Raw genomic sequence first — 144,179 nt, forward strand, 5'->3', positions numbered from 1 at the left:
TTTGCTGCGGGATGCGAGATTGCGGGTGCGGGACACCAAAACAAAAATGGCGGCTAGCGGAGCGAGCCGAACGCGCCGAACGCGATTTTTTTTTTCTTCTCGTGAGTACATTACGTGCATTGAAACAGTTTCTTCCGTATTAGTGATGAATAATATCGTTAATATCGGCAAGTTTGCGGCAATAACGTAGCCATGTCCACTTTGAGGGGACAGTAATAGGTGGGCGCGCTTAGCTGCCAGTGACAGAAACACATGACGGGCATGCTGCGGAAACTGCGGCATCTGTCTTCACTACTTTCCGCTAAGGGTGGGCGAATATCTTAGCTGTGTTACAAGCGTCGGCGTATGAATAGGGCACACTTTTAACGTATCAGAGTAAACGTGGCTACTATCATTGCCGCGCGCGATTTGTTGCGTGCTCACGAGTGCAAAAGCAGATGAAAAGAATCGAAATGCGCCTTTATTGTTTTTGTTGACATCAGCCATTATAAAGCCAACCCATAATAAAGGCAAGTTTGGTTGTACCTCATTTTGTCATGGAAGTGCGGAAAGTGATGAAAGTAATGAAATGAGGCATCTACTTAAGAATGTTTAGTGCGTGCAGGCCGCTTGGCTTGTCTTGAAGAGTCGTTCGCGTAGCATTCGACAGGTGGTAAGCGCGATCATTATTCGCTAGACTTAGCATACGACATATCGCTGCGGCAAGTTCGGGGTGCGATCATTACGCGGGAAATAAAAAAAATCGAATTTTGACGACAAATTTTAGGGGTGCGATCATTATGCGAGTAAATTAATACGGTACTTGGTTTCTGTGGTGCATAGTTAAGTGGCTCTGGTTGTCAAAATTAATCTGGAGCCACCACTACAGTGCTTCATAGCCTTAAACGCCATAGATTTGACGTGCTGTGTCGTGCTGCAAGCTGGTCGCGAGTTATGGAATTGATGGAATTGGCTGAGTGGCACAAGTTGAAGTTCTCTGCACTGAGTTATGCTATCATAGGCTGTGCTACAGCCAGTCTTACTTACTTTGCTTGAGTGTTCACGTTTCATTTCTTACTTTATTTATGTGTTCAGCTACAGGAAAGGCACCTGTTTTTGTGTGTACCTCTGTTTGTCTGCACCTGTGCATGTTTGTGGCCAGCAGTCTAGTAACAGGCAGCATTAATACCTACCACAACCATTCATACCCGTCATGGCACTAATGCTAGCAGCTTATTTATTGTTTTATCACTTTGAATAATTGGTTACGTTAGTGTTCAGGAGCTGCAGGTGTGAGTTGATGTACATTCATTGAGTAGCGAAACATTGCAGCAGTCTGCTGTTGCAGTTTGATATCATGTGATCTGTTCGGTACATACTTGAAAGCAGCTGCACCATGAAGTCGTGTATGCAACATTTTGTGTTCTGTGTATGCATTCGGCACAGCACTGTACTTTCTTCATGATGGAAGGTATGGTACAAAGTTTCCAGTGCATGATATTCTCCAGGATTCCCACCACAATGTACCTTACATGAGCAGATACACCATAGCACTTTGCATTCACTAGCAGTGCCTTGCATTTTGTGCTAACCAAAACTGATAAACATGGCATGGAGGGTGCTGTTGACCAGTGTTTCCAGCTGGGCAGTGCATCACACTTATAAGCATGGACCACATAAAGTGAAGTTGTTAATTGTGGTACGTGTCATGCCTACATATTTTCTCAAGAAAAGATGTTTAACTGCTTCTAATGTGAAGCGCATTGTGTGCTTAGGGGGGGTCACACAGCACGATCAAATTGTTTTATGCATAACTGTTAGGCACTGTGGTGCGGAGGAATGTTTTTCTTTCTCTGCTGATGGAAGTGCGGAATTACGGGACTCATGGCGTGAGGCCCTCAGGTTTAAGGCCAAATATGAAAGAAGTAAGCTAAGGAAAGCCGATGAATCCGAGGGACTGCCAGAAAAAAGGCCGAGACAGGAGATGCGACCTGCACTGCCTCGTAGAATGACAAGGCCCACTGCAGTATGTACAGATATCTTGTTTATTACTTATCCTAAGATGTACAATTGTTTGGGAAAGGTTATTGGGAACCATAGCTGTCATGACTAACAATGGGTCCTACAATAGAGTGCCCTGAAACTGCATACAGCTGCATGTCACTTTACAATGCACATCGGCTTTGGAAGTCAGTACTGTTCTAAATGCCCAGTGGATGTTAAACGAATTGAGTCTCAAAGCAGGCTTCTCATTAACTAGCGTATCATTAATATATATATATATATATTGAAGACCCTAATTCACAACAAAATTCACTTAAGTAGTGCACACTGTGGTATAAAGATTATAAAAGGGTAAGGTGCCTAAGAAAGGCTGGCCAACATTTTGATAGGAGGACCTATCTTCGTCAAAGGTGGCCTCGTCATCCTCGGCACGTTAGTTTTAAAGGGTTAGTAGAGTGACGTCACTTGCAGTTGTTGTCGGAGGCGGCTGGTTGTGAAGGGAGAGACTGCAAGGAAAATAAGCGCTGTCGCCCGACGTCTGTAAGTGTGGTTCCTAAGGCGAGAAGACAAGAGGGGGAAGGTGGGGGAAAAAAAACAGAGACCACGAGGAAAAAAAAAGAACAAGAAAGGAAAATTAAGGTTATGGGAGAGTGCTGGGGGAGCGAGAGAGTAGGGAGCGTTCAGGGGTGTCGTTGTCAGCATGCTTTTGTGGCTTTAGAGGAGCCGGTCAGCTGGTCAGTGCGCAAGTAACAAAAAAGACCCAAAAAGACATGAGTTGAAAGAATAACTTGAGTAGCGTAACAGCAATGCGTCGGGTAATGTTGAAGTAGTTAAGATGGCGACAAGGCAACAAGGAGCCATCTTAACTCCTTCAAAATTACCCGACGCATTGCTGCTACGGTACTCAAGTTATTCTTTCAACTTATGTCTTTTTGGGTCTTTTTTGTTACTCGCGCATACACCGGCTCCTCAAAAGCCACAAAAGCATGCTGCCAACGACACCCCTGAATGCTCCCTACTCTCTCGCTCCCCCATCACTCTCCCATACCCTTAATTTTCTTTTCTTGTTCTGTTTTTTTTTTCCCTCAAGTCTCTCTTTGTTTTTCTCCCCACCTTCCCACTCTCCCCCTCTTGTCCGCTCGCCTTAGGAACCACACTTACAGACTACGGGCGACAGCACTTATTTTCTTCGCAGTCTCTCCCTTCACAACCAGCCGCCTCCGACAACAACTGCAAGTGACGTCACTTACTAACCCACGAAATCTAACATGCCGAGGATGACAAGGTGGCCTTTCAGAGGTACCTTACCCGTTTTATAACGTTTATACCACAGTGTGCTGCTGCATCTGTCAGCCCCATTCTTGATTCTGGACTTAAGTAGTGCATGTTGTTAGCTGTTATTTGCAACTGCTGCCACTTGCTGCACTTGGATCTTTCTCACATGCGGGAGATAAATCCAAATGTGTTTACTGTATGTACCCTAAAGCAGAACTGACAAAATTTGTCTGACTTTTTTTGCTCTTGATAGCCAACTCCGAAATCAGGGTATGACACCGCAATTCCTGAAATGTTCAACACATAATAAATAATAACATATCTTAATGGATGAATTCAAAAAGTGTGATAATATTTTTTTTTAACTGTTTGCAAGTGATCCCTGTATGTCGCAAAATTTGGGGGGTGGTAGGGTCACGTATCACTGATGTGTGGGTGAGTGCAGTAGTCAAAGCTGTATTATGATCGCCTTTTTGAGAGCCTTAGACAACGTGATAATAGGGGAAAGAAGATGAGAAGAATGAAGGCGACTGCATACACAAACAAAAGCAAGACCCAATACCGCCATAGGGAGTGTGAGCCACAATTTCTGTGGACAATAAAAGGAGAAGATGAAGCTTATTATCTCGTGGAATGTGGTGAAGTGCAGAGAGAAAAGGGGAAGAAGTGTGTATTCACCATGCATCTAGCTTTCAGCGGGACACTCATCGTATGGCTTATCAGCCACTAGATTGGGTTGAACAGTGTGGGTGTCAGCAGTTTGTGACCACTACCTCCAATTTTTGTGATGTACGTGAGATAACTTGTAGAGAAACCCTATTCCAAGAAGTTGTACTCTTATTGGTATGCATTTTGTAATTGTCACCGCAAAGAGGAAATAATATTGCAGTCAAGGAATTTGATGTGGCATGTAGTGAGGTGGTCAGAAGTTATCTGATAAAGGAAAATAAGGAAGGTAGTCTGAGTGTGCATTGATGACACCAAATTTCTGGCTGTATTTTGCTGAGACCTTTATGCTACTTGAATTTATAAGCCAAATTTGTTGCTGTAGACTTATGTGCTCAATGCAAGGAACGAAATTTTTGTAAGAATGATATGACACAAATGACATGAAAGTGTTCGCAAGTGATTATGTGCAATAAAAAAATGCCCACTACTCCTTTCAGGATATTTGTGACACATGGGTGTGACAATGGTCAAAATGGGGACCTGGGTAACAATATGGGCTACTGCTGCTGTACAAAGGATGATATTTTTGGCTGTAATCGCTATTCAAATACTCAGTGAATTAAGTAAACTTCATGAAGTCTAGTATTTTTCAATACTCTCAGCACTACCTTAATCTGAACCATTCTTAGTAAACAAATGACTTCTCAATAAAGCATCACATGTTCTCAGTACTTGCAAACATTGCTGTCTAGTTATGTCTCTCTGCACTACAGTACTGATTTTGCAAAGGTAATTAGTTAACTTGTTTTCTAGGTCGCAAATATGGCAGACGGGGAGGATGAGGAGTCCATTGCCGCCCATATAGCTGGGATGTGCAAAGAACGCCACAAAGCTAGCCCGAATCATGAATATTTGTCTGACTGCATGAAGCGGACATTTGCTGACAGGAGAGGATGGATTGCCTCTGAAATTCCAAGTGTGAAAGACATGCTGGAAAAATATCCTGCACTTTCCACAAACGCTATTGTAAGTATTCATGATGGTTTCTTGCCCAGAAAAACAGCTATTTGTTCTTGTATTGCATGGCTCACGCCTTTAAATGTAGCTGTACAAGAAATCAAGTATGGGGACAGTACTATCATAGTAAGCATCATAAAGAAATTGAAGGTTATTGCAAAGGAGCATGGTTGACACATGGTATTTTAGGTTTCTTGTATAGTCCTAAAGGTGTGCTGCTGAGAGGGCATTTCTTACTTTTAAAGAAATTATATATACAAAATGCATGAAATGCTTGGAACTCTAGAAAGAAATATACTAGCAAGCCCCCAAATACCTAAATAATTTATTCATTGCTGTTTCCACTAACCATTTTTAGTTTAATTTCCTAGAAGATGTGTCATGATGTCATAATGCAGAAGATGTTTATGATGTTTGTAATTTGATCCCTTTGGCTCATTTGGTCATTTGCTATGCTGCTACTCTGCGATCCATTGTGGCTGCAGAGCAGATGACTGAGCAAACTGGAGCAAGTGGCAAAACATCACATTGTTGTTACGTGACCACCTTCTGTGTTGTTGCATCATGACACATACATCTCTGGGAAAGTAAAATGGAAATTGGTTTATGTAAAGCACTATTAAAGTAAGAGAGAGAGACAAAAGGGAAAGAAGGACAGGGAGGTTAGCCAGTGTGAATACCGGCTGGCTACCCTGTGCTGGGGAAAGGGGTAAAGGGAATAAAAGGAGAAGGAAGAGAGAAGAAAAAAAAAGAAAAATGCACACAGTAACGCGATGTTACGCGCAACAATAGTCAAAGGCGTACAATTCGCACAATTCACATGTCCTTAAGAACTTGTGCAAAGCCCTTAAGGCCTTGAGTGCAGAAACCCGTCTGGACCAGTGTCCTAGAACTTTCTCTTCTGTGAAGGGGCGATTGTCTAGTTTTTGGAGCACGGTCACGAGCACTTTGCCTTTGCCTATTAGCACGAGCCTTTGCCTATAAAAGTAAAGTATACAGGGTGCCCATAGGCCTGTTAGTATTTCTTCTAATGTTTTCATGTCGACTTTTATGTGGCTAAAAAAAATATGAGGTTAGAAAATGCCCATGTTAGTACTCCTTTAAAGAGTTTCAAATAGCCACAGAAAATTTGTTATTATTCAGATGCAATTACATGCACTCAGTAGTGGAACAAAAAGCATGTTTTGATTTGTGAAATGATAATCTGTTACAGCTATTCTGTTAAATGTCTGTTCTTTCGGAAATTTGCTAGATCTTCCCATGGTTATTTGCATTCATTGAAATTCCTTGCAACATTAAGAAGGCATGCCTGTAGTATATTGGGAAGTGTTCTCTGTTCTCAATGGCTTGGCAAAGGCGCCTTCAAAATAAAAATTTGTCGATAAGCGACAAGTTATTACGACTTTTTTTGTTTTGCCGGGTAATTAGTGTGGACAGTGGAGTGAGCCCTACACCCCTTGTTCGACTGGCTGCAGCACTATTTCAATGAGGAGGCTGAAAATTTTATGCTATCAGCCTCCTCGCTGAAATAGTGCTGCAGTTAGCCTCAGGTCAGATGGGAAAATTCAGCGTAACTTAGAGTAAGTGCACTTTGCTGTTAGTGTCACATGCAGGCTGTCAGATGGAAAAGTTTAGTTACACATGCTGTGGAGTGCACTCGGTAGCAAGTGTGTTTGATGAAATCGCTGCTCTGCGGTGACGTGTGTAGCCTCAATACTAGCACTTAAGACTAAATAAGAAAATAATGAACGCAGAGTTAGCACTAATTCTAAGACAGTTTTTTTAAGTTTAAAATGTTATGATGGTCCTTGTGTCATCAGTAAAGTTAAAACAAGCTTGAAACGTTCATGTAAACAATGAAAGTAAATTTTTCAACGTTCAAAGTCCATCTTTTTGATGGTATGGATTCTGAACATGTTCCTTGCTTGTATTGGCTCAATATACATGCATGGTGTCTACCAACCGGGAAAACCGGGAATTCTCAGGGAATTTGAACAGTCTGGAAAAACTCAGGGAAAACTCAGGGAATTTGTGCTTCCATCAGGGAAAATTAGCTGTAACTTTATTGAAAAGGAACGAAAGTCGTGGTAATGCTGGCTCCAGTAACAGTGGAATCGCAACGAATCATTATTGACGCCGTGTCATCGGCACGATGTATTGCCAGAGTAGTTAACGACCGATTTTCTAGACGCCCGATTTTTCGGACATGCCCGATAATTTGCACGGTTTTGCGGCACCACCACGTACTCCATATAGTCAATGTATATTGCCCTGACTGCAGGTCTGAAATGGCATTAATCAAAGCCGCCACCGCCGCTTACACACGTATTATAAGAGGAAGCTTCAGCTCGGGAACTGCTAACTAAATAGATGGGAACAGGGGGAAATCGTTTTTCTCGGCAACCATTGCACCAAAATTGATGAGGTTTGTAGCTCAAAATAACAAAAAAAGAAGTGAGTATTTAATGACTGTGGCAAGCGGAATTTCGTTATATGCCTTGATTTAATAATTAAGAATGACTGGAAATTGCAGAACTCCAGAAAAATGGGCTATCACATTTACAACTCAATAATTCAGCATTAAAAAATTATACCACAATTTTGTAAACTGCCGCTAATAACGCATCCAAAGCGGTTAAAATTGGCGTATCATGCACCGCTCTGAAGTGTACGATTAATATGCAAGTAGAGTTTTTGTACAACCCCGTACACATTGTACGAAGGAGGCTGTTTTATTAACCATTTTCAGAATGGCATATGGTTTCTTCTTTTCATATGTTCACTTATTTCCGTATTGTCTGGTTTATTGAATAATTGTAAAACTGGCAGATACAAGGTAAAACTACTTTTCCACCAGGTTTATGATGACGACTTTGGGATGTATGTCGACATTGATGATGAATTTGTCACCCCAGACAAGGCGAAGTTCCTCATCAAGGAAACAGTGCAGTACCGGTGAGGCTTTTGTCACGAGTGCATGTTTTGCATAAAAATATTCACATTACTGAAATTATTTATATTTTGCTAGTTACCTGCAATCTTCCCTGGGCATAATTTGAGCAACCATTCTATGGCATTGTGTGGCTTGGGATTGTCACTCACTGGCAATTGAGTGCGCTCCACTGCAATTGAGTGTCACTAACCCCCGAATGCAGAGATCTAACTTGGATCGCGCTTGGACTTGAAGAAGTCGGCCCGAAGCAAGAAGCGGACATAGTCGATGCTCCCCGTTTACACGACAGTACATTTGAGTGCAAATTAAGAACTTTTAGAGTCACATTTATTTTGGTTTTAGCTTCTTTTTAACTCAAAGGACTTGTTGCGCGTTTGTAGAAATGGCCATAGAGAAGCGAGCAAAATGGTTCGTTCGTATGGTGATCTTTCAACGGCTTTTGTTCTCGATTGCCGCGAGGTGTTCATGCGCCGTCTGGGCCGGCAACCGGATGCAAGCGGCCGAGACGAGCCATATGGTCGGTTTCTGAGGGACCTCGCGCGTCCTTTTTCGCCTATAGGCATTCCAGCCGAAAGGCAGCGGCCCTTGTTCTGGTCGGGCTACGTGACGCTTTGAAGAAAAGACCAAACTATTCGAACGCGCTAGGCCGGAGCCATAAACAAGAAAAAAAAAAAACCCAGCAACATGTGCTGCGAACGAGGAGCGAGCGCCGTTGAGTCCCCTGTCCGGACCCATATGAGTGACAACACCCGATAAGAAACAAAATAGATAAAAAAATTGACACGTGCGAATGATTTGTCTACTTCGCATGGAGGCTTTGTCGAGAACAACGGAAGGGAGAGTGCGGCACAGTGATAGACATTGCAATTTGACAGCGCGTGTCGTCTGCTAGGAAAGTGACGTCTGTTAGAAAAACAAGTTGTGGGGCTCGTGCGACTGCCGCGCGCCGCATTTGGTACGAAATTGTTGTCCTGTCAACAGGCTTTCAAGCTGAAATGTCGCATTCACGTACGCTCTCCTCCAAAGAGACTGCACAGCTACCCAAGACGGCACCCATTTTACAGAAGACGAAAAGAGCCTGCTGATGGCACTAGTGAACGACTACAAGCATATTGTAGAATGCAAGAAAACTGATGTCGCGTCGTTGACCAAGAAGAATATGAGACATGGAAAGAAATAGCAAAACAATACAATGCCAACCACGGAATTATGCTGCGCGATCACCTCCAACTGAAGAAATGCTGGAGCAACCTGAAACAGAAGTGGAAAGAGGAAACTGCGAAAGAAAACCGAGCGTTAAGGGTCAACACGGTTCACCTTGGCCGCGCTCCGCTTTCGCTTTACGCACCTTGGCCGCGCCCCGCGGGGCGCGGCCAAGGTGCGTAGAGTAGAGGGGGTGCGTCGCGTCGTCTGCTACAGCGCTGGCTTGTTTTTTTTTTTTTTTTTTTTGCTGTACACTTCGCTAGACTCAGGTGACTGAGCGTCCGAGGCTGCGTTGCGGGAAAGCGCGCCTCACTCACTCGAGCATTTTCCAGCTGGTTCTGTCTACAGCTTGTGAACAGCCTGCTTAATCGATATACATAAACAAGCTTCTCACTACATAAATCACTTAGCATTTTTAAAAATAAGAGATGAGGGTAAAAATAATCATTTTTCGCGCTCTTTTTTATATAGCTGGGGCCACTGTATTTTACTTTTCTTAATAAGTGATGACTGTAAAATTAATGATTTTTCGCGCTCTTTATTAGGCTGGGGCCATATTATTTTACTTTGGCAGCACTGGGTACAGTGCATACCGAGAAACCTATTAGGCGCGCTCTTCTTGGTTGGAGTCATCACGTGATGAGCCTAGTGTGCCGTTTCGTGCATGTCTTGATGCTAGAACGAATTAGCCTAATTGACTTAAGAAAACGACAGAAACCCGCAATAAATTTCACAGAAAGTTAGAGAGCGATTGTTCAATCATGCATCATCATGTTCACCATCGATTTTACCATTAAGGAGGGCGATAATATTACTTCGACAGCAACAAGGAAGTGACATCCGCTGCTTCGATCGCTACTCTAATGTCACTGGTAGGGGTGCATGGAGCGCTTTACACGGTGTACGAAACCAGCAACCAAACAAAATGCAATTCATCATGCAAGTCGACAGAAATGCGTTTAACAACACTGCTGGTGTCTTTCGATTTGAAGAGTCATGCCCTAATCTTTAACTCGTGAGCGGCCAGTCACTCAGTTGAGCAGCCGTTGGCTGCACCGCATCAGCAAATTAAGCTAAGATGCGGTAGTATGACCTAAGCAAAAAAAGGGGGGCTCGGCGGTACATTGGGCTGACGCCCATGGTCAGTTAAAAAGTAGACCGGCCCAATCAGAGCAATCTGGCTTGGGCAGGGCTTGGCTTTTGCAAATGGCCAGCCCGTTTGCCGACCACCGGCATACTGTCGGCAGACGACACCGGGCCGGCCTCATGACCGCCGGTTTGATTATCGTGGCCGCGTTCGGCCAACACACGGAGCGGCGACTTCCCCACGATGGCAACAGCATCGCTTGTCCGCGGCAAGCATTCCTGTGTCGTATTTATATGTCGGTTTTACCCACTCAACCTAACTCCCCCCCCACCCCCTAACAAAAAAAAAAATCAATTACTTCTACTCTACAAATTTATCCGGTGCCCACCTCTATAGCGTAACGCAGAGGCCATGAACTGCACAATTGACAAATTATTCTATGCTAGTGAGAATATGCAGGTTGCCCATTCCGAGGAAGTACTGAAATGAAATAGAAGTGAAAAACGACCTAATTACCCGGCAAGATATAAATTAAACTAGTAAACAGAGATGTTGATTATAGATTTTCCACTCCAATTACATATTCAATATGGAGAGAAACAGCATTCGCATTCAGCGTGCATTGACTCCAAGCATTGACTCCAAGGAGAAAAAAAAAACAGCAAAAAATGTCGACGCCACATGTTTTACTCCACCTAATCAATGTGATACAATAATTGACCGACGATTCCTCTAAATGAGAATACGACGTTTTGCGTCAGGTAGCCGTCAAAGGACCGGCACCGCTTCGGTGATTTTACTCAAACTGTGACAACAAAAATGAATTTAATTTATTAATAGGATATAGAAAGATGAAAAGCGGGAGGTGGAATTGCCGGCCAAATCAGTTGCTATGCTTGGTAGACCATGCACTCCTACCAGCGCTTAATGGCAAAATCGATGGCAAACAAGATGGTGCATGATTAAACAATCGCTCTCTAACTTTCCTTGAAATTTATTGCGGGTTTCGGTTGTTTTCTTAAGTCAATTAAGCAAATTCGTTCTAGCATCAAGACATGCACGAAACGGCGCGCTAGGCTCATCACGTGATGATTCCAACCAAGAAAAGCGCGCCTAATAGGTTTCTCAGTATGCACTGCACCAAGTGCTGTGAGAGTAAAATAAAATGGCCCCAGCCTAATAAAGAGCGTGAAAAATGACTATTTTTACCCTCATCTCTTATTTTGAAATATGCTAAGTGATTTATGTAGTGAAAAGTTTGTTCATGTATATTGATTAAGCAGGCTGTTCACAAGCTGTAGACAGAACCAGCTGGAAAATGCTCGAGTGAGTGAGGCGCGCTTTCCCGCAACGCCGCCTCGGGTGCTCAGTCACCTGAGTCTAGCGAAGTGTACTTTACAGCAAAGCAAGAGCTCCGGCACTGTAGCACACAACGCGAAGCACCTACCCTATAGCCCGTGTGCACCTGTGCCGCTTCACTTCGATGCGCCGGATGCACTGGCGCCCCGCGGAGCGCGGCCTCAGTGAGCCGTGTTCACCCTAAGAATGGACGACCCTGTACATGGCACCTGTATCACACGTTAAAACAGTTCTCAAGCAGTCTCTTGCACCAAAGGGACTGCTAGGGATACCTGAGCAGCACTTTTACTAAAGCAGCACATAAGAAGGTGGGCTGGTGTGTTTTGCATGCTCTTTCGATGCTTCTAGATGAACAGAGTCATCTTTCCAACTGCGCGGCACACTGTCAATTGAGGAATGCGAACCATATGGCCGGTGACTGTTTGAAACGTGCCAGCGCCGTAAAACCTCAGAGCCATCAGCAACTGCAGCATGGGAGGCACACAGGCTGTCCTCTGTTGTCTTCGCTTTCCTGGTTAGACAACATAGAGAGAAGCTGTCGCACGGCGTTCTTCGTGAATATGTAGCGACCGAGGAATTGTTCGTCGTCATACAGCTCCATTAGATGTCTCGGTCACGTAGGACGGGTTGCGGAATTTTTGGCAAGGGATGCGCCTCTGAAAACGCTGTATCCATGGCGTGGCAAGCAAACTTGAAGTTAGCTAACCTCCACGCAACATTCATTTAGGAGGCTGCCATGTTGGAATAACGCACGAAGTCAGTTTCAAGCTAGCCCGGGAGTAGACTTGAAACTTGAGCTTACTTCGACCAAGCCAAGTCGTCCACAAGTCGTCCGCAAGGTCGAGCACGATTTAAGACGAGCAGCGAAGCTGTCTTGAGACTGCCAGAAGTCAAGTTCGAGCCAAGTTAGATCTCTGCATTCAGGGTTGTAAACATCTGACAGCCTGCAAATGACACTAATGATGTAGTGCACTCACTCGAAGTGCCGCTTACTTTGACCTGTTTAACTGGTATGTAATATACCAGTTAGGCCTATTAGTGTATTAATGTAATACCATCTATTAGGCATATGAGTGTACTAGTCTAATACAGGCCATTAGTGTATCGGTGTGAAATTCAGTGTCGCTGTTTGCGGCATTGATCCTCAGACTGATACACCAATAGGCCTACATATAAATGTGAAGGTCAGTAGCCTCTTAGGCTACATAAATATGAATTGGAGAGCAAAACCACCTGAAATACATTACAGTACTGTCTACTGAATGCCCCAAATACAGTAGAACAAGTAGAACTGCAGAAATTGCTAGAAAAATTTTTTTGCGCAATGTGAATTTTTACACATCGCCTTTCAATATCTTCTTCAGGTCAGCAATCTCGATTGTGAAAGCTTTTGGTCCACTTCAACCAGAGGACATCCCTTTAAGGAAGTGGTTAAACAACAACCTGAACACAAAAATATAAACATATAGAAACTATTAAAAGCTGGGATGCTATATCTGCCACTAAAATTGCACTCAGCAAATATTAAACTATTTATTTGCTTCCAAATTGGAACACGGTGGTACCAAAACTGCCAAACTAATGTTATGAAAAGGTGATGTACTAGTTCAAAATGCTTACCATAATAAAAATATCACAGCAACAACAGGCCAAATATAAAGTGCATAACACCAACATTAAATGTTCTTGCGTTACATCAAAACTGTGTGTAAATGAGGAACAGCTGTAGGTACAAATCTTGCGCGGCATTTGTCAAAAAGCTAGGCATGCCAAAGTAGCAAGCTCGCAAGGCTTAGCGCATTCATAGATTGCGCACAACAATCGGGCTAGTGACACTACTGAATTACGACTACTTTCGGCATTAAGGAAAAACAACATTATACTGCATTAAAAGCTTTAATAAGTCAAATAATTACCTCCAGATGGTAGAATCAGCACTGGGGAAGTCTCCGCAGATCGACTGATATATCCACAAAGCCGCGATGCACAGACATAAAAACAGTTGCCTTGCATTGTTTCGAAGTGGCAACAGTGTCCACTGATGAAACTATGGAAATATACTATGGCGCAAATCCGATTGCGCAGGAACTAACACCATGGCACATCGTTCATTCACTAACAATCTGGTGGCTGTGTTTGTGTTTTCAATTGTATGTACTTAAACTTTCTTTGTTAATTGCCATGGCACAAGCAAATTTAAGGTGGGGCTTCATGTGGCCTAAAGACGAATTTCTGCTCAGTACAGAGAAGTAATATCACAAATGTCACTTGAGTCAGTAGTTCTTGTGCTTTCTGTTCTGTCCATGATTTCACTTCTGCCACCCATTTGTTTTCCTTCTCATTTTGCCGCTGCTGCAAGAAAATTACTCAGCAGTGCTTCTGTTTAGCCCCTGCATGTTTATGGATTGTTTTTGTTCTGCATCTCACTGCCATAATATTGTAGCACTATTTCTGTTTTAATTCTGTACAACTTTGACATGGACTCACAATGCATACACACGTGCAATCTTTAATTTTATGCACCATTGTTGATGTCCTCAACATTGAGGAAGTTTCGCCAACTGCAGTGCTTCCAAGTGTACATACGGTGTATGTACTCCCAAATACGCCCCTCGACATAAAGCTGAGCATTGAGAGGCACAGCCAGGGACAGTATTTTGAAAACCGCCGCAGAGTTGTTCAGTGGCTGTACAACGACCTCTGCTCATACAAAATGTAAGTGTTGCTGTAGGGCAATCTTGAGGCACGTGTATCACAATGTCCACTGCATGAGTGCCCTTGCATCTAATACAATAACTTAAGGTCTGGTTTCACAGAAATAGAAGTATGCAGTGGTGAAATGAGCTTTGCCTCCTGTTCGTCACTCGAAGCACACTTTTAGAGCCCTTACTTGAGAATGTAATACAGTCCAGCCTATTTCATAGCCTCACAGTGCATGGTGTATGTCTTGCATTTGTAAATTACCAAACACACTCAGGAAGCATAGTGACTTCCACTGATGAGTACAGCTAGAATTGCAGTTCCAAGTAATCATAATTTGCATCACTTGTGCAGCTGTTCCCTGCTAAAATTTAGGGTCACTGTAGAATGTTACGTATTCTGTGACAACTGGGGTACAACTGGTGTAAACAGTCTGTACAAGTGTCATTTCTCTTTTCCCTGTCAGCATACGTGGCATAGTGTGCTGGGAAAAGTTGTTTTTCATCATTGTTGCACATCTTACTAGGTATCCTGGGAAGCTTTATGAGGAAGCTGCAAGGGCACTCATCTCCAAGTACCCCAATTTGTCGGACACGACAGGAACCGGATACATAAGCAAGCTCTCTTCTTGTTGCTCTGCATTTATGTTTAATGATAACATTCAGTTTAAGTTTGGTTCTGTACAATTTGCTAAACGATGTTATCTTTTGTAATCTTTATTTAGAAATGCTGTTGACTCTCTCTTGAGGGTCAGTGCAGGGAAAAACATCATCTTGCATCTAGAAGTTTACATACACGCTTATACACAGATATATAAAGCATGAAACACAGTTGACAGTGCTGCGATATGAATACACATGAGCGCAGTCACATTTTTTTTTTCATATTTCTCAGGTTTTCTTTAAATTTCAAAAAGAAGCACCATGTGGGAGGAACAAACCTCATATGTGTTAACAGGAATGCTTGAGCATGTGGCCGCAGATACATCCGCACCTTCTACCACGTACAGTGGCGCTATCAGACAGATTACACGCCACATGAATAATTGCTCAGGGTGCGAGCAATTATTTTTGCGGTGCATAATATCACTGATAGTGCCATTGTGCCTGTAGAAGGCACAGATGTACATGCGGCCATGCGCTCGAACATTGCTTTTAGCAAAATTGAAGTTTGCACTTTGTTACAAAGAACTTGGTTGCACAATTGTGCCTGCCCTGAGCCCCTCTGCAGTAGCAAAATGCATTTCGCCTTATAACAATTATAGATTTTTTAATATTTCATCTTGGTAAACTAATTTGGTGGAATATAATACAGATTCCGAGGAGCATCACATGATGGCAAACAATAAGGCTTTGGTTTCACCGAGTCATGGCTTAGTGTTTTTTTTTTCTTTCTACCTTCTTCGCTCTAGTCTCATGGAACTTCAAGGATGTGTGATGTGCATGCAATCAGGCACACAAGCTCAATGGCTCAATTCCTGGTTGCTACAGGTGCATTTTGATAATAGCAAAATTAAAAAAATACTTGGTTTCTGTGGTGCATAGTTAAGTGGCTCTGGTTGTCAAAATTAATCTGGAGCCACCACTACAGTGCTTCATAGCCTTAAACGCCATAGATTTGACGTGCTGTGTCGTGCTGCAAGCTGGTCGCGAGTTATGGAATTGGCTGAGTGGCACAAGTTGAAGTTCTCTACACTGAGTTATGCTATCATAGGCTGTGCTACAGCCAGTCTTACTCACTTTGCTTGAGTGTTCACGTTTCATTTCTTACTTTATTTATGTGTTCAGCTACAGGAAAGGCACCTGTTTTTGTGTGTACCTCTGTTTGTCTGCACCTGTGCATGTTTGTGGCCAGCAGTCTAGTAACAGGCAGCATTAATACCTACCACAACCATTCATACCCGTCATGGCACTAATGCTAGCAGCTTATTTATTGTTTTATCACTTTGAATAATTGGTTACGTTAGTGTTCAGGAGCTGCAGGTGTGAGTTGATGTACATTCATTGAGTAGCGAAACATTGCAGCAGTCTGCTGTTGCAGTTTGATATCATGTGATCTGTTCGGTACATACTTGAAAGCAGCTGCACCATGAAGTCGTGTATGCAACATTTTGTGTTCTGTGTATGCATTCGGCACAGCACTGTACTTTCTTCATGATGGAAGGTATGGTACAAAGTTTCCAGTGCATGATATTCTCCAGGATTCCCACCACAATGTACCTTACATGAGCAGATACACCATAGCACTTTGCATTCACTAGCAGTGCCTTGCATTTTGTGCTAACCAAAACTGATAAACATGGCATGGAGGGTGCTGTTGACCAGTGTTTCCAGCTGGGCAGTGCATCACACTTATAAGCATGGACCACATAAAGTGAAGTTGTTAATTGTGGTACGTGTCATGCCTACATATTTTCTCAAGAAAAGATGTTTAACTGCTTCTAATGTGAAGCGCATTGTGTGCTTAGGGGGGGTCAGACAGCACGATCAAATTTTTTTATGCATAACTGTTAGGCACTGTGGTGCGGAGGAATGTTTTTCTTTCTCTGCTGATGGAAGTGCGGAATTACAGGACTCATGGCATGAGGCCCTCAGGTTTAAGGCCAAATATGAAAGAAGTAAGCTAAGGAAAGCCGATGAATCCGAGGGACTGCCAGAAAAAAGGCCGAGACAGGAGATGCGACCTGCACTGCCTCGTAGAATGACAAGGCCCACTGCAGTATGTACAGATATCTTGTTTATTACTTATCCTAAGATGTACAATTGTTTGGGAAAGGTTATTGGGAACCATAGCTGTCATGACTAATAATGGGTCCTACAATAGAGTGCCCTGAAACTGCATACAGCTGCATGTCACTTTACAATGCACATCGGCTTTGGAAGTCAGTACTGTTCTAAATGCCCAGTGGATGTTAAACGAATTGAGTCTCAAAGCAGGCTTCTCATTAACTAGCCTATCATTAATATATATATATATATATATATATATATATATATATATATATATATTGAAGACCCTAATTCACAACAAAATTCACTTAAGTAGTGCATACTGTGGTATAAAGATTATAAAAGGGTAAGGTGCCTAAGAAAGGCTGGCCAACATTTTGATAGGAGGACCTATCTTCGTCAAAGGTGGCCTCGTCATCCTCGGCACGTTAGTTTTAAAGGGTTAGTAGAGTGACGTCACTTGCAGTTGTTGTCGGAGGCGGCTGGTTGTGAAGGGAGAGACTGCAAGGAAAATAAGCGCTGTCGCCCGACGTCTGTAAGTGTGGTTCCTAAGGCGAGAAGACAAGAGGGGGAAGGTGGGGGAAAAAAAACAGAGACCACGAGGAAAAAAAAAAGAACAAGAAAGGAAAATTAAGGTTATGGGAGAGTGCTGGGGGAGCGAGAGAGTAGGGAGCGTTCAGGGGTGTCGTTGTCAGCATGCTTTTGTGGCTTTAGAGGAGCCGGTCAGCTGGTCAGTGCGCAAGTAACAAAAAAGACCCAAAAAGACATGAGTTGAAAGAATAACTTGAGCAGCGTAACAGCAATGCATCGGGTAATGTTGAAGTAGTTAAGATGGCGACAAGGCAACAAGGAGCCATCTTAACTCCTTCAAAATTACCCGACGCATTGCTGCTACGGTACTCAAGTTATTCTTTCAACTTATGTCTTTTTGGGTATTTTTTGTTACTCGCGCATACACCGGCTCCTCAAAAGCCACAAAAGCATGCTGCCAACGACACCCCTGAATGCTCCCTACTCTCTCGCTCCCCCATCACTCTCCCATACCCTTAATTTTCTTTTCTTGTTCTGTTTTTTTCCCCTCAAGTCTCTCTTTGTTTTTCTCCCCACCTTCCCACTCTCCCCCTCTTGTCCGCTCGCCTTAGGAACCACACTTACAGACTACGGGCGACAGCACTTATTTTCTTCGCAGTCTCTCCCTTCACAACCAGCCGCCTCCGACAACAACTGCAAGTGACGTCACTTACTAACCCACGAAATCTAACATGCCGAGGATGACAAGGTGGCCTTTCAGAGGTACCTTACCCGTTTTATAACGTTTATACCACAGTGTGCTGCTGCATCTGTCAGCCCCATTCTTGATTCTGGACTTAAGTAGTGCATGTTGTTAGCTGTTATTTGCAACTGCTGCCACTTGCTGCACTTGGATCTTTCTCACATGCGGGAGATAAATCCAAATGTGTTTACTGTATGTACCCTAAAGCAGAACTGACAAAATTTGTCTGACTTTTTTTGCTCTTGATAGCCAACTCCGAAATCAGGGTATGACACCGCAATTCCTGAAATGTTCAACACATAATAAATAATAACATATCTTAATGGATGAATTCAAAAAGTGTGATAATATTTTTTTTTAACTGTTTGCAAGTGATCCCTGTATGTCGCAAAATTTGGGGGGTGGTAGGGTCACGTATCACTGATGTGTGGGTGAGTGCAGTAGTCAAAGCTGTATTATGATCGCCTTTTTGAGAGCCTTAGACAACGTGATAATGGGGGAAAGAAGATGAGAAGAATGAAGGCGACTGCATACACAAACAAAAGCAAGACCCAATACCGCCATAGGGAGTGTGAGCCACAATTTCTGTGGACAATAAAAGGAGAAGATGAAGCTTATTATCTCGTGGAATGTGGTGAAGTGCAGAGAGAAAAGGGGAAGAAGTGTGTATTCACCATGCATCTAGCTTTCAGCGGGACACTCATCGTATGGCTTATCAGCCACTAGATTGGGTTGAACAGTGTGGGTGTCAGCAGTGTGTGACCACTACCTCCAATTTTTGTGATGTACGTGAGATAACTTGTAGAGAAACCCTATTCCAAGAAGTTGTACTCTTATTGGTATGCATTTTGTAATTGTCACCGCAAAGAGGAAATAATATTGCAGTCAAGGAATTTGATGTGGCATGTAGTGAGGTGGTCAGAAGTTATCTGATAAAGGAAAATAAGGAAGGTAGTCTGAGTGTGCATTGATGACACCAAATTTCTGGCTGTATTTTGCTGAGACCTTTATGCTACTTGAATTTATAAGCCAAATTTGTTGCTGTAGACTTATGTGCTCAATGCAAGGAACGAAATTTTTGTAAGAATGATATGACACAAATGACATGAAAGTGTTCGCAAGTGATTATGTGCAATAAAAAAATGCCCACTACTTCTTTCAGGATATTTGTGACACATGGGTGTGACAATGGTCAAAATGGGGACCTGGGTAACAATATGGGCTACTGCTGCTGTACAAAGGATGATATTTTTGGCTGTAATCGCTATTCAAATACTCAGTGAAGTAAACTTCATGAAGTCTAGTATTTTTCAATACTCTCAGCACTACCTTAATCTGAACCATTCTTAGTAAACAAATGACTTCTCAATAAAGCATCACATGTTCTCAGTACTTGCAAACATTGCTGTCTAGTTATGTCTCTCTGCACTACAGTACTGATTTTGCAAAGGTAATTAGTTAACTTGTTTTCTAGGTCGCAAATATGGCAGACGGGGAGGATGAGGAGTCCATTGCCGCCCATATAGCTGGGATGTGCAAAGAACGCCACAAAGCTAGCCCGAATCATGAATATTTGTCTGACTGCATGAAGCGGACATTTGCTGACAGGAGAGGATGGATTGCCTCTGAAATTCCAAGTGTGAAAGACATGCTGGAAAAATATCCTGCACTTTCCACAAACGCTATTGTAAGTATTCATGATGGTTTCTTGCCCAGAAAAACAGCTATTTGTTCTTGTATTGCATGGCTCACGCCTTTAAATGTAGCTGTACAAGAAATCAAGTATGGGGACAGTACTATCATAGTAAGCATCATAAAGAAATTGAAGGTTATTGCAAAGGAGCATGGTTGACACATGGTATTTTAGGTTTCTTGTATAGTCCTAAAGGTGTGCTGCTGAGAGGGCATTTCTTACTTTTAAAGAAATTATATATACAAAATGCATGAAATGCTTGGAACTCTAGAAAGAAATATACTAGCAAGCCCCCAAATACCTAAATAATTTATTCATTGCTGTTTCCACTAACCATTTTTAGTTTAATTTCCTAGAAGATGTGTCATGATGTCATAATGCAGAAGATGTTTATGATGTTTGTAATTTGATCCCTTTGGCTCATTTGGTCATTTGCTATGCTGCTACTCTGCGATCCATTGTGGCTGCAGAGCAGATGACTGAGCAAACTGGAGCAAGTGGCAAAACATCACATTGTTGTTACGTGACCACCTTCTGTGTTGTTGCATCATGACACATACATCTCTGGGAAAGTAAAATGGAAATTGGTTTATGTAAAGCACTATTAAAGTAAGAGAGAGAGACAAAAGGGAAAGAAGGACAGGGAGGTTAGCCAGTGTGAATACCGGCTGGCTACCCTGTGCTGGGGAAAGGGGTAAAGGGAATAAAAGGAGAAGGAAGAGAGAAGAGAAAAAAAAGAAAAATGCACACAGTAACGCGATGTTACGCGCAACAATAGTCAAAGGCGTACAATTCGCACAATTCACATGTCCTTAAGAACTTGTGCAAAGCCCTTAAGGCCTTGAGTGCAGAAACCCGTCTGGACCAGTGTCCTAGAACTTTCTCTTCTGTGAAGGGGCGATTGTCTAGTTTTTGGAGCACGGTCACGAGCACTTTGCCTTTGCCTATTAGCACGAGCCTTTGCCTATAAAAGTAAAGTATACAGGGTGCCCATAGGCCTGTTAGTATTTCTTCTAATGTTTTCATGTCGACTTTTATGTGGCTAAAAAAAATATGAGGTTAGAAAATGCCCATGTTAGTACTCCTTTAAAGAGTTTCAAATAGCCACAGAAAATTTGTTATTATTCAGATGCAATTACATGCACTCAGTAGTGGAACAAAAAGCATGTTTTGATTTGTGAAATGATAATCTGTTACAGCTATTCTGTTAAATGTCTGTTCTTTCGGAAATTTGCTAGATCTTCCCATGGTTATTTGCATTCATTGAAATTCCTTGCAACATTAAGAAGGCATGCCTGTAGTATATTGGGAAGTGTTCTCCGTTCTCAATGGCTTGGCAAAGGCGCCTTCAAAATAAAAATTTGTCGATAAGCGACAAGTTATTACGACTTTTTTTTTTGCCGGGTAATTAGTGTGGACAGTGGAGTGAGCCCTACACCCCTTGTTCGACTGGCTGCAGCACTATTTCAATGAGGAGGCTGAAAATTTTATGCTATCAGCCTCCTCACTGAAATAGTGCTGCAGTTAGCCTCAGGTCAGATGGGAAAATTCAGCGTAACTTAGAGTAAGTGCACTTTGCTGTTAGTGTCACATGCAGGCTGTCAGATGGAAAAGTTTAGTTACACATGCTGTGGAGTGCACTCGGTAGCAAGTGTGTTTGATGAAATCGCTGCTCTGCGGTGACGTGTGTAGCCTCAATACTAGCACTTAAGACTAAATAAGAAAATAATGAACGCAGAGTTAGCACTAATTCTAAGACAGTTTTTTTAAGTTTAAAATGTTATGATGGTCCTTGTGTCATCAGTAAAGTTAAAACAAGCTTGAAACGTTCATGTAAACAATGAAAGTAAATTTTTCAACGTTCAAAGTCCATCTTTTTGATGGTATGGATTCTGAACATGTTCCTTGCTTGTATTGGCTCAATATACATGCAGGGTGTCTACCAACCGGGAAAACCGGGAATTCTCAGGGAATTTGAACAGTCTGGAAAAACTCGGGGAAAACTCAGGGAATTTGTGCTTCCATCAGGGAAAATTAGCTGTAACTTTATTGAAAAGGAACGAAAGTCGTGGTAATGCTGGCTCCAGTAACAGTGGAATCGCAACGAATCATTATTGACGCCGTGTCATCGGCACGATGTATTGCCAGAGTAGTTAACGACCGATTTTCTAGACGCCCGATTTTTCGGACATGCCCGATAATTTGCACGGTTTTGCGGCACCACCACGTACTCCATATAGTCAATGTATATTGCCCTGACTGCAGGTCTGAAATGGCATTAATCAAAGCCGCCACCGCCGCTATTTTGATTATCTCGCCGCCTCGAACCGGCACTCTCGCAGGCAAATCCGCAAATCCGTAACCACCACCGCGGCAACGTCAGGCCTAGCTGCTTCTATGTTCGCTATTAAGCTTCTTGCCGTGCGGTGCCGTGTTTTTCATTGAAAGAATTCGCCGCTATCACCACTGGCACCGACTCCGCCTTTGTAATCCTAGCGATTGGCTTTGAAGCTCGCAGAGCACAGCGCGTTGCGTAATGCCAGTCTGCGAAAGTTAGCTTCGCCTCGGTACGCTACTGTTAGGCGGTGAAGCATAACAAGCGTGGGAAGGGGGCAATTGTCGCGGGACACAGTATACATTACTTAATTACACATGCGTGCACGTCGTCTTCTGTCACAGTACAAGCCCTGATATGCCTAAAAAGCGTACTGGCAGGCCTTCAGAGCTTTTTGAGACGTGCCTGTGGTAATTGTAGCCCTTAAAGGCAGTTAAAGACATGCATTAATTTTTTTCAGACTGCCCGTTTTTTTTCAATTTTTTTTTGCGGCCCCTCGGAAGTCCAAGAAATCAAATGTTGACTGTACAACTGACCAAGAAGATGCTTCAGATGATCCATGTGGTGAAAGCGTGGTAGAGGGAGGATGAGAACAGAAAGGACCGACGCACTGAGGAATTAACGGGAAAGGAAGGGTGCCGCCACCTTTTTGAAGAAGCTTGAGCTAAAAAAAGTAAGTGATGGCTGATGCTGAGACACAGGGTCCCTCATCCAAACCAAAATAAATTGTTTACGCAGTGAAACCCAACACTGAGATGTTGTGTACGGGCTGAGAGTATGTCAGGACAGTTAAGGTTGACTTCCCAGCTGCTGAGAGAGAACCTTAGTTGTGACAAAGTTCAGGACCTCATACAGATGAGCTTGCTATCAGTTGATAGAAATAGCTGATATTAAAAAAATATTTACTTATGTATGCATCTCCCTTTTCATTCGTATTTGAAAATGTTCGACTCAATTTGGAATGGGCTTTACCATTTCTTTCGCTGTGCATTTTACTAACACCTTCCTTCTGTTTTCTTTTTAAATAAAATATATATTACTCCTTACTATTCAAACTGGATTAAGTCATTTTTTTGTTTCAGCATGCTTACTAGAGAGTGACAGCATCGGGCAACGTGGTGTCAGCCTGTCTTGACATAAAACAAAGATCTAACTCATTCTGGGAATTTCGCAAAGGTGCTCAGGGAAAACCTGGAAAACTCGGGGAATTTGGAAATGTGAACTTGGTAGACACCCTGATGACCCCTCCCGCCCTTTCCTATGTTTTGGTGCGAGCTCCTCCACCCTCCCCTGAGGGTACTCTGATGCAAAACATGAAGGAAGTGGGCAGTGCTAAGAACTTTGGCTGGAGACCTATCCAACGACTTGCCCTTTCCACTATAAGCCTGTTCAACATAGAAAGGAGTGACCTCCAAATGTTGGGTAATGTTGTCTTGTACCGGTGAATCTTGTCCTGTGACATAAACTAAGGGTGATTGTCCTTGCCGACATACCCGGCAATTTGCAGGGTGTTATGATCTGTAAGGAAGAGGATGACAGAAGGCAGATGAATTGGAGAGGACACGGAAGTGGAACCTTTAATAGGCCTGTGATGTTTGCTTCATGCTGATGGGCTCCTACAGGCAAATACAAAATGAAGACATGGGCTTATATGTGTGTTAGCATTTTTTTACATGCATGCAACCTGACTTGGCTCTCATCAGCAGCTAGGCACTATGCTGTTGATGGCATTTAGGACTCCCAAGTGCTGCTGGCTGTGACATGGTGACTAGCGCAAAGGTGCAAAGCCAGCGTTCTGCCTGTGTGACATTTTGCATAAATCCAGGGAAAACACGGGGTAGGCGGGAGATGGAAATTCAAGACGATGAGCAAAAGGAGAACAAGGTGGAAGCAGGGGCCAACGTTTCGACAAGTGGATTTGTCTTCTTCAAGGCTTCAAGAAGACAAGTCCACTTGTCGAAACGTTGGCTCCTGCTTTCACCTTGTTCTCGGTTTGCTCATCATTCTGCATAAATATATGTCTAGCTGTGGGTGGGACCAGTGACTTGCTCAGTTGCCATTTTCCTTTATCATTGAGTGCTCCACAATAGAAGTAAAAATATCATCCATGAAAGAAACAGGGTGAACAGGGGAAGTTGTTCGAATTGATTAGAATCAAGCTGTGTAGGCAAAGTAATCGCATATTGCTGATCACCTGTCACACCAATGGTACACTGCAAACACATCAGTGGGTGCAGCATTTGACTCCAATTTATCTTGCACCTACCGTATTGTTCATTTGTGGAGAGCAAAATGTGTCCTTTAGCACGTGGCAAAGGTTAAAGACATTAATTAGAAGTTTTTGCGATCTGGGAATGTGGTTGTTTGTTATGGAAAGAAGATACCTCTTTGTGTTGTTTATTGATATCTGTGACAACTGTCTGGGTAACATATGCACAGACTATTTGTGTTGCAAAATTTTACCTCGGGCTGGTCTTGTGCCGCGTTCCTTGTCTCGACTTCATCTGTCCTGGCGTACAGGGCCTGCCATGTGAAATACCTCTTATAGGTGGAGCTGTTTCATTGGAGTGAAATAATTTCTGAATACATTGAATTATGTACTGCACACTGCTGTACAATGTCTAGTTGAGGGTTTTACATTGTACTGCCTAGCCTTATCTAGATAAGACCCCTGCAACAATCGCAAATCTTTTCATTGAGCATAAAAGTAATGAAGTTGGGGTTTCAGTGTCCCAATGCCCTCTTTCTTTTCGCTCAATGTTGTGCTTGTATATTGTGTTCAACGGTGGCCATTGTAAATATCGTGTCACTGTTATCTTGCATCATGCTTAGCTGGAAGGGATGATATATGTACCAGATCTCAAGCATAAATCAAGAAAATAGAAAGGGAATGTGAGGTAACATCACCCTTTTTAAGGCTAAAGGATTTAACATACATTGTTGACTGAATCTTGCCAAATCCAGGACCTAGACTGACCTAGGCTTATTTGTTCGTTCTCGCATACTTCAAGATAGAAACGTTATCAAAGCACTATCTTGCAGCAAAATCTTAGGTCACGTTCAGTCGCATGCTTAACAGCAGTGCATAGATTACTTCTATTATCATTCCCCTAGCTATAAAAAGTCTTTCTGCCATAATACCGGGCAGAGAGAATTGGCGTTTAGACTTCGAAGACACACAAGGATTATTTGTTCTTTCTTTGTTCACAGTATTTAAACAGCTTGAGTTACTCTGCAGATGCAGCAAAAATAATTGGAATTAGTATGGTGGCATTTGCGCAACAGGGCAAGACAATTGTGATAATTTGCACTAGTTATGTATGCTGCCACTGACCTTGATAATGCACAATTTTGAGACCAATATGTGAATGAAACCGCCATCTGTCCTGCTTCATTTCCTGGGTTTGTTTGTTGGTAGTTCACAAGTGCCAACACTGTCTCCAATTCCAAGCAAAAATCTCGTGCCGGTGACGGGGGCCACTGCTTGTTGTTTACGGTCGCTACTGTTTGAGGATTTGTTTTATGCTTTTGCATCGACCAACGTTGTTATTCCAGCACCTTTAATAGAAAATTATGGGCTAACCTGTACTTTGTTGCTGCTCAATATTCGTAACAAGTTCTAAATATTTTGGTCCACATTGTAGAATGAAACACTTGCATTTATCTGGATTTCTGTTTTCAGACATCCAGGAAGCCAGTTCATGTCTCTCCAAGAGCTCAATTCTTGTATAGTGAGGTGTGCATACACTAGTGCCCGCTCTTTTCCTTTTTTTTTTCCTGGAGAAAACACGCAAGAAAATGTACAGTTCCATTCACGGATGTAGGCAGAAAAATGCAATGTAGCTGCAAAGTCTGAGCACAAACAAAGGAAGCGAGAAGTACATCTTCTTTCGAATTTGCTGTTGTAGAAATTCTGGTCACTGTATACACTGGTTTTGATGTATATTTCCACCGTTCCTTTTTGTATGCTGCTGTATATTCGCATTAACATTTAACATTTAACTTTTATCTTCTGTTTTTATGCATCGCTGTGTGCTATTTAGTGCTTGTTCATTAACATTGCACCATTGATTGGTTCACTGCACGCCCCTTTACCTAATGCACCCACCTGCATTTTACTGCTGTTGTACAAAAAATTAAAGAGGAACCTCCCTAAGCGGGAACTGTACAAAATATACATAGCATTTAATGCCAGTCAGCGTGGTGCGGAATTTGTTATGCATGATAATGAATTGCGGGCAGTTACGCTGATGTAGTATGCATTTTAAAATTTTGTATGCATAAGGAGTACGAGCAGAAAGATGCACATATTTACATTGCTGAGCATACAGATTCTGCAACACGCCGACTGCCCTACAATGCTACGCATACCTTTGACCGTTCCCGTTCAAGGAGGCTCTGCTTAATTTGTTTGCGGGATGCCCGGTGTGGCATAACCAATGTGTGCATGCGTAATTAATGCATGAGTGGTGCATCCTGTTGTTTTCGGTCCCCATTAGTTCACCTTCCATTCTCACTGGTCGGGTACTTACGAGGTCATACCATACTGCCTGCTATCCCCCTTTTTGTATAGACCTAGGCATTTCTTGCTTAGGTTTAGTGTCTCCTTTCTACGTATGGTGTACGGGGAACGGTGAAAGTAGACGGGCTTGTAGAATGTTTTGCGTTGGCATGCCTATTGTGATCGTGGACAGTGGGTCATTTGTCACCATACACTGGATGGCAGCTATCACCTGTGCACACAATGAGCTTAAAGTGCACATGCTCGCCCTGTATTGGGAAAGAGGGCTTGGCTTCACACGAATTTTTTGACCGGCAACCATATAATGCGATGCATCAAAAACTGGCAGCTCCCACTTCATGCGTTAATCAGGGATAAGTGAAGCTTTCTTTGATGTTTACAGAAAGGTTTTCACTTCTCTGTAGCTCAACGCTTCGTGCTCATTGCATGGTGTGGTCAGGGTCTCATCACTTCACGTCTTTGTCCGCACTCGGCTGCTTTTGTTGACCACGTCTTTGTAGCTGACTTCTTCAGTTTTCTCCTGCCCCAGTCTAGAGTAGCAGGCCAGAGCAAGCTATAGCTAAGGCCAACCTTTCTGCTCTTCTGTAAATAAATTTTTCTCTCTCATTTGGCAACTTCCCTACTTTTGTTCTGCTTGTCTATTCTGAACACGCCCATTCTTCATGATGAGCTAAGAATGCTCACAGGCCCATTTGCGAGGGTTGTGCGAGCATTCAAAACTTTCGAATAACGAAATCGGATAGTGTCCTATTCGATAGGGTCTTCAAATTGAATGGTCGCTATTTGTAAATGTGAATATTTTAGTAATATTTCAAGATATCAACTGTGCCAAAGTAAGCATTTAAAGGAAGCAAATGTACTGTCAATTTTCACCCCTGTGGGCATAGTATAGACATACTAAAACATGAGAAATTGCATAGGGAAGGAGGCTACATCACATGGGTAGCCATATTTACCAGTCTGTAGAGCGATCATTTGCAATGCCTGAATAGCCCTGTGTTTGTGAAGGAACTACTTGTTTGCTCCATTCGTGCTTTTAATAACGCTTCATAACGTATTGTGTGTAATGACAGAAACTCGACAACTGAGATGTGAGCATTGTTTTATGTTAGTTGTGATAACAACTATTCATTACTATAAAATTATCTGCTTGAAAAGTATTCAGTTCAATTCACTTCTGGCACTACTCAACTCGTGCTCAACTTGGTTTTGAAAATTGCTATTTGCACAGTGCTACAATTTTCACATATCCAGTGATCCAAGTTGTATAATTGGCAAAACAGCTGCAGCCAACAACCATAAAAGGGGGAGGGGGAAGAAGCAAAAAAAAAAAGCTTCGCTTTAATAAATATGAGTGTATTACTAGCTTCCATGCTTTTCTGGTGCTTGGATTTGAAAGAGGCGACAATGCTGTTATTTTTGTTCTAGCATCCGGAAAGAGAACACAGCCCACTGCCTGTTTGCAGCTTCACTGAGACATGTTGAAGCCAGTGGGAATAAAGGCAGAGCCCTCATCTCAAGGTTGGTGTTACCTTTTGTGCACTTTGGTGTTGCTTACAATGTGCCCTGTTGCACGGGTGCTTGGTGTGTCAGTACGAGAAGAGGCCTTGCAGTGCCTTTTGTGAAAGGTGTGGAACGTGTCTAATATCTGTGGGTCATCTATCTGACAAGTCTTTTCTAGCAAAAAGCTTTTGATTGTGCCTCGTATGGGTAGAGTGGTCGGCAACATTATGCTCCTGCTGTCATGGCCTTGCTGCCTTTCCACTCTTTTCGTATTGTACTAACTCCACTCAAATACATGCCACTGTGCCTAAGCAAGTGTCGCCCACAGTGCTCCGTCCGTCTTGGTGCCAAACTTTGCATCAGTGTGATGGTAAGGTAGTGTACCACGACTTTCAATTGTAACCGCTCGTCTCGGGGACCGTGTTATCAGCGGCGTCGCTCACCGTCAGATGGTGGCACTAGCACATCAGTAATGATATTTCTCCATCCTCTGCCCCTGCTTTTGTTAGAGCCATTGCTTCGTGCTGATGTCTAAAGTAATCCTTCCCATAGCCATGGTATTTACCCCGAATAAAGGAGGGATAAGTGTGAATTTTTAAAATCTCAGAAAAATCAGGCAGCCTTTTCAGTGAAATTGTAGGCTTGCAGGGGGCATTATCACGATTATCATCATCATCAGCCTTGTTATGTCTACTGCTGAATGAAGGCCTTTCCTAGTGCTCTCCGGTGACCTCTGTCTTGCTCCAGCTGACCACATCGTATCCCTTCAAATTTCCTAATTTCCTCACAGTTCCTTGCTGTTTTACACTTCCGTTCTCTTGGCATTCATTCTGCAAGTCTGGTAGACCACCAGTTGTACTCCCTATGCACTACATGGCCTTCCCAGTTACATTTCTCCCTCTTAATATCAACTAGAACATTGGCTACCCCCTTTTGCTCTCTGGTCCACACCGCTGTCTTTCCGTCTCCTAATGTTACACCTGTATTTTTTTAATTCCATCTCTCTGTGCACGGTCTTCAACTTCTTCTGCAGCTTCTCTCTTAAACTCTCCTTTCACTTAAAAGTTTTTGCTCCATACATGTTAGTACTAATGGTTAACTATAATGATCGTACATATAGTGTCATCAAGTGCAAATACGGGCGGGGAAAAAAACTGAGTGTACAGGACAAACACTCGTTTCTTCCTACCCGTATTTACTTAACAACACTACATTATGCACCAACTGGCCCAACAGTCTGCACTAATGATCGTACACTTTTCAGGGAGAACGGTAAGGCTGCTGGTCATTACTGGCATGTGCATGCGCAAAGATAAATAAGTGATATTGATGACAACAGCAAGATATTGATGACAGTATTAGCTAGTGACTAAGCAAGTTTATCTTCTGTGTTCAAACAGAAGTGTTGCTGGGCCTATTTAGGAGAGGTAAATTTTGTATCACCTTGCAGTTACTTTTTTTGAGGATGCACGATTGAAATTCATTTCGTTATTAGACTTTTCTATATTCTGCCCCTCTTTTTGTTGATGGGATCTGTGACGCTCTAATAACATGTGCCTTTAGTATTTTTTGTCTTCTGTATGCAGACCAGCTGCAGCAACATTGTGTAGCTTCTTTTAGTTGTCCATAGCGAATGTGCAAAGCTGCTAGGGAGAACTACTGCCACCTATTGAACTACCAAAGTTGTTTGCAAAGTGTCTAGGATGGAGAACAACTGTCACACCATCCCAGCACCCTAGCACGACCTATCAATAGTTTGGTTCCACCTAACCGTTCCTCAGTTCAGGTTCACACCCCCTTACTGGATCTCCTATTGTCGTGTAGTAATGCTTTTTTTTTCACTTTACATAGTTTCAGATGAACCTTTGTGCGAAGAGCCACCAGACATCCATGGTGTTGCCCAGAGACGGGAGCAAGATGCACACGAAGTGGTATGATACTTGCTGCGCTGTGATTGTAAAAATTGTGTTTTTAAAGAGAAAAATGGTTTGAGCTGTACTAGTTAACTACTCCAATACCAAACAAAGTAATTATTACTGTGAGAAGAGGTTTGGTAAGCAAAAAAGAAAAATGTGAGAACTAAATACTACAGGGGGCAGCACTGCCTTGAAATTCCTGCAGTATCTTGCCATGACGTCGTATATTTTGATGGTGCCTGTATTTCAATATTTTCTCGTTAAAGATGGGCTGCCATGTATTTTGTAAGAGTCAAAGACTGAACTGCAAAGCATCAGTATCTGGCAGAACCTTTGCAATTCAGCCAAAAGTTGTAATTCAGCCAAATTTGTAATTAAGCCAAAGTGGTAATTCAGTCAAATTTGTGATTCAGCCACGCTTTAATTCTCCCTGCCATCACAAATAGGTGTTGGCAGGCAGAATTACTTGTCTATGCAGAGTTCTGATTGCAATTGAACTGACGGAGTAATGCAATTTAAAGAAAGATATAATTACTTAGTGTTTCTCCTTTAAGTGCCTTTAACACTAAAAAAATTGTGCGAATGCTACGCACTGTAGGAATCTGTTACGCAAAACATTCTGCAAGTACTTGGCTATCCACTAACATTTGGGTTTCTGCAAGATGATACCAAGTGGACCAAGGAGTTCCTGCAAATTGAGTAGTTGTGCGTGTGGGCCGTGAGTGTATCTGTGCGACAAAAGCAGCGTGACAGCAGCCACATTGTAGGTGATTGTATGACGGCAATAGCATGATTTCCATGCGAGCCGTTCAAGGCAAGCCTACGACATGGCGATTGTCGGGTTCTACATAGGCAGTGGACGAGCGGAAGCGAGATGAATGCGGTATTGTGACGTCATCAGCAACTACGTATTATACTATCGTACGTACTTATGGCTATTTCATGCGGTGTATGTTAAAAAACGCGGTTAACTTGGGCTATCGTGAAGTCTTTACAACGTTGCACAGTTTCTAAGTAATGTAGGCTGCTACAAGAGAAGTAATGGGCAAAGTGGGCCAGTCCTAGAGATGGTGCTGTCTGACGGGGCGTGGCGCCTCAAGGCATGAGCTGTCACAAGGAAAGATGACGACAAAGTGACATGGGGTGTACGTGCCAAGTCTCTCGAACAGCTGGCTGGCATTAGAACAAGAGAAGCATGCGCGTGATCGTGGCCCGATGGTTAGAGTACCCAGCTGTGGCGCGCAATGGCAGAGGTTCGATTCCCGCATCAGTCGCACATTATTATTTTTTTTTATGAAAGCTAGACGAGACAGGAGCCTGCCTACATAGCTCAATCTACCAAGAATGAGGCAAAGAATGTTTCACATTAAAAAGATTGGCGAGGGGTGATTTGTCTAAATTCTTGCTAATAGTGTTTGAGATGGCCAAAGTACTATTACAGCTGAATCCCGCTGCAACAAAGTTTGGGTCTCATACCACTGAGCTTGCTATCAGTTAATAGAAATAGCTCTTATTCGAAAATACTTGCTTCTGTACGCATCTCCTTTTTATGCGTATTTGAGAATGTCCGACTGGTTTTGCAATTTTTTTCAAAGACATTTTATTTGCTGTGCATTTTACTAACCCCTTCCTTCTAATCTCTTCTGGAATAACATAAACACTACTCCTTAGTGTTCAAACTGGATTATGGCATTTTTAAAAAAAAAATTTCACACGCTTCCTAGAGAGTGACAGCATCGGGCGACGTGGTTTCCCGTCTTGACATAAAACATAGTTCTGCGTTGCTCAGGGAAATTTGCAAAGGTACTCGGGGAAAACCTGGAAAGCTCAGGGAATTTGTAAATGTCAACTTGGTAGACACCCTGACATGTTAACAAGATTGGAGCATTTCTATACTTCTTTGTAAAGGTTCTTGTAACACAGAATGTTTTGCATGAGAAGAGTAATTATTTGTAAAGCATTAAATGCTGAGAATCATATCAAGCCTCATGGCTTCATATACAGTGAAATCTCGTTACTATGAGCACCACATTAACAAGCTTTTCAGATATCCCCTGCTGACTGCCTATAGTTTCAATCTAAAAATATTTCAGTACTACAAACTTCAGAACACCGAAGTTTTCAGGACAACAATTATTATTAAATTTCCGTGTCAGGTTAACAATGCCTCAGTACAATGAAGTCATATGAAGAAATCCTGGGACTCCTAAATTTCAGTTTGTCCTTCACAGGAGCTGTAGTGTTAGGCTAACAAATGAAACTGTGCATAAAGTAGCACAGTGTGGGCTCCAAAATACCTGAGGACAGCATGGGAAGAAAAAAAACAAAACATGTAGAGGCAATTTTTCTTCCTTTTTTTCTTTTGTTCTTTCTGGAGGTGACGACATAATAGGTTTTGTGACCGCATGCGGCAATGAAAGTGACAAAAAAGAAAAGAAGAAGAAAAAAGAACATTGTGCTTTGGAGGCGACTGGGAGATTGTCTGTGGCTTTGTCGACGGCGTCTCTTTCATGTGCGCCGCGGTGCTTTGGTGGTACATAGTGGCCGAGTCAATGGAAAATAGCAACAGCAGAGGCAGAGGGCCAACTCAAGTTTTTGTGTATGGCCCACACATTCAAAACTTACACACTTATGGCTTGATGCACAGAATTGTTAATTCTGGGGCTTTTGCTATAATGACCTTTCATATTAACGAACAATTTATCGTAGTCCCACGAAGTTTATTATATTAAGATTTCACTGTAGCATCATTTTCACTATTCCTGAATGGCACTTTGGTTTGCCACGTAGGACCCTGCTGCTGAAGTGACACTGAACAAAGTAAATTAAATTTACTCAAGATGCCCTAAGTTTGCCCATCTGACCAGGATATTAAAGAGACACTAAACTGCCAGTAAGTGTGTTCGATTATTTTTAACTAATTTTTTTCCTCTTTCTCAGGAAGGTCATCATCTTCTTTTTTAAGACAGTTGGTTCTAGTGATTGACATTGCTTGCATTTATAGCCTTTTTTTCTTGCTTACATTTCTTTTTTTTCTTTGTGAAGTTTATTGAATTGTATAATTTCTGCTTTGAAGTATGCCTTATTGTTTGCATTCAAATTTTTTCTTGTGTATAATATTTGCTTGTGTTGATCAGTGTTTGCACCTGTTTCTATCACTGTCTAAAATTTTTTAAATCCACTTTTTGTATGTTTCGTGGTCACCGTTCCCACTTATTCTTTCAGCTTTCATTTAGTATTTTTCGTAACACACATTCAGTTGTACAGATATTGCAATCTCTTCTTCGAAGCCACATTAGTATTTTCATTATTGTCCCCCCTTGTGCAATACCCTTAGTTGAGAGCCTTATGGGTGCGATGAATAAAACAATGAACACAAACCAATTTACACTGACGAAGTGGTTCGATAACTATTTTCGTTATTCTTGCAATATTAGATTTATTGTTAGAAGAGAAAATGAAGGCCAAAGTTCCATTTCTTGGATACTGCACCGAAACCTCAGCGCCAGTGCAACTACACAAATTTCAAGCTATTTTTCATATGTGGCAATGTCAGCTCAGCAAAAGTTCTCAAAGCTTACCATGATCGATCAGTGGGTACTTAAAACACAATTTAGCTTACTTTCATTTATAAGCATTTGACTAGGCCCTAGCAGGTGCAGTAACCTCAAGGTGGCAGCCTCACTTGCCCTTCCCTCTTTGCATCTTTTCCGGTTTACCAGCCCTCTTCTCCCTATAAGAGTGACGTTTTGGTATTGTAGAATGATAATTTACTATATTGGCGAAATCATTTTTCTCTTTAGTGTTCGTTTAAATTCTGGGTTTGGTGCAGTGAAGAGCCACTAACGGCCTAAATAAGAGCTACTTAGTATTCAGATGGTGGTCTTGCTGTATTAGTCAATTTTAAGTACAACGTGAAGTTGCAGCTTTTCCGCTGGAGTCAAACTTCACTGGTGGAGGAGTTTTCTTCATGGTTGATGCACTAGAATAAGCACTGATAGCACTAGTTCACTTTTGACGCCATGTTTCTTTATTATTGTTATTTATTTATAGAAATACTGCAGGCCACAAGGCCCTAGCAGGAGGTGCAATACAAAGCATGATACAGTAACACATATAGTGATATCAATTGAGTAATAGCAAGTCAAAATAACATTGCTACAAGTGCCAAAGATCAATGCAACAGGAAAGTAGTCAGTCATTGAAACTACCCATAAGTGGGAATATATAATGTGTGCAATAGAAGTGTATGTACCATCATTTCTTTTTCTTTTTTTGAGGGGCGATATCTGAGACCCTCGCAATATTTGTACTGTGATTACCAGAAGCATTGTAATATATTTGAAACCATGTGTCGTAATTGTATTTGTGTACCAAACACTTTTTTTCTCCTACATTAAAAATGTTTGTTACATGCATTACATCAAAGCGTTCGCACCCTCACCGTCCTTTTTTTTTACTTTTGGGGAAACTAGCAATATCTTGTGCTGTGATTACCAGAATCTTGCCATCCATACTGTGTTTGCAATATTATGTTGTAGTTGTATTTGTGCACAAATATTTTATTTACGTGGACATTAATCATGTTCATTACATGCATTACATGTTCATTACATCCCGGCCACGGCGGCCGCATTTCGATGGGGGCGAATTGCGAAAACACCCGTGTGCTTAGATTTAGGTGCACGTTAAAGAACCCCAGCTGGTCAAAATTTCCGGAGTCCTCCACTACGGCGTGCCTCATAATCAGAAAGTGGTTTTGGCACGTAAAACCCCAAATATTATTATTATTATTTCATTACATGCATTATTTCAATGTGTTCACACCGTCACTCTCCTTTTTTTTTTTACTTTGGGGGAAACTAGCAATATGTTGTGCTGTGATTAACAGAATATTGCCACCCCTACTGTGTTCGCAACATTATGTTGTTGTATTTGTGCACCAATATTTTATTTACTTGTACATTAATTATGTTCATTACATGCATTATTTCAATGTGTTCGCACCGTCACTCCCCTTTTCTTTTTTTGACTTTGGAAGAAACGAGCAACATGTTGTGCTGTGATTACCAGAATCTTGCCATCCATACTGTGTTCGCAATACTATGTTGTAGTTGTATTTGTGCATCATTTTTTTTACTTGGACATTAATCATGTTCATTATATGCATTATTTCAATGCGTTCGCATAGTCACTCTCCTTTTTTATGGACTTTGGGGGAAACTAGCAATATTTAGTGCTGTGATTACAACCTTGCCATCCATACTGTGCTTGCAATATTATTTGTGCACCCAATTCTACACAAGAAAAGTAGGAAGGTACCTATAAAGAAAGGGGTCAGACAAGGAGACCCTCTAATTCTATTCACTGTGTGCTTGGAAGAAGTATTCAAGCTATTAAACTGGGAAGGTTTAGGAGTAAGGATTGATGGCAAATACCTCAGCAACCTTCAATTTGCCAATGACATTGTTCTATTCAGCAACACTGCAGACGAGTTGCAACAAATGGTTGAGGACCTTAACAGGGAGAGTGTAAGAGTGGGGCTGAAGATTAATATGCAGCAGACAAAGATAATGATAAATAACCAGGCAAGGGAACAAGAGTTCAAGATCACAAGCCAGCCTCTATAGTCTGCGAAGGAGTAGGTTTACCTAGGTGAACTAATCACAGAGAACCCTGACCATGAGAAGGAAATTCACAGAAGAATAAAAATGGGTTGGATCGCATACGGCAGACATCGTGAGCTCCTGAGTGGGAGCTTACTGTAATCAACGAAAAGGAAAGTATACAATCGGTGCATTTTACTGGTGCTGACATATAGGGTGGAGACTTGGAGACTGACAAAAAAGCTTGAGAACAAGTTAAGGACCGCGCAAAGAGCGATGGAACGAAGAATTCTAGGCATAACTGTAAGAGATACAAAGAGAGCGGTTTAGATCAGTGAGCAAACAGGTATAGACGATATTCTAATAGACATCAAGAGAAAAGAATGGTGCTGGGCAGGTCATGTAATGCGCAGATTAGATAACCGTTGAACCTTTAGGCTGACAGAATGGGTACCAAGAGGAGGGAAGCGCGGAAGAGGATGGCTGACAACTAGGTGGTGCGACGAAATTAAGAAATTTGCAGGTGCTAGTTGGAATCTGTTGGCGCAGGACAGGGGTAATTGGAGATCGCAGGAAGGAGCCTTCGTTCTGCAGAGGACATAAATAGGCTGCTGCTGATGATGATGCTTTTCTTACATTGACATTAATCATGTTCATTACATGCATTACTTCGAAGTCATTGTCCTTTTCTTTGGGGCTTGGGAAGAAGCCTGCAATATTTCGTGCTGTGATTAACAAAATTTTGCACATCATCCATGCTTTCTTCCATATGTCGTAGTTGGATTTGTGTACCAATCCTGCTACATCCTTATATACAAGGCTGAGGGTATGTAATGAACAAATAAATGCAACAAAGAGCCAAGTAGCAAATGAAATGGAAAAAGAAAAGAAACTGGGTAGAAAGTCATTCAAGCATTAGAATTAAAATGTTCAGTAGACAACAGGCAATCAAGTAAGAGATTATTCCAGTCACTTAGTGTTTGCGGAAAGTATAGAAAGAGATCCACTTGTTCGGGCAAAATAAGGAGTTAAGGAAAATAAGTCTGTGATAAGTGCAGTGGCATATAAGTAGAGAAGTGCAGCGTATGGTCGAGCCCTACCTTACAGATAAGCAACAAAAGCCTCTATGGCCTGCGCAAATAAGTGCTCAACTCCTGAGCAATTATTTGTGCACCTTGTAGTCTTGCTGATAGTGCCAGTGTGCGAGTAGAAGCCGTGGATGTATAGACGGCCACACAATCGACATTGTTGTTCACACAACTGAGGTCTTTACATACTTATTGTAGAGTGCTTCTAACTTATATTTGACTGTGACTGCTCCTGACTTAATTTTATTTTCATGATTTTACTCTGGCTATGACACGTTTCATCTGCTGTATACTTTGAAGTTGTTTTATTTTGTTTGAACTGCTGCATATTTTCAGTCAATTTTTTTTTATCTTCTGTATTTATATGTCATTACTGTATACCAAGGACTTGGCATTTGTATGCTAGTATTCCTTTTACTTGTTTTGTTAATTGTGGCTCGAGATGATGGTGGCAATATTTAATTAAAAATAAACATGGGTTACTTGAGTTCGATCATTGTTTTTGCATGAAAAGCTATGGCAACCTGGAATCATTGGAAAAGTGATTTCGGTGCATGACTGAAAAGTATGATTTATTCCAAACACTATATATGTGTTTCGGATTGAATGTTAATCATTCCTGTTTGAACGGTTAGCCTCTAGAAGAACATTAAGGTGGTATAACCATTACCTTTATGGTGGGCAACATTTAATCTTGGGGGAACAACTGTTTGGTTTAGTGGAAGTACTTGAAAGAAAAAGATTTCTCCAGAGATTGGCGAACAGATAGTCTCTGGGCTAACTTAACCAGCCCAACCATTGGTCCTCCCTGGCTTAAAAGTTGCTCGTAAAGTTAGTCCCTGCGGACTAACCTAAACAGACTAATCGTTGAACCTCTAGAAACTAATTGGGAGGGAATAAATGTTGCGCCTGCAGTTACTCTCTGTGGACTAACCTAAGGGGACTAACTGTTTATCCTCTAGGGACTAACTGGGATGGACTAAAAGTTGCTCCTGCAGTTACTCCCTGTAGACTAACCTGAACAGACTAACCGTTGGTAATCTAGGGACTAACTGGGAAGGACTAAAAGTTGCTCCTGCAGTTACTCCCTGTGGACTAACCTTAACAGACTAACTGTTGGTCCTCTAGGGACTAACTGGGAGGGACTAAAGGTTGCTTTTGCAGTTACTCCTGTAGACTAACTTTAACAGACTAACCGTTGATCCTCTAGGGATCAGCGGTTAACAGGCGAACGGAAACTGGGAGGGACTAAAAGTTGCCCTCACTTTTAGTCTGCAGTAGTTGCTCCCCCAGTTAGGCCGCCGCATTTGCTCCCGCAGTTAGTCCAAAATTGGTTCAAAATCTGTGGCAGCTCATTTAGTCCTCCAAGAGACTAACAGTCATACCCGTTTCAGTTCTTTTATGCGAAGCATATTACGAGAGCTCAACCCAGCTCCTCAGGCGCGGCGGTGTCGCCTTGAATACCACGTGACACCGTGACGTCACGACAGAGGAGAAGTGGCTTTGGCTCAACTCTTGCAAGATGGGCTGGGTGGGAATCGAACCAGGGTCTCCGGAGTGGGAGACGGAGACGCTACCACTGAGCCACGAGTACGATGCTTCAAAGCGGTACAAAAGCGCCTCTAGTGAATGCGGTGTTGCCTTAGAAACGAGCTGTTTCTAAGGCTCAGGCGTGCGTCGCTTGCTCAGGCGCACATTTCGTTGCCGCGCCGAACGCTGCGTTGCTCGACGCTCACCGCGTCCAATGCGGGGCGTCCAAGGCGAAGCAGAGTAACGCATGAGTTGTTTCTTCGTCTAGCCGAACCAAATATAGCCAAGCAACAGCAGTTCACCAAGCTAAACAGTGGTTCAACAACTAAAATAAAGGCTAGTATGCTTCGCATCCTGGGCTTAACCTTACCTAAGCCACAGCCATTTTTTGGCTTAGAGTGGAGTACCGAAATATTCTTGCATTGAAATTGTAAGCATTCAGCAGGAGATTTCCAAAGAGTTTGTTATTCTCAAAAGTTTGTTGATGTGGTGTTTGTAAGCGAGGTTTCACTGTATACTACATGCTGATAACAAATATTGGATAAAGCAAAGGTACTTTAGTATAAAATGTGACCTTGTTATAATGGTGCCATGTTCCAGCTTGGTATGGACCATTGCATATGCCCTCCGTCTTCCCTCGTGCAAACACTATGATGTCTGTTTAAGAGTTGAAGCATTTTTTTAAAGATCACCTGTACCAGATAGCACAGTTCTAGTCCTTAAGCTGGTCCACTCGAAGAGGCTGGCTCACATTACTTGCATGAGAAATGGGAATGCATTATTGAACTTATCCACAAAAATTCACGAACTTGTTTTTATTGCAATAGCAATAAAAACAGGCGGATTTCCGCTGTCGACGTTGCCGTCGCCGTGAGGTTCTGTATAAGTGAAAGCATGTGAGGGTGAGCCAGCGAACACGGTTCAATCCAGTTACCCAGTTACTTTTGTGCTTCAATGCATAAAATGGCGTTTTCCTAAAAAAAAGGACGTAAGTGGAACAAGAGTGCATTTTACTGCAAGTTTAATGGCAAAGAAATCAAAAATGCTTTTCTCCACAGAATTGTTTTCAGGTCGACTGGCCTTGCACTCTTGTGGGCTACAATTTATGAATGAATTTATGGGACTTTACCTGCCAAAACCACCTTCTGATTATGAGGCCCACCATAGTGGAGGACTCCGGAAATATCGACCACCTGGGGTTCTTTAATGTGCACCCAAATCTAAGCCCACGGGTGTTTTCGCATGTTGCCCCCATGGAAATGTGCCTGCCGTGACCAGGATTCGATCCCGCGACCTAGTGCTCAGTAGCCGAACACCATAGCGAGCAACCACGGCGGGTTACAATTTATGAATTGCAATATGTGCCGTATAGAAATTACTTAAAAAAAAACTTTGTGCTATTTTGTTAGTCGAATCTGCATTTTGATTTCTCATGCAAGTAAAGTCAGCGTCTTCAAGTGGACCACCTCAAGCACTAGAATTGTGCTTTCTTCCATTGGCAATTTTTAAACATTGCTGTATTCTTTGCAGGAAGACCTGCTTATAAGACAAGGGGGCACATTTCCACTATTTTCATTGCTTATTAACATAGGAACCCTATCTATATATATTCCACTATTTACGGTAACGTGCTTCTAACAAATGTTCAATATAAGAGAGCTACTTTCGTGTAAGAAGCCACTATTTTTTTGTAATAACGCAATGTTGGAGTTTCCCATCGCCTTTCTTTCCTACATCACATTGTCCTCTGCCCCCTTTGCACCCAGGTACAAGAGTGGGAAATCAAACAGATTATTAGCTCACTGGACGAACTCTTCCCGGGCGTGGACCACAAGCTGGCCTTTGTGGTGGTCACCAAGCGCATCACCACGCGCTTCTTCTCGCACCTGCCGAGCGGGCCTACGGCAAGCCTTTGCCTGGCACCGTAGTCGACACCGAGCTGACGCGCCCTGAACGCTACGACTTCTTCCTGGTGTTGCAGAGCGTCCGCCAGGGCACAGCGTCCCAGACCCACTACAACGTCATCTACGACACGACGGGCCTCAAGCCAGACCACATGCAGCGGCTGTCGTACAAGTTGACCCACCTGTACTTCAACTGGCCCGGCACCATCCGAGTGCCGGCCCCGTGCCAGTACGCGCACAAGCTGGCCTTCCCGGCCGGCTTGTGCAAACGGCACTATATAACGGCAAACGCCTAATAAAGAATGCTTTTCTCACAGTTGCAACACTGTGTGCATGTCACTGCTTGATACAAGCAGCTCATTATCGTCTTTAGTGCCTGGTATATATTCGCATCGCTTCCTCTTCTCCTGCTATCTATGTGACGCCTTTCAATTTAACTGACAGCTTGCATCACCTATGACGTGTTGTGAATCTGTACAGCCTGAGTACACACAGTTCCATTTCTGTTCTCGGCTCGGCTGGTCCTGCGTCTGACTCACTCCAGCAACAGCACAACATGGTGTCAGAGTAATCAGAACCACCCCACAACTATGGCCAACACATTCCTGCTACCGCTGTCACACCTCGAGCCAGCTGACAACCCACAGCAAGCCTGGGAGGACTGAAAAGATGCTTACACCATCTAGAAACAACGAACGAGAATGGTCAATTAGACAGGGTCTTCTGAACAGCCAATTCAATGAAAAAAAAGGCAGCAATGAAGGCAAGGACACCACAGTGGTGCGACTTAACTGCGACTTAACGCTAACTGTAGGAGAACAATCCCCAGATGAGCTCCTAATGGGTAGAAACGGGTTCATATTGCCCTATGGCAGTACGAACAACTGAGTGCCAGGTATTGGTACATCCCTACCCATTAGAAAAGGCCGGTACATTTCTGGCAGCACCAAGATTTGATCCCAGGACCTCCCACAAACGAGGCAGATGCTCTACCATTTCACCACTGCTGTGGTGGTGAAGCCACCACCATTATTCATCACCAAAGCTCCCACTTTGGGACAATTTCTCCGTTCTCATACATGTCAAGGAGACAAGGTGCGAAGTGGTCCGCAGTCTCGTGAAGTTGCCGCTGATGCGACCTTCAAACCACATAACAAAATCTGTGTCGGTCAAACTTATTTAGTATTAAAATTCTGGTCAGAATATACAGCCTGCCACTGGCAACATAGAGAGACTCGATTTCTTGAAAATCAGGGCTGTCAGTGTTTTGTGCAACCAAGATGCTGCCACATCTGTACTTGCACTTATCAAAAGTTGCGGACTTGACTTCATGAGTTGTCACTGGCAGGACCCCTTTGGCACACTCTGGGAGTCTGTCATAATCAACAGGCTTGCTCTGTGAAGTTGCAAGACCTTCATAGAGCTGAAAAAACTGCATCTGAAAGCTTTGCTTCAGCTGATGTCGTTTTGAAAGCGTGAGTGTAATGTTCTTGTAGTTCTTCACACACGATGCTTGTTTCTTCAGCTCTTGATGCTTGGCCTCGAACCTCATGGACCAGAGATGTTTTAATGGTCCCATCTCACGCACACACCTTGCATAATGAACCATGTAGTGCATCTTTGGTGTTATAACTTATCGGCCATATCTGTTGGCAAACTCTGTCAGAAACGTTTCCACAAGGACATCAAGGTATGCAAGACGCTCAGCTGGTATCTCTGGGGCAAAAATGATGTCAGTGACCTCTCGAAACTGTAGCAACAGTTCAAAGTCTTCGTTTCCTTCAGGAACTTTTGGTCCGAGTACCAGGGGTATGAACCTCAGCACGCACCATTTGCTTGATGCGGTTCCTCTCAGAGTTGCTTTGTTGTTGATGAAGGACATGTTAACTTGAACAGGCTTGTTCTTTCTGTCATTTGGGCCGTATGGAAATGATGATATTTCCTCCACATCCTTTTTGGATAGGACACCGGAGGAAAGGAGCGACTTCATAACCTGGCGAAGGACACATTCAGTTGTCCCCTCCAAGATGTCATGCATCAAATCTGGGGGCAGCTGGCGGGTCCCATCAAAATATGCAAGCTCAAGAGGCGACTCCTCATTTACCCCATACAACCGCCTATTATAGATGCTGTTCACAGCCAGTGCTTGAAGGTGGAGCTGGTGCCTACTTGCCGTAGGTGCTTGGCACACAGCATCACTAGTTTTGTCCGCAAGGTGTTTAGCATACACCATACAAAATCTGCATACTCGGCCACTGCTGAAGCAGCATGAGAACCCTCCCAAGCGGTTGAGTGACAAGTTGTCACCACAGAAGCCAAAAACGAGTACCTGAGCATGCTCTTCTATCCCCGTCATATAGAACTTGATTCCATGCTCATGCAGATGCTTCAGATCATCTACCAGTGGTTGCAAAATTGCTCTCAGGCCATAAGAGCTAATGTAACTGTAACGCACAATCATAACTAGATAGATGTTCTGAAGCTGCGACCTATATTTGACATGAAGATTTAGCAAGACACAGTAGATGGCCAAAAGTTTGTGCATGCCCCGTTTGGCACCCAAAGGATTTACGATTTCTATTTCATCTGAATAAAACAAAATAACAATAGTGTGTGCAGCTGTTGGTGAGATGAGTGACAGAAGATGTCTATACAACTGGCCATCTGTAAAATCCCTGTACACAGTGGGTGCATGGTTATCAACCTCTGGTGTAGTGAGGTGAGCAGAAATATCGGGGATTTCACAAAGCACAAGAAGAAGCTTAGGCAATGGAACATAATGATACCTCGAATTTTGTCCAATGATCTGTTGCTCAGGTGCTACGTAAGGAAAATTATCTTGAGCATACTTTTCTCTCTTTCGTCTGCTGGTGATACCACTGAAAATTTGATCAACAAAATTACACTTGAGCGAATCCTCTAGGTCGGACCCTGGTGTGTATGCTTGCATGGTACTTGCAATTTCACTTGCGTACGCCTTAAGCAACTCCTCGAACACCAGGTGCAATTCAGAGAACAACTTCTCAATTGCAACATGCGGCAAGTTATGTCGCTCAATAACACTGAAAAAAAGTTCCACACTGTAGCTTTTGCTTGCTGCAGAAAAGTCTGTAGGCCATGACCCCGCGTTGCACTCTGCTTCTCCGATGGCTCCTTTGACTGACCACAATCACCACCACTGTTCACATGTGTTCCTTCTGCATGGTTCGCTTCAGATGAATAGTCCAAGTTGAACTGTGAAGAGGACGCGTTCTCGGGTGCCACAAGATGTGAGCATGAAAAAGTACTTCCACTGTCCTCTAGCACATCCCTATGCTGACGATACAGGTGCGATCGGTACGAGGAAAAATTAGTGTAAGTATTGGCACATCCGCCAATACCACAAAATATGCTAAAACCGGGTTCAGCGCTGTGCACTAAACCTATATGACTTACGATCTTCGTAAACTGACAAGATGAAAAAGGACACCTTGGGCAGTGTTTTACGTCCATTGTTGCTCTAATATGCGTGCACGCAATTTAGTTGAACCACTGCGAAATTTTGTCACGAATAATAATTGGCTAGCGTTACGAATGAAAAATGTTATACTAAGATTGAAGCAGCGGAAATTGTGGGTCACAGACACAGAACGGAACGAACAGACGTGGAGAAAGACGCTACCTGGGGCCTAACCACTTAAGAAGCACTTATCCTTTATAGTGTCGAATTCGCACGCGCGCGCGCCCTCACCGCGCGCACAGACACCGCACTGCCGCCACCGAATGACTGTACACTACACGGCCTTCCGAATACGCAGACTACTCACAGAGAGCACAAAAGCAGCACATTTGCAAACGAAAACTGGACTGTCGCTCACTCCGGAAATAATATTATATCAACTTGCGCGACGCGACGCAGCCGGGGAAGCAGACAGCCTGCGGGCGTCGGTATACGGGCTGGTGCAGGCTGCATGCGGCGGAAAGCGGCAATCATTGTACTATCGTCGCATATTGCACGCACAGTAACTTAAAAAGTAATGCACTTTTTTAGATTGTTACACTTTATTTATTTTTATTTGTTTAGTTGACATTATAATTGGGTGCTGCTCCGCAGCCGCGCGCGCCCGTTAGTCCGTTGCTGGGCAACTGCGCTTCCCCGTTACTCCGCAACCGCGCGCCAAAATTCAGTGCGCGCGCGCTTTCAACCGACGTGCAACAACTTTTATAGTTCAGCTCTCTTTGGCGTTGTGGTTTCTTGATTGTATGCTTTTCGTACGATGTCCTCATTCGTAAACCTCTTCACCGATAGGTTCCAAATGCCTAGTCGCCTACGGCGATAAAAATATTGTCGTCACATTCAGTGGGCCATGGACCAAGCGGAGTTTGCTTGAGAACATTAGACAAAGCAAGTCTTTTGAAAACCTGGACTTCTCCGGAATGAGCCTGAAGGTGAGTTATGGTTACTCTGCATTAGTCTTAACCGAGATCAACTTGTCCCGGAGTCACACGACCGCTTTTGATTGCGATCAAGCCCAATCCGGATCGAAATTATCGACGCGCAGCTTGCGCAAAGGAGCCAAAAATTCCATTGGGCCAGGCTTAATCGCAATAAGAAGTGCGCCGTGTGACACACGTATTATAAGAGGAAGCTTCAGCTCGGGAACTGCTAACTAAATAGATGGGAACAGGGGGAAATCGTTTTTCTCGGCAACCATTGCACCAAAATTGATGAGGTTTGTAGCTCAAAATAACAAAAAAAGAAGTGAGTATTTAATGACTGTGGCAAGCGGAATTTCGTTATATGCCTTGATTTAATAATTAAGAATGACTGGAAATTGCAGAACTCCAGAAAAATGGGCTATCACATTTACAACTCAATAATTCAGCATTAAAAAATTATACCACAATTTTGTAAACTGCCGCTAATAACGCATCCAAAGCGGTTAAAATTGGCGTATCATGCACCGCTCTGAAGTGTACGATTAATATGCAAGTAGAGTTTTTGTACAACCCCGTACACATTGTACGAAGGAGGCTGTTTTATTAACCATTTTCAGAATGGCATATGGTTTCTTCTTTTCATATGTTCACTTATTTCCGTATTGTCTGGTTTATTGAATAATTGTAAAACTGGCAGATACAAGGTAAAACTACTTTTCCACCAGGTTTATGATGACGACTTTGGGATGTATGTCGACATTGATGATGAATTTGTCACCCCAGACAAGGCGAAGTTCCTCATCAAGGAAACAGTGCAGTACCGGTGAGGCTTTTGTCACGAGTGCATGTTTTGCATAAAAATATTCACATTACTGAAATTATTTATATTTTGCTAGTTACCTGCAATCTTCCCTGGGCATAATTTGAGCAACCATTCTATGGCATTGTGTGGCTTGGGATTGTCACTCACTGGCAATTGAGTGCGCTCCACTGCAATTGAGTGTCACTAACCCCCGAATGCAGAGATCTAACTTGGATCGCGCTTGGACTTGAAGAAGTCGGCCCGAAGCAAGAAGCGGACATAGTCGATGCTCCCCGTTTACACGACAGTACATTTGAGTGCAAATTAAGAACTTTTAGAGTCACATTTATTTTGGTTTTAGCTTCTTTTTAACTCAAAGGACTTGTTGCGCGTTTGTAGAAATGGCCATAGAGAAGCGAGCAAAATGGTTCGTTCGTATGGTGATCTTTCAACGGCTTTTGTTCTCGATTGCCGCGAGGTGTTCATGCGCCGTCTGGGCCGGCAACCGGATGCAAGCGGCCGAGACGAGCCATATGGTCGGTTTCTGAGGGACCTCGCGCGTCCTTTTTCGCCTATAGGCATTCCAGCCGAAAGGCAGCGGCCCTTGTTCTGGTCGGGCTACGTGACGCTTTGAAGAAAAGACCAAACTATTCGAACGCGCTAGGCCGGAGCCATAAAGAAGAAAAAAAAAAACCCAGCAACATGTGCTGCGAACGAGGAGCGAGCGCCGTTGAGTCCCCTGTCCGGACCCATATGAGTGACAACACCCGATAAGAAACAAAATAGATAAAAAAATTGACACGTGCGAATGATTTGTCTACTTCGCATGGAGGCTTTGTCGAGAACAACGGAAGGGAGAGTGCGGCACAGTGATAGACATTGCAATTTGACAGCGCGTGTCGTCTGCTAGGAAAGTGACGTCTGTTAGAAAAACAAGTTGTGGGGCTCGTGCGACTGCCGCGCGCCGCATTTGGTACGAAATTGTTGTCCTGTCAACAGGCTTTCAAGCTGAAATGTCGCATTCACGTACGCTCTCCTCCAAAGAGACTGCACAGCTACCCAAGACGGCACCCATTTTACAGAAGACGAAAAGAGCCTGCTGATGGCACTAGTGAACGACTACAAGCATATTGTAGAATGCAAGAAAAGTGATGTCGCGTCGTTGACCAAGAAGAATGAGACATGGAAAGAAATAGCAAAACAATACAATGCCAACCACGGAATTATGCTGCGCGATCACCTCCAACTGAAGAAATGCTGGAGCAACCTGAAACAGAAGTGGAAAGAGGAAACTGCGAAAGAAAACCGAGCGTTAAGGGTCAACACGGTTCACCTTGGCCGCGCTCCGCTTTCGCTTTACGCACCTTGGCCGCGCCCCGCGGGGCGCGGCCAAGGTGCGTAGAGTAGAGGGGGTGCGTCGCGTCGTCTGCTACAGCGCTGGCTTGTTTTTTTTTTTTTTTTGCTGTACACTTCGCTAGACTCAGGTGACTGAGCGTCCGAGGCTGCGTTGCGGGAAAGCGCGCCTCACTCACTCGAGCATTTTCCAGCTGGTTCTGTCTACAGCTTGTGAACAGCCTGCTTAATCGATATACATAAACAAGCTTCTCACTACATAAATCACTTAGCATTTTTAAAAATAAGAGATGAGGGTAAAAATAATCATTTTTCGCGCTCTTTTTTATATAGCTGGGGCCACTGTATTTTACTTTTCTTAATAAGTGATGACTGTAAAATTAATGATTTTTCGCGCTCTTTATTAGGCTGGGGCCATATTATTTTACTTTGGCAGCACTGGGTACAGTGCATACCGAGAAACCTATTAGGCGCGCTCTTCTTGGTTGGAGTCATCACGTGATGAGCCTAGTGTGCCGTTTCGTGCATGTCTTGATGCTAGAACGAATTAGCCTAATTGACTTAAGAAAACGACAGAAACCCGCAATAAATTTCACAGAAAGTTAGAGAGCGATTGTTCAATCATGCATCATCATGTTCACCATCGATTTTACCATTAAGGAGGGCGATAATATTACTTCGACAGCAACTAGGAAGTGACATCCGCTGCTTCGATCGCTACTCTAATGTCACTGGTAGGGGTGCATGGAGCGCTTTACACGGTGTACGAAACCAGCAACCAAACAAAATGCAATTCATCATGCAAGTCGACAGAAATGCGTTTAACAACACTGCTGGTGTCTTTCGATTTGAAGAGTCATGCCCTAATCTTTAACTCGTGAGCGGCCAGTCACTCAGTTGAGCAGCCGTTGGCTGCACCGCATCAGCAAATTAAGCTAAGATGCGGTAGTATGACCTAAGCAAAAAAAGGGGGGCTCGGCGGTACATTGGGCTGACGCCCATGGTCAGTTAAAAAGTAGACCGGCCCAATCAGAGCAATCTGGCTTGGGCAGGGCTTGGCTTTTGCAAATGGCCAGCCCGTTTGCCGACCACCGGCATACTGTCGGCAGACGACACCGGGCCGGCCTCATGACCGCCGGTTTGATTATCGTGGCCGCGTTCGGCCAACACACGGAGCGGCGACTTCCCCACGATGGCAACAGCATCGCTTGTCCGCGGCAAGCATTCCTGTGTCGTATTTATATGTCGGTTTTACCCACTCAACCTAACTCCCCCCCCACCCCCTAACAAAAAAAAAAATCAATTACTTCTACTCTACAAATTTATCCGGTGCCCACCTCTATAGCGTAACGCAGAGGCCATGAACTGCACAATTGACAAATTATTCTATGCTAGTGAGAATATGCAGGTTGCCCATTCCGAGGAAGTACTGAAATGAAATAGAAGCGAAAAACGACCTAATTACCCGGCAAGATATAAATTAAACTAGTAAACAGAGATGTTGATTATAGATTTTCCACTCCAATTACATATTCAATATGGAGAGAAACAGCATTCGCATGCAGCGTGCATTGACTCCAAGCATTGACTCCAAGGAGAAAAAAAAACAGCAAAAAATGTCGACGCCACATGTTTTACTCCACCTAATCAATGTGATACAATAATTGACCGACGATTCCTCTAAATGAGAATACGACGTTTTGCGTCAGGTAGCCGTCAAAGGACCGGCACCGCTTCGGTGATTTTACTCAAACTGTGACAACAAAAATGAATTTAATTTATTAATAGGATATAGAAAGATGAAAAGCGGGAGGTGGAATTGCCGGCCAAATCAGTTGCTATGCCGGGTAGACCATGCACACCTACCAGCGCTTAATGGCAAAATCGATGGCAAACAAGATGATGCATGATTAAACAATCGCTCTCTAACTTTCCTTGAAATTTATTGCGGGTTTCGGTTGTTTTCTTAAGTCAATTAAGCAAATTCGTTCTAGCATCAAGACATGCACGAAACGGCGCGCTAGGCTCATCACGTGATGACTCCAACCAAGAAAAGCGCGCCTAATAGGTTTCTCAGTATGCACTGCACCAAGTGCTGTGAGAGTAAAATAAAATGGCCCCAGCCTAATAAAGAGCGTGAAAAATGACTATTTTTACCCTCATCTCTTATTTTGAAATATGCTAAGTGATTTATGTAGTGAAAAGTTTGTTCATGTATATTGATTAAGCAGGCTGTTCACAAGCTGTAGACAGAACCAGCTGGAAAATGCTCGAGTGAGTGAGGCGCGCTTTCCCGCAACGCCGCCTCGGGTGCTCAGTCACCTGAGTCTAGCGAAGTGTACTTTACAGCAAAGCAAGAGCTCCGGCACTGTAGCACACAACGCGAAGCACCTACCCTATAGCCCGTGTGCACCTGTGCCGCTTCACTTCGATGCGCCGGATGCACTGGCGCCCCGCGGAGCGCGGCCTCAGTGAGCCGTGTTCACCCTAAGAATGGACGACCCTGTACATGGCACCTGTATCACACGTTAAAACAGTTCTCAAGCAGTCTCTTGCACCAAAGGGACTGCTAGGGATACCTGAGCAGCACTTTTACTAAAGCAGCACATAAGAAGGTGGGCTGGTGTGTTTTGCATGCTCTTTCGATGCTTCTAGATGAACAGAGTCATCTTTCCAACTGCGCGGCACACTGTCAATTGAGGAATGCGAACCATATGGCCGGTGACTGTTTGAAACGTGCCAGCGCCGTAAAACCTCAGAGCCATCAGCAACTGCAGCATGGGAGGCACACAGGCTGTCCTCTGTTGTCTTCGCTTTCCTGGTTAGACAACATAGAGAGAAGCTGTCGCACGGCGTTCTTCGTGAATATGTAGCGACCGAGGAATTGTTCGTCGTCATACAGCTCCATTAGATGTCTCGGTCACGTAGGACGGGTTGCGGAATTTTTGGCAAGGGATGCGCCTCTGAAAACGCTGTATCCATGGCGTGGCAAGCAAACTTGAAGTTAGCTAACCTCCACGCAACATTCATTTAGGAGGCTGCCATGTTGGAATAACGCACGAAGTCAGTTTCAAGCTAGCCCGGGAGTAGACTTGAAACTTGAGCTTACTTCGACCAAGCCAAGTCGTCCACAAGTCGTCCGCAAGGTCGAGCACGATTTAAGACGAGCAGCGAAGCTGTCTTGAGACTGCCAGAAGTCAAGTTCGAGCCAAGTTAGATCTCTGCATTCAGGGTTGTAAACATCTGACAGCCTGCAAATGACACTAATGATGTAGTGCACTCACTCGAAGTGCCGCTTACTTTGACCTGTTTAACTGGTATGTAATATACCAGTTAGGCCTATTAGTGTATTAATGTAATACCATCTATTAGGCATATGAGTGTACTAGTCTAATACAGGCCATTAGTGTATCGGTGTGAAATTCAGTGTCGCTGTTTGCGGCATTGATCCTCAGACTGATACACCAATAGGCCTACATATAAATGTGAAGGTCAGTAGCCTCTTAGGCTACATAAATATGAATTGGAGAGCAAAACCACCTGAAATACATTACAGTACTGTCTACTGAATGCCCCAAATACAGTAGAACAAGTAGAACTGCAGAAATTGCTAGAAAAATTTTTTTGCGCAATGTGAATTTTTACACATCGCCTTTCAATATCTTCTTCAGGTCAGCAATCTCGATTGTGAAAGCTTTTGGTCCACTTCAACCAGAGGACATCCCTTTAAGGAAGTGGTTAAACAACAACCTGAACACAAAAATATAAACATATAGAAACTATTAAAAGCTGGGATGCTATATCTGCCACTAAAATTGCACTCAGCAAATATTAAACTATTTATTTGCTTCCAAATTGGAACACGGTGGTACCAAAACTGCCAAACTAATGTTATGAAAAGGTGATGTACTAGTTCAAAATGCTTACCATAATAAAAATATCACAGCAACAACAGGCCAAATATAAAGTGCATAACACCAACATTAAATGTTCTTGCGTTACATCAAAACTGTGTGTAAATGAGGAACAGCTGTAGGTACAAATCTTGCGCGGCATTTGTCAAAAAGCTAGGCATGCCAAAGTAGCAAGCTCGCAAGGCTTAGCGCATTCATAGATTGCGCACAACAATCGGGCTAGTGACACTACTGAATTACGACTACTTTCGGCATTAAGGAAAAACAACATTATACTGCATTAAAAGCTTTAATAAGTCAAATAATTACCTCCAGATGGTAGAATCAGCACTGGGGAAGTCTCCGCAGATCGACTGATATATCCACAAAGCCGCGATGCACAGACATAAAAACAGTTGCCTTGCATTGTTTCGAAGTGGCAACAGTGTCCACTGATGAAACTATGGAAATATACTATGGCGCAAATCCGATTGCGCAGGAACTAACACCATGGCACATCGTTCATTCACTAACAATCTGGTGGCTGTGTTTGTGTTTTCAATTGTATGTACTTAAACTTTCTTTGTTAATTGCCATGGCACAAGCAAATTTAAGGTGGGGCTTCATGTGGCCTAAAGACGAATTTCTGCTCAGTACAGAGAAGTAATATCACAAATGTCACTTGAGTCAGTAGTTCTTGTGCTTTCTGTTCTGTCCATGATTTCACTTCTGCCACCCATTTGTTTTCCTTCTCATTTTGCCGCTGCTGCAAGAAAATTACTCAGCAGTGCTTCTGTTTAGCCCCTGCATGTTTATGGATTGTTTTTGTTCTGCATCTCACTGCCATAATATTGTAGCACTATTTCTGTTTTAATTCTGTACAACTTTGACATGGACTCACAATGCATACACACGTGCAATCTTTAATTTTATGCACCATTGTTGATGTCCTCAACATTGAGGAAGTTTCGCCAACTGCAGTGCTTCCAAGTGTACATACGGTGTATGTACTCCCAAATACGCCCCTCGACATAAAGCTGAGCATTGAGAGGCACAGCCAGGGACAGTATTTTGAAAACCGCCGCAGAGTTGTTCAGTGGCTGTACAACGACCTCTGCTCATACAAAATGTAAGTGTTGCTGTAGGGCAATCTTGAGGCACGTGTATCACAATGTCCACTGCATGAGTGCCCTTGCATCTAATACAATAACTTAAGGTCTGGTTTCACAGAAATAGAAGTATGCAGTGGTGAAATGAGCTTTGCCTCCTGTTCGTCACTCGAAGCACACTTTTAGAGCCCTTACTTGAGAATGTAATACAGTCCAGCCTATTTCATAGCCTCACAGTGCATGGTGTATGTCTTGCATTTGTAAATTACCAAACACACTCAGGAAGCATAGTGACTTCCACTGATGAGTACAGCTAGAATTGCAGTTCCAAGTAATCATAATTTGCATCACTTGTGCAGCTGTTCCCTGCTAAAATTTAGGGTCACTGTAGAATGTTACGTATTCTGTGACAACTGGGGTACAACTGGTGTAAACAGTCTGTACAAGTGTCATTTCTCTTTTCCCTGTCAGCATACGTGGCATAGTGTGCTGGGAAAAGTTGTTTTTCATCATTGTTGCACATCTTACTAGGTATCCTGGGAAGCTTTATGAGGAAGCTGCAAGGGCACTCATCTCCAAGTACCCCAATTTGTCGGACACGACAGGAACCGGATACATAAGCAAGCTCTCTTCTTGTTGCTCTGCATTTATGTTTAATGATAACATTCAGTTTAAGTTTGGTTCTGTACAATTTACTAAACGATGTTATCTTTTGTAATCTTTATTTAGAAATGCTGTTGACTCTCTCTTGAGGGTCAGTGCAGGGAAAAACATCATCTTGCATCTAGAAGTTTACATACACGCTTATACACAGATATATAAAGCATGAAACACAGTTGACAGTGCTGCGATATGAATACACATGAGCGCAGTCACATTTTTTTTTCATATTTCTCAGGTTTTCTTTAAATTTCAAAAAGAAGCACCATGTGGGAGGAACAAACCTCATATGTGTTAACAGGAATGCTTGAGCATGTGGCCGCAGATACATCCGCACCTTCTACCACGTACAGCGGCGCTATCAGACAGATTACACGCCACATGAATAATTGCTCAGGGTGCGAGCAATTATTTTTGCGGTGCATAATATCACTGATAGTGCCATTGTGCCTGTAGAAGGCACAGATGTACATGCGGCCATGCGCTCGAACATTGCTTTTAGCAAAATTGAAGTTTGCACTTTGTTACAAAGAACTTGGTTGCACAATTGTGCCTGCCCTGAGCCCCTCTGCAGTAGCAAAATGCATTTCGCCTTATAACAATTATAGATTTTTTAATATTTCATCTTGGTAAACTAATTTGGTGGAATATAATACAGATTCCGAGGAGCATCACATGATGGCAAACAATAAGGCTTTGGTTTCACCGAGTCATGGCTTAGTGTTTTTTTTTTCTTTCTACCTTCTTCGCTCTAGTCTCATGGAACTTCAAGGATGTGTGATGTGCATGCAATCAGGCACACAAGCTCAATGGCTCAATTCCTGGTTGCTACAGGTGCATTTTGATAATAGCAAAATTAAAAAAATACCGTACTTGGTTTCTGTGGTGCATAGTTAAGTGGCTCTGGTTGTCAAAATTAATCTGGAGCCACCACTACAGTGCTTCATAGCCTTAAACGCCATAGATTTGACGTGCTGTGTCGTGCTGCAAGCTGGTCGCGAGTTATGGAATTGGCTGAGTGGCACAAGTTGAAGTTCTCTACACTGAGTTATGCTATCATAGGCTGTGCTACAGCCAGTCTTACTTACTTTGCTTGAGTGTTCACGTTTCATTTCTTACTTTATTTATGTGTTCAGCTACAGGAAAGGCACCTGTTTTTGTGTGTACCTCTGTTTGTCTGCACCTGTGCATGTTTGTGGCCAGCAGTCTAGTAACAGGCAGCATTAATACCTACCACAACCATTCATACCCGTCATGGCACTAATGCTAGCAGCTTATTTATTGTTTTATCACTTTGAATAATTGGTTACGTTAGTGTTCAGGAGCTGCAGGTGTGAGTTGATGTACATTCATTGAGTAGCGAAACATTGCAGCAGTCTGCTGTTGCAGTTTGATATCATGTGATCTGTTCGGTACATACTTGAAAGCAGCTGCACCATGAAGTCGTGTATGCAACATTTTGTGTTCTGTGTATGCATTCGGCACAGCACTGTACTTTCTTCATGATGGAAGGTATGGTACAAAGTTTCCAGTGCATGATATTCTCCAGGATTCCCACCACAATGTACCTTACATGAGCAGATACACCATAGCACTTTGCATTCACTAGCAGTGCCTTGCATTTTGTGCTAACCAAAACTGATAAACATGGCATGGAGGGTGCTGTTGACCAGTGTTTCCAGCTGGGCAGTGCATCACACTTATAAGCATGGACCACATAAAGTGAAGTTGTTAATTGTGGTACGTGTCATGCCTACATATTTTCTCAAGGAAAGATGTTTAACTGCTTCTAATGTGAAGCGCATTGTGTGCTTAGGGGGGGTCAGACAGCACGATCAAATTTTTTTATGCATAACTGTTAGGCACTGTGGTGCGGAGGAATGTTTTTCTTTCTCTGCTGATGGAAGTGCGGAATTACAGGACTCATGGCGTGAGGCCCTCAGGTTTAAGGCCAAATATGAAAGAAGTAAGCTAAGGAAAGCCGATGAATCCGAGGGACTGCCAGAAAAAAGGCCGAGACAGGAGATGCGACCTGCACTGCCTCGTAGAATGACAAGGCCCACTGCAGTATGTACAGATATCTTGTTTATTACTTATCCTAAGATGTACAATTGTTTGGGAAAGGTTATTGGGAACCATAGCTGTCATGACTAACAATGGGTCCTACAATAGAGTGCCCTGAAACTGCATACAGCTGCATGTCACTTTACAATGCACATCGGCTTTGGAAGTCAGTACTGTTCTAAATGCCCAGTGGATGTTAAACGAATTGAGTCTCAAAGCAGGCTTCTCATTAACTAGCGTATCATTAATATATATATATATATATATATATATATATATATATATATATATATATATATATATATATATATATATATTGAAGACCCTAATTCACAACAAAATTCACTTAAGTAGTGCACACTGTGGTATAAAGATTATAAAAGGGTAAGGTGCCTAAGAAAGGCTGGCCAACATTTTGATAGGAGGACCTATCTTCGTCAAAGGTGGCCTCGTCATCCTCGGCACGTTAGTTTTAAAGGGTTAGTAGAGTGACGTCACTTGCAGTTGTTGTCGGAGGCGGCTGGTTGTGAAGGGAGAGACTGCAAGGAAAATAAGCGCTGTCGCCCGACGTCTGTAAGTGTGGTTCCTAAGGCGAGAAGACAAGAGGGGGAAGGTGGGGGAAAAAAAACAGAGACCACGAGGAAAAAAAAAGAACAAGAAAGGAAAATTAAGGTTATGGGAGAGTGCTGGGGGAGCGAGAGAGTAGGGAGCGTTCAGGGGTGTCGTTGTCAGCATGCTTTTGTGGCTTTAGAGGAGCCGGTCAGCTGGTCAGTGCGCAAGTAACAAAAAAGACCCAAAAAGACATGAGTTGAAAGAATAACTTGAGTAGCGTAACAGCAATGCGTCGGGTAATGTTGAAGTAGTTAAGATGGCGACAAGGCAACAAGGAGCCATCTTAACTCCTTCAAAATTACCCGACGCATTGCTGCTACGGTACTCAAGTTATTCTTTCAACTTATGTCTTTTTGGGTCTTTTTTGTTACTCGCGCATACACCGGCTCCTCAAAAGCCACAAAAGCATGCTGCCAACGACACCCCTGAATGCTCCCTACTCTCTCGCTCCCCCATCACTCTCCCATACCCTTAATTTTCTTTTCTTGTTCTGTTTTTTTTTTCCCTCAAGTCTCTCTTTGTTTTTCTCCCCACCTTCCCACTCTCCCCCTCTTGTCCGCTCGCCTTAGGAACCACACTTACAGACTACGGGCGACAGCACTTATTTTCTTCGCAGTCTCTCCCTTCACAACCAGCCGCCTCCGACAACAACTGCAAGTGACGTCACTTACTAACCCACGAAATCTAACATGCCGAGGATGACAAGGTGGCCTTTCAGAGGTACCTTACCCGTTTTATAACGTTTATACCACAGTGTGCTGCTGCATCTGTCAGCCCCATTCTTGATTCTGGACTTAAGTAGTGCATGTTGTTAGCTGTTATTTGCAACTGCTGCCACTTGCTGCACTTGGATCTTTCTCACATGCGGGAGATAAATCCAAATGTGTTTACTGTATGTACCCTAAAGCAGAACTGACAAAATTTGTCTGACTTTTTTTGCTCTTGATAGCCAACTCCGAAATCAGGGTATGACACCGCAATTCCTGAAATGTTCAACACATAATAAATAATAACATATCTTAATGGATGAATTCAAAAAGTGTGATAATATTTTTTTTTAACTGTTTGCAAGTGATCCCTGTATGTCACAAAATTTGGGGGGTGGTAGGGTCACGTATCACTGATGTGTGGGTGAGTGCAGTAGTCAAAGCTGTATTATGATCGCCTTTTTGAGAGCCTTAGACAACGTGATAATAGGGGAAAGAAGATGAGAAGAATGAAGGCGACTGCATACACAAACAAAAGCAAGACCCAATACCGCCATAGGGAGTGTGAGCCACAATTTCTGTGGACAATAAAAGGAGAAGATGAAGCTTATTATCTCGTGGAATGTGGTGAAGTGCAGAGAGAAAAGGGGAAGAAGTGTGTATTCACCATGCATCTAGCTTTCAGCGGGACACTCATTGTATGGCTTATCAGCCACTAGATTGGGTTGAACAGTGTGGGTGTCAGCAGTTTGTGACCACTACCTCCAATTTTTGTGATGTACGAGAGATAACTTGTAGAGAAACCCTATTCCAAGAAGTTGTACTCTTATTGGTATGCATTTTGTAATTGTCACCGCAAAGAGGAAATAATATTGCAGTCAAGGAATTTGATGTGGCATGTAGTGAGGTGGTCAGAAGTTATCTGATAAAGGAAAATAAGGAAGGTAGTCTGAGTGTGCATTGATGACACCAAATTTCTGGCTGTATTTTGCTGAGACCTTTATGCTACTTGAATTTATAAGCCAAATTTGTTGCTGTAGACTTATGTGCTCAATGCAAGGAACGAAATTTTTGTAAGAATGATATGACACAAATGACATGAAAGTGTTCGCAAGTGATTATGTGCAATAAAAAAATGCCTACTACTTCTTTCAGGATATTTGTGACACATGGGTGTGACAATGGTCAAAATGGGGACCTGGGTAACAATATGGGCTACTGCTGCTGTACAAAGGATGATATTTTTGGCTGAAATCGCTATTCAAATATTCAGTGAAGTAAACTTCATGAAGTCTAGTATTTTTCAATACTCTCAGCACTACCTTAATCTGAACCATTCTTAGTAAACAAATGACTTCTCAATAAAGCATCACATGTTCTCAGTACTTGCAAACATTGCTGTCTAGTTATGTCTCTCTGCACTACAGTACTGCTTTTGCAAAGGTAATTAGTTAACTTGTTTTCTAGGTCGCAAATATGGCAGACGGGGAGGATGAGGAGTCCATTGCCGCCCATATAGCTGGGATGTGCAAAGAACGCCACAAAGCTAGCCCGAATCATGAATATTTGTCTGACTGCATGAAGCGGACATTTGCTGACAGGAGAGGATGGATTGCCTCTGAAATTCCAAGTGTGAAAGACGTGCTGGAAAAATATCCTGCACTTTCCACAAACGCTATTGTAAGTATTCATGATGGTTTCTTGCCCAGAAAAACAGCTATTTGTTCTTGTATTGCATGGCTCACGCCTTTAAATGTAGCTGTACAAGAAATCAAGTATGGGGACAGTACTATCATAGTAAGCATCATAAAGAAATTGAAGGTTATTGCAAAGGAGCATGGTTGACACATGGTATTTTAGGTTTCTTGTATAGTCCTAAAGGTGTGCTGCTGAGAGGGCATTTCTTACTTTTAAAGAAATTATATATACAAAATGCATGAAATGCTTGGAACTCTAGAAAGAAATATACTAGCAAGCCCCCAAATATCTAAATAATTTATTCATTGCTGTTTCCACTAACCATTTTTAGTTTAATTTCCTAGAAGATGTGTCATGATGTCATAATGCAGAAGATGTTTATGATGTTTGTAATTTGATCCCTTTGGCTCATTTGGTCATTTGCTATGCTGCTACTCTGCGATCCACTGTGGCTGCAGAGCAGATGACTGAGCAAACTGGAGCAAGTGGCAAAACATCACATTGTTGTTACGTGACCACCTTCTGTGTTGTTGCATCATGACACATACATCTCTGGGAAAGTAAAATGGAAATTGGTTTATGTAAAGCACTATTAAAGTAAGAGAGAGAGACAAAAGGGAAAGAAGGACAGGGAGGTTAGCCAGTGTGAATACCGGCTGGCTACCCTGTGCTGGGGAAAGGGGTAAAGGGAATAAAAGGAGAAGGAAGAGAGAAGAAAAAAAAAAGAAAAATGCACACAGTAACGCGATGTTACGCGCAACAATAGTCAAAGGCGTACAATTCGCACAATTCACATGTCCTTAAGAACTTGTGCAAAGCCCTTAAGGCCTTGAGTGCAGAAACCCGTCTGGACCAGTGTCCTAGAACTTTCTCGTCTGTGAAGGGGCGATTGTCTAGTTTTTGGAGCACGGTCACGAGCACTTTGCCTTTGCCTATTAGCACGAGCCTTTGCCTATAAAAGTAAAGTATACAGGGTGCCCATAGGCCTGTTAGTATTTCTTCTAATGTTTTCATGTCGACTTTTATGTGGCTAAAAAAAATATGAGGTTAGAAAATGCCCATGTTAGTACTCCTTTAAAGAGTTTCAAATAGCCACAGAAAATTTGTTATTATTCAGATGCAATTACATGCACTCAGTAGTGGAACAAAAAGCATGTTTTGATTTGTGAAATGATAATCTGTTACAGCTATTCTGTTAAATGTCTGTTCTTTCGGAAATTTGCTAGATCTTCCCATGGTTATTTGCATTCATTGAAATTCCTTGCAACATTAAGAAGGCATGCCTGTAGTATATTGGGAAGTGTTCTCTGTTCTCAATGGCTTGGCAAAGGCGCCTTCAAAATAAAAATTTGTCGATAAGCGACAAGTTATTACGACTTTTTTTTTTTGCCGGGTAATTAGTGTGGACAGTGGAGTGAGCCCTACACCCCTTGTTCGACTGGCTGCAGCACTATTTCAATGAGGAGGCTGAAAATTTTATGCTATCAGCCTCCTCGCTGAAATAGTGCTGCAGTTAGCCTCAGGTCAGATGGGAAAATTCAGCGTAACTTAGAGTAAGTGCACTTTGCTGTTAGTGTCACATGCAGGCTGTCAGATGGAAAAGTTTAGTTACACATGCTGTGGAGTGCACTCGGTAGCAAGTGTGTTTGATGAAATCGCTGCTCTGCGGTGACGTGTGTAGCCTCAATACTAGCACTTAAGACTAAATAAGAAAATAATGAACGCAGAGTTAGCACTAATTCTAAGACAGTTTTTTTAAGTTTAAAATGTTATGATGGTCCTTGTGTCATCAGTAAAGTTAAAACAAGCTTGAAACGTTCATGTAAACAATGAAAGGAAATTTTTCAACGTTCAAAGTCCATCTTTTTGATGGTATGGATTCTGAACATGTTCCTTGCTTGTATTGGCTCAATATACATGCAGGGTGTCTACCAACCGGGAAAACCGGGAATTCTCAGGGAATTTGAACAGTCTGGAAAAACTCGGGGAAAACTCAGGGAATTTGTGCTTCCATCAGGGAAAATTAGCTGTAACTTTATTGAAAGGGAACGAAAGTCGTGGTAATGCTGGCTCCAGTAACAGTGGAATCGCAACGAATCATTATTGACGCCGTGTCATCGGCACGATGTATTGCCAGTGTAGTTAACGACCGATTTTCTAGACGCCCGATTTTTCGGACATGCCCGATAATTTGCACGGTTTTGCGGCACCACCACGTACTCCATATAGTCAATGTATATTGCCCTGACTGCATGTCTGAAATGGCATTAATCAAAGCCGCCTCCGCCGCTATTTTGATTATCTCGCCGCCTCGAACCGGCACTCTCGCAGGCAAATCCGCAAATCCGTAACCACCACCGCGGCAACGTCAGGCCTAGCTGCTTCTATGTTCGCTATTAAGCTTCTTGCCGAGCGGTGCCGTGTTTTTCATTGAAAGAATTCGCCGCTATCACCACTGGCACCGACTCCGCCTTTGTAATCCTAGCGATTGGCTTTGAAGCTCGCAGAGCACAGCGCGTTGGGTAATGCCAGTCTGCGAAAGTTAGCTTCGCCTCGGTACACTACTGTTAGGCGGTGAAGCATAACAAGCGTGGGAAGGGGGCAATTGTCGCGGGACACAGTATACATTACTTAATTACACATGCGTGCACGTCGTCTTCTGTCACAGTACAAGCCCTGATATGCCTAAAAAGCGTACTGGCAGGCCTTCAGAGCTTTTTGAGACGTGCCTGTGGTAATTGTAGCCCTTAAAGGCAGTTAAAGACATGCATTAATTTTTTTCAGACTGCCCGTTTTTTTTTCATTTTTTTGTTTTGCGGCCCCTCGGAAGTCCAAGAAATCAAATGTTGACTGTACAACTGACCAAGAAGATGCTTCAGATGATCCATGTGGTGAAAGCGTGGTAGAGGGAGGATGAGAACAGAAAGGACCGACGCACTGAGGAATTAACGGGAAAGGAAGGGTGCCGCCACCTTTTTGAAGAAGCTTGAGCTAAAAAAACTAAGTGATGGCTGATGCTGAGACAGGTGTCCCTCATCCAAACCAAAATAAATTGTTTACGCAGTGAAACCCAACACTGAGATGTTGTGTACGGGCTGAGAGTATGTCAGGACAGTTAAGGTTGACTTCCCAGCTGCTGAGAGAGAACCTTAGTTGTGACAAAGTTCAGGACCTCATACAGATGAGCTTGCTATCAGTTGATAGAAATAGCTGATATTAAAAAAATATTTACTTATGTATGCATCTCCTTTTCATTCGTATTTGAAAATGTTCGACTCAATTTGGAATGGGCTTTACCATTTCTTTCGCTGTGCATTTTACTAACACCTTCCTTCTGTTTTCTTTTTAAATAAAATATATATTACTCCTTACTATTCAAACTGGATTAAGTCATTTTTTTGTTTCAGCATGCTTACTAGAGAGTGACAGCATCGGGCAACGTGGTGTCAGCCTGTCTTGACATAAAACAAAGATCTAACTCATTCTGGGAATTTCGCAAAGGTGCTCAGGGAAAACCTGGAAAACTCGGGGAATTTGGAAATGTCAACTTGGTAGACACCCTGATGACCCCTCCCACCCTTTCCTATGTTTTGGTGCGAGCTCCTCCGCCCTCCCCTGAGGGTACTCTGATGCAAAACATGAAGGAAGTGGGCAGTGCTAAGAACTTTGGCTGGAGACCTATCCAACGACTTACCCTTTCCACTATAAGCCTGTTCAACATAGAAAGGAGTGACCTCCAAATGTTGGGTAATGTTGTCTTGTACCGGTGAATCTTGTCCTGTGACATAAACTAAGGGTGATTGTCCTTGCCGACATACCCGGCAATTTGCAGGGTGTTATGATCTGTAAGGAAGAGGATGACAGAAGGCAGATGAATTGGAGAGGACACGGAAGTGGAACCTTTAATAGGCCTGTGATGTTTGCTTCATGCTGATGGGCTCCTACAGGCAAATACAAAATGAAGACATGGGCTTATATGTGTGTTAGCATTTTTTTACATGCATGCAACCTGACTTGGCTCTCATCAGCAGCTAGGCACTATGCTGTTGATGGCATTTAGGACTCCCAAGTGCTGCTGGCTGTGACATGGTGACTAGCGCAAAGGTGCAAAGCCAGCGTTCTGCCTGTGTGACATTTTGCATAAATCCAGGGAAAACACGGGGTAGGCGGGAGATGGAAATTCAAGACGATGAGCAAAAGGAGAACAAGGTGGAAGCAGGGGCCAACATTTCGACAAGTGGATTTGTCTTCTTCAAGGCTTCAAGAAGACAAGTCCACTTGTCGAAACGTTGGCTCCTGCTTTCACCTTGTTCTCGTTTTGCTCATCATTCTGCATAAATATATGTCTAGCTGTGGGTGGGACCAGTGACTTGCTCAGTTGCCATTTTCCTTTATCATTGAGTGCTCCACAATAGAAGTAAAAATATCATCCATGAAAGAAACAGGGTGAACAGGGGAAGTTGTTCGAATTGATTAGAATCAAGCTGTGTAGGCAAAGTAATCGCATATTGCTGATCACCTGTCACACCAATGGTACACTGCAAACACATCAGTGGGTGCAGCATTTGACTCCAGTTTATCTTGCACCTACCGTATTGTTCATTTGTGGAGAGCAAAACTGTGTCCTTTAGCACGTGGCAAAGGTTAAAGACATTAATTAGAAGTTTTTGCGATCTGGGAATGTGGTTGTTTGTTATGGAAAGAAGATACCTCTTTGTGTTGTTTATTGATATCTGTGACAACTGTCTGGGTAACATATGCACAGACTATTTGTGTTGCAAAATTTTACCTCGGGCTGGTCTTGTGCCGCGTTCCTTGTCTCGACTTCATCTGTCCTGGCGTACAGGGCCTGCCATGTGAAATACCTCTTATAGGTGGAGCTGTTTCATTGGAGTGAAATAATTTCTGAATACATTGAATTATGTACTGCACACTGCTGTACAATTTCTAGTTGAGGGTTTTACATTGTACTGCCTAGCCTTATCTAGATAAGACCCCTGCAACAATCGCAAATCTTTTCATTGAGCATAAAAGTAATGAAGCTGGGGTTTCAGTGTCCCAATGCCCTCTTTCTTTTCGCACAATGTTGTGCTTGTATATTGTGTTCAACGGTGGCCATTGTAAATATCGTGTCACTGTTATCTTGCATCATGCTTAGCTGGAAGGGATGATATATGTACCAGATCTCAAGCATAAATCAAGAAAATAGAAAGTGAATGTGAGGTAACATCACCCTTTTTAAGGCTAAAGGATTTAACATACATTGTTGACTGAATCTTGCCAAATCCAGGACCTAGACTGACCTAGGCTTATTTGTTCGTTCTCGCATACTTCAAGATAGAAACGTTATCAAAGCACTATCTTGCAGCAAAATCTTGGGTCACGTTCAGTCGCATGCTTAACAGCAGTGCATAGATTACTTCTATTATCATTCCCCTAGCTATAAAAAGTCTTTCTGCCATAATACCGGGCAGAGAGAATTGGCGTTTAGACTTCGAAGACACACAAGGATTATCTGTTCTTTCTTTGTTCACAGTATTTAAACAGCTTGAGTTACTTTGCAGATGCAGCAAAAATAATTGGAATTAGTATGGTGGCATTTGCGCAACAGGGCAAGACAATTGTGATAATTTGCACTAGTTATGTATGCTGCCACTGACCTTGATAATGCACAATTTTGAGACCAATATGTGAATGAAACCGCCATCTGTCCTGCTTCATTTCCTGGGTTTGTTTGTTGGTAGTTCACAAGTGCCAACACCGTCTCCAATTCCAAGCAAAAATCTTGTGCCGGTGACAGGGGCCACTGCTTGTTGTTTACGGTCGCTACTGTTTGAGGATTTGTTTTATGCTTTTGCATCGACCAACGTTGTTATTCCAGCACCTTTAATAGAAAATTATGGGCTAACCTGTACTTTGTTGCTGCTCAATATTCGTAACAAGTTCTAAATATTTTGGTCCACATTGTAGAATGAAACACTTGCATTTATCTGGATTTCTGTTTTCAGACATCCAGGAAGCCAGTTCATGTCTCTCCAAGAGCTCAATTCTTGTATAGTGAGGTGTGCATACACTAGTGCCCGCTCTTTTCCTTTTTTTTTTCCTGGATAAAACACGCAAGAAAATGTACAGTTCCATTCACGGATGTAGGCAGAAAAATGCAATGTAGCTGCAAAGTCTGAGCACAAACAAAGGAAGCGAGAAGTACATCTTCTTTCGAATTAGCTGTTGTAGAAATTCTGGTCACTGTATACACTGGTTTTGATGTATATTTCCACCGTTCCTTTTTGTATGCTGCTGTATATTCGCATTAACATTTAACATTTAACTTTTATCTTCTGTTTTTATGCATCGCTGTGTGCTATTTAGTGCTTGTTCATTAACATTGCACCATTGATTGGTTCACTGCACGCCCCTTTACCTAATGCACCCACCTGCATTTTACTGCTGTTGTACAAAAAATTAAAGAGGAACCTCCCTAAGCGGGAACTGTACAAAATATACATAGCATTTAATGCCAGTCAGCGTGGTGCGGAATTTGTTATGCATGATAATGAATTGCGGGCAGTTACGCTGATGTAGTATGCATTTTAAAATTTTGTATGCATAAGGAGTACGAGCAGAAAGATGCACATATTTACATTGCTGAGCATACAGATTCCGCAACACGCCGACTGCCCTACAATGCTACGCATACCTTTGACCGTTCCCGTTCAAGGAGGCTCTGCTTAATTTGTTTGCGGGATGCCCGGTGTGGCATAACCAACGTGTGCATGCGTAATTAATGCATGAGTGGTGCATCCTGTTGTTTTCGGTCCCCATTAGTTCACCTTCCATTCTCACTGGTCGGGTACTTACGAGGTCATACCATACTGCCTGCTATCCCCCTTTTTGTATAGACCTAGGCATTTCTTGCTTAGGTTTAGTGTCTCCTTTCTACGTATGGTGTACGGGGAACGGTGAAAGTAGACGGGCTTGTAGAATGTTTTGCGTTGGCATGCCTATTGTGATCGTGGACAGTGGGTCATTTGTCACCATACACTGGATGGCAGCTATCACCTGTGCACACAATGAGCTTAAAGTGCACATGCTCGCCCTGTATTGGGAAAGAGGGCTTGGCTTCACACGAATTTTTTGACCGGCAACCATATAATGCGATGCATCAAAAACTGGCAGCTCCCACTTCATGCGTTAATCAGGGATAAGTGAAGCTTTCTTTGATGTTTACAGAAAGGTTTTCACTTCTCTGTAGCTCAACGCTTCGTGCTCATTGCATGGTGTGGTCAGGGTCTCGTCACTTCACGTCTTTGTCCGCACTCGGCTGCTTTTGTTGACCACGTCTTTGTAGCTGACTTCTTCAGTTTTCTCCTGCCCCAGTCTAGAGTAGCAGGCCAGAGCAAGCTATAGCTAAGGCCAACCTTTCTGCTCTTCTGTAAATAAATTTTTCTCTCTCATTTGGCAACTTCCCTACTTTTGTTCTGCTTGTCTATTCTGAACACGCCCATTCTTCATGATGAGCTAAGAATGCTCACAGGCCCATTTGCGAGGGTTGTGCGAGCATTCAAAACTTTCGAATAACGAAATCGGATAGTGTCCTATTCGATAGGGTCTTCAAATTGAATGGTCGCTATTTGTAAATGTGAATATTTTAGTAATATTTCAAGATATCAACTGTGCCAAAGTAAGCATTTAAAGGAAGCAAATGTACTGTCAATTTTCACCCCTGTGGGCATAGTATAGACATACTAAAACATGAGAAATTGCATAGGAAAGGAGGCTACATCACATGGGTAGCCATATTTACCAGTCTGTAGAGCGATCATTTGCAATGCCTGAATAGCCCTGTGTTTGTGAAGGAACTACTTGTTTGCTCCATTCGTGCTTTTAATAACGCTTCATAACGTATTGTGTGTAATGACAGAAACTCGACAACTGAGATGTGAGCATTGTTTTATGTTAGTTGTGATAACAACTATTCATTACTATAAAATTATCTGCTTGAAAAGTATTCAGTTCAATTCACTTCTGGCACTACTCAACTCGTGCTCAACTTGGTTTTGAAAATTACTATTTGCACAGTGCTACAATTTTCACATATCCAGTGATCCAAGTTGTATAATTGGCAAAACAGCTGCAGCCAACAACCATAAAAGGGGGAGGGGGAAGAAGCAAAAAAAAAAAGCTTCGCTTTAATAAATATGAGTGTATGACTAGCTTCCATGCTTTTCTGGTGCTTGGATTTGAAAGAGGTGACAATGCTGTTATTTTTGTTCTAGCATCCGGAAAGAGAACACAGCCCACTGCCTGTTTGCAGCTTCACTGAGACATGTTGAAGCCAGTGGGAATAAAGGCAGAGCCCTCATCTCAAGGTTGGTGTTACCTTTTGTGCACTTTGGTGTTGCTTACAATGTGCCCTGTTGCACGGGTGCTTGGTGTGTCAGTACGTGAAGAGGCCTTGCAGTGCCTTTTGTGAAAGGTGTGGAACGTGTCTAATATCTGTGGGTCATCTATCTGACAAGTCTTTTCTAGCAAAAAGCTTTTGATTGTGCCTCGTATGGGTAGAGTGGTCGGCAACATTATGCTCCTGCTGTCATGGCCTTGCTGCCTTTCCACTCTTTTCGTATTGTACTAACTCCACTCAAATACATGCCACTGTGCCTAAGCAAGTGTCGCCCACAGTGCTCCCTCCGTCTTGGTGCCAAACTTTGCATCAGTGTGATGGTAAGGTAGTGTACCACGACTTTCAATTGTAACCGCTCGTCTCGGGGACCGTGTTATCAGCGGCGTCGCTCACCGTCAGATGGTGGCACTAGCACATCAGTAATGATATTTCACCATCCTCTGCCCCTGCTTATGTTAGAGCCATTGCTTCGTGCTGATGTCTAAAGTAATCCTTCCCATAGCCATGGTATTTACCCCGAATAAAGGAGGGATAAGTGTGAATTTTTAAAATCTCAGAAAAATCAGGCAGCCTTTTGAGTGAAATTGTAGGCTTGCAGGGGGCATTATCACGATTATCATCATCATCATCAGCCTTGTTATGTCTACTGCTGAATGTTGGCCTTTCCTAGTGCTCTCCGAGCTCTGTCTTGCTCCAGCTGACCACATCGTATCCCTTCAAATTTCCTAATTTCCTCACAGTTCCTTGCTCAGGGTGTCTACCAACCGGGAAAACCGGGAATTCTCAGGGAATTTGAACAGTCTGGAAAAACTCGGGGAAAACTCAGGGAATTTGTGCTTCCATCAGGGAAAATTAGCTGCAACTTTATTGAAAGGGAACGAAAGTCGTGGTAATGCTGGCTCCAGTAACAGTGGAATCGCAACGAATCATTATTGACGCCGTGTCATCGGCACGATGTATTGCCAGAGTAGTTAACGACCGATTTTCTAGGCGCCCGATTTTTCGGACATGCCCGATAATTTGCACGGTTTTGCGGCACCACCACGTACTCCATATAGTCAATGTATATTGCCCTGACTGCAGGTCTGAAATGGCATTAATCAAAGCCGCCACCGCCGCTATTTTGATTATCTCGCCGCCTCGAACCGGCACTCTCGCAGGCAAATCCGCAAATCCGTAACCACCACCGCGGCAACGTCAGGCCTAGCTGCTTCTATGTTCGCTATTAAGCTTCTTGCCGTGCGGTGCCGTGTTTTTCATTGAAAGAATTCGCCGCTATCACCACTGGCACCGACTCCGCCTTTGTAATCCTAGCGATTGGCTTTGAAGCTCGCAGAGCACAGCGCGTTGCGTAATGCCAGTCTGCGAAAGTTAGCTTCGCCTCGGTACATTAGTGTGAGGCGGTGAAGCAAAACAAGCGTGGGAAGGGGGCAATTGTCGCGGGACACAGTATACATTACTTAATTACACATGCGTGCACGTCGTCTTCTGTCACAGTACAAGCCCTGATATGCCTAAAAAGCGTACTGGCAGGCCTTCAGAGCTTTTTGAGACGTGCCTGTGGTAATTGTAGCCCTTAAAGGCAGTTAAAGACATGCATTAATTTTTTTCAGACTGCCCGTTTTTTTTTCATTTTTTTTGTTTTGCGGCCCCTCGGAAGTCCAAGAAATCAAATGTTGACTGTACAACTGACGAAGAAGATGCTTCAGATGATCCATGTGGTGAAAGCGTGGTAGAGGGAGGATGAGAACAGAAAGGACCGACGCACTGAGGAATTAACGGGAAAGGAAGGGTGCCGCCACCTTTTTGAAGAAGCTTGAGCTAAAAAAACTAAGTGATGGCTGATGCTGAGACAGGTGTCCCTCATCCAAACCAAAATAAATTGTTTACGCAGTGAAACCCAACACTGAGATGTTGTGTACGGGCTGAGAGTATGTCAGGACAGTTAAGGTTGACTTCCCAGCTGCTGAGAGAGAACCTTAGTTGTGACAAAGTTCAGGACCTCATACAGATGAGCTTGCTATCAGTTGATAGAAATAGCTGATATTAAAAAAATATTTACTTATGTATGCATCTCCTTTTCATTCGTATTTGAAAATGTTCGACTCAATTTGGAATGGGCTTTACCATTTCTTTCGCTGTGCATTTTACTAACACCTTCCTTCTGTTTTCTTTTTAAATAAAATATATATTACTCCTTACTATTCAAACTGGATTAAGTCATTTTTTTGTTTCAGCATGCTTACTAGAGAGTGACAGCATCGGGCAACGTGGTGTCAGCCTGTCTTGACATAAAACAAAGATCTAACTCATTCTGGGAATTTCGCAAAGGTGCTCAGGGAAAACCTGGAAAACTCGGGGAATTTGGAAATGTCAACTTGGTAGACACCCTGATGACCCCTCCCACCCTTTCCTATGTTTTGGTGCGAGCTCCTCCACCCTCCCCTGACGGTACTCTGATGCAAAACATGAAGGAAGTGGGCAGTGCTAAGAACTTTGGCTGGAGACCTATCCAACGACTTGCCCTTTCCACTATAAGCCTGTTCAACATAGAAAGGAGTGACCTCCAAATGTTGGGTAATGTTGTCTTGTACCGGTGAATCTTGTCCTGTGACATAAACTAAGGGTGATTGTCCTTGCCGACATACCCGGCAATTTGCAGGGTGTTATGATCTGTAAGGAAGAGGATGACAGAAGGCAGATGAATTGGAGAGGACACGGAAGTGGAACCTTTAATAGGCCTGTGATGTTTGCTTCATGCTGATGGGCTCCTACAGGCAAATACAAAATGAAGACATGGGCTTATATGTGTGTTAGCATTTTTTTACATGCATGCAACCTGACTTGGCTCTCATCAGCAGCTAGGCACTATGCTGTTGATGGCATTTAGGACTCCCAAGTGCTGCTGGCTGTGACATGGTGACTAGCGCAAAGGTGCAAAGCCAGCGTTCTGCCTGTGTGACATTTTGCATAAATCCAGGGAAAACACGGGGTAGGCGGGAGATGGAAATTCAAGACGATGAGCAAAAGGAGAACAAGGTGGAAGCAGGGGCCAACGTTTCGACAAGTGGATTTGTCTTCTTCAAGGCTTCAAGAAGACAAGTCCACTTGTCGAAACATTGGCTCCTGCTTTCACCTTGTTCTCGTTTTGCTCATCATTCTGCATAAATATATGTCTAGCTGTGGGTGGGAACAGTGACTTGCTCAGTTGCCATTTTCCTTTATCATTGAGTGCTCCACAATAGAAGTAAAAATATCATCCATGAAAGAAACAGGGTGAACAGGGGAAGTTGTTCGAATTGATTAGAATCAAGCTGTGTAGGCAAAGTAATCGCATATTGCTGATCACCTGTCACACCAATGGTACACTGCAAACACATCAGTGGGTGCAGCATTTGACTCCAGTTTATCTTGCACCTACCGTATTGTTCATTTGTGGAGAGCAAAACTGTGTCCTTTAGCACGTGGCAAAGGTTAAAGACATTAATTAGAAGTTTTTGCGATCTGGGAATGTGGTTGTTTGTTATGGAAAGAAGATACCTCTTTGTGTTGTTTATTGATATCTGTGACAACTGTCTGGGTAACATATGCACAGACTATTTGTGTTGCAAAATTTTACCTCGGGCTGGTCTTGTGCCGCGTTCCTTGTCTCGACTTCATCTGTCCTGGCGTACAGGGCCTGCCATGTGAAATACCTCTTATAGGTGGAGCTGTTTCATTGGAGTGAAATAATTTCTGAATACATTGAATTATGTACTGCACACTGCTGTACAATGTCTAGTTGAGGGTTTTACATTGTACTGCCTAGCCTTATCTAGATAAGACCCCTGCAACAATCGCAAATCTTTTCATTGAGCATAAAAGTAATGAAGTTGGGGTTTCAGTGTCCCAATGCCCTCTTTCTTTTCGCACAATGTTGTGCTTGTATATTGTGTTCAACGGTGGCCATTGTAAATATCGTGTCACTGTTATCTTGCATCATGCTTAGCTGGAAGGGATGATATATGTACCAGATCTCAAGCATAAATCAAGAAAATAGAAAGTGAATGTGAGGTAACATCACCCTTTTTAAGGCTAAAGGATTTAACATACATTGTTGACTGAATCTTGCCAAATCCAGGACCTAGACATACCTAGGCTTATTTGTTCGTTCTCGCATACTTCAAGATAGAAACGTTATCAAAGCACTATCTTGCAGCAAAATCTTGGGTCACGTTCAGTCGCATGCTTAACAGCAGTGCATAGATTACTTCTATTATCATTCCCCTAGCTATAAAAAGTCTTTCTGCCATAATACCGGGCAGAGAGAATTGGCGTTTAGACTTCGAAGACACACAAGGATTATCTGTTCTTTCTTTGTTCACAGTATTTAAACAGCTTGAGTTACTTTGCAGATGCAGCAAAAATAATTGGAATTAGTATGGTGGCATTTGCGCAACAGGGCAAGACAATTGTGATAATTTGCACTAGTTATGTATGCTGCCACTGACCTTGATAATGCACAATTTTGAGACCAATATGTGAATGAAACCGCCATCTGTCCTGCTTCATTTCCTGGGTTTGTTTGTTGGTAGTTCACAAGTGCCAACACTGTCTCCAATTCCAAGCAAAAATCTCGTGCCGGTGCCAGGGGCCACTGCTTGTTGTTTACGGTCGCTACTGTTTGAGGATTTGTTTTATGCTTTTGCATCGACCAACATTGTTATTCCAGCACCTTTAATAGAAAATTATGGGCTAACCTGTACTTTGTTGCTGCTCAATATTCGTAACAAGTTCTAAATATTTTGGTCCACATTGTAGAATGAAACACTTGCATTTATCTGGATTTCTGTTTTCAGACATCCAGGAAGCCAGTTCATGTCTCTCCAAGAGCTCAATTCTTGTATAGTGAGGTGTGCATACACTAGTGCCCGCTCTTTTCCTTTTTTTTTTCCTGGATAAAACACGCGAGAAAATGTACAGTTCCATTCACGGATGTAGGCAGAAAAATGCAATGTAGCTGCAAAGTCTGAGCACAAACAAAGGAAGCGAGAAGTACATCTTCTTTCGAATTTGCTGTTGTAGAAATTCTGGTCACTGTATACACTGGTTTTGATGTATATTTCGACCGTTCCTTTTTGTATGCTGCTGTATATTCGCATTAACATTTAACATTTAACTTTTATCTTCTGTTTCTATGCATCGCTGTGTGCTATTTAGTGCTTGTTCATTAACATTGCACCATTGATTGGTTCACTGCACGCCCCTTTACCTAATGCACCCACCTGCATTTTACTGCTGTTGTACAAAAAATTAAAGAGGAACCTCCCTAAGCGGGAACTGTACAAAATATACATAGCATTTAATGCCAGTCAGCGTGGTGCGGAATTTGTTATGCATGATAATGAATCGCGGGCAGTTACGCTGATGTAGTATGCATTTTAAAATTTTGTATGCATAAGGAGTACGAGCAGAAAGATGCACATATTTACATTGCTGAGCATACAGATTCCGCAACACGCCGACTGCCCTACAATGCTACGCATACCTTTGACCGTTCCCGTTCAAGGAGGCTCTGCTTAATTTGTTTGCGGGATGCCCGGTGTGGCATAACCAACGTGTGCATGCGTAATTAATGCATGAGTGGTGCATCCTGTTGTTTTCGGTCCCCATTAGTTCACCTTCCATTCTCACTGGTCGGGTACTTACGAGGTCATACCATACTGCCTGCTATCCCCCTTTTTGTATAGACCTAGGCATTTCTTGCTTAGGTTTAGTGTCTCCTTTCTACGTATGGTGTACGGGGAACGGTGAAAGTAGACGGGCTTGTAGAATGTTTTGCGTTGGCATGCCTATTGTGATCGTGGACAGTGGGTCATTTGTCACCATACACTGGATGGCAGCTATCACCTGTGCACACAATGAGCTTAAAGTGCACATGCTCGCCCTGTATTGGGAAAGAGGGCTTGGCTTCACACGAATTTTTTGACCGGCAACCATATAATGCGATGCATCAAAAACTGGCAGCTCCCACTTCATGCGTTAATCAGGGATAAGTGAAGCTTTCTTTGATGTTTACAGAAAGGTTTTCACTTCTCTGTAGCTCAACGCTTCGTGCTCATTGCATGGTGTGGTCAGGGTCTCGTCACTTCACGTCTTTGTCCGCACTCGGCTGCTTTTGTTGACCACGTCTTTGTAGCTGACTTCTTCAGTTTTCTCCTGCCCCAGTCTAGAGTAGCAGGCCAGAGCAAGCTATAGCTAAGGCCAACCTTTCTGCTCTTCTGTAAATAAATTTTTCTCTCTCATTTGGCAACTTCCCTACTTTTGTTCTGCTTGTCTATTCTGAACACGCCCATTCTTCATGATGAGCTAAGAATGCTCACAGGCCCATTTGCGAGGGTTGTGCGAGCATTCAAAACTTTCGAATAACGAAATCGGATAGTGTCCTATTCGATAGGGTCTTCAAATTGAATGGTCGCTATTTGTAAATGTGAATATTTTAGTAATATTTCAAGATATCAACTGTGCCAAAGTAAGCATTTAAAGGAAGCAAATGTACTGTCAATTTTCACCCCTGTGGGCATAGTATAGACATACTAAAACATGAGAAGTTGCATAGGGAAGGAGGCTACATCACATGGGTAGCCATATTTACCAGTCTGTAGAGCGATCATTTGCAATGCCTGAATAGCCCTGTGTTTGTGAAGGAACTACTTGTTTGCTCCATTCGTGCTTTTAATAACGCTTCATAACGTATTGTGTGTAATGACAGAAACTCGACAACTGAGATGTGAGCATTGTTTTATGTTAGTTGTGATAACAACTATTCATTACTATAAAATTATCTGCTTGAAAAGTATTCAGTTCAATTCACTTCTGGCACTACTCAACTCGTGCTCAACTTGGTTTTGAAAATTACTATTTGCACAGTGCTACAATTTTCACATATCCAGTGATCCAAGTTGTATAATTGGCAAAACAGCTGCAGCCAACAACCATAAAAGGGGGAGGGGGAAGAAGCAAAAAAAAAAAAAAACTTCGCTTTAATAAATATGAGTGTATGACTAGCTTCCATGCTTTTCTGGTGCTTGGATTTGAAAGAGGTGACAATGCTGTTATTTTTGTTCTAGCATCCGGAAAGAGAACACAGCCCACTGCCTGTTTGCAGCTTCACTGAGACATGTTGAAGCCGGTGGGAATAAAGGCAGAGCCCTCATCTCAAGGTTGGTGTTACCTTTTGTGCACTTTGGTGTTGCTTACAATGTGCCCTGTTGCACGGGTGCTTGGTGTGTCAGTACGTGAAGAGGCCTTGCAGTGCCTTTTGTGAAAGGTGTGGAACGTGTCTAATATCTGTGGGTAATCTATCTGACAAGTCTTTTCTAGCAAAAAGCTTTTGATTGTGCCTCGTATGGGTAGAGTGGTCGGCAACATTATGCTCCTGCTGTCATGGCCTTGCTGCCTTTCCACTCTTTTCGTATTGTACTAACTCCACTCAAATACATGCCACTGTGCCTAAGCAAGTGTCGCCCACAGTGCTCCGTCCGTCTTGGTGCCAAACTTTGCATCAGTGTGATGGTAAGGTAGTGTACCACGACTTTCAATTGTAACCGCTCGTCTCGGGGACCGTGTTATCAGCGGCGTCGCTCACCGTCAGATGGTGGCACTAGCACATCAGTAATGATATTTCTCCATCCTCTGCCCCTGCTTTTGTTAGAGCCATTGCTTCGTGCTGATGTCTAAAGTAATCCTTCCCATAGCCATGGTATTTACCCCGAATAAAGGAGGGATAAGTGTGAATTTTTAAAATCTCAGAAAAATCAGGCAGCCTTTTCAGTGAAATTGTAGGCTTGCAGGGGGCATTATCACGATTATCATCATCATCAGCCTTGTTATGTCTACTGCTGAATGAAGGCCTTTCCTAGTGCTCTCCGGTGACCTCTGTCTTGCTCCAGCTGACCACATCGTATCCCTTCAAATTTCCTAATTTCCTCACAGTTCCTTGCTGTTTTACACTTCCGTTCTCTTGGCATTCATTCTGCAAGTCTGGTAGACCACCAGTTGTACTCCCTATGCACTACATGGCCTTCCCAGTTACATTTCTCCCTCTTAATGTCAACTAGAACATTGGCTACCCCCTTTTGCTCTCTGGTCCACACCGCTGTCTTTCCGTCTCCTAATGTTACACCTGTATTTTTTTAATTCCATCTCTCTGTGCACGGTCTTCAACTTCTTCTGCAGCTTCTCTCTTAAACTCTCCTTTCACTTAAAAGTTTTTGTTCCATACATGTTAGTACTAATGGTTAACTATAATGATCGTACATATAGTGTCATCAAGTGCAAATACGGGCGGGGAAAAAAACTGAGTGTACAGGACAGACACTCGTTTCTTCCTGCCCGTATTTACTTAACAACACTACATTATGCACCAACTGGCCCAACAGTCTGCACTAATGATCGTACACTTTTCAGGGAGAACGGTAAGGCTGCTGGTCATTACTGGCATGTGCATGCGCAAAGATAAATAAGTGATATTGATGACAGTATTAGCTAGTGGCTAAGCAAGTTTATCTTCTGTGTTCAAACAGAAGTATTGCTGGGCCTATTTAGGAGAGGTAAATTTTGTATCACCTTGCAGTTACTTTTTTTGAGGATGCACGATTGAAATTCATTTCGTTATTAGACTTTTCTATATTCGGCCCCTCTTTTTGTTGATGGGATCTGTGACGCTCTAATAACATGTGCCTTTAGTATTTTTTGTCTTCTGTATGCAGACCAGCTGCAGCAACATTGTGTAGCTTCTTTTAGTTGTCCATAGCGAATGTGCAAAGCTGCTAGGGAGAACTACTGCCACCTATTGAACTACCAAAGTTGTTTGCAAAGTGTCTAGGATGGAGAACAACTGTCACACCATCCCAGCACCCTAGCACGACCTATCAATAGTTTGGTTCCACCTAACCGTTCCTCAGTTCAGGTTCACACCCCCTTACTGGATCTCCTATTGTCGTGTAGTAATGCTTTTTTTTCACTTTACATAGTTTCAGATGAACCTTTGTGCGAAGAGCCACGAGACATCCATGGTGTTGCCCAGAGACGGGAGCAAGATGCACACGAAGTGGTATGATACTTGCTGCGTTGTGATTGTAAAAATTGTGTTTTTAAAGAGAAAAATGGTTTCAGCTGTGCTAGTTAACTACTCCAATACCAAACAAAGTAATTATTACTGTGAGAAGAGGTTTGGTAAGCAAAAAATAAAAATGTGAGAACTAAATACTACAGGGGGCAGCACAGCCTTGAAATTCCTGCAGTATCTTGCCATGACGTCGTATATTTTGATGGTGCCTGTATTTCAATATTTTCTCGTTAAAGATGGGCTGCCATGTATTTTGTAAGAGTCAAAGACTGAACTGCAAAGCATCAGTATCTGGCAGAACCTTTGCAATTCAGCCAAAAGTTGTAATTCAGCCAAATTTGTAATTAAGCCAAAGTGGTAATTCAGTCAAATTTGTGATTCAGCCACGCTTTAATTCTCCCTGCCATCACAAATAGGTGTTGGCAGGCAGAATTACTTGTCTATGCAGAGTTCTGATTGCAATTGAACTGACGGAGTAATGCAATTTAAAGAAAGATATAATTACTTAGTGTTTCTCCTTTAAGTGCCTTTAACACTAAAAAAATTGTGCGAATGCTACGCACTGTAGGAATCTGTTACGCAAAACATTCTGCAAGTACTTGGCTATCCACTATCATTTGGGTTTCTGCAAGATGATACCAAGTGGACCAAGGAGTTCCTGCAAATTGAGTAGTTGTGCGTGTGGGCCGTGAGTGTATCTGTGCGACAAAAGCAGCGTGACAGCAGCCACATTGTAGGTGATTGTATGACGGCAATAGCATGATTTCCATGCGAGCCGTTCAAGGCAAGCCTACGACATGGCGATTGTCGGGTTCTACATAGGCAGTGGACGAGCGGAAGCGAGATGAATGCGGTATTGTGACGTCATCAGCAACTACGTATTATACTATCGTACGTACTTATGGCTATTTCATGCGGTGTATGTTAAAAAACGCGGTTAACTTGGGCTATCGTGAAGTCTTTACAACGTTGCACAGTTTCTAAGTAATGTAGGCTGCTACAAGAGAAGTAATGGGCAAAGTGGGCCAGTCCTAGAGATGGTGCAGTCTGACGGGGCGTGGCGCCTCAAGGCATGAGCTGTCACAAGGAAAGATGACGACAAAGTGACATGGGGTGTACGTGCCAAGTCTCTCGAACAGCTGGCTGGCATTAGAACAAGAGAAGCATGCGCGTGATCGTGGCCCGATGGTTAGAGTACCCAGCTGTGGCGCGCAATGGCAGAGGTTCAATTCCCGCATCAGTCGCACATTATTATTTTTTTTTATGAAAGCTAGACGAGACAGGAGCCTGCCTACATAGCGCAATCTACCAAGAATGAGGCAAAGAATGTTTCACATTAAAAAGATTGGCGAGGGGTGATTTGTCTAAATTCTTGCTAATAGTGTTTGAGATGGCCAAAGTACTATTACAGCTGAATCCCGCTGCAACAAAGTTTGGGTCTCATACCACTAAGCTTGCTATCAGTTAATAGAAATAGCTCTTATTCGAAAATACTTGCTTCTGTACGCATCTCCTTTTTATGCGTATTTGAGAATGTCCGACTGGTTTTGCAATTTTTTTCAAAGACATTTTATTTGCTGTGCATTTTACTAACCCCTTCCTTCTAATCTCTTCTGGAATAACATAAACACTACTCCTTAGTGTTCAAACTGGATTATGGCATTTTTAAAAAAAAAATTTCACACGCTTCCTAGAGAGTGACAGCATCGAGCGACGTGGTTTCCCGTCTTGACATAAAACATAGTTCTGCGTTGCTCAGGGAAATTTGCAAAGGTACTCGGGGAAAACCTGGAAAGCTCAGGGAATTTGTAAATGTCAACTTGGTAGACACCCTGACATGTTAACAAGATTGGAGCATTTCTATACTTTGTTGTAAAGGTTCTTGTAACACAGAATGTTTTGCATGAGAAGAGTAATTATTTGTAAAGCATTAAATGCTGAGAATCATATCAAGCCTCATGGCTTCATATACAGTGAAATCTCGTTACTATGAGCACCACATTAACAAGCTTTTCAGATATCCCCTGCTGACTGCCTATAGTTTCAATCTAAAAATATTTCAGTACTACAAACTTCAGAACACCGAAGTTTTCAGGACAACAATTATTATTCAATTTCCGTGTCAGGTTAACAATGCCTCAGTACAATGAAGTCATATGAAGAAATCCTGGGACTCCTAAATTTCAGTTTGTCCTTCACAGGAGCTGTAGTGTTAGGCTAACAAATGAAACTGTGCATAAAGTAGCACAGTGTGGGCTCCAAAATACCTGAGGACAGCATGGGAAGAAAAAAAACAAAACATGTAGAGGCAATTTTTCTTCCTTTTTTTCTTTTGTTCTTTCTGGAGGTGACGACATAATAGGTTTTGTGACCGCATGCGGCAATGAAAGTGACAAAAAAGAAAAGAAGAAGAAAAAAGAACATTGTGCTTTGGAGGCGACTGGGAGATTGTCTGTGGCTTTGTCGACGGCGTCTCTTTCATGTGCGCCGCGGTGCTTTGGTGGTACATAGTGGCCGAGTCAATGGAAAATAGCAACAGCAGAGGCAGAGGGCCAACTCAAGTTTTTGTGGATGGCCCACACATTCAAAACTTACACACTTATGGCTTGATGCACAGAATTGTTAATTCTGGGGCTTTTGCTATAATGACCTTTCATATTAACGAACAATTTATCGTAGTCCCACGAAGTTTATTATATTAAGATTTCACTGTAGCATCATTTTCACTATTCCTGAATGGCACTTTGGTTTGCCACGTAGGACCCTGCTGCTGAAGTGACACTGAACAAAGTAAATTAAATTTACTCAAGATGCCCTAAGTTTGCCCATCTGACCAGGATATTAAAGAGACACTAAACTGCCAGTAAGTGTGTTCGATTATTTTTAACTAATTTTTTTCCTCTTTCTCAGGAAGGTCATCATCTTCTTTTTTAAGACAGTTGGTTCTAGTGATTGACATTGCTTGCATTTATAGCCTTTTTTTCTTGCTTACATTTCTTTTTTTTCTTTGTGAAGTTTATTGAATTGTATAATTTCTGCTTTGAAGTATGCCTTATTGTTTGCATTCAAATTTTTTCTTGTGTATAATATTTGCTTGTGTTGATCAGTGTTTGCACCTGTTTCTATCACTGTCTAAAATTTTTTAAATCCACTTTTTGTATGTTTCGTGGTCACCGTTCCCACTTATTCTTTCAGCTTTCATTTAGTATTTTTCGTAACACACATTCAGTTGTACAGATATTGCAATCTCTTCTTCGAAGCCACATTAGTATTTTCATTATTGTCCCCCCTTGTGCAATACCCTTAGTTGAGAGCCTTATGGGTGCGATGAATAAAACAATGAACACAAACCAATTTACACTGACGAAGTGGTTCGATAACTATTTTCGTTATTCTTGCAATATTAGATTTATTGTTAGAAGAGAAAATGAAGGCCAAAGTTCCATTTCTTGGATACTGCACCGAAACCTCAGCGCCAGTGCAACTACACAAATTTCAAGCTATTTTTCATATGTGGCAATGTCAGCTCAGCAAAAGTTCTCAAAGCTTACCATGATCGATCAGTGGGTACTTAAAACACAATTTAGCTTACTTTCATTTATAAGCATTTGACTAGGCCCTAGCAGGTGCAGTAACCTCAAGGTGGCAGCCTCACTTGCCCTTCCCTCTTTGCATCTTTTCCGGTTTACCAGCCCTCTTCTCCCTATAAGAGTGACGTTTTGGTATTGTAGAATGATAATTTACTATATTGGCGAAATCATTTTTCTCTTTAGTGTTCGTTTAAATTCTGGGTTTGGTGCAGTGAAGAGCCACTAACGGCCTAAATAAGAGCTACTTAGTATTCAGATGGTGGTCTTGCTGTATTAGTCAATTTTAAGTACAACGTGAAGTTGCAGCTTTTCCGCTGGAGTCAAACTTCACTGGTGGAGGAGTTTTCTTCATGGTTGATGCACTAGAATAAGCACTGATAGCACTAGTTCACTTTTGACGCCATGTTTCTTTATTATTGTTATTTATTTATAGAAATGCTGCAGGCCACAAGGCCCTAGCAGGAGGTGCAATACAAAGCATGATACAGTAACACATATAGTGACATCAATTGAGTAATAGCAAGTCAAAATAACATTGCTACAAGTGCCAAAGATCAATGCAACAGGAAAGTAGTCAGTCATTGAAACTACCCATAAGTGGGAATATATAATGTGTGCAATAGAAGTGTATGTACCATCATTTCTTTTTCTTTTTTTGAGGGGCGATATCTGAGGCCCTCGCAATATTTGTACTGTGATTACCAGAAGCATTGTAATATATTTGAAACCATGTGTCGTAATTGTATTTGTGTACCAAACACTTTTTTCTCCTACATTAAAAATGTTTGTTACATGCATTACATCAAAGCGTTCGCACCCTCACCGTCCTTTTTTTTTACTTTTGGGGAAACTAGCAATATCTTGTGCTGTGATTACCAGAATCTTGCCATCCATACTGTGTTTGCAATATTATGTTGTAGTTGTATTTGTGCACAAATATTTTATTTACGTGGACATTAATCATGTTCATTACATGCATTACATGTTCATTACATCCCGGCCACGGCGGCCGCATTTCGATGGGGGCGAATTGCGAAAACACCCGTGTGCTTAGATTTAGGTGCACGTTAAAGAACCCCAGGTGGTCAAAATTTCCGGAGTCCTCCACTACGGCGTGCCTCATAATCAGAAAGTGGTTTTGGCACGTAAAACCCCAAATATTATTATTATTATTTCATTACATGCATTATTTCAATGTGTTCACACCGTCACTCTCCTTTTTTTTTTTTACTTTGGGGGAAACTAGCAATATGTTGTGCTGTGATTAACAGAATATTGCCACCCCTACTGTGTTCGCAACATTATGTTGTTGTATTTGTGCACCAATATTTTATTTACTTGTACATTAATTATGTTCATTACATGCATTATTTCAATGTGTTCGCACCGTCACTCCCCTTTTCTTTTTTTTTGACTTTGGAAGAAACGAGCAACATGTTGTGCTGTGATTACCAGAATCTTGCCATCCATACTGTGTTCGCAATACTATGTTGTAGTTGTATTTGTGCATCATTTTTTTTACTTGGACATTAATCATGTTCATTATATGCATTATTTCAATGCGTTCGCATAGTCACTCTCCTTTTTTATGGACTTTGGGGGAAACTAGCAATATTTAGTGCTGTGATTACAACCTTGCCATCCATACTGTGCTTGCAATATTATTTGTGCACCCAATTCTACACAAGAAAAGTAGGAAGGTACCTATAAAGAAAGGGGTCAGACAAGGAGACCCTCTAATTCTATTCACTGTGTGCTTGGAAGAAGTATTCAAGCTATTAAACTGGGAAGGTTTAGGAGTAAGGATTGATGGCAAATACCTCAGCAACCTTCAATTTGCCAATGACATTGTTCTATTCAGCAACACTGCAGACGAGTTGCAACAAATGGTTGAGGACCTTAACAGGGAGAGTGTAAGAGTGGGGCTGAAGATTAATATGCAGCAGACAAAGATAATGATAAATAACCAGGCAAGGGAACAAGAGTTCAAGATCACAAGCCAGCCTCTATAGTCTGCGAAGGAGTAGGTTTACCTAGGTGAACTAATCACAGAGAACCCTGACCATGAGAAGGAAATTCACAGAAGAATAAAAATGGGTTGGATCGCATACGGCAGACATCGTGAGCTCCTGAGTGGGAGCTTACTGTAATCAATGAAAAGGAAAGTATACAATCGGTGCATTTTACTGGTGCTGACATATAGGGTGGAGACTTGGAGACTGACAAAAAAGCTTGAGAACAAGTTAAGGACCGCGCAAAGAGCGATGGAACGAAGAATTCTAGGCATAACTGTAAGAGATACAAAGAGAGCGGTTTAGATCAGTGAGCAAACAGGTATAGACGATATTCTAATAGACATCAAGAGAAAAGAATGGTGCTGGGCAGGTCATGTAATGCGCAGATTAGATAACTGTTGAACCTTTAGGCTGACAGAATGGGTACCAAGAGGAGGGAAGCGCGGAAGAGGATGGCTGACAACTAGGTGGTGCGACGAAATTAAGAAATTTGCAGGTGCTAGTTGGAATCTGTTGGCGCAGGACAGGGGTAATTGGAGATCGCAGGAAGGAGCCTTCGTTCTGCAGAGGACATAAATAGGCTGCTGCTGATGATGATGCTTTTCTTACATTGACATTAATCATGTTCATTACATGCATTACTTCGAAGTCATTGTCCTTTTCTTTGGGGCTTGGGAAGAAGCCTGCAATATTTCGTGCTGTGATTAACAAAATTTTGCACATCATCCATGCTTTCTTCCATATGTCGTAGTTGGATTTGTGTACCAATCCTGCTACATCCTTATATACAAGGCTGAGGGTATGTAATGAACAAATAAATGCAACAAAGAGCCAAGTAGCAAATGAAATGGAAAAAGAAAAGAAACTGGGTAGAAAGTCATTCAAGCATTAGAATTAAAATGTTCAGTAGACAACAGGCAATCAAGTAACAGATTATTCCAGTCACTTAGTGTTTGCGGAAAGTATAGAAAGAGATCCACTTGTTCGGGCAAAATAAGGAGTTAAGGAAAATAAGTCTGTGATAAGTGCAGTGGCATATAAGTAGAGAAGTGCAGCGTATGGTCGAGCCCTACCTTACAGATAGGCAACAAAAGCCTCTATGCCCTGCGCAAATAAGTGCTCAACTCCTGAGCAATTATTTGTGCACCTTGTAGTCTTGCTGATAGTGCCAGTGTCCGAGTAGAAGCCGTGGATGTATAGACGGCCACACAATCGACATTGTTGTTCACACAACTGAGGTCTTTACATACTTATTGTAGACTGCTTCTAACTTATATTTGACTGTGACTGCTCCTGACTTAATTTTATTTTCATGATTTTACTCTGGCTATGACACGTTTCATCTGCTGTATACTTTGAAGTTTTTATTTTGTTTGAACTGCTGCATATTTTCAGTCATTTTTTTTATCTTCTGTATTTATATGTCATTACTGTATACCAAGGACTTGGCATTTGTATGCTAGTATTCCTTTTACTTGTTTTGTTAATTGTGGCTCGAGATGATGGTGGCAATATTTAATTAAAAATAAACATGGGTTACTTGAGTTCGATCATTGTTTTTGCATGAAAAGCTATGGCAACCTGGAATCATTGGAAAAGTGATTTCGGTGCATGACTGAAAAGTATGATTTATTCCAAACACTATATATGTGTTTCGGATTGAATGTTAATCATTCCTGTTTGAACGGTTAGCCTCTAGAAGAACATTAAGGTGGTATAACCATTACCTTTATGGTGGGCAACATTTAATCTTGGGGGAACAACTGTTTGGTTTAGTGGAAGTACTTGAAAGAAAAAGATTTCTCCAGAGATTGGCGAACAGATAGTCTCTGGGCTAACTTAACCAGCCCAACCATTGGTCCTCCCTGGCTTAAAAGTTGCTCGTAAAGTTAGTCCCTGCGGACTAACCTAAACAGACTAATCGTTGAACCTCTAGAAACTAATTGGGAGGGAATAAATGTTGCGCCTGCAGTTACTCTCTCTGGACTAACCTAAGGGGACTAACTGTTTATCCTCTAGGGACTAACTGGGATGGACTAAAAGTTGCTCCTGCAGTTAATCCCTGTAGACTAACCTGAACAGACTAACCGTTGGTAATCTAGGGACTAACTGGGAAGGACTAAAAGTTGCTCCTGCAGTTACTCCCTGTGGACTAACCTTAACAGACTAACTGTTGGTCCTCTAGGGACTAACTGGGAGGGACTAAAGGTTGCTTTTGCAGTTACTCCTGTAGACTAACTTTAACAGACTAACCGTTGACCCTCTAGGGATCAGCGGTTAACAGGCGAACGGAAACTGGGAGGGACTAAAAGTTGCCCTCACTTTTAGTCTGCAGTAGTTGCTCCCCCAGTTAGGCCGCCGCATTTGCTCCCGCAGTTAGTCCAAAATTGGTTCAAAATCTGTGGCAGCTCATTTAGTCCTCCAAGAGACTAACAGTCATACCCGTTTCAGTTCTTTTATGCGAAGCATATTACGAGAGCTCAACCCAGCTCCTCAGGCGCGGCGGTGTCGCCTTGAATACCACGTGACACCGTGACGTCACGACAGAGGAGAAGTGGCTTTGGCTCAACTCTTGCAAGATGGGCTGGGTGGGAATCGAACCAGGGTCTCCGGAGTGGGAGACGGAGACGCTACCACTGAGCCACGAGTACGATGCTTCAAAGCGGTACAAAAGCGCCTCTAGTGAATGCGGTGTTGCCTTAGAAACGAGCTGTTTCTAAGGCTCAGGCGTGCGTCGCTTGCTCAGGCGCACATTTCGTTGCCGCGCCGAACGCTGCGTTGCTCGACGCTCACCGCGTCCAATGCGGGGCGTCCAAGGCGAAGCAGAGTAACGCATGAGTTGTTTCTTCGTCTAGCCGAACCAAATATAGCCAAGCAACAGCAGTTCACCAAGCTAAACAGTGGTTCAACAACTAAAATAAAGGCTAGTATGCTTCGCATCCTGGGCTTAACCTTACCTAAGCCACAGCCATTTTTTGGCTTAGAGTGGAGTACCGAAATATTCTTGCATTGAAATTGTAAGCATTCAGCAGGAGATTTCCAAAGAGTTTGTTATTCTCAAAAGTTTGTTGATGTGGTGTTTGTAAGCGAGGTTTCACTGTATACTACATGCTGATAACAAATATTGGATAAAGCAAAGGTACTTTAGTATAAAATGTGACCTTGTTATAATGGTGCCATGTTCCAGCTTGGTATGGACCATTGCATATGCCCTCCGTCTTCCCTCGTGCAAACACTATGATGTCTGTTTAAGAGTTGAAGCATTTTTTTAAAGATCACCTGTACCAGATAGCACAGTTCTAGTCCTTAAGCTGGTCCACTCGAAGAGGCTGGCTCACATTACTTGCATGAGAAATGGGAATGCATTATTGAACTTATCCACAAAAATTCACGAACTTGTTTTTATTGCAATAGCAATAAAAACAGGCGGATTTCCGCTGTCGACGTTGCCGTCGCCGTGAGGTTCTGTATAAGTGAAAGCATGTGAGGGTGAGCCAGCGAACACGGTTCAATCCAGTTACCCAGTTACTTTTGTGCTTCAATGCATAAAATGGCGTTTTCCTAAAAAAAAGGACGTAAGTGGAACAAGAGTGCATTTTACTGCAAGTTTAATGGCAAAGAAATCAAAAATGCTTTTCTCCACAGAATTGTTTTCAGGTCGACTTGCCTTGCACTCTTGTGGGCTACAATTTATGAATGAATTTATGGGACTTTACCTGCCAAAACCACCTTCTGATTATGAGGCCCACCATAGCGGAGGACTCCGGAAATATCGACCACCTGGGGTTCTTTAATGTGCACCCAAATCTAAGCACACGGGTGTTTTCGGATGTTGCCGCCATGGAAATGTGGCTGCCGTGACCAGGATTCGATCCCGCGACCTAGTGCTCAGCAGCCTAACACCATAGCGAGCAACCACGGCGGGTTACAATTTATGAATTGCAATATGTGCCGTATAGAAATTACTTTAAAAAAAACTTTGTGCTATTTTGTTAGTCGAATCTGCATTTTGATTTCTCATGCAAGTAAAGTCAGCGTCTTCAAGTGGACCACCTCAAGCACTAGAATTGTGCTTTCTTCCATTGGCAATTTTTAAACATTGCTGTATTCTTTGCAGGAAGACCTGCTTATAAGACAAGGGGGCACATTTCCACTATTTTCATTGCTCATTAACATAGGAACCCTATCTATATATATTCCACTATTTACGGTAACGTGCTTCTAACAAATGTTCAATATAAGGGAGCTACTTTCGTGTAAGAAGCCACTTTTTTTTGTAATAACGCAATGTTGGAGTTTCCCATCGCCTTTCTTTCCTACATCACATTGTCCTCTGCCCCCTTTGCACCCAGGTACAAGAGTGGGAAATCAAACAGATTATTAGCTCACTGGACGAACTCTTCCCGGGCGTGGACCACAAGCTGGCCTTTGTGGTGGTCACCAAGCGCATCACCACGCGCTTCTTCTCGCACCTGCCGAGCGGGCCTACGGCAAGCCTTTGCCTGGCACCGTAGTCGACACCGAGCTGACGCGCCCTGAACGCTACGACTTCTTCCTGGTGTTGCAGAGCGTCCGCCAGGGCACAGCGTCCCAGACCCACTACAACGTCATCTACGACACGACGGGCCTCAAGCCAGACCACATGCAGCGGCTGTCGTACAAGTTGACCCACCTGTACTTCAACTGGCCCGGCACCATCCGAGTGCCGGCCCCGTGCCAGTACGCGCACAAGCTGGCCTTCCCGGCCGGCTTGTGCAAACGGCACTATATAACGGCAAACGCCTAATAAAGAATGCTTTTCTCACAGTTGCAACACTGTGTGCATGTCACTGCTTGATACAAGCAGCTCATCATCGTCTTTAGTGCCTGGTATATATTCGCATCGCTTCCTCTTCTCCTGCTATCTATGTGACGCCTTTCAATTTAACTGACAGCTTGCAGACAGCTTGCATCACCTATGACGTGTTGTGAATCTGTACAGCCTGAGTACACACAGTTCCATTTCTGTTCTCGGCTCGGCTGGTCCTGCGTCTGACTCACTCCAGCAACAGCACAACATGGTGTCAGAGTAATCAGAACCACCCCACAACTATGGCCAACACATTCCTGCTACCGCTGTCACACCTCGAGCCAGCTGACAACCCACAGCAAGCCTGGGAGGACTGAAAAGATGCTTACACCATCTAGAAACAACGAACGAGAATGGTCAATTAGACAGGGTCTTCTGAACAGCCAATTCAATGAAAAAAAAGGCAGCAATGAAGGCAAGGACACCACAGTGGTGCGACTTAACTGCGACTTAACGCTAACTGTAGGAGAACAATCCCCAGATGAGCTCCTAATGGGTAGAAACGGGTTCATATTGCCCTATGGCAGTACGAACAACTGAGTGCCAGGTATTGGTACATCCCTACCCATTAGAAAAGGCCGGTACATTTCTGGCAGCACCAAGATTTGATCCCAGGACCTCCCACAAACGAGGCAGATGCTCTACCATTTCACCACTGCTGTGGTGGTGAAGCCATCACCATTATTCATCACCAAAGCTCCCACTTTGGGACAATTTCTCCGTTCTCATACATGTCAAGGAGACAAGGTGCGAAGTGGTCCGCAGTCTCGTGAAGTTGCCGCTGATGCGACCTTCAAACCACATAACAAAATCTGTGTCGGTCAAACTTATTTAGTATTGAAATTCTGGTCAGAATATACAGCCTGCCACTGGCAACATAGAGAGACTCGATTTCTTGAAAATCAGGGCTGTCAGTGTTTTGTGCAACCAAGATGCTGCCACATCTGTACTTGCACTTATCAAAAGTTGCGGACTTGACTTCATGAGTTGTCACTGGCAGGACCCCTTTGGCACACTCTGGGAGTCTGTCATAATCAACAGGCTTGCTCTGTGAAGTTGCAAGACCTTCATAGAGCTGAAAAAACTGCATCTGAAAGCTTTGCTTCAGCTGATGTCGTTTTGAAAGCGTGAGTGTAATGTTCTTGTAGTTCTTCACACACGATGCTTGTTTCTTCAGCTCTTGATGCTTGGCCTCGAACCTCATGGACCAGAGATGTTTTAATAGTCCCATCTCACGCACACACCTTGCATAATGAACCATGTAGTGCATCTTTGGTGTTATAACTTATCGGCCATATCTGTTGGCAAACTCTGTCAGAAACGTTTCCACAAGGACATCAAGGTATGCAAGACGCTCAGCTGGTATCTCTGGGGCAAAAATGATGTCAGTGACCTCTCGAAACTGTAGCAACAGTTCCCAGTCTTCGTTTCCTTCAGGAACTTTTGGTCCGAGTACCAGGGGTATGAACCTCAGCACGCACCATTTGCTTGATGCGGTTCCTCTCAGAGTTGCTTTGTTGTTGATGAAGGACATGTTAACTTGAACAGGCTTGTTCTTTCTGTCATTTGGGCCGTATGGAAATGATGATATTTCCTCCACATCCTTTTTGGATAGGACACCGGAGGAAAGGAGCGACTTCATAACCTGGCGAAGGACACATTCAGTTGTCCCCTCCAAGATGTCATGCATCAAATCTGGGGGCAGCTGGCGGGTCCCATCAAAATATGCAAGCTCAAGAGGCGACTCCTCATTTACCCCATACAACCGCCTATTATAGATGCTGTTCACAGCCAGTGCTTGAAGGTGGAGCTGGTGCCTACTTGCCGTAGGTGCTTGGCACACAGCACCACTAGTTTTGTCCGCAAGGTGTTTAGCATACACCATACAAAATCTGCATACTCGGCCACTGCTGAAGCAGCATGAGAACCCTCCCAAGCGGTTGAGTGACAAGTTGTCACCACAGAAGCCAAAAACGAGTACCTGAGCATGCTCTTCTATCCCCCTCATATAGAACTTGATTCCATGCTCATGCAGATGCTTCAGATCATCTACCAGTGGTTGCAAAATTGCTCTCAGGCCATAAGAGCTAATGTAACTGTAACGCACAATCATAACTAGATAGATGTTCTGAAGCTGCGACCTATATTTGACATGAAGATTTAGCAAGACACAGTAGAATGCCAAAAGTTTGTGCATGCCCCGTTTGGCACCCAAAGGATTTACGATTTCTATTTCATCTGAATAAAACAAAATAACAATAGTGTGTGCAGCTGTTGGTGAGATGAGTGACAGAAGATGTCTATACAACTGGCCATCTGTAAAATCCCTGTACACAGTGGGTGCATGGTTATCAACCTCTGGTGTAGTGAGGTGAGCAGAAATATCGGGGATTTCACAAAGCACAAGAAGAAGCTTAGGCAATGGAACATAATGATACCTCGAATTTTGTCCAATGATCTGTTGCTCAGGTGCTACGTAAGGAAAATTATCTTGAGCATACTTTTCTCTCTTTCGTCTGCTGGTGATACCACTGAAAATTTGATCAACAAAATTACACTTGAGCGAATCCTCTAGGTCGGACCCTGGTGTGTATGCTTGCATGGTACTTGCAATTTCACTTGCGTACGCCTTAAGCAACTCCTCGAACACCAGGTGCAATTCAGAGAACAACTTCTCAATTGCAACATGCGGCAAGTTATGTCGCTCAATAACACTGAAAAAAAGTTCCACACTGTAGTTTTTGCTTGCTGCAGAAAAGTCTGTAGGCCATGACCCCGCGTTGCACTCTGCTTCTCCGATGGCTCCTTTGACTGACCACAATCACCACCACTGTTCACATGTGTTCCTTCTGCATGGTTCGCTTCAGATGAATAGTCCAAGTTGAACTGTGAAGAGGACGCGTTCTCGGGTGCCACAAGATGTGAGCATGAAAAAGTACTTCCACTGTCCTCTAGCACATCCCTATGCTGACGATACAGGTGCGATCGGTACGAGGAAAAATTAGTGTAAGTATTGGCACATCCGCCAATACCACAAAATATGCTAAAACCGGGTTCAGCGCTGTGCACTAAACCTATATGACTTACGATCTTCGTAAACTGACAAGATGAAAAAGGACACCTTGGGCAGTGTTTTACGTCCATTGTTGCTCTAATATGCGTGCACGCAATTTAGTTGAACCACTGCGAAATTTTGTCACGAATAATAATTGGCTAGCGTTACGAATGAAAAATGTTATACTAAGATTGAAGCAGCGGAAATTGTGGGTCACAGACACAGAACGGAACGAACAGACGTGGAGAAAGACGCTACCTGGGGCCTAACCACTTAAGAAGCACTTATCCTTTATAGTGTCGAATTCGCACGCGCGCGCGCCCTCACCGCGCGCACAGACACCGCACTGCCGCCACCGAATGACTGTACACTACACGGCCTTCCGAATACGCAGACTACTCACAGAGAGCACAAAAGCAGCACATTTGCAAACGAAAACTGGACTGTCGCTCACTCCGGAAATAATATTATATCAACTTGCGCGACGCGACGCAGCCGGGGAAGCAGACAGCCTGCGGGCGTCGGTATACGGGCTGGTGCAGGCTGCATGCGGCGGAAAGCGGCAATCATTGTACTATCGTCGCATATTGCACGCACAGTAACTTAAAAAGTAATGCACTTTTTTAGATTGTTACACTTTATTTATTTTTATTTGTTTAGTTGACATTATAATTGGGTGCTGCTCCGCAGCCGCGCGCGCCCGTTAGTCCGTTGCTGGGCAACTGCGCTTCCCCGTTACTCCGCAACCGCGCGCCAAAATTCAGTGCGCGCGCGCTTTCAACCGACGTGCAACAACTTTTATAGTTCAGCTCTCTTTGGCGTTGTGGTTTCTTGATTGTATGCTTTTCGTACGATGTCCTCATTCGTAAACCTCTTCACCGATAGGTTCCAAATGCCTAGTCGCCTACGGCGATAAAAATATTGTCGTCACATTCAGTGGGCCATGGACCAAGCGGAGTTTGCTTGAGAACATTAGACAAAGCAAGTCTTTTGAAGACCTGGACTTCTCCGGAATGAGCCTGAAGGTGAGTTATGGTTACTCTGCATTAGTCTTAACCGAGATCAACTTGTCCCGGAGTCACACGACCGCTTTTGATTGCGATCAAGCCCAATCCGGATCGAAATTATCGACGCGCAGCTTGCGCAAAGGAGCCAAAAATTCCATTGGGCCAGGCTTAATCGCAATAAGAAGTGCGCCGTGTGACACACGTATTATAAGAGGAAGCTTCAGCTCGGGAACTGCTAACTAAATAGATGGGAACAGGGGGAAATCGTTTTTCTCGGCAACCATTGCACCAAAATTGATGAGGTTTGTAGCTCAAAATAACAAAAAAAGAAGTGAGTATTTAATGACTGTGGCAAGCGGAATTTCGTTATATGCCTTGATTTAATAATTAAGAATGACTGGAAATTGCAGAACTCCAGAAAAATGGGCTATCACATTTACAACTCAATAATTCAGCATTAAAAAATTATACCACAATTTTGTAAACTGCCGCTAATAACGCATCCAAAGCGGTTAAAATTGGCGTATCATGCACCGCTCTGAAGTGTACGATTAATATGCAAGTAGAGTTTTTGTACAACCCCGTACACATTGTACGAAGGAGGCTGTTTTATTAACCATTTTCAGAATGGCATATGGTTTCTTCTTTTCATATGTTCACTTATTTCCGTATTGTCTGGTTTATTGAATAATTGTAAAACTGGCAGATACAAGGTAAAACTACTTTTCCACCAGGTTTATGATGACGACTTTGGGATGTATGTCGACATTGATGATGAATTTGTCACCCCAGACAAGGCGAAGTTCCTCATCAAGGAAACAGTGCAGTACCGGTGAGGCTTTTGTCACGAGTGCATGTTTTGCATAAAAATATTCACATTACTGAAATTATTTATATTTTGCTAGTTACCTGCAATCTTCCCTGGGCATAATTTGAGCAACCATTCTATGGCATTGTGTGGCTTGGGATTGTCACTCACTGGCAATTGAGTGCGCTCCACTGCAATTGAGTGTCACTAACCCCCGAATGCAGAGATCTAACTTGGATCGCGCTTGGACTTGAAGAAGTCGGCCCGAAGCAAGAAGCGGACATAGTCGATGCTCCCCGTTTACACGACAGTACATTTGAGTGCAAATTAAGAACTTTTAGAGTCACATTTATTTTGGTTTTAGCTTCTTTTTAACTCAAAGGACTTGTTGCGCGTTTGTAGAAATGGCCATAGAGAAGCGAGCAAAATGGTTCGTTCGTATGGTGATCTTTCAACGGCTTTTGTTCTCGATTGCCGCGAGGTGTTCATGCGCCGTCTGGGCCGGCAACCGGATGCAAGCGGCCGAGACGAGCCATATGGTCGGTTTCTGAGGGACCTCGCGCGTCCTTTTTCGCCTATAGGCATTCCAGCCGAAAGGCAGCGGCCCTTGTTCTGGTCGGGCTACGTGACGCTTTGAAGAAAAGACCAAACTATTCGAACGCGCTAGGCCGGAGCCATAAACAAGAAAAAAAAAAACCCAGCAACATGTGCTGCGAACGAGGAGCGAGCGCCGTTGAGTCCCCTGTCCGGACCCATATGAGTGACAACACCCGATAAGAAACAAAATAGATAAAAAAATTGACACGTGCGAATGATTTGTCTACTTCGCATGGAGGCTTTGTCGAGAACAACGGAAGGGAGAGTGCGGCACAGTGATAGACATTGCAATTTGACAGCGCGTGTCGTCTGCTAGGAAAGTGACGTCTGTTAGAAAAACAAGTTGTGGGGCTCGTGCGACTGCCGCGCGCCGCATTTGGTACGAAATTGTTGTCCTGTCAACAGGCTTTCAAGCTGAAATGTCGCATTCACGTACGCTCTCCTCCAAAGAGACTGCACAGCTACCCAAGACGGCACCCATTTTACAGAAGACGAAAAGAGCCTGCTGATGGCACTAGTGAACGACTACAAGCATATTGTAGAATGCAAGAAAACTGATGTCGCGTCGTTGACCAAGAAGAATGAGACATGGAAAGAAATAGCAAAACAATACAATGCCAACCACGGAATTATGCTGCGCGATCACCTCCAACTGAAGAAATGCTGGAGCAACCTGAAACAGAAGTGGAAAGAGGAAACTGCGAAAGAAAACCGAGCGTTAAGGGTCAACACGGGTCACCGTGGCCGCGCTCCGCTTTCGCTTTACGCACCTTGGCCGCGCCCCGCGGGGCGCGGCCAAGGTGCGTAGAGTAGAGGGGGTGCGTCGCGTCGTCTGCTACAGCGCTGGCTTGTTTTTTTTTTTTTTTTTTGCTGTACACTTCGCTAGACTCAGGTGACTGAGCGTCCGAGGCTGCGTTGCGGGAACGCGCGCCTCACTCACTCGAGCATTTTCCAGCTGGTTCTGTCTACAGCTTGTGAACAGCCTGCTTAATCGATATACATAAACAAGCTTCTCACTACATAAATCACTTAGCATTTTTAAAAATAAGAGATGAGGGTAAAAATAATCATTTTTCGCGCTCTTTTTTATATAGCTGGGGCCACTGTATTTTACTTTTCTTAATAAGTGATGACTGTAAAATTAATGATTTTTCGCGCTCTTTATTAGGCTGGGGCCATATTATTTTACTTTGGCAGCACTGGGTACAGTGCATACCGAGAAACCTATTAGGCGCGCTCTTCTTGGTTGGAGTCATCACGTGATGAGCCTAGTGTGCCGTTTCGTGCATGTCTTGATGCTAGAACGAATTAGCCTAATTGACTTAAGAAAACGACAGAAACCCGCAATAAATTTCACAGAAAGTTAGAGAGCGATTGTTCAATCATGCATCATCATGTTCACCATCGATTTTACCATTAAGGAGGGCGATAATATTACTTCGACAGCAACTAGGAAGTGACATCCGCTGCTTCGATCGCTACTCTAATGTCACTGGTAGGGGTGCATGGAGCGCTTTACACGGTGTACGAAACCAGCAACCAAACAAAATGCAATTCATCATGCAAGTCGACAGAAATGCGTTTAACAACACTGCTGGTGTCTTTCGATTTGAAGAGTCATGCCCTAATCTTTAACTCGTGAGCGGCCAGTCACTCAGTTGAGCAGCCGTTGGCTGCACCGCATCAGCAAATTAAGCTAAGATGCGGTAGTATGACCTAAGCAAAAAAAGGGGGGCTCGGCGGTACATTGGGCTGACGCCCATGGTCAGTTAAAAAGTAGACCGGCCCAATCAGAGCAATCTGGCTTGGGCAGGGCTTGGCTTTTGCAAATGGCCAGCCCGTTTGCCGACCACCGGCATACTGTCGGCAGACGACACCGGGCCGGCCTCATGACCGCCGGTTTGATTATCGTGGCCGCGTTCGGCCAACACACGGAGCGGCGACTTCCCCACGATGGCAACAGCATCGCTTGTCCGCGGCAAGCATTCCTGTGTCGTATTTATATGTCGGTTTTACCCACTCAACCTAACCCCCCCCCCCACCCCCTAACAAAAAAAAAATCAATTACTTCTACTCTACAAATTTATCCGGTGCCCACCTCTATAGCGTAACGCAGAGGCCATGAACTGCACAATTGACAAATTATTCTATGCTAGTGAGAATATGCAGGTTGCCCATTCCGAGGAAGTACTGAAATGAAATAGAAGCGAAAAACGACTTAATTACCCGGCAAGATATAAATTAAACTAGTAAACAGAGATGTTGATTATAGATTTTCCACTCCAATTACATATTCAATATGGAGAGAAACAGCATTCGCATGCAGCGTGCATTGACTCCAAGCATTGACTCCAAGGAGAAAAAAAAAACAACAAAAAATGTCGACGCCACATGTTTTACTCCACCTAATCAATGTGATACAATAATTGACCGACGATTCCTCTAAATGAGAATACGACGTTTTGCGTCAGGTAGCCGTCAAAGGACCGGCACCGCTTCGGTGATTTTACTCAAACTGTGACAACAAAAATGAATTTAATTTATTAATAGGATATAGAAAGATGAAAAGCGGGAGGTGGAATTGCCGGCCAAATCAGTTGCTATGCCGGGTAGACCATGCACACCTACCAGCGCTTAATGGCAAAATCGATGGCAAACAAGATGATGCATGATTAAACAATCGCTCTCTAACTTTCCTTGAAATTTATTGCGGGTTTCGGTTGTTTTCTTAAGTCAATTAAGCAAATTCGTTCTAGCATCAAGACATGCACGAAACGGCGCGCTAGGCTCATCACGTGATGACTCCAACCAAGAAAAGCGCGCCTAATAGGTTTCTCAGTATGCACTGCACCAAGTGCTGTGAGAGTAAAATAAAATGGCCCCGGCCTAATAAAGAGCGTGAAAAATGACTATTTTTACCCTCATCTCTTATTTTGAAATATGCTAAGTGATTTATGTAGTGAAAAGTTTGTTCATGTATATTGATTAAGCAGGCTGTTCACAAGCTGTAGACAGAACCAGCTGGAAAATGCTCGAGTGAGTGAGGCGCGCTTTCCCGCAACGCCGCCTCGGGTGCTCAGTCACCTGAGTCTAGCGAAGTGTACTTTACAGCAAAGCAAGAGCTCCGGCACTGTAGCACACAACGCGAAGCACCTACCCTATAGCCCGTGTGCACCTGTGCCGCTTCACTTCGATGCGCCGGATGCACTGGCGCCCCGCGGAGCGCGGCCTCAGTGAGCCGTGTTCACCCTAAGAATGGACGACCCTGTACATGGCAGCTGTATCACACGTTAAAACAGTTCTCAAGCAGTCTCTTGTACCAAAGGGACTGCTAGGGATACCTGAGCAGCACTTTTACTAAAGCAGCACATAAGAAGGTGGGCTGGTGTGTTTTGCATGCTCTTTCGATGCTTCTAGATGAACAGAGTCATCTTTCCGCGGCACACTGTGCGCGGCACACTGTGCGCGGCACACTGTCAATTGAGGAATGCGAACCATATGGCCGGTGACTGTTTGAAACGTGCCAGCGCCGGAAAACCTCAGAGCCATCAGCAACTGCAGCATGGGAGGCACACAGGCTGTCCTCTGTTGTCTTCGCTTTCCTGGTTAGACAACATAGAGAGAAGCTGTCGCACGGCGTTCTTCGTGAATATGTAGCGACCGAGGAATTGTTCGTCGTCATACAGCTCCATTAGATGTCTCGGTCACGTAGGACGGGTTGCGGAATTTTTGGCAAGGGATGCGCCTCTGAAAACGCTGTATCCATGGCGTGGCAAGCAAACTTGAAGTTAGCTAACCTCCACGCAACATTCATTTAGGAGGCTGCCATGTTGGAATAACGCACGAAGTCAGTTTCAAGCTAGCCCGGGAGTAGACTTGAAACTTGAGCTTACTTCGACCAAGCCAAGTCGTCCACAAGTCGTCCGCAAGGTCGAGCACGATTTAAGACGAGCAGCGAAGCTGTCTTGAGACTGCCAGAAGTCAAGTTCGAGCCAAGTTAGATCTCTGCATTCAGGGTTGTAAACATCTGACAGCCTGCAAATGACACTAATGATGTAGTGCACTCACTCGAAGTGCCGCTTACTTTGACCTGTTTAACTGGTATGTAATATACCAGTTAGGCCTATTAGTGTATTAATGTAATACCATCTATTAGGCATATGAGTGTACTAGTCTAATACAGGCCATTAGTGTATCGGTGTGAAATTCAGTGTCGCTGTTTGCGGCATTGATCCTCAGACTGATACACCAATAGGCCTACATATAAATGTGAAGGTCAGTAGCCTCTTAGGCTACATAAATATGAATTGGAGAGCAAAACCACCTGAAATACATTACAGTACTGTCTACTGAATGCCCCAAATACAGTAGAACAAGTAGAACTGCAGAAATTGCTAGAAAAATTTTTTTGCGCAATGTGAATTTTTACACATCGCCTTTCAATATCTTCTTCAGGTCAGCAATCTCGATTGTGAAAGCTTTTGGTCCACTTCAACCAGAGGACATCCCTTTAAGGAAGTGGTTAAACAACAACCTGAACACAAAAATATAAACATATAGAAACTATTAAAAGCTGGGATGCTATATCTGCCACTAAAATTGCACTCAGCAAATATTAAACTATTTATTTGCTTCCAAATTGGAACACGGTGGTACCAAAACTGCCAAACTAATGTTATGAAAAGGTGATGTACTAGTTCAAAATGCTTACCATAATAAAAATATCACAGCAACAACAGGCCAAATATAAAGTGCATAACACCAACATTAAATGTTCTTGCGTTACATCAAAACTGTGTGTAAATGAGGAACAGCTGTAGGTACAAATCTTGCGCGGCATTTGTCAAAAAGCTAGGCATGCCAAAGTAGCAAGCTCGCAAGGCTTAGCGCATTCATAGATTGCGCACAACAATCGGGCTAGTGACACTACTGAATTACGACTACTTTCGGCATTAAGGAAAAACAACATTATACTGCATTAAAAGCTTTAATAAGTCAAATAATTACCTCCAGATGGTAGAATCAGCACTGGGGAAGTCTCCGCAGATCGACTGATATATCCACAAAGCCGCGATGCACAGACATAAAAACAGTTGCCTTGCATTGTTTCGAAGTGGCAACAGTGTCCACTGATGAAACTATGGAAATATACTATGGCGCAAATCCGATTGCGCAGGAACTAACACCATGGCACATCGTTCATTCACTAACAATCTGGTGGCTGTGTTTCTGTTTTCAATTGTATGTACTTAAACTTTCTTTGTTAATTGCCATGGCACAAGCAAATTTAAGGTGGGGCTTCATGTGGCCTAAAGACGAATTTCTGCTCAGTACAGAGAAGTAATATCACAAATGTCACTTGAGTCAGTAGTTCTTGTGCTTTCTGTTCTGTCCATGATTTCACTTCTGCCACCCATTTGTTTTCCTTCTCATTTTGCCGCTGCTGCAATAAAATTACTCAGCAGTGCTTCTGTTTAGCCCCTGCATGTTTATGGATTGTTTTTGTTCTGCATCTCACTGCCATAATATTGTAGCACTATTTCTGTTTTAATTCTGTACAACTTTGACATGGACTCACAATGCATACACACGTGCAATCTTTAATTTTATGCACGATTGTTGATGTCCTCAACATTGAGGAAGTTTCGCCAACTGCAGTGCTTCCAAGTGTACATACGGTGTATGTACTCCCAAATACGCCCCTCGACATAAAGCTGAGCATTGAGAGGCACAGCCAGGGACAGTATTTTGAAAACCGCCGCAGAGTTGTTCAGTGGCTGTACAACGACCTCTGCTCATACAAAATGTAAGTGTTGCTGTAGGGCAATCTTGAGGCACGTGTATCACAATGTCCACTGCAGGAGTGCCCTTGCATCTAATACAATAACTTAAGGTCTGGTTTCACAGAAATAGAAGTATGCAGTGGTGAAATGAGCTTTGCCTCCTGTTCGTCACTCGAAGCACACTTTTAGAGCCCTTACTTGAGAATGTAATACAGTCCAGCCTATTTCATAGCCTCACAGTGCATGGTGTATGTCTTGCATTTGTAAATTACCAAACACACTCAGGAAGCATAGTGACTTCCACTGATGAGTACAGCTAGAATTGCAGTTCCAAGTAATCATAATTTGCATCACTTGTGCAGCTGTTCCCTGCTAAAATTTAGGGTCACTGTAGAATGTTACGTATTCTGTGACAACTGGGGTACAACTGGTGTAAACAGTCTGTACAAGTGTCATTTCTCTTTTCCCTGTCAGCATACGTGGCATAGTGTGCTGGGAAAAGTTGTTTTTCATCATTGTTGCACATCTTACTAGGTATATCCTGGGAAGCTTTATGAGGAAGCTGCAAGGGCACTCATCTCCAAGTACCCCAATTTGTCGGACACGACAGGAACCGGATACATAAGCAAGCTCTCTTCTTGTTGCTCTGCATTTATGCTTAATGATAACATTCAGTTTAAGTTTGGTTCTGTACAATTTACTAAACGATGTTATCTTTTGTAATCTTTATTTAGAAATGCTGTTGACTCTCTCTTGAGGGTCAGTGCAGGGAAAAACATCATCTTGCATCTAGAAGTTTACATACACGCTTATACACAGATATATAAAGCATGAAACACAGTTGACAGTGCTGCGATATGAATACACATGAGCGCAGTCACATTTTTTTTTTCATATTTCTCAGGTTTTCTTTAAATTTCAAAAAGAAGCACCATGTGGGAGGAACAAACCTCATATGTGTTAACAGGAATGCTTGAGCATGTGGCCGCAGATACATCCGCACCTTCTACCACGTACAGTGGCGCTATCAGACAGATTACACGCCACATGAATAATTGCTCAGGGTGCGAGCAATTATTTTTGCGGTGCATAATATCACTGATAGTGCCATTGTGCCTGTAGAAGGCACAGATGTACATGCGGCCATGCGCTCGAACATTGCTTTTAGCAAAATTGAAGTTTGCACTTTGTTACAAAGAACTTGGTTGCACAATTGTGCCTGCCCTGAGCCCCTCTGCAGTAGCAAAATGCATTTCGCCTTATAACAATTATAGATTTTTTAATATTTCATCTTGGTAAACTAATTTGGTGGAATATAATACAGATTCCGAGGAGCATCACATGATGGCAAACAATAACGCTTTGGTTTCACCGAGTCATGGCTTAGTGTTTTTTTTTTCTTTCTACCTTCTTCGCTCTAGTCTCGTGGAACTTCAAGGATGTGTGATGTGCATGCAATCAGGCACACAAGCTCAATGGCTCAATTCCTGGTTGCTACAGGTGCATTTTGATAATAGCAAAATTAAAAAAATACCGTACTTGGTTTCTGTGGTGCATAGTTAAGTGGCTCTGGTTGTCAAAATTAATCTGGAGCCACCACTACAGTGCTTCATAGCCTTAAACGCCATAGATTTGACGTGCTGTGTCGTGCTGCAAGCTGGTCGCGAGGTATGGAATTGGCTGAGTGGCACAAGTTGAAGTTCTCTACACTGAGTTATGCTATCATAGGCTGTGCTACAGCCAGTCTTACTTACTTTGCTTGAGTGTTCACGTTTCATTTCTTACTTTATTTATGTGTTCAGCTACAGGAAAGGCACCTGTTTTTGTGTGTACCTCTGTTTGTCTGCACCTGTGCATGTTTGTGGCCAGCAGTCTAGTAACAGGCAGCATTAATACCTACCACAACCATTCATACCCGTCATGGCACTAATGCTAGCAGCTTATTTATTGTTTTATCACTTTGAATAATTGGTTACGTTAGTGTTCAGGAGCTGCAGGTGTGAGTTGATGTACATTCATTGAGTAGCGAAACATTGCAGCAGTCTGCTGTTGCAGTTTGATATCACGTGATCTGTTCGGTACATACTTGAAAGCAGCTGCACCATGAAGTCGTGTATGCAACATTTTGTGTTCTGTGTATGCATTCGGCACAGCACTGTACTTTCTTCATGATGGAAGGTATGGTACAAAGTTTCCAGTGCATGATATTCTCCAGGATTCCCACCACAATGTACCTTACATGAGCAGATGCACCATAGCACTTTGCATTCACTAGCAGTGCCTTGCATTTTGTGCTAACCAAAACTGATAAACATGGCATGGAGGGTGCTGTTGACCAGTGTTTCCAGCTGGGCAGTGCATCACACTTATAAGCATGGACCACATAAAGTGAAGTTGTTAATTGTGGTACGTGTCATGCCTACATATTTTCTCAAGGAAAGATGTTTAACTGCTTCTAATGTGAAGCGCATTGTGTGCTTAGGGGGGGTCAGACAGCACGATCAAATTTTTTTATGCATAACTGTTAGGCACTGTGGTGCGGAGGAATGTTTTTCTTTCTCTGCTGATGGAAGTGCGGAATTACAGGACTCATGGCGTGAGGCCCTCAGGTTTAAGGCCAAATATGAAAGAAGTAAGCTAAGGAAAGCCGATGAATCCGAGGGACTGCCAGAAAAAAGGCCGAGACAGGAGATGCGACCTGCACTGCCTCGTAGAATGACAAGGCCCACTGCAGTATGTACAGATATCTTGTTTATTACTTATCCTAAGATGTACAATTGTTTGGGAAAGGTTATTGGGAACCATAGCTGTCATGACTAACAATGGGTCCTACAATAGAGTGCCCTGAAACTGCATACAGCTGCATGTCACTTTACAATGCACATCGGCTTTGGAAGTCAGTACTGTTCTAAATGCCCAGTGGATGTTAAACGAATTGAGTCTCAAAGCAGGCTTCTCATTAACTAGCGTATCATTAATATATATATATATATATATATATATATATATATATATATATATATATATATATATATATATATATATATATATATATATATATATATATATATATTGAAGACCCTAATTCACAACAAAATTCACTTAAGTAGTGCACACTGTGGTATATAGATTATAAAAGGGTAAGGTGCCTAAGAAAGGCTGGCCAACATTTTGATAGGAGGACCTATCTTCGTCAAAGGTGGCCTCGTCATCCTCGGCACGTTAGTTTTAAAGGGTTAGTAGAGTGACGTCACTTGCAGTTGTTGTCGGAGGCGGCTGGTTGTGAAGGGAGAGACTGCAAGGAAAATAAGCGCTGTCGCCTGACGTCTGTAAGTGTGGTTCCTAAGGCGAGAAGACAAGAGGGGGAAGGTGGGGGAAAAAAAACAGAGACCACGAGGAAAAAAAAAGAACAAGAAAGGAAAATTAAGGTTATGGGAGAGTGCTGGGGGAGCGAGAGAGTAGGGAGCGTTCAGGGGTGTCGTTGTCAGCATGCTTTTGTGGCTTTAGAGGAGCCGGTCAGCTGGTCAGTGCGCAAGTAACAAAAAAGACCCAAAAAGACATGAGTTGAAAGAATAACTTGAGTAGCGTAACAGCAATGCGTCGGGTAATGTTGAAGTAGTTAAGATGGCGACAAGGCAACAAGGAGCCATCTTAACTCCTTCAAAATTACCCGACGCATTGCTGCTACGGTACTCAAGTTATTCTTTCAACTTATGTCTTTTTGGGTCTTTTTTGTTACTCGCGCATACACCGGCTCCTCAAAAGCCACAAAAGCATGCTGCCAACGACACCCCTGAATGCTCCCTACTCTCTCGCTCCCCCATCACTCTCCCATACCCTTAATTTTCTTTTCTTGTTCTGTTTTTTTTTTCCCTCAAGTCTCTCTTTGTTTTTCTCCCCACCTTCCCACTCTCCCCCTCTTGTCCGCTCGCCTTAGGAACCACACTTACAGACTACGGGCGACAGCACTTATTTTCTTCGCAGTCTCTCCCTTCACAACCAGCCGCCTCCGACAACAACTGCAAGTGACGTCACTTACTAACCCACGAAATCTAACATGCCGAGGATGACAAGGTGGCCTTTCAGAGGTACCTTACCCGTTTTATAACGTTTATACCACAGTGTGCTGCTGCATCTGTCAGCCCCATTCTTGATTCTGGACTTAAGTAGTGCATGTTGTTAGCTGTTATTTGCAACTGCTGCCACTTGCTGCACTTGGATCTTTCTCACATGCGGGAGATAAATCCAAATGTGTTTACTGTATGTACCCTAAAGCAGAACTGACAAAATTTGTCTGACTTTTTTTGCTCTTGATAGCCAACTCCGAAATCAGGGTATGACACCGCAATTCCTGAAATGTTCAACACATAATAAATAATAACATATCTTAATGGATGAATTCAAAAAGTGTGATAATATTTTTTTTTAACTGTTTGCAAGTGATCCCTGTATGTCGCAAAATTTGGGGGGTGGTAGGGTCACGTATCACTGATGTGTGGGTGAGTGCAGTAGTCAAAGCTGTATTATGATCGCCTTTTTGAGAGCCTTAGACAACGTGATAATAGGGGAAAGAAGATGAGAAGAATGAAGGCGACTGCATACACAAACAAAAGCAAGACCCAATACCGCCATAGGGAGTGTGAGCCACAATTTCTGTGGACAATAAAAGGAGAAGATGAAGCTTATTATCTCGTGGAATGTGGTGAAGTGCAGAGAGAAAAGGGGAAGAAGTGTGTATTCACCATGCATCTAGCTTTCAGCGGGACACTCATCGTATGGCTTATCAGCCACTAGATTGGGTTGAACAGTGTGGGTGTCAGCAGTTTGTGACCACTACCTCCAATTTTTGTGATGTACGTGAGATAACTTGTAGAGAAACCCTATTCCAAGAAGTTGTACTCTTATTGGTATGCATTTTGTAATTGTCACCGCAAAGAGGAAATAATATTGCAGTCAAGGAATTTGATGTGGCATGTAGTGAGGTGGTCAGAAGTTATCTGATAAAGGAAAATAAGGAAGGTAGTCTGAGTGTGCATTGATGACACCAAATTTCTGGCTGTATTTTGCTGAGACCTTTATGCTACTTGAATTTATAAGCCAAATTTGTTGCTGTAGACTTATGTGCTCAATGCAAGGAACGAAATTTTTGTAAGAATGATATGACACAAATGACATGAAAGTGTTCGCAAGTGATTATGTGCAATAAAAAAATGCCCACTACTTCTTTCAGGATATTTGTGACACATGGGTGTGACAATGGTCAAAATGGGGACCTGGGTAACAATATGGGCTACTGCTGCTGTACAAAGGATGATATTTTTGGCTGTAATCGCTATTCAAATACTCAGTGAAGTAAACTTCATGAAGTCTAGTATTTTTCAATACTCTCAGCACTACCTTAATCTGAACCATTCTTAGTAAACAAATGACTTCTCAATAAAGCATCACATGTTCTCAGTACTTGCAAACATTGCTGTCTAGTTATGTCTCTCTGCACTACAGTACTGCTTTTGCAAAGGTAATTAGTTAACTTGTTTTCTAGGTCGCAAATATGGCAGACGGGGAGGATGAGGAGTCCATTGCCGCCCATATAGCTGGGATGTGCAAAGAACGCCACAAAGCTAGCCCGAATCATGAATATTTGTCTGACTGCATGAAGCGGACATTTGCTGACAGGAGAGGATGGATTGCCTCTGAAATTCCAAGTGTGAAAGACGTGCTGGAAAAATATCCTGCACTTTCCACAAACGCTATTGTAAGTATTCATGATGGTTTCTTGCCCAGAAAAACAGCTATTTGTTCTTGTATTGCATGGCTCACGCCTTTAAATGTAGCTGTACAAGAAATCAAGTATGGGGACAGTACTATCATAGTAAGCATCATAAAGAAATTGAAGGTTATTGCAAAGGAGCATGGTTGACACATGGTATTTTAGGTTTCTTGTATAGTCCTAAAGGTGTGCTGCTGAGAGGGCATTTCTTACTTTTAAAGAAATTATATATACAAAATGCATGAAATGCTTGGAACTCTAGAAAGAAATATACTAGCAAGCCCCCAAATATCTAAATAATTTATTCATTGCTGTTTCCACTAACCATTTTTAGTTTAATTTCCTAGAAGATGTGTCATGATGTCATAATGCAGAAGATGATTATGATGTTTGTAATTTGATCCCTTTGGCTCATTTGGTCATTTGCTATGCTGCTACTCTGCGATCCATTGTGGCTGCAGAGCAGATGACTGAGCAAACTGGAGCAAGTGGCAAAACATCACATTGTTGTTACGTGACCACCTTCTGTGTTGTTGCATCATGACACATACATCTCTGGGAAAGTAAAATGGAAATTGGTTTATGTAAAGCACTATTAAAGTAAGAGAGAGAGACAAAAGGGAAAGAAGGACAGGGAGGTTAGCCAGTGTGAATACCGGCTGGCTACCCTGTGCTGGGGAAAGGGGTAAAGGGAATAAAAGGAGAAGGAAGAGAGAAGAAAAAAAAAAGAAAAATGCACACAGTAACGCGATGTTACGCGCAACAATAGTCAAAGGCGTACAATTCGCACAATTCACATGTCCTTAAGAACTTGTGCAAAGCCCTTAAGGCCTTGAGTGCAGAAACCCGTCTGGACCAGTGTCCTAGAACTTTCTCTTCTGTGAAGGGGCGATTGTCTAGTTTTTGGAGCACGGTCACGAGCACTTTGCCTTTGCCTATTAGCACGAGCCTTTGCCTATAAAAGTAAAGTATACAGGGTGCCCATAGGCCTGTTAGTATTTCTTCTAATGTTTTCATGTCGACTTTTATGTGGCTAAAAAAAATATGAGGTTAGAAAATGCCCATGTTAGTACTCCTTTAAAGAGTTTCAAATAGCCACAGAAAATTTGTTATTATTCAGATGCAATTACATGCACTCAGTAGTGGAACAAAAAGCATGTTTTGATTTGTGAAATGATAATCTGTTACAGCTATTCTGTTAAATGTCTGTTCTTTCGGAAATTTGCTAGATCTTCCCATGGTTATTTGCATTCATTGAAATTCCTTGCAACATTAAGAAGGCATGCCTGTAGTATATTGGGAAGTGTTCTCTGTTCTCAATGGCTTGGCAAAGGCGCCTTCAAAATAAAAATTTGTCGATAAGCGACAAGTTATTACGACTTTTTTTTTTGCCGGGTAATTAGTGTGGACAGTGGAGTGAGCCCTACACCCCTTGTTCGACTGGCTGCAGCACTATTTCAATGAGGAGGCTGAAAATTTTATGCTATCAGCCTCCTCGCTGAAATAGTGCTGCAGTTAGCCTCAGGTCAGATGGGAAAATTCAGCGTAACTTAGAGTAAGTGCACTTTGCTGTTAGTGTCACATGCAGGCTGTCAGATGGAAAAGTTTAGTTACACATGCTGTGGAGTGCACTCGGCAGCAAGTGTGTTTGATGAAATCGCTGCTCTGCGGTGACGTGTGTAGCCTCAATACTAGCACTTAAGACTAAATAAGAAAATAATGAACGCAGAGTTAGCACTAATTCTAAGACAGTTTTTTTAAGTTTAAAATGTTATGATGGTCCTTGTGTCATCAGTAAAGTTAAAACAAGCTTGAAACGTTCATGTAAACAATGAAAGGAAATTTTTCAACGTTCAAAGTCCATCTTTTTGATGGTATGGATTCTGAACATGTTCCTTGCTTGTATTGGCTCAATATACATGCAGGGTGTCTACCAACCGGGAAAACCGGGAATTCTCAGGGAATTTGAACAGTCTGGAAAAACTCGGGGAAAACTCAGGGAATTTGTGCTTCCATCAGGGAAAATTAGCTGTAACTTTATTGAAAGGGAACGAAAGTCGTGGTAATGCTGGCTCCAGTAACAGTGGAATCGCAACGAATCATTATTGACGCCGTGTCATCGGCACGATGTATTGCCAGTGTAGTTAACGACCGATTTTCTAGACGCCCGATTTTTCGGACATGCCCGATAATTTGCACGGATTTGCGGCACCACCACGTACTCCATATAGTCAATGTATATTGCCCTGACTGCATGTCTGAAATGGCATTAATCAAAGCCGCCTCCGCCGCTATTTTGATTATCTCGCCGCCTCGAACCGGCACTCTCGCAGGCAAATCCGCAAATCCGTAACCACCACCGCGGCAACGTCAGGCCTAGCTGCTTCTATGTTCGCTATTAAGCTTCTTGCCGTGCGGTGCCGTGTTTTTCATTGAAAGAATTCGCCGCTATCACCACTGGCACCGACTCCGCCTTTGTAATCCTAGCGATTGGCTTTGAAGCTCGCAGAGCACAGCGCGTTGCGTAATGCCAGTCTGCGAAAGTTAGCTTCGCCTCGGTACACTACTGTTAGGCGGTGAAGCATAACAAGCGTGGGAAGGGGGCAATTGTCGCGGGACACAGTATACATTACTTAATTACACATGCGTGCACGTCGTCTTCTGTCACAGTACAAGCCCTGATATGCCTAAAAAGCGTACTGGCAGGCCTTCAGAGCTTTTTGAGACGTGCCTGTGGTAATTGTAGCCCTTAAAGGCAGTTAAAGACATGCATTTTTTCAGACTGCCCGTTTTTTTTCAATTTTTTTGTTTTGCGGCCCCTCGGAAGTCCAAGAAATCAAATGTTGACTGTACAACTGACCAAGAAGATGCTTCAGATGATCCATGTGGTGAAAGCGTGGTAGAGGGAGGATGAGAACAGAAAGGACCGACGCACTGAGGAATTAACGGGAAAGGAAGGGTGCCGCCACCTTTTTGAAGAAGCTTGAGCTAAAAAAACTAAGTGATGGCTGATGCTGAGACACAGGTGTCCCTCATCCAAACCAAAATAAATTGTTTACGCAGTGAAACCCAACACTGAGATGTTGTGTACGGGCTGAGAGTATGTCAGGACAGTTAAGGTTGACTTCCCAGCTGCTGAGAGAGAACCTTAGTTGTGACAAAGTTCAGGACCTCATACAGATGAGCTTGCTATCAGTTGATAGAAATAGCTGATATTAAAAAAATATTTACTTATGTATGCATCTCCTTTTCATTCGTATTTGAAAATGTTCGACTCAATTTGGAATGGGCTTTACCATTTCTTTCGCTGTGCATTTTACTAACACCTTCCTTCTGTTTTCTTTTTAAATAAAATATATATTACTCCTTACTATTCAAACTGGATTAAGTCATTTTTTTGTTTCAGCATGCTTACTAGAGAGTGACAGCATCGGGCAACGTGGTGTCAGCCTGTCTTGACATAAAACAAAGATCTAACTCATTCTGGGAATTTCGCAAAGGTGCTCAGGGAAAACCTGGAAAACTCGGGGAATTTGGAAATGTCAACTTGGTAGACACCCTGATGACCCCTCCCACCCTTTCCTATGTTTTGGTGCGAGCTCCTCCACCCTCCCCTGAGGGTACTCTGATGCAAAACATGAAGGAAGTGGGCAGTGCTAAGAACTTTGGCTGGAGACCTATCCAACGACTTGCCCTTTCCACTATAAGCCTGTTCAACATAGAAAGGAGTGACCTCCAAATGTTGGGTAATGTTGTCTTGTACCGGTGAATCTTGTCCTGTGACATAAACTAAGGGTGATTGTCCTTGCCGACATACCCGGCAATTTGCAGGGTGTTATGATCTGTAAGGAAGAGGATGACAGAAGGCAGATGAATAGGAGAGGACACGGAAGTGGAACCTTTAATAGGCCTGTGATGTTTGCTTCATGCTGATGGGCTCCTACAGGCAAATACAAAATGAAGACATGGGCTTATATGTGTGTTAGCATTTTTTTACATGCATGCAACCTGACTTGGCTCTCATCAGCAGCTAGGCACTATGCTGTTGATGGCATTTAGGACTCCCAAGTGCTGCTGGCTGTGACATGGTGACTAGCGCAAAGGTGCAAAGCCAGCGTTCTGCCTGTGTGACATTTTGCATAAATCCAGGGAAAACACGGGGTAGGCGGGAGATGGAAATTCAAGACGATGAGCAAAAGGAGAACAAGGTGGAAGCAGGGGCCAACGTTTCGACAAGTGGATTTGTCTTCTTCAAGGCTTCAAGAAGACAAGTCCACTTGTCGAAACGTTGGCTCCTGCTTTCACCTTGTTCTCGTTTTGCTCATCATTCTGCATAAATATATGTCTAGCTGTGGGTGGGACCAGTGACTTGCTCAGTTGCCATTTTCCTTTATCATTGAGTGCTCCACAATAGAAGTAAAAATATCATCCATGAAAGAAACAGGGTGAACAGGGGAAGTTGTTCGAATTGATTAGAATCAAGCTGTGTAGGCAAAGTAATCGCATATTGCTGATCACCTGTCACACCAATGGTACACTGCAAACACATCAGTGGGTGCAGCATTTGACTCCAGTTTATCTTGCACCTACCGTATTGTTCATTTGTGGAGAGCAAAACTGTGTCCTTTAGCACGTGGCAAAGGTTAAAGACATTAATTAGAAGTTTTTGCGATCTGGGAATGTGGTTGTTTGTTATGGAAAGAAGATACCTCTTTGTGTTGTTTATTGATATCTGTGACAACTGTCTGGGTAACATATGCACAGACTATTTGTGTTGCAAAATTTTACCTCGGGCTGGTCTTGTGCCGCGTTCCTTGTCTCGACTTCATCTGTCCTGGCGTACAGGGCCTGCCATGTGAAATACCTCTTATAGGTGGAGCTGTTTCATTGGAGTGAAATAATTTCTGAATACATTGAATTATGTACTGCACACTGCTGTACAATGTCTAGTTGAGGGTTTTACATTGTACTGCCTAGCCTTATCTAGATAAGACCCCTGCAACAATCGCAAATCTTTTCATTGAGCATAAAAGTAATGAAGTTGGGGTTTCAGTGTCCCAATGCCCTCTTTCTTTTCGCACAATGTTGTGCTTGTATATTGTGTTCAACGGTGGCCATTGTAAATATCGTGTCACTGTTATCTTGCATCATGCTTAGCTGGAAGGGATGATATATGTACCAGATCTCAAGCATAAATCAAGAAAATAGAAAGTGAATGTGAGGTAACATCACCCTTTTTAAGGCTAAAGGATTTAACATACATTGTTGACTGAATCTTGCCAAATCCAGGACCTAGACATACCTAGGCTTATTTGTTCGTTCTCGCATACTTCAAGATAGAAACGTTATCAAAGCACTATCTTGCAGCAAAATCTTGGGTCACGTTCAGTCGCATGCTTAACAGCAGTGCATAGATTACTTCTATTATCATTCCCCTAGCTATAAAAAGTCTTTCTGCCATAATACCGGGCAGAGAGAATTGGCGTTTAGACTTCGAAGACACACAAGGATTATCTGTTCTTTCTTTGTTCACAGTATTTAAACAGCTTGAGTTACTTTGCAGATGCAGCAAAAATAATTGGAATTAGTATGGTGGCATTTGCGCAACAGGGCAAGACAATTGTGATAATTTGCACTAGTTATGTATGCTGCCACTGACCTTGATAATGCACAATTTTGAGACCAATATGTGAATGAAACCGCCATCTGTCCTGCTTCATTTCCTGGGTTTGTTTGTTGGTAGTTCACAAGTGCCAACACTGTCTCCAATTCCAAGCAAAAATCTCGTGCCGGTGACAGGGGCCACTGCTTGTTGTTTACGGTCGCTACTGTTTGAGGATTTGTTTTATGCTTTTGCATCGACCAACGTTGTTATTCCAGCACCTTTAATAGAAAATTATGGGCTAACCTGTACTTTGTTGCTGCTCAATATTCGTAACAAGTTCTAAATATTTTGGTCCACATTGTAGAATGAAACACTTGCATTTATCTGGATTTCTGTTTTCAGACATCCAGGAAGCCAGTTCATGTCTCTCCAAGAGCTCAATTCTTGTATAGTGAGGTGTGCATACACTAGTGCCCGCTCTTTTCCTTTTTTTTTTTCCTGGATAAAACACGCAAGAAAATGTACAGTTCCATTCACGGATGTAGGCAGAAAAATGCAATGTAGCTGCAAAGTCTGAGCACAAACAAAGGAAGCGAGAAGTACATCTTCTTTCGAATTAGCTGTTGTAGAAATTCTGGTCACTGTATACACTGGTTTTGATGTATATTTCCACCGTTCCTTTTTGTATGCTGCTGTATATTCGCATTAACATTTAACATTTAACTTTTATCTTCTGTTTCTATGCATCGCTGTGTGCTATTTAGTGCTTGTTCATTAACATTGCACCATTGATTGGTTCACTGCACGCCCCTTTACCTAATGCACCCACCTGCATTTTACTGCTGTTGTACAAAAAATTAAAGAGGAACCTCCCTAAGCGGGAACTGTACAAAATATACATAGCATTTAATGCCAGTCAGCGTGGTGCGGAATTTGTTATGCATGATAATGAATCGCGGGCAGTTACGCTGATGTAGTATGCATTTTAAAATTTTGTATGCATAAGGAGTACGAGCAGAAAGATGCACATATTTACATTGCTGAGCATACAGATTCCGCAACACGCCGACTGCCCTACAATGCTACGCATACCTTTGACCGTTCCCGTTCAAGGAGGCTCTGCTTAATTTGTTTGCGGGATGCCCGGTGTGGCATAACCAACGTGTGCATGCGTAATTAATGCATGAGTGGTGCATCCTGTTGTTTTCGGTCCCCATTAGTTCACCTTCCATTCTCACTGGTCGGGTACTTACGAGGTCATACCATACTGCCTGCTATCCCCCTTTTTGTATAGACCTAGGCATTTCTTGCTTAGGTTTAGTGTCTCCTTTCTACGTATGGTGTACGGGGAACGGTGAAAGTAGACGGGCTTGTAGAATGTTTTGCGTTGGCATGCCTATTGTGATCGTGGACAGTGGGTCATTTGTCACCATACACTGGATGGCAGCTATCACCTGTGCACACAATGAGCTTAAAGTGCACATGCTCGCCCTGTATTGGGAAAGAGGGCTTGGCTTCACACGAATTTTTTGACCGGCAACCATATAATGCGATGCATCAAAAACTGGCAGCTCCCACTTCACGCGTTAATCAGGGATAAGTGAAGCTTTCTTTGATGTTTACAGAAAGGTTTTCACTTCTCTGTAGCTCAACGCTTCGTGCTCATTGCATGGTGTGGTCAGGGTCTCATCACTTCACGTCTTTGTCCGCACTCGGCTGCTTTTGTTGACCACGTCTTTGTAGCTGACTTCTTCAGTTTTCTCCTGCCCCAGTCTAGAGTAGCAGGCCAGAGCAAGCTATAGCTAAGGCCAACCTTTCTGCTCTTCTGTAAATAAATTTTTCTCTCTCATTTGGCAACTTCCCTACTTTTGTTCTGCTTGTCTATTCTGAACACGCCCATTCTTCATGATGAGCTAAGAATGCTCACAGGCCCATTTGCGAGGGTTGTGCGAGCATTCAAAACTTTCGAATAACGAAATCGGATAGTGTCCTATTCGATAGGGTCTTCAAATTGAATGGTCGCTATTTGTAAATGTGAATATTTTAGTAATATTTCAAGATATCAACTGTGCCAAAGTAAGCATTTAAAGGAAGCAAATGTACTGTCAATTTTCACCCCTGTGGGCATAGTATAGACATACTAAAACATGAGAAATTGCATAGGAAAGGAGGCTACATCACATGGGTAGCCATATTTACCAGTCTGTAGAGCGATCATTTGCAATGCCTGAATAGCCCTGTGTTTGTGAAGGAACTACTTGTTTGCTCCATTCGTGCTTTTAATAACGCTTCATAACGTATTGTGTGTAATGACAGAAACTCGACAACTGAGATGTGAGCATTGTTTTATGTTAGTTGTGATAACAACTATTCATTACTATAAAATTATCTGCTTGAAAAGTATTCAGTTCAATTCACTTCTGGCACTACTCAACTCGTGCTCAACTTGGTTTTGAAAATTACTATTTGCACAGTGCTACAATTTTCACATATCCAGTGATCCAAGTTGTATAATTGGCAAAACAGCTGCAGCCAACAACCATAAAAGGGGGAGGGGGAAGAAGCAAAAAAAAAAAAAAGCTTCGCTTTAATAAATATGAGTGTATGACTAGCTTCCATGCTTTTCTGGTGCTTGGATTTGAAAGAGGTGACAATGCTGTTATTTTTGTTCTAGCATCCGGAAAGAGAACACAGCCCACTGCCTGTTTGCAGCTTCACTGAGACATGTTGAAGCCAGTGGGAATAAAGGCAGAGCCCTCATCTCAAGGTTGGTGTTACCTTTTGTGCACTTTGGTGTTGCTTACAATGTGCCCTGTTGCACGGGTGCTTGGTGTGTCAGTACGTGAAGAGGCCTTGCAGTGCCTTTTGTGAAAGGTGTGGAACGTGTCTAATATCTGTGGGTCATCTATCTGACAAGTCTTTTCTAGCAAAAAGCTTTTGATTGTGCCTCGTATGGGTAGAGTGGTCGGCAACATTATGCTCCTGCTGTCATGGCCTTGCTGCCTTTCCACTCTTTTCGTATTGTACTAACTCCACTCAAATACATGCCACTGTGCCTAAGCAAGTGTCGCCCACAGTGCTCCGTCCGTCTTGGTGCCAAACTTTGCATCAGTGTGATGGTAAGGTAGTGTACCACGACTTTCAATTGTAACCGCTCGTCTCGGGGACCGTGTTATCAGCGGCGTCGCTCACCGTCAGATGGTGGCACTAGCACATCAGTAATGATATTTCTCCATCCTCTGCCCCTGCTTTTGTTAGAGCCATTGCTTCGTGCTGATGTCTAAAGTAATCCTTCCCATAGCCATGGTATTTACCCCGAATAAAGGAGGGATAAGTGTGAATTTTTAAAATCTCAGAAAAATCAGGCAGCCTTTTGAGTGAAATTGTAGGCTTGCAGGGGGCATTATCACGATTATCATCATCATCATCAGCCTTGTTATGTCTACTGCTGAATGTTGGCCTTTCCTAGTGCTCTCCGGTGACCTCTGTCTTGCTCCAGCTGACCACATCGTATCCCTTCAAATTTCCTAATTTCCTCACAGTTCCTTGCTCAGGGTGTCTACCAACCGGGAAAACCGGGAATTCTCAGGGAATTTGAACAGTCTGGAAAAACTCGGGGAAAACTCAGGGAATTTGTGCTTCCATCAGGGAAAATTAGCTGCAACTTTATTGAAAGGGAACGAAAGTCGTGGTAATGCTGGCTCCAGTAACAGTGGAATCGCAACGAATCATTATTGACGCCGTGTCATCGGCACGATGTATTGCCAGAGTAGTTAACGACCGATTTTCTAGGCGCCCGATTTTTCGGACATGCCCGATAATTTGCACGGTTTTGCGGCACCACCACGTACTCCATATAGTCAATGTATATTGCCCTGACTGCAGGTCTGAAATGGCATTAATCAAAGCCGCCACCGCCGCTATTTTGATTATCTCGCCGCCTCGAACCGGCACTCTCGCAGGCAAATCCGCAAATCCGTAACCACCACCGCGGCAACGTCAGGCGTAGCTGCTTCTATGTTCGCTATTAAGCTTCTTGCCGTGCGGTGCCGTGTTTTTCATTGAAAGAATTCGCCGCTATCACCACTGGCACCGACTCCGCCTTTGTAATCCTAGCGATTGGCTTTGAAGCTCGCAGAGCACAGCGCGTTGCGTAATGCCAGTCTGCGAAAGTTAGCTTCGCCTCGGTACATTAGTGTGAGGCGGTGAAGCAAAACAAGCGTGGGAAGGGGGCAATTGTCGCGGGACACAGTATACATTACTTAATTACACATGCGTGCACGTCGTCTTCTGTCACAGTACAAGCCCTGATATGCCTAAAAAGCGTACTGGCAGGCCTTCAGAGCTTTTTGAGACGTGCCTGTGGTAATTGTAGCCCTTAAAGGCAGTTAAAGACATGCATTAATTTTTTTCAGACTGCCCGTTTTTTTTTCAATATTTTTTTGCGGCCCCTCGGAAGTCCACGAAATCAAATGTTGACTGTACAACTGACCAAGAAGATGCTTCAGATGATCCATGTGGTGAAAGCGTGGTAGAGGGAGGATGAGAACAGAAAGGACCGACGCACTGAGGAATTAACGGGAAAGGAAGGGTGCCGCCACCTTTTTGAAGAAGCTTGAGCTAAAAAAACTAAGTGATGGCTGATGCTGAGACACAGGTGTCCCTCATCCAAACCAAAATAAATTGTTTACGCAGTGAAACCCAACACTGAGATGTTGTGTACGGGCTGAGAGTATGTCAGGACAGTTAAGGTTGACTTCCCAGCTGCTGAGAGAGAACCTTAGTTGTGACAAAGTTCAGGACCTCATACAGATGAGCTTGCTATCAGTTGATAGAAATAGCTGATATTAAAAAAAATATTTACTTATGTATGCATCTCCTTTTCATTCGTATTTGAAAATGTTCGACTCAATTTGGAATGGGCTTTACCATTTCTTTCGCTGTGCATTTTACTAACACCTTCCTTCTGTTTTCTTTTTAAATAAAATATATATTACTCCTTACTATTCAAACTGGATTAAGTCATTTTTTTGTTTCAGCATGCTTACTAGAGAGTGACAGCATCGGGCAACGTGGTGTCAGCCTGTCTTGACATAAAACAAAGATCTAACTCATTCTGGGAATTTCGCAAAGGTGCTCAGGGAAAACCTGGAAAACTCGGGGAATTTGGAAATGTCAACTTGGTAGACACCCTGATGACCCCTCCCACCCTTTCCTATGTTTTGGTGCGAGCTCCTCCACCCTCCCCTGAGGGTACTCTGATGCAAAACATGAAGGAAGTGGGCAGTGCTAAGAACTTTGGCTGGAGACCTATCCAACGACTTGCCCTTTCCACTATAAGCCTGTTCAACATAGAAAGGAGTGACCTCCAAATGTTGGGTAATGTTGTCTTGTACCGGTGAATCTTGTCCTGTGACATAAACTAAGGGTGATTGTCCTTGCCGACATACCCGGCAATTTGCAGGGTGTTATGATCTGTAAGGAAGAGGATGACAGAAGGCAGATGAATTGGAGAGGACACGGAAGTGGAACCTTTAATAGGCCTGTGATGTTTGCTTAATGCTGATGGGCTCCTACAGGCAAATACAAAATGAAGACATGGGCTTATATGTGTGTTAGCATTTTTTTACATGCATGCAACCTGACTTGGCTCTCATCAGCAGCTAGGCACTATGCTGTTGATGGCATTTAGGACTCCCAAGTGCTGCTGGCTGTGACATGGTGACTAGCGCAAAGGTGCAAAGCCAGCGTTCTGCCTGTGTGACATTTTGCATAAATCCAGGGAAAACACGGGGTAGGCGGGAGATGGAAATTCAAGACGATGAGCAAAAGGAGAACAAGGTGGAAGCAGGGGCCAACGTTTCGACAAGTGGATTTGTCTTCTTCAAGGCTTCAAGAAGACAAGTCCACTTGTCGAAACGTTGGCTCCTGCTTTCACCTTGTTCTCGTTTTGCTCATCATTCTGCATAAATATATGTCTAGCTGTGGGTGGGACCAGTGACTTGCTCAGTTGCCATTTTCCTTTATCATTGAGTGCTCCACAATAGAAGTAAAAATATCATCCATGAAAGAAACAGGGTGAACAGGGGAAGTTGTTCGAATTGATTAGAATCAAGCTGTGTAGGCAAAGTAATCGCATATTGCTGATCACCTGTCACACCAATGGTACACTGCAAACACATCAGTGGGTGCAGCATTTGACTCCAGTTTATCTTGCACCTACCGTATTGTTCATTTGTGGAGAGCAAAACTGTGTCCTTTAGCACGTGGCAAAGGTTAAAGACATTAATTAGAAGTTTTTGCGATCTGGGAATGTGGTTGTTTGTTATGGAAAGAAGATACCTCTTTGTGTTGTTTATTGATATCTGTGACAACTGTCTGGGTAACATATGCACAGACTATTTGTGTTGCAAAATTTTACCTCGGGCTGGTCTTGTGCCGCGTTCCTTGTCTCGACTTCATCTGTCCTGGCGTACAGGGCCTGCCATGTGAAATACCTCTTATAGGTGGAGCTGTTTCATTGGAGTGAAATAATTTCTGAATACATTGAATTATGTACTGCACACTGCTGTACAATGTCTAGTTGAGGGTTTTACATTGTACTGCCTAGCCTTATCTAGATAAGACCCCTGCAACAATCGCAAATCTTTTCATTGAGCATAAAAGTAATGAAGTTGGGGTTTCAGTGTCCCAATGCCCTCTTTCTTTTCGCACAATGTTGTGCTTGTATATTGTGTTCAACGGTGGCCATTGTAAATATCGTGTCACTGTTATCTTGCATCATGCTTAGCTGGAAGGGATGATATATGTACCAGATCTCAAGCATAAATCAAGAAAATAGAAAGTGAATGTGAGGTAACATCACCCTTTTTAAGGCTAAAGGATTTAACATACATTGTTGACTGAATCTTGCCAAATCCAGGACCTAGACATACCTAGGCTTATTTGTTCGTTCTCGCATACTTCAAGATAGAAACGTTATCAAAGCACTATCTTGCAGCAAAATCTTGGGTCACGTTCAGTCGCATGCTTAACAGCAGTGCATAGATTACTTCTATTATCATTCCCCTAGCTATAAAAAGTCTTTCTGCCATAATACCGGGCAGAGAGAATTGGCGTTTAGACTTCGAAGACACACAAGGATTATCTGTTCTTTCTTTGTTCACAGTATTTAAACAGCTTGAGTTACTTTGCAGATGCAGCAAAAATAATTGGAATTAGTATGGTGGCATTTGCGCAACAGGGCAAGACAATTGTGATAATTTGCACTAGTTATGTATGCTGCCACTGACCTTGATAATGCACAATTTTGAGACCAATATGTGAATGAAACCGCCATCTGTCCTGCTTCATTTCCTGGGTTTGTTTGTTGGTAGTTCACAAGTGCCAACACTGTCTCCAATTCCAAGCAAAAATCTCGTGCCGGTGCCAGGGGCCACTGCTTGTTGTTTACGGTCGTTACTGTTTGAGGATTTGTTTTATGCTTTTGCATCGACCAACGTTGTTATTCCAGCACCTTTAATAGAAAATTATGGGCTAACCTGTACTTTGTTGCTGCTCAATATTCGTAACAAGTTCTAAATATTTTGGTCCACATTGTAGAATGAAACACTTGCATTTATCTGGATTTCTGTTTTCAGACATCCAGGAAGCCAGTTCATGTCTCTCCAAGAGCTCAATTCTTGTATAGTGAGGTGTGCATACACTAGTGCCCGCTCTTTTCCTTTTTTTTTTCCTGGATAAAACACGCAAGAAAATGTACAGTTCCATTCACGGATGTAGGCAGAAAAATGCAATGTAGCTGCAAAGTCTGAGCACAAACAAAGGAAGCGAGAAGTACATCTTCTTTCGAATTAGCTGTTGTAGAAATTCTGGTCACTGTATACACTGGTTTTGATGTATATTTCCACCGTTCCTTTTTGTATGCTGCTGTATATTCGCATTAACATTTAACATTTAACTTTTATCTTCTGTTTCTATGCATCGCTGTGTGCTATTTAGTGCTTGTTCATTAACATTGCACCATTGATTGGTTCACTGCACGCCCCTTTACCTAATGCACCCACCTGCATTTTACTGCTGTTGTACAAAAAATTAAAGAGGAACCTCCCTAAGCGGGAACTGTACAAAATATACATAGCATTTAATGCCAGTCAGCGTGGTGCGGAATTTGTTATGCATGATAATGAATCGCGGGCAGTTACGCTGATGTAGTATGCATTTTAAAATTTTGTATGCATAAGGAGTACGAGCAGAAAGATGCACATATTTACATTGCTGAGCATACAGATTCCGCAACACGCCGACTGCCCTACAATGCTACGCATACCTTTGACCGTTCCCGTTCAAGGAGGCTCTGCTTAATTTGTTTGCGGGATGCCCGGTGTGGCATAACCAACGTGTGCATGCGTAATTAATGCATGAGTGGTGCATCCTGTTGTTTTCGGTCCCCATTAGTTCACCTTCCATTCTCACTGGTCGGGTACTTACGAGGTCATACCATACTGCCTGCTATCCCCCTTTTTGTATAGACCTAGGCATTTCTTGCTTAGGTTTAGTGTCTCCTTTCTACGTATGGTGTACGGGGAACGGTGAAAGTAGACGGGCTTGTAGAATGTTTTGCGTTGGCATGCCTATTGTGATCGTGGACAGTGGGTCATTTGTCACCATACACTGGATGGCAGCTATCACCTGTGCACACAATGAGCTTAAAGTGCACATGCTCGCCCTGTATTGGGAAAGAGGGCTTGGCTTCACACGAATTTTTTGACCGGCAACCATATAATGCGATGCATCAAAAACTGGCAGCTCCCACTTCATGCGTTAATCAGGGATAAGTGAAGCTTTCTTTGATGTTTACAGAAAGGTTTTCACTTCTCTGTAGCTCAACGCTTCGTGCTCATTGCATGGTGTGGTCAGGGTCTCGTCACTTCACGTCTTTGTCCGCACTCGGCTGCTTTTGTTGACCACGTCTTTGTAGCTGACTTCTTCAGTTTTCTCCTGCCCCAGTCTAGAGTAGCAGGCCAGAGCAAGCTATAGCTAAGGCCAACCTTTCTGCTCTTCTGTAAATAAATTTTTCTCTCTCATTTGGCAACTTCCCTACTTTTGTTCTGCTTGTCTATTCTGAACACGCCCATTCTTCATGATGAGCTAAGAATGCTCACAGGCCCATTTGCGAGGGTTGTGCGAGCATTCAAAACTTTCGAATAACGAAATCGGATAGTGTCCTATTCGATAGGGTCTTCAAATTGAATGGTCGCTATTTGTAAATGTGAATATTTTAGTAATATTTCAAGATATCAACTGTGCCAAAGTAAGCATTTAAAGGAAGCAAATGTACTGTCAATTTTCACCCCTGTGGGCATAGTATAGACATACTAAAACATGAGAAGTTGCATAGGGAAGGAGGCTACATCACATGGGTAGCCATATTTACCAGTCTGTAGAGCGATCATTTGCAATGCCTGAATAGCCCTGTGTTTGTGAAGGAACTACTTGTTTGCTCCATTCGTGCTTTTAATAACGCTTCATAACGTATTGTGTGTAATGACAGAAACTCGACAACTGAGATGTGAGCATTGTTTTATGTTAGTTGTGATAACAACTATTCATTACTATAAAATTATCTGCTTGAAAAGTATTCAGTTCAATTCACTTCTGGCACTACTCAACTCGTGCTCAACTTGGTTTTGAAAATTACTATTTGCACAGTGCTACAATTTTCACATATCCAGTGATCCAAGTTGTATAATTGGCAAAACAGCTGCAGCCAACAACCATAAAAGGGGGAGGGGGAAGAAGCAAAAAAAAAAAAGCTTCGCTTTAATAAATATGAGTGTTTGACTAGCTTCCATGCTTTTCTGGTGCTTGGATTTGAAAGAGGTGACAATGCTGTTATTTTTGTTCTAGCATCCGGAAAGAGAACACAGCCCACTGCCTGTTTGCAGCTTCACTGAGACATGTTGAAGCCGGTGGGAATAAAGGCAGAGCCCTCATCTCAAGGTTGGTGTTACCTTTTGTGCACTTTGGTGTTGCTTACAATGTGCCCTGTTGCACGGGTGCTTGGTGTGTCAGTACGTGAAGAGGCCTTGCAGTGCCTTTTGTGAAAGGTGTGGAACGTGTCTAATATCTGTGGGTCATCTATCTGACAAGTCTTTTCTAGCAAAAAGCTTTTGATTGTGCCTCGTATGGGTAGAGTGGTCGGCAACATTATGCTCCTGCTGTCATGGCCTTGCTGCCTTTCCACTCTTTTCGTATTGTACTAACTCCACTCAAATACATGCCACTGTGCCTAAGCAAGTGTCGCCCACAGTGCTCCGTCCGTCTTGGTGCCAAACTTTGCATCAGTGTGATGGTAAGGTAGTGTACCACGACTTTCAATTGTAACCGCTCGTCTCGGGGACCGTGTTATCAGCGGCGTCGCTCACCGTCAGATGGTGGCACTAGCACATCAGTAATGATATTTCTCCATCCTCTGCCCCTGCTTTTGTTAGAGCCATTGCTTCGTGCTGATGTCTAAAGTAATCCTTCCCATAGCCATGGTATTTACCCCGAATAAAGGAGGGATAAGTGTGAATTTTTAAAATCTCAGAAAAATCAGGCAACCTTTTCAGTGAAATTGTAGGCTTGCAGGGGGCATTATCACGATTATCATCATCATCAGCCTTGTTATGTCTACTGCTGAATGAAGGCCCTTCCTAGTGCTCTCCGGTGACCTCTGTCTTGCTCCAGCTGACCACATCGTATCCCTTCAAATTTCCTAATTTCCTCACAGTTCCTTGCTGTTTTACACTTCCGTTCTCTTGGCATTCATTCTGCAAGTCTGGTAGACCACCAGTTGTACTCCCTATGCACTACATGGCCTTCCCAGTTACATTTCTCCCTCTTAATGTCAACAAGAACATTGGCTACCCCCTTTTGCTCTCTGGTCCACACCGCTGTCTTTCCGTCTCCTAATGTTACACCTGTATTTTTTTAATTCCATCTCTCTGTGCACGGTCTTCAACTTCTTCTGCAGCTTCTCTCTTAAACTCTCCTTTCACTTAAAAGTTTTTGCTCCATACATGTTAGTACTAATGGTTAACTATAATGATCGTACATATAGTGTCATCAAGTGCAAATACGGGCGGGGAAAAAAACTGAGTGTACAGGACAGACACTCGTTTCTTCCTGCCCGTATTTACTTAACAACACTACATTATGCACCAACTGGCCCAACAGTCTGCACTAATGATCGTACACTTTTCAGGGAGAACGGTAAGGCTGCTGGTCATTACTGGCATGTGCATGCGCAAAGATAAATAAGTGATATTGATGACAGTATTAGCTAGTGGCTAAGCAAGTTTATCTTCTGTGTACAAACAGAAGTGTTGCTGGGCCTATTTAGGAGAGATAAATTTTGTATCACCTTGCAGTTACTTTTTTTGAGGATGCACGATTGAAATTCATTTCGTTATTAGACTTTTCTATATTCTGCCCCTCTTTTTGTTGATGGGATCTGTGACGCTCTAATAACATGTGCCTTTAGTATTTTTTGTCTTCTGTATGCAGACCAGCTGCAGCAACATTGTGTAGCTTCTTTTAGTTGTCCATAGCGAATGTGCAAAGCTGCTAGGGAGAACTACTGCCACCTATTGAACTACCAAAGTTGTTTGCAAAGTGTCTAGGATGGAGAACAACTGTCACACCATCCCAGCACCCTAGCACGACCTATCAATAGTTTGGTTCCACCTAACCGTTCCTCAGTTCAGGTTCACACCCCCTTACTGGATCTCCTATTGTCGTGTAGTAATGCTTTTTTTTTCACTTTACATAGTTTCAGATGAACCTTTGTGCGAAGAGCCACGAGACATCCATGGTGTTGCCCAGAGACGGGAGCAAGATGCACACGAAGTGGTATGATACTTGCTGCGTTGTGATTGTAAAAATTGTGTTTTTAAAGAGAAAAATGGTTTCAGCTGTGCTAGTTAACTACTCCAATACCAAACAAAGTAATTATTACTGTGAGAAGAGGTTTGGTAAGCAAAAAATAAAAATGTGAGAACTAAATACTACAGGGGGCAGCACAGCCTTGAAATTCCTGCAGTATCTTGCCATGACGTCGTATATTTTGATGGTGCCTGTATTTCAATATTTTCTCGTTAAAGATGGGCTGCCATGTATTTTGTAAGAGTCAAAGACTGAACTGCAAAGCATCAGTATCTGGCAGAACCTTTGCAATTCAGCCAAAAGTTGTAATTCAGCCAAATTTGTAATTAAGCCAAAGTGGTAATTCAGTCAAATTTGTGATTCAGCCACGCTTTAATTCTCCCTGCCATCACAAATAGGTGTTGGCAGGCAGAATTACTTGTCTATGCAGAGTTCTGATTGCAATTGAACTGACGGAGTAATGCAATTTAAAGAAAGATATAATTACTTAGTGTTTCTCCTTTAAGTGCCTTTAACACTAAAAAAATTGTGCGAATGCTACGCACTGTAGGAATCTGTTACGCAAAACATTCTGCAAGTACTTGGCTATCCACTATCATTTGGGTTTCTGCAAGATGATACCAAGTGGACCAAGGAGTTCCTGCAAATTGAGTAGTTGTGCGTGTGGGCCGTGAGTGTATCTGTGCGACAAAAGCAGCGTGACAGCAGCCACATTGTAGGTGATTGTATGACGGCAATAGCATGATTTCCATGCGAGCCGTTCAAGGCAAGCCTACGACATGGCGATTGTCGGGTTCTACATAGGCAGTGGACGAGCGGAAGCGAGATGAATGCGGTATTGTGACGTCATCAGCAACTACGTATTATACTATCGTACGTACTTATGGCTATTTCATGCGGTGTATGTTAAAAAACGCGGTTAACTTGGGCTATCGTGAAGTCTTTACAACGTTGCACAGTTTCTAAGTAATGTAGGCTGCTACAAGAGAAGTAATGGGCAAAGTGGGCCAGTCCTAGAGATGGTGCAGTCTGACGGGGCGTGGCGCCTCAAGGCATGAGCTGTCACAAGGAAAGATGACGACAAAGTGACATGGGGTGTACGTGCCAAGTCTCTCGAACAGCTGGCTGGCATTAGAACAAGAGAAGCATGCGCGTGATCGTGGCCCGATGGTTAGAGTACCCAGCTGTGGCGCGCAATGGCAGAGGTTCGATTCCCGCATCAGTCGCACATTATTATTTTTTTTTATGAAAGCTAGACGAGACAGGAGCCTGCCTACATAGCTCAATCTACCAAGAATGAGGCAAAGAATGTTTCACATTAAAAAGATTGGCGAGGGGTGATTTGTCTAAATTCTTGCTAATAGTGTTTGAGATGGCCAAAGTACTATTACAGCTGAATCCCGCTGCAACAAAGTTTGGGTCTCATACCACTGAGCTTGCTATCAGTTAATAGAAATAGCTCTTATTCGAAAATACTTGCTTCTGTACGCATCTCCTTTTTATGCGTATTTGAGAATGTCCGACTGGTTTTGCAATTTTTTTCAAAGACATTTTATTTGCTGTGCATTTTACTAACCCCTTCCTTCTAATCTCTTCTGGAATAACATAAACACTACTCCTTAGTGTTCAAACTGGATTATGGCATTTTTAAAAAAAAAATTTCACACGCTTCCTAGAGAGTGACAGCATCGGGCGACGTGGTTTCCCGTCTTGACATAAAACATAGTTCTGCGTTGCTCAGGGAAATTTGCAAAGGTACTCGGGGAAAACCTGGAAAGCTCAGGGAATTTGTAAATGTCAACTTGGTAGACACCCTGACATGTTAACAAGATTGGAGCATTTCTATACTTCTTTGTAAAGGTTCTTGTAACACAGAATGTTTTGCATGAGAAGAGTAATTATTTGTAAAGCATTAAATGCTGAGAATCATATCAAGCCTCATGGCTTCATATACAGTGAAATCTCGTTACTATGAGCACCACATTAACAAGCTTTTCAGATATCCCCTGCTGACTGCCTATAGTTTCAATCTAAAAATATTTCAGTACTACAAACTTCAGAACACCGAAGTTTTCAGGACAACAATTATTATTAAATTTCCGTGTCAGGTTAACAATGCCTCAGTACAATGAAGTCATATGAAGAAATCCTGGGACTCCTAAATTTCAGTTTGTCCTTCACAGGAGCTGTAGTGTTAGGCTAACAAATGAAACTGTGCATAAAGTAGCACAGTGTGGGCTCCAAAATACCTGAGGACAGCATGGGAAGAAAAAAAACAAAACATGTAGAGGCAATTTTTCTTCCTTTTTTTCTTTTGTTCTTTCTGGAGGTGACGACATAATAGGTTTTGTGACCGCATGCGGCAATGAAAGTGACAAAAAAGAAAAGAAGAAGAAAAAAGAACATTGTGCTTTGGAGGCGACTGGGAGATTGTCTGTGGCTTTGTCGACGGCGTCTCTTTCATGTGCGCCGCGGTGCTTTGGTGGTACATAGTGGCCGAGTCAATGGAAAATAGCAACAGCAGAGGCAGAGGGCCAACTCAAGTTTTTGTGGATGGCCCACACATTCAAAACTTACACACTTATGGCTTGATGCACAGAATTGTTAATTCTGGGGCTTTTGCTATAATGACCTTTCATATTAACGAACAATTTATCGTAGTCCCACGAAGTTTATTATATTAAGATTTCACTGTAGCATCATTTTCACTATTCCTGAATGGCACTTTGGTTTGCCACGTAGGACCCTGCTGCTGAAGTGACACTGAACAAAGTAAATTAAATTTACTCAAGATGCCCTAAGTTTGCCCATCTGACCAGGATATTAAAGAGACACTAAACTGCCAGTAAGTGTGTTCGATTATTTTTAACTAATTTTTTTCCTCTTTCTCAGGAAGGTCATCATCTTCTTTTTTAAGACAGTTGGTTCTAGTGATTGACATTGCTTGCATTTATAGCCTTTTTTTCTTGCTTACATTTCTTTTTTTTCTTTGTGAAGTTTATTGAATTGTATAATTTCTGCTTTGAAGTATGCCTTATTGTTTGCATTCAAATTTTTTCTTGTGTATAATATTTGCTTGTGTTGATCAGTGTTTGCACCTGTTTCTATCACTGTCTAAAATTTTTTAAATCCACTTTTTGTATGTTTCGTGGTCACCGTTCCCACTTATTCTTTCAGCTTTCATTTAGTATTTTTCGTAACACACATTCAGTTGTACAGATATTGCAATCTCTTCTTCGAAGCCACATTAGTATTTTCATTATTGTCCCCCCTTGTGCAATACCCTTAGTTGAGAGCCTTATGGGTGCGATGAATAAAACAATGAACACAAACCAATTTACACTGACGAAGTGGTTCGATAACTATTTTCGTTATTCTTGCAATATTAGATTAATTGTTAGAAGAGAAAATGAAGGCCAAAGTTCCATTTCTTGGATACTGCACCGAAACCTCAGCGCCAGTGCAACTACACAAATTTCAAGCTATTTTTCATATGTGGCAATGTCAGCTCAGCAAAAGTTCTCAAAGCTTACCATGATCGATCAGTGGGTACTTAAAACACAATTTAGCTTACTTTCATTTATAAGCATTTGACTAGGCCCTAGCAGGTGCAGTAACCTCAAGGTGGCAGCCTCACTTGCCCTTCCCTCTTTGCATCTTTTCCGGTTTACCAGCCCTCTTCTCCCTATAAGAGTGACGTTTTGGTATTGTAGAATGATAATTTACTATATTGGCGAAATCATTTTTCTCTTTAGTGTTCGTTTAAATTCTGGGTTTGGTGCAGTGAAGAGCCACTAACGGCCTAAATAAGAGCTACTTAGTATTCAGATGGTGGTCTTGCTGTATTAGTCAATTTTAAGTACAACGTGAAGTTGCAGCTTTTCCGCTGGAGTCAAACTTCACTGGTGGAGGAGTTTTCTTCATGGTTGATGCACTAGAATAAGCACTGATAGCACTAGTTCACTTTTGACGCCATGTTTCTTTATTATTGTTATTTATTTATAGAAATGCTGCAGGCCACAAGGCCCTAGCAGGAGGTGCAATACAAAGCATGATACAGTAACACATATAGTGATATCAATTGAGTAATAGCAAGTCAAAATAACATTGCTACAAGTGCCAAAGATCAATGCAACAGGAAAGTAGTCAGTCATTGAAACTACCCATAAGTGGGAATATATAATGTGTGCAATAGAAGTGTATGTACCATCATTTCTTTTTCTTTTTTTGAGGGGCGATATCTGAGACCCTCGCAATATTTGTACTGTGATTACCAGAAGCATTGTAATATATTTGAAACCATGTGTCGTAATTGTATTTGTGTACCAAACACTTTTTTTCTCCTACATTAAAAATGTTTGTTACATGCATTACATCAAAGCGTTCGCACCCTCACCGTCCTTTTTTTTTACTTTTGGGGAAACTAGCAATATCTTGTGCTGTGATTACCAGAATCTTGCCATCCATACTGTGTTTGCAATATTATGTTGTAGTTGTATTTGTGCACAAATATTTTATTTACGTGGACATTAATCATGTTCATTACATGCATTACATGTTCATTACATCCCGGCCACGGCGGCCGCATTTCGATGGGGGCGAATTGCGAAAACACCCGTGTGCTTAGATTTAGGTGCACGTTAAAGAACCCCAGCTGGTCAAAATTTCCGGAGTCCTCCACTACGGCGTGCCTCATAATCAGAAAGTGGTTTTGGCACGTAAAACCCCAAATATTATTATTATTATTTCATTACATGCATTATTTCAATGTGTTCACACCGTCACTCTCCTTTTTTTTTTACTTTGGGGGAAACTAGCAATATGTTGTGCTGTGATTAACAGAATATTGCCACCCCTACTGTGTTCGCAACATTATGTTGTTGTATTTGTGCACCAATATTTTATTTACTTGTACATTAATTATGTTCATTACATGCATTATTTCAATGTGTTCGCACCGTCACTCCCCTTTTCTTTTTTTTGACTTTGGAAGAAACGAGCAACATGTTGTGCTGTGATTACCAGAATCTTGCCATCCATACTGTGTTCGCAATACTATGTTGTAGTTGTATTTGTGCATCATTTTTTTTACTTGGACATTAATCATGTTCATTATATGCATTATTTCAATGCGTTCGCATAGTCACTCTCCTTTTTTATGGACTTTGGGGGAAACTAGCAATATTTAGTGCTGTGATTACAACCTTGCCATCCATACTGTGCTTGCAATATTATTTGTGCACCCAATTCTACACAAGAAAAGTAGGAAGGTACCTATAAAGAAAGGGGTCAGACAAGGAGACCCTCTAATTCTATTCACTGTGTGCTTGGAAGAAGTATTCAAGCTATTAAACTGGGAAGGTTTAGGAGTAAGGATTGATGGCAAATACCTCAGCAACCTTCAATTTGCCAATGACATTGTTCTATTCAGCAACACTGCAGACGAGTTGCAACAAATGGTTGAGGACCTTAACAGGGAGAGTGTAAGAGTGGGGCTGAAGATTAATATGCAGCAGACAAAGATAATGATAAATAACCAGGCAAGGGAACAAGAGTTCAAGATCACAAGCCAGCCTCTATAGTCTGCGAAGGAGTAGGTTTACCTAGGTGAACTAATCACAGAGAACCCTGACCATGAGAAGGAAATTCACAGAAGAATAAAAATGGGTTGGATCGCATACGGCAGACATCGTGAGCTCCTGAGTGGGAGCTTACTGTAATCAACGAAAAGGAAAGTATACAATCGGTGCATTTTACTGGTGCTGACATATAGGGTGGAGACTTGGAGACTGACAAAAAAGCTTGAGAACAAGTTAAGGACCGCGCAAAGAGCGATGGAACGAAGAATTCTAGGCATAACTGTAAGAGATACAAAGAGAGCGGTTTAGATCAGTGAGCAAACAGGTATAGACGATATTCTAATAGACATCAAGAGAAAAGAATGGTGCTGGGCAGGTCATGTAATGCGCAGATTAGATAACCGTTGAACCTTTAGGCTGACAGAATGGGTACCAAGAGGAGGGAAGCGCGGAAGAGGATGGCTGACAACTAGGTGGTGCGACGAAATTAAGAAATTTGCAGGTGCTAGTTGGAATCTGTTGGCGCAGGACAGGGGTAATTGGAGATCGCAGGAAGGAGCCTTCGTTCTGCAGAGGACATAAATAGGCTGCTGCTGATGATGATGCTTTTCTTACATTGACATTAATCATGTTCATTACATGCATTACTTCGAAGTCATTGTCCTTTTCTTTGGGGCTTGGGAAGAAGCCTGCAATATTTCGTGCTGTGATTAACAAAATTTTGCACATCATCCATGCTTTCTTCCATATGTCGTAGTTGGATTTGTGTACCAATCCTGCTACATCCTTATATACGAGGCTGAGGGTATGTAATGAACAAATAAATGCAACAAAGAGCCAAGTAGCAAATGAAATGGAAAAAGAAAAGAAACTGGGTAGAAAGTCATTCAAGCATTAGAATTAAAATGTTCAGTAGACAACAGGCAGTCAAGTAAGAGATTATTCCAGTCACTTAGTGTTTGCGGAAAGTATAGAAAGAGATCCACTTGTTCGGGCAAAATAAGGAGTTAAGGAAAATAAGTCTGTGATAAGTGCAGTGGCATATAAGTAGAGAAGTGCAGCGTATGGTCGAGCCCTACCTTACAGATAAGCAACAAAAGCCTCTATGCCCTGCGCAAATAAGTGCTCAACTCCTGAGCAATTATTTGTGCACCTTGTAGTCTTGCTGATAGTGCCAGTGTGCGAGTAGAAGCCGTGGATGTATAGACGGCCACACAATCGACATTGTTGTTCACACAAGTGAGGTCTTTACATACTTATTGTAGAGTGCTTCTAACTTATATTTGACTGTGACTGCTCCTGACTTAATTTTATTTTCATGATTTTACTCTGGCTATGACACGTTTCATCTGCTGTATACTTTGAAGTTGTTTTATTTTGTTTGAACTGCTGCATATTTTCAGTCAATTTTTTTTTATCTTCTGTATTTATATGTCATTACTGTATACCAAGGACTTGGCATTTGTATGCTAGTATTCCTTTTACTTGTTTTGTTAATTGTGGCTCGAGATGATGGTGGCAATATTTAATTAAAAATAAACATGGGTTACTTGAGTTCGATCATTGTTTTTGCATGAAAAGCTATGGCAACCTGGAATCATTGGAAAAGTGATTTCGGTGCATGACTGAAAAGTATGATTTATTCCAAACACTATATATGTGTTTCGGATTGAATGTTAATCATTCCTGTTTGAACGGTTAGCCTCTAGAAGAACATTAAGGTGGTATAACCATTACCTTTATGGTGGGCAACATTTAATCTTGGGGGAACAACTGTTTGGTTTAGTGGAAGTACTTGAAAGAAAAAGATTTCTCCAGAGATTGGCGAACAGATAGTCTCTGGGCTAACTTAACCAGCCCAACCATTGGTCCTCCCTGGCTTAAAAGTTGCTCGTAAAGTTAGTCCCTGCGGACTAACCTAAACAGACTAATCGTTGAACCTCTAGAAACTAATTGGGAGGGAATAAATGTTGCGCCTGCAGTTACTCTCTGTGGACTAACCTAAGGGGACTAACTGTTTATCCTCTAGGGACTAACTGGGATGGACTAAAAGTTGCTCCTGCAGTTACTCCCTGTAGACTAACCTGAACAGACTAACCGTTGGTAATCTAGGGACTAACTGGGAAGGACTAAAAGTTGCTCCTGCAGTTACTCCCTGTGGACTAACCTTAACAGACTAACTGTTGGTCCTCTAGGGACTAACTGGGAGGGACTAAAGGTTGCTTTTGCAGTTACTCCTGTAGACTAACTTTAACAGACTAACCGTTGATCCTCTAGGGATCAGCGGTTAACAGGCGAACGGAAACTGGGAGGGACTAAAAGTTGCCCTCACTTTTAGTCTGCAGTAGTTGCTCCCCCAGTTAGGCCGCCGCATTTGCTCCCGCAGTTAGTCCAAAATTGGTTCAAAATCTGTGGCAGCTCATTTAGTCCTCCAAGAGACTAACAGTCATACCCGTTTCAGTTCTTTTATGCGAAGCATATTACGAGAGCTCAACCCAGCTCCTCAGGCGCGGCGGTGTCGCCTTGAATACCACGTGACACCGTGACGTCACGACAGAGGAGAAGTGGCTTTGGCTCAACTCTTGCAAGATGGGCTGGGTGGGAATCGAACCAGGGTCTCCGGAGTGGGAGACGGAGACGCTACCACTGAGCCACGAGTACGATGCTTCAAAGCGGTACAAAAGCGCCTCTAGTGAATGCGGTGTTGCCTTAGAAACGAGCTGTTTCTAAGGCTCAGGCGTGCGTCGCTTGCTCAGGCGCACATTTCGTTGCCGCGCCGAACGCTGCGTTGCTCGACGCTCACCGCGTCCAATGCGGGGCGTCCAAGGCGAAGCAGAGTAACGCATGAGTTGTTTCTTCGTCTAGCCGAACCAAATATAGCCAAGCAACAGCAGTTCACCAAGCTAAACAGTGGTTCAACAACTAAAATAAAGGCTAGTATGCTTCGCATCCTGGGCTTAACCTTACCTAAGCCACAGCCATTTTTTGGCTTAGAGTGGAGTACCGAAATATTCTTGCATTGAAATTGTAAGCATTCAGCAGGAGATTTCCAAAGAGTTTGTTATTCTCAAAAGTTTGTTGATGTGGTGTTTGTAAGCGAGGTTTCACTGTATACTACATGCTGATAACAAATATTGGATAAAGCAAAGGTACTTTAGTATAAAATGTGACCTTGTTATAATGGTGCCATGTTCCAGCTTGGTATGGACCATTGCATATGCCCTCCGTCTTCCCTCGTGCAAACACTATGATGTCTGTTTAAGAGTTGAAGCATTTTTTTAAAGATCACCTGTACCAGATAGCACAGTTCTAGTCCTTAAGCTGGTCCACTCGAAGAGGCTGGCTCACATTACTTGCATGAGAAATGGGAATGCATTATTGAACTTATCCACAAAAATTCACGAACTTGTTTTTATTGCAATAGCAATAAAAACAGGCGGATTTCCGCTGTCGACGTTGCCGTCGCCGTGAGGTTCTGTATAAGTGAAAGCATGTGAGGGTGAGCCAGCGAACACGGTTCAATCCAGTTACCCAGTTACTTTTGTGCTTCAATGCATAAAATGGCGTTTTCCTAAAAAAAAGGACGTAAGTGGAACAAGAGTGCATTTTACTGCAAGTTTAATGGCAAAGAAATCAAAAATGCTTTTCTCCACAGAATTGTTTTCAGGTCGACTGGCCTTGCACTCTTGTGGGCTACAATTTATGAATGAATTTATGGGACTTTACCTGCCAAAACCACCTTCTGATTATGAGGCCCACCATAGTGGAGGACTCCGGAAATATCGACCACCTGGGGTTCTTTAATGTGCACCCAAATCTAAGCCCACGGGTGTTTTCGCATGTTGCCCCCATGGAAATGTGCCTGCCGTGACCAGGATTCGATCCCGCGACCTAGTGCTCAGTAGCCGAACACCATAGCGAGCAACCACGGCGGGTTACAATTTATGAATTGCAATATGTGCCGTATAGAAATTACTTTAAAAAAAACTTTGTGCTATTTTGTTAGTCGAATCTGCATTTTGATTTCTCATGCAAGTAAAGTCAGCGTCTTCAAGTGGACCACCTCAAGCACTAGAATTGTGCTTTCTTCCATTGGCAATTTTTAAACATTGCTGTATTCTTTGCAGGAAGACCTGCTTATAAGACAAGGGGGCACATTTCCACTATTTTCATTGCTTATTAACATAGGAACCCTATCTATATATATTCCACTATTTACGGTAACGTGCTTCTAACAAATGTTCAATATAAGAGAGCTACTTTCGTGTAAGAAGCCACTTTTTTTTTGTAATAACGCAATGTTGGAGTTTCCCATCGCCTTTCTTTCCTACATCACATTGTCCTCTGCCCCCTTTGCACCCAGGTACAAGAGTGGGAAATCAAACAGATTATTAGCTCACTGGACGAACTCTTCCCGGGCGTGGACCACAAGCTGGCCTTTGTGGTGGTCACCAAGCGCATCACCACGCGCTTCTTCTCGCACCTGCCGAGCGGGCCTACGGCAAGCCTTTGCCTGGCACCGTAGTCGACACCGAGCTGACGCGCCCTGAACGCTACGACTTCTTCCTGGTGTTGCAGAGCGTCCGCCAGGGCACAGCGTCCCAGACCCACTACAACGTCATCTACGACACGACGGGCCTCAAGCCAGACCACATGCAGCGGCTGTCGTACAAGTTGACCCACCTGTACTTCAACTGGCCCGGCACCATCCGAGTGCCGGCCCCGTGCCAGTACGCGCACAAGCTGGCCTTCCCGGCCGGCTTGTGCAAACGGCACTATATAACGGCAAACGCCTAATAAAGAATGCTTTTCTCACAGTTGCAACACTGTGTGCATGTCACTGCTTGATACAAGCAGCTCATCATCGTCTTTAGTGCCTGGTATATATTCGCATCGCTTCCTCTTCTCCTGCTATCTATGTGACGCCTTTCAATTTAACTGACAGCTTGCATCACCTATGACGTGTTGTGAATCTGTACAGCCTGAGTACACACAGTTCCATTTCTGTTCTCGGCTCGGCTGGTCCTGCGTCTGACTCACTCCAGCAACAGCACAACATGGTGTCAGAGTAATCAGAACCACCCCACAACTATGGCCAACACATTCCTGCTACCGCTGTCACACCTCGAGCCAGCTGACAACCCACAGCAAGCCTGGGAGGACTGAAAAGATGCTTACACCATCTAGAAACAACGAACGAGAATGGTCAATTAGACAGGGTCTTCTGAACAGCCAATTCAATGAAAAAAAAGGCAGCAATGAAGGCAAGGACACCACAGTGGTGCGACTTAACTGCGACTTAACGCTAACTGTAGGAGAACAATCCCCAGATGAGCTCCTAATGGGTAGAAACGGGTTCATATTGCCCTATGGCAGTACGAACAACTGAGTGCCAGGTATTGGTACATCCCTACCCATTAGAAAAGGCCGGTACATTTCTGGCAGCACCAAGATTTGATCCCAGGACCTCCCACAAACGAGGCAGATGCTCTACCATTTCACCACTGCTGTGGTGGTGAAGCCACCACCATTATTCATCACCAAAGCTCCCACTTTGGGACAATTTCTCCGTTCTCATACATGTCAAGGAGACAAGGTGCGAAGTGGTCCGCAGTCTCGTGAAGTTGCCGCTGATGCGACCTTCAAACCACATAACAAAATCTGTGTCGGTCAAACTTATTTAGTATTAAAATTCTGGTCAGAATATACAGCCTGCCACTGGCAACATAGAGAGACTCGATTTCTTGAAAATCAGGGCTGTCAGTGTTTTGTGCAACCAAGATGCTGCCACATCTGTACTTGCACTTATCAAAAGTTGCGGACTTGACTTCATGAGTTGTCACTGGCAGGACCCCTTTGGCACACTCTGGGAGTCTGTCATAATCAACAGGCTTGCTCTGTGAAGTTGCAAGACCTTCATAGAGCTGAAAAAACTGCATCTGAAAGCTTTGCTTCAGCTGATGTCGTTTTGAAAGCGTGAGTGTAATGTTCTTGTAGTTCTTCACACACGATGCTTGTTTCTTCAGCTCTTGATGCTTGGCCTCGAACCTCATGGACCAGAGATGTTTTAATGGTCCCATCTCACGCACACACCTTGCATAATGAACCATGTAGTGCATCTTTGGTGTTATAACTTATCGGCCATATCTGTTGGCAAACTCTGTCAGAAACGTTTCCACAAGGACATCAAGGTATGCAAGACGCTCAGCTGGTATCTCTGGGGCAAAAATGATGTCAGTGACCTCTCGAAACTGTAGCAACAGTTCAAAGTCTTCGTTTCCTTCAGGAACTTTTGGTCCGAGTACCAGGGGTATGAACCTCAGCACGCACCATTTGCTTGATGCGGTTCCTCTCAGAGTTGCTTTGTTGTTGATGAAGGACATGTTAACTTGAACAGGCTTGTTCTTTCTGTCATTTGGGCCGTATGGAAATGATGATATTTCCTCCACATCCTTTTTGGATAGGACACCGGAGGAAAGGAGCGACTTCATAACCTGGCGAAGGACACATTCAGTTGTCCCCTCCAAGATGTCATGCATCAAATCTGGGGGCAGCTGGCGGGTCCCATCAAAATATGCAAGCTCAAGAGGCGACTCCTCATTTACCCCATACAACCGCCTATTATAGATGCTGTTCACAGCCAGTGCTTGAAGGTGGAGCTGGTGCCTACTTGCCGTAGGTGCTTGGCACACAGCACCACTAGTTTTGTCCGCAAGGTGTTTAGCATACACCATACAAAATCTGCATACTCGGCCACTGCTGAAGCAGCATGAGAACCCTCCCAAGCGGTTGAGTGACAAGTTGTCACCACAGAAGCCAAAAACGAGTACCTGAGCATGCTCTTCTATCCCCCTCATATAGAACTTGATTCCATGCTCATGCAGATGCTTCAGATCATCTACCAGTGGTTGCAAAATTGCTCTCAGGCCATAAGAGCTAATGTAACTGTAACGCACAATCATAACTAGATAGATGTTCTGAAGCTGCGACCTATATTTGACATGAAGATTTAGCAAGACACAGTAGATGGCCAAAAGTTTGTGCATGCCCCGTTTGGCACCCAAAGGATTTACGATTTCTATTTCATCTGAATAAAACAAAATAACAATAGTGTGTGCAGCTGTTGGTGAGATGAGTGACAGAAGATGTCTATACAACTGGCCATCTGTAAAATCCCTGTACACAGTGGGTGCATGGTTATCAACCTCTGGTGTAGTGAGGTGAGCAGAAATATCGGGGATTTCACAAAGCACAAGAAGAAGCTTAGGCAATGGAACATAATGATACCTCGAATTTTGTCCAATGATCTGTTGCTCAGGTGCTACGTAAGGAAAATTATCTTGAGCATACTTTTCTCTCTTTCGTCTGCTGGTGATACCACTGAAAATTTGATCAACAAAATTACACTTGAGCGAATCCTCTAGGTCGGACCCTGGTGTGTATGCTTGCATGGTACTTGCAATTTCACTTGCGTACGCCTTAAGCAACTCCTCGAACACCAGGTGCAATTCAGAGAACAACTTCTCAATTGCAACATGCGGCAAGTTATGTCGCTCAATAACACTGAAAAAAAGTTCCACACTGTAGTTTTTGCTTGCTGCAGAAAAGTCTGTAGGCCATGACCCCGCGTTGCACTCTGCTTCTCCGATGGCTCCTTTGACTGACCACAATCACCACCACTGTTCACATGTGTTCCTTCTGCATGGTTCGCTTCAGATGAATAGTCCAAGTTGAACTGTGAAGAGGACGCGTTCTCGGGTGCCACAAGATGTGAGCATGAAAAAGTACTTCCACTGTCCTCTAGCACATCCCTATGCTGACGATACAGGTGCGATCGGTACGAGGAAAAATTAGTGTAAGTATTGGCACATCCGCCAATACCACAAAATATGCTAAAACCGGGTTCAGCGCTGTGCACTAAACCTATATGACTTACGATCTTCGTAAACTGACAAGATGAAAAAGGACACCTTGGGCAGTGTTTTACGTCCATTGTTGCTCTAATATGCGTGCACGCAATTTAGTTGAACCACTGCGAAATTTTGTCACGAATAATAATTGGCTAGCGTTACGAATGAAAAATGTTATACTAAGATTGAAGCAGCGGAAATTGTGGGTCACAGACACAGAACGGAACGAACAGACGTGGAGAAAGACGCTACCTGGGGCCTAACCACTTAAGAAGCACTTATCCTTTATAGTGTCGAATTCGCACGCGCGCGCGCCCTCACCGCGCGCACAGACACCGCACTGCCGCCACCGAATGACTGTACACTACACGGCCTTCCGAATACGCAGACTACTCACAGAGAGCACAAAAGCAGCACATTTGCAAACGAAAACTGGACTGTCGCTCACTCCGGAAATAATATTATATCAACTTGCGCGACGCGACGCAGCCGGGGAAGCAGACAGCCTGCGGGCGTCGGTATACGGGCTGGTGCAGGCTGCATGCGGCGGAAAGCGGCAATCATTGTACTATCGTCGCATATTGCACGCACAGTAACTTAAAAAGTAATGCACTTTTTTAGATTGTTACACTTTATTTATTTTTATTTGTTTAGTTGACATTATAATTGGGTGCTGCTCCGCAGCCGCGCGCGCCCGTTAGTCCGTTGCTGGGCAACTGCGCTTCCCCGTTACTCCGCAACCGCGCGCCAAAATTCAGTGCGCGCGCGCTTTCAACCGACGTGCAACAACTTTTATAGTTCAGCTCTCTTTGGCGTTGTGGTTTCTTGATTGTATGCTTTTCGTACGATGTCCTCATTCGTAAACCTCTTCACCGATAGGTTCCAAATGCCTAGTCGCCTACGGCGATAAAAATATTGTCGTCACATTCAGTGGGCCATGGACCAAGCGGAGTTTGCTTGAGAACATTAGACAAAGCAAGTCTTTTGAAGACCTGGACTTCTCCGGAATGAGCCTGAAGGTGAGTTATGGTTACTCTGCATTAGTCTTAACCGAGATCAACTTGTCCCGGAGTCACACGACCGCTTTTGATTGCGATCAAGCCCAATCCGGATCGAAATTATCGACGCGCAGCTTGCGCAAAGGAGCCAAAAATTCCATTGGGCCAGGCTTAATCGCAATAAGAAGTGCGCCGTGTGACACACGTATTATAAGAGGAAGCTTCAGCTCGGGAACTGCTAACTAAATAGATGGGAACAGGGGGAAATCGTTTTTCTCGGCAACCATTGCACCAAAATTGATGAGGTTTGTAGCTCAAAATAACAAAAAAAGAAGTGAGTATTTAATGACTGTGGCAAGCGGAATTTCGTTATATGCCTTGATTTAATAATTAAGAATGACTGGAAATTGCAGAACTCCAGAAAAATGGGCTATCACATTTACAACTCAATAATTCAGCATTAAAAAATTATACCACAATTTTGTAAACTGCCGCTAATAACGCATCCAAAGCGGTTAAAATTGGCGTATCATGCACCGCTCTGAAGTGTACGATTAATATGCAAGTAGAGTTTTTGTACAACCCCGTACACATTGTACGAAGGAGGCTGTTTTATTAACCATTTTCAGAATGGCATATGGTTTCTTCTTTTCATATGTTCACTTATTTCCGTATTGTCTGGTTTATTGAATAATTGTAAAACTGGCAGATACAAGGTAAAACTACTTTTCCACCAGGTTTATGATGACGACTTTGGGATGTATGTCGACATTGATGATGAATTTGTCACCCCAGACAAGGCGAAGTTCCTCATCAAGGAAACAGTGCAGTACCGGTGAGGCTTTTGTCACGAGTGCATGTTTTGCATAAAAATATTCACATTACTGAAATTATTTATATTTTGCTAGTTACCTGCAATCTTCCCTGGGCATAATTTGAGCAACCATTCTATGGCATTGTGTGGCTTGGGATTGTCACTCACTGGCAATTGAGTGCGCTCCACTGCAATTGAGTGTCACTAACCCCCGAATGCAGAGATCTAACTTGGATCGCGCTTGGACTTGAAGAAGTCGGCCCGAAGCAAGAAGCGGACATAGTCGATGCTCCCCGTTTACACGACAGTACATTTGAGTGCAAATTAAGAACTTTTAGAGTCACATTTATTTTGGTTTTAGCTTCTTTTTAACTCAAAGGACTTGTTGCGCGTTTGTAGAAATGGCCATAGAGAAGCGAGCAAAATGGTTCGTTCGTATGGTGATCTTTCAACGGCTTTTGTTCTCGATTGCCGCGAGGTGTTCATGCGCCGTCTGGGCCGGCAACCGGATGCAAGCGGCCGAGACGAGCCATATGGTCGGTTTCTGAGGGACCTCGCGCGTCCTTTTTCGCCTATAGGCATTCCAGCCGAAAGGCAGCGGCCCTTGTTCTGGTCGGGCTACGTGACGCTTTGAAGAAAAGACCAAACTATTCGAACGCGCTAGGCCGGAGCCATAAAGAAGAAAAAAAAAAAAACCCAGCAACATGTGCTGCGAACGAGGAGCGAGCGCCGTTGAGTCCCCTGTCCGGACCCATATGAGTGACAACACCCGATAAGAAACAAAATAGATAAAAAAATTGACACGTGCGAATGATTTGTCTACTTCGCATGGAGGCTTTGTCGAGAACAACGGAAGGGAGAGTGCGGCACAGTGATAGACATTGCAATTTGACAGCGCGTGTCGTCAACTAGGAAACTGACGTCTGTTAGAAAAACAAGTTGTGGGGCTCGTGCGACTGCCGCGCGCCGCATTTGGTACGAAATTGTTGTCCTGTCAACAGGCTTTCAAGCTGAAATGTCGCATTCACGTACGCTCTCCTCCAAAGAGACTGCACAGCTACCCAAGACGGCACCCATTTTACAGAAGACGAAAAGAGCCTGCTGATGGCACTAGTGAACGACTACAAGCATATTGTAGAATGCAAGAAAACTGATGTCGCGTCGTTGACCAAGAAGAATGAGACATGGAAAGAAATAGCAAAACAATACAATGCCAACCACGGAATTATGCTGCGCGATCACCTCCAACTGAAGAAATGCTGGAGCAACCTGAAACAGAAGTGGAAAGAGGAAACTGCGAAAGAAAACCGAGCGTTAAGGGTCAACACGGTTCACCTTGGCCGCGCTCCGCTTTCGCTTTACGCACCTTGGCCGCGCCCCGCGGGGCGCGGCCAAGGTGCGTAGAGTAGAGGGGGTGCGTCGCGTCGTCTGCTACAGCGCTGGCTTGTTTTTTTTTTTTTTTTTGCTGTACACTTCGCTAGACTCAGGTGACTGAGCGTCCGAGGCTGCGTTGCGGGAAAGCGCGCCTCACTCACTCGAGCATTTTCCAGCAGGTTCTGTCTACAGCTTGTGAACAGCCTGCTTAATCGATATACATAAACAAGCTTCTCACTACATAAATCACTTAGCATTTTTAAAAATAAGAGATGAGGGTAAAAATAATCATTTTTCGCGCTCTTTATTATATAGCTGGGGCCACTGTATTTTACTTTTCTTAATAAGTGATGACTGTAAAATTAATGATTTTTCGCGCTCTTTATTAGGCTGGGGCCATATTATTTTACTTTGCCAGCACTGGGTACAGTGCATACCGAGAAACCTATTAGGCGCGCTCTTCTTGGTTGGAGTCATCACGTGATGCGCCTAGTGTGCCGTTTCGTGCATGTCTTGATGCTAGAACGAATTAGCCTAATTGACTTAAGAAAACGACAGAAACCCGCAATAAATTTCACAGAAAGTTAGAGAGCGATTGTTCAATCATGCATCATCATGTTCACCATCGATTTTACCATTAAGGAGGGCGATAATATTACTTCGACAGCAACTAGGAAGTGACATCCGCTGCTTCGATCGCTACTCTAATGTCACTGGTAGGGGTGCATGGAGCGCTTTACACGGTGTACGAAACCAGCAACCAAACAAAATGCAATTCATCATGCAAGTCGACAGAAATGCGTTTAACAACACTGCTGGTGTCTTTCGATTTGAAGAGTCATCCCCTAATCTTTAACTCGTGAGCGGCCAGTCACTCAGTTGAGCAGCCGTTGGCTGCACCGCATCAGCAAATTAAGCTAAGATGCGGTAGTATGACCTAAGCAAAAAAAGGGGGGCTCGGCGGTACATTGGGCTGACGCCCATGGTCAGTTAAAAAGTAGACCGGCCCAATCAGAGCAATCTGGCTTGGGCAGGGCTTGGCTTTTGCAAATGGCCAGCCCGTTTGCCGACCACCGGCATACTGTCGGCAGACGACACCGGGCCGGCCTCATGACCGCCGGTTTGATTATCGTGGCCGCGTTCGGCCAACACACGGAGCGGCGACTTCCCCACGATGGCAACAGCATCGCTTGTCCGCGGCAAGCATTCCTGTGTCGTATTTATATGTCGGTTTTACCCACTCAACCTAACTCCCCCCCCACCCCCTAACAAAAAAAAAATCAATTACTTCTACTCTACAAATTTATCCGGTGCCCACCTCTATAGCGTAACGCAGAGGCCATGAACTGCACAATTGACAAATTATTCAATGCTAGTGAGAATATGCAGGTTGCCCATTCCGAGGAAGTACTGAAATGAAATAGAAGCGAAAAACGACCTAATTACCCGGCAAGATATAAATTAAACTAGTAAACAGAGATGTTGATTATAGATTTTCCACTCCAATTACATATTCAATATGGAGAGAAACAGCATTCGCATGCAGCGTGCATTGACTCCAAGCATTGACTCCAAGGAGAAAAAAAAACAGCAAAAAATGTCGACGCCACATGTTTTACTCCACCTAATCAATGTGATACAATAATTGACCGACGATTCCTCTAAATGAGAATACGACGTTTTGCGTCAGGTAGCCGTCAAAGGACCGGCACCGCTTCGGTGATTTTACTCAAACTGTGACAACAAAAATGAATTTAATTTATTAATAGGATATAGAAAGATGAAAAGCGGGAGGTGGAATTGCCGGCCAAATCAGTTGCTATGCCGGGTAGACCATGCACACCTACCAGCGCTTAATGGCAAAATCGATGGCAAACAAGATGATGCATGATTAAACAATCGCTCTCTAACTTTCCTTGAAATTTATTGCGGGTTTCGGTTGTTTTCTTAAGTCAATTAAGCAAATTCGTTCTAGCATCAAGACATGCACGAAACGGCGCGCTAGGCTCATCACGTGATGACTCCAACCAAGAAAAGCGCGCCTAATAGGTTTCTCAGTATGCACTGCACCAAGTGCTGTGAGAGTAAAATAAAATGGCCCCAGCCTAATAAAGAGCGTGAAAAATGACTATTTTTACCCTCATCTCTTATTTTGAAATATGCTAAGTGATTTATGTAGTGAAAAGTTTGTTCATGTATATTGATTAAGCAGGCTGTTCACAAGCTGTAGACAGAACCAGCTGGAAAATGCTCGAGTGAGTGAGGCGCGCTTTCCCGCAACGCCGCCTCGGGTGCTCAGTCACCTGAGTCTAGCGAAGTGTACTTTACAGCAAAGCAAGAGCTCCGGCACTGTAGCACACAACGCGAAGCACCTACCCTATAGCCCGTGTGCACCTGTGCCGCTTCACTTCGATGCGCCGGATGCACTGGCGCCCCGCGGAGCGCGGCCTCAGTGAGCCGTGTTCACCCTAAGAATGGACGACCCTGTACATGGCACCTGTATCACACGTTAAAACAGTTCTCAAGCAGTCTCTTGCACCAAAGGGACTGCTAGGGATACCTGAGCAGCACTTTTACTAAAGCAGCACATAAGAAGGTGGGCTGGTGTGTTTTGCATGCTCTTTCGATGCTTCTAGATGAACAGAGTCATCTTTCCAACTGCGCGGCACACTGTCAATTGAGGAATGCGAACCATATGGCCGGTGACTGTTTGAAACGTGCCAGCGCCGTAAAACCTCAGAGCCATCAGCAACTGCAGCATGGGAGGCACACAGGCTGTCCTCTGTTGTCTTCGCTTTCCTGGTTAGACAACATAGAGAGAAGCTGTCGCACAGCGTTCTTCGTGAATATGTAGCGACCGAGGAATTGTTCGTCGTCATACAGCTCCATTAGATGTCTCGGTCACGTAGGACGGGTTGCGGAATTTTTGGCAAGGGATGCGCCTCTGAAAACGCTGTATCCATGGCGTGGCAAGCAAACTTGAAGTTAGCTAACCTCCACGCAACATTCATTTAGGAGGCTGCCATGTTGGAATAACGCACGAAGTCAGTTTCAAGCTAGCCCGGGAGTAGACTTGAAACTTGAGCTTACTTCGACCAAGCCAAGTCGTCCACAAGTCGTCCGCAAGGTCGAGCACGATTTAAGACGAGCAGCGAAGCTGTCTTGAGACTGCCAGAAGTCAAGTTCGAGCCAAGTTAGATCTCTGCATTCAGGGTTGTAAACATCTGACAGCCTGCAAATGACACTAATGATGTAGTGCACTCACTCGAAGTGCCGCTTACTTTGACCTGTTTAACTGGTATGTAATATACCAGTTAGGCCTATTAGTGTATTAATGTAATACCATCTATTAGGCATATGAGTGTACTAGTCTTATACAGGCCATTAGTGTATCGGTGTGAAATTCAGTGTCGCTGTTTGCGGCATTGATCCTCAGACTGATACACCAATAGGCCTACATATAAATGTGAAGGTCAGTAGCCTCTTAGGCTACATAAATATGAATTGGAGAGCAAAACCACCTGAAATACATTACAGTACTGTCTACTGAATGCCCCAAATACAGTAGAACAAGTAGAACTGCAGAAATTGCTAGAAAAATTTTTTTGCGCAATGTGAATTTTTACACATCGCCTTTCAATATCTTCTTCAGGTCAGCAATCTCGATTGTGAAAGCTTTTGGTCCACTTCAACCAGAGGACATCCCTTTAAGGAAGTGGTTAAACAACAACCTGAACACAAAAATATAAACATATAGAAACTATTAAAAGCTGGGATGCTATATCTGCCACTAAAATTGCACTCAGCAAATATTAAACTATTTATTTGCTTCCAAATTGGAACACGGTGGTACCAAAACTGCCAAACTAATGTTATGAAAAGGTGATGTACTAGTTCAAAATGCTTACCATAATAAAAATATCACAGCAACAACAGGCCAAATATAAAGTGCATAACACCAACATTAAATGTTCTTGCGTTACATCAAAACTGTGTGTAAATGAGGAACAGCTGTAGGTACAAATCTTGCGCGGCATTTGTCAAAAAGCTAGGCATGCCAAAGTAGCAAGCTCGCAAGGCTTAGCGCATTCATAGATTGCGCACAACAATCGGGCTAGTGACACTACGGAATTACGACTACTTTCGGCATTAAGAAAAAACAACATTATACTGCATTAAAAGCTTTAATAAGTCAAATAATTACCTCCAGATGGTAGAATCAGCACTGGGGAAGTCTCCGCAGATCGACTGATATATCCACAAAGCCGCGATGCACAGACATAAAAACAGTTGCCTTGCATTGTTTCGAAGTGGCAACAGTGTCCACTGATGAAACTATGGAAATATACTATGGCGCAAATCCGATTGCGCAGGAACTAACACCATGGCACATCGTTCATTCACTAACAATCTGGTGGCTGTGTTTGTGTTTTCAATTGTATGTACTTAAACTTTCTTTGTTAATTGCCATGGCACAAGCAAATTTAAGGTGGGGCTTCATGTGGCCTAAAGACGAATTTCTGCTCAGTACAGAGAAGTAATATCACAAATGTCACTTGAGTCAGTAGTTCTTGTGCTTTCTGTTCTGTCCATGATTTCACTTCTGCCACCCATTTGTTTTCCTTCTCATTTTGCCGCTGCTGCAAGAAAATTACTCAGCAGTGCTTCTGTTTAGCCCCTGCATGTTTATGGATTGTTTTTGTTCTGCATCTCACTGCCATAATATTGTAGCACTATTTCTGTTTTAATTCTGTACAACTTTGACATGGACTCACAATGCATACACACGTGCAATCTTTAATTTTATGCACCATTGTTGATGTCCTCAACATTGAGGAAGTTTCGCCAACTGCAGTGCTTCCAAGTGTACATACGGTGTATGTACTCCCAAATACGCCCCTCGACATAAAGCTGAGCATTGAGAGGCACAGCCAGGGACAGTATTTTGAAAACCGCCGCAGAGTTGTTCAGTGGCTGTACAACGACCTCTGCTCATACAAAATGTAAGTGTTGCTGTAGGGCAATCTTGAGGCACGTGTATCACAATGTCCACTGCATGAGTGCCCTTGCATCTAATACAATAACTTAAGGTCTGGTTTCACAGAAATAGAAGTATGCAGTGGTGAAATGAGCTTTGCCTCCTGTTCGTCACTCGAAGCACACTTTTAGAGCCCTTACTTGAGAATGTAATACAGTCCAGCCTATTTCATAGCCTCACAGTGCATGGTGTATGTCTTGCATTTGTAAATTACCAAACACACTCAGGAAGCATAGTGACTTCCACTGATGAGTACAGCTAGAATTGCAGTTCCAAGTAATCATAATTTGCATCACTTGTGCAGCTGTTCCCTGCTAAAATTTAGGGTCACTGTAGAATGTTACGTATTCTGTGACAACTGGGGTACAACTGGTGTAAACAGTCTGTACAAGTGTCATTTCTCTTTTCCCTGTCAGCATACGTGGCATAGTGTGCTGGGAAAAGTTGTTTTTCATCATTGTTGCACATCTTACTAGGTATATCCTGGGAAGCTTTATGAGGAAGCTGCAAGGGCACTCATCTCCAAGTACCCCAATTTGTCGGACACGACAGGAACCGGATACATAAGCAAGCTCTCTTCTTGTTGCTCTGCATTTATGTTTAATGATAACATTCAGTTTAAGTTTGGTTCTGTACAATTTACTAAACGATGTTATCTTTTGTAATCTTTATTTAGAAATGCTGTTGACTCTCTCTTGAGGGTCAGTGCAGGGAAAAACATCATCTTGCATCTAGAAGTTTACATACACGCTTATACACAGATATATAAAGCATGAAACACAGTTGACAGTGCTGCGATATGAATACACATGAGCGCAGTCACATTTTTTTTTTCATATTTCTCAGGTTTTCTTTAAATTTCAAAAAGAAGCACCATGTGGGAGGAACAAACCTCATATGTGTTAACAGGAATGCTTGAGCATGTGGCCGCAGATACATCCGCACCTTCTACCACGTACAGTGGCGCTATCAGACAGATTACACGCCACATGAATAATTGCTCAGGGTGCGAGCAATTATTTTTGCGGTGCATAATATCACTGATAGTGCCATTGTGCCTGTAGAAGGCACAGATGTACATGCGGCCATGCGCTCGAACATTGCTTTTAGCAAAATTGAAGTTTGCACTTTGTTACAAAGAACTTGGTTGCACAATTGTGCCTGCCCTGAGCCCCTCTGCAGTAGCAAAATGCATTTCGCCTTATAACAATTATAGATTTTTTAATATTTCATCTTGGTAAACTAATTTGGTGGAATATAATACAGATTCCGAGGAGCATCACATGATGGCAAACAATAAGGCTTTGGTTTCACCGAGTCATGGCTTAGTGTTTTTTTTTCTTTCTACCTTCTTCGCTCTAGTCTCATGGAACTTCAAGGATGTGTGATGTGCATGCAATCAGGCACACAAGCTCAATGGCTCAATTCCTGGTTGCTACAGGTGCATTTTGATAATAGCAAAATTAAAAAAATACCGTACTTGGTTTCTGTGGTGCATAGTTAAGTGGCTCTGGTTGTCAAAATTAATCTGGAGCCACCACTACAGTGCTTCATAGCCTTAAACGCCATAGATTTGACGTGCTGTGTCGTGCTGCAAGCTGGTCGCGAGTTATGGAATTGGCTGAGTGGCACAAGTTGAAGTTCTCTACACTGAGTTATGCTATCATAGGCTGTGCTACAGCCAGTCTTACTTACTTTGCTTGAGTGTTCACGTTTCATTTCTTACTTTATTTATGTGTTCAGCTACAGGAAAGGCACCTGTTTTTGTGTGTACCTCTGTTTGTCTGCACCTGTGCATGTTTGTGGCCAGCAGTCTAGTAACAGGCAGCATTAATACCTACCACAACCATTCATACCCGTCATGGCACTAATGCTAGCAGCTTATTTATTGTTTTATCACTTTGAATAATTGGTTACGTTAGTGTTCAGGAGCTGCAGGTGTGAGTTGATGTACATTCATTGAGTAGCGAAACATTGCAGCAGTCTGCTGTTGCAGTTTGATATCATGTGATCTGTTCGGTACATACTTGAAAGCAGCTGCACCATGAAGTCGTGTATGCAACATTTTGTGTTCTGTGTATGCATTCGGCACAGCACTGTACTTTCTTCATGATGGAAGGTATGGTACAAAGTTTCCAGTGCATGATATTCTCCAGGATTCCCACCACAATGTACCTTACATGAGCAGATACACCATAGCACTTTGCATTCACTAGCAGTGCCTTGCATTTTGTGCTAACCAAAACTGATAAACATGGCATGGAGGGTGCTGTTGACCAGTGTTTCC

At 43.0% G+C, this 144,179-nt stretch overlaps 4 protein-coding genes, 2 long non-coding RNA genes and 1 pseudogene across 6 annotated transcripts in view; 4 read left to right on the forward strand and 3 right to left on the reverse strand.

Annotated features, from left to right (window-relative positions):
* The first annotated feature begins 30,182 nt into the window (after positions 1-30,182).
* On the forward strand, positions 30,183-40,599 carry LOC139051777 (uncharacterized). The gene is made up of 3 exons (XR_011509550.1): positions 30,183-30,232; positions 33,008-33,110; positions 40,208-40,599. It is a non-coding gene; the product is annotated as an uncharacterized lncRNA (long non-coding RNA).
* Positions 40,600-41,978: 1,379 nt separating this feature from the next.
* Positions 41,979-43,295, reverse strand: LOC139051717 (uncharacterized). The gene has a single exon (XM_070528703.1). It carries the CDS (start codon positions 43,293-43,295, stop codon positions 41,979-41,981), a length of 1,317 nt encoding a protein of 438 aa, XP_070384804.1.
* An 11,165-nt stretch (positions 43,296-54,460) lies between these two features.
* On the forward strand, positions 54,461-66,018 carry LOC139051808 (uncharacterized). Its single transcript, XR_011509562.1, has 3 exons — positions 54,461-54,648; positions 57,432-57,644; positions 65,939-66,018. It is a non-coding gene; the product is annotated as an uncharacterized lncRNA (long non-coding RNA).
* A 20,893-nt stretch (positions 66,019-86,911) lies between these two features.
* LOC139051718 (uncharacterized) lies at positions 86,912-87,739 on the reverse strand. The gene has a single exon (XM_070528704.1). The coding sequence runs from the start codon at positions 87,737-87,739 to the stop codon at positions 86,912-86,914; it is 828 nt and encodes a 275-aa protein (XP_070384805.1).
* An 814-nt stretch (positions 87,740-88,553) lies between these two features.
* On the forward strand, positions 88,554-113,822 carry LOC139051719 (uncharacterized; annotated as a pseudogene).
* An 18,070-nt stretch (positions 113,823-131,892) lies between these two features.
* On the reverse strand, positions 131,893-133,209 carry LOC139051720 (uncharacterized). Its single transcript, XM_070528705.1, has one exon. The coding sequence runs from the start codon at positions 133,207-133,209 to the stop codon at positions 131,893-131,895; it is 1,317 nt and encodes a 438-aa protein (XP_070384806.1).
* Positions 133,210-141,630: 8,421 nt separating this feature from the next.
* LOC139051721 (uncharacterized) overlaps positions 141,631-144,179 on the forward strand; it is a 10,061-nt gene continuing 7,512 nt past the window's right edge. Inside the window, exons 1-4 of the mRNA XM_070528706.1 lie at positions 141,631-141,857; positions 141,945-141,966; positions 142,369-142,459; positions 143,194-143,333. Coding sequence (XP_070384807.1) covers positions 141,631-141,857; positions 141,945-141,966; positions 142,369-142,459; positions 143,194-143,333 — 480 coding nt within the window. The remainder of the gene's footprint in view (positions 141,858-141,944; positions 141,967-142,368; positions 142,460-143,193; positions 143,334-144,179) is intronic.

This window comes from Dermacentor albipictus, unplaced genomic scaffold (assembly GCF_038994185.2).
Source record: "Dermacentor albipictus isolate Rhodes 1998 colony unplaced genomic scaffold, USDA_Dalb.pri_finalv2 scaffold_14, whole genome shotgun sequence".
Taxonomy (NCBI): domain Eukaryota; kingdom Metazoa; phylum Arthropoda; class Arachnida; order Ixodida; family Ixodidae; genus Dermacentor; species Dermacentor albipictus.

Excerpts from the sequence above, each read along its gene's own strand:
- LOC139051717 (XM_070528703.1), bottom strand. The coding sequence starts at position 43,295 with ATGCAAGCATACACACCAGGGTCCGACCTAGAGGATTCGCTCAAGTGT.
- LOC139051718 (XM_070528704.1), bottom strand. The coding sequence starts at position 87,739 with ATGATTGTGCGTTACAGTTACATTAGCTCTTATGGCCTGAGAGCAATT.
- LOC139051720 (XM_070528705.1), bottom strand. The coding sequence starts at position 133,209 with ATGCAAGCATACACACCAGGGTCCGACCTAGAGGATTCGCTCAAGTGT.